The sequence below is a fragment of the Citrus sinensis genome, chromosome 1 (genome assembly GCF_022201045.2).
Source record: "Citrus sinensis cultivar Valencia sweet orange chromosome 1, DVS_A1.0, whole genome shotgun sequence".
Lineage (NCBI taxonomy): Eukaryota > Viridiplantae > Streptophyta > Magnoliopsida > Sapindales > Rutaceae > Citrus > Citrus sinensis.
This window is the reverse complement of record NC_068556.1, coordinates 1,112,634-1,256,812: the sequence shown is the minus strand read 5'-3', so window position 1 is coordinate 1,256,812 and position 144,179 is coordinate 1,112,634. Positions and strand designations below refer to the sequence as shown.

The window sequence follows — 144,179 nt, the reverse complement described above, 5'->3', positions numbered from 1 at the left end:
AACACCCGAATAAGAAAATGACTGAATCTGATTTAGTCAAAGGAAAAAGATTAAAAAAATGAAAACAGAGAGATAAAATGATCGGACAGCTTTAGGAATTAAAAACAATAAATTGTGGTAGGTAGGTCAAATTTTCCTTCCGGGCGGCTGGTAATTAAACTGCTTTTTGGTTGTTACAAATTAATCATGATTTATGACGTTGGAGATATAATAAAATGAACAACACCTTACGGATGATAATTAATGGTACGTGACAAATCACCTAGGACATAAATTTTATATCATTAAATAGATAGTGATATAATGTAATATTTTTAAATAATGTTAAATATTTCAAAACTTAATAAAAAATAATTCTCAAAAGAGTTGCCACGTATCAAAATAATTTAGGGTGTGTTTACTTGAGGGTTTAGGGAATGAGAATGAAAGAATGAGAATGAAATTCATGTTTACTTGACAAAATGTAATTTAGAAATTTGAATAAAATGTGTAGGTCTCACAAAATTTGATAATAAAAAATGGGAATTTCATTCCCATGGGGGAGTTGGGAATGGAAATGAAGAAATGAGAATGAAACATGAGTTTACTTTTATATCCCTCTAATTTTTTTATATTTTATGAATTACCCTTATTCAAATCACAATTAATTTTTATTATTTTAAATGTGATTATTATTATTATTATTATCATCATCATCATCATCAAATTTTGTTAACTTTATTATTTTAGTTATTATTAATTATTGTTATTATTATTTTTACTAATATTATCATTATTAATAATTTTATTTTTATTTTTATTATTTTAAATGTCATTATTATTATTAATTTTATTTTTTAATTAATAGTATTTTTATAATAATATTTATACATGTATCTAGTTAATGAAAATTACATTATTTAATATTATGGGTATTTTGGTAAATTGATTCTCATTTCCATTATTTATTTCCATTTATTTTGCCAAGTAAATACATCAATGGCATTCCAGCACATTCCCACTTCCATTTATTTTTATCAAGTAAATATTAGAATCTCATTCTCATTATTTATTCTCATTCCAGTCCATTCATATTCAACCTCATTCTCATTTTATGAAGTAAACGCACCATTAGGAAGTGACAAGTTATTCTTCTGTAAAATATTTAACTTATTATTTTCCTCTCTGCATAATTTTTTTCATTTTTCTCATGCAAACATCTCCATTTAATCAATGTTATTGTTGTTGGTATTAATGAATTTCTCTTGATTCTAAAAACTAACTTAATGGGTGAGACTTCCTCTCACACTTACAACTAACTAATGGTTCTTTCTACAAATCAAATATAAGATAACCCTAATAGTTACCTCGTCTGAAACAAACTTTTTGAATAAATTTAGGGATTACAACGCTAATGTTATATTAAAAATCTCGAGAATTTATTGACTAAATAAATGTCTCATCACATGAACATTTCATGTGAGATAAATGTTTTAAGAATAATGTTACTCATAAAAGTTTAAATATAAAATTTCATCTATATGATATAAGCGTGTTGTTCAATATTATGTGATAATAATTACCATATTAAAATTAAAAAATAAACAATTTTGAAGTCTAAATCACTTCATTAATAAATTGTTCTGTTTTGGGTATATTTAAAAATAAAAAAGAATATAAATGTTTGACTGATTGGTATCAAATTTTAATTTTTAAAACTTACAAATAAAACATCACGGAAAATGACAAAAAGCTTCCCTCTTGTTTATCCAAGTTCACCAATTTTCTTCTCATATTTTAAAATCCACTAGAACCACTTTAACCTTGCAATCTAAAAAAAAAATTAGATTTACTTTTTTATGGATAATTTCATTTCTTTTTTGTAGTAGATAAATTAGACAACTCAAAAATGAAAGAACTTTTAAAATTAATTTTTGAACTAATTTTTTTTTCAATTAATAAAATATTGTTGATGTCAGGAAATTATAGTGAATTTTAAAATTTAATATTGAGTAAAAGCTCATTTAGTCCTAATATTTTAAGATTAGTGTTCATTTAGTCCCTATATTTTTTTAAAAATATCTTGAAACATCTTGCCGTTAAAGTATTGATATCTCTATCGTTACGTTTTATTTCTTTTGACTTACTTTTACAATATTACCCTTTTATAATAAAATTTTTATTTGGATATTAATAGAAAATAATTAAATTACCAATTTAACTCTAGAAAATTAAAAAATATATATTATTTTTTGCAAGCACCATTTGCACACTTGGTAGTTTGCATACAATTTTTGACAATTTAAAATTAATATATTTTTTTTTATTTTTAGAGTTAAATTGATAATTTAACTATTTTTATTAATGTCCAAAAAAAATTATTATAAAAGGATAATATTGTAAAAGTAAGACAAAATAAATAAAAAGTAATGATAGGGGTGTCAATACTTTAACGGTAGGAATGTTTCGAGATATTTTTAAAAATATAGAGATTAAATAAATAATAATCTTAAAATACAGAGACTAAATGAACTTTTACCCTTTAATATTAATAAACAAAAGAGAAGTTGCGGCCGTTTCCCTCAATACCGCTTGCGAATGCATGATGATCCTTTTTTGTTTTTCTTCTTCTTCTTCTTCTTCTCTCCTCTGTAATTAGCTCGACGTTAATGTCTTCTCAATAATTGAATTATATTCAGTTTTCAACTCAAAAATAGTTGAATGATTCGGTCTTAATTTTTATTTTAAAAAAATACCTCTATGTAAAGACAAACGTCACTCACTACTAAGTCTTGTCATGAGTAGAATATAATATTAACAAAAATTTTCAAGCCAAATTGTTTGACGATTGGTATTAATTTTAATAGTAAAAAAATACCTCTATGTAAAGATAGAACATGAACGTCACTCCAAGTTTGGCTTTCCGAGTGCTGTATATTGTTTCCTTCAAACAATTGTCTAGCCAAAATGTTTGATCGAGATAAAATTTAAGTTTAAAAACACCTCTATGTAAAGCAAAAGAGTAAATATTAATTGTCTAACTTTATCAAGTGGTAGGTATAAAAGCCTCTCTTGCAACTTGTAAGTTGAAATGAAGCAATCGACAAAAAAAATAATAATAAATAAATCAATCAGCAATTGTTTAATGAACTACTCCTACTAGAGAAAGTCCATTTGTATTTTGCTGCCATATTGTAAGTTCAACGGTTGAAGCGACTTTAAGTGATCTTATTGCGTTGAAGTTTGAGTTGGCACATTTTGACGGGAATTGTGGTCCGAAATTAAAGAATGTAATTAACAGAATCTTATAGACTTGAATGAAATTCACCATGTAAATTTACTGTAAAATCACGTGCTGCGACCAGTGAGTCAAAGAAAAGGTGGAAGCGGAAGATCTGATTTGCGCGTGATTCGCAAGAGTACAGAGAAAACAATGAGCAAACTTCCTAATTTCGGTAGGATGATCAGAGACAGTGATTTTGAATTCCATTTTCTCACATATTCGGATTTTAAGACATCACGGCCAATATTTTTAGAGTAATATTAGGTATCTTAATCTCTAACTTTTAATTTGAATCTTTATTAATGTGGCATTCATTTATTAATGATTATTAAGTAATTTTAACGAAATTTATCATTCAATAAAATACTGACACATATCGTTAAAATTCAAATATTGAGATCCCTAACATTATTAATATTTTCAAGATTAAGATTTTCTCTTTTTGTCTCTCTTTACTTTTGCAATTTAGTTTAAAAAAATGGCTTAATTATAAACAAAACAAGAAAATAAATACAAAACCAAATCTTAACTACTCATTAAAGAATAAGAGACAAATAGAGGAGGAAAAAAAAGATAAAGAGAGGATCCTTATTCATATTTTTAATAGTTTTGATTTTAAATTTATATTTTATTTGATATTTGTTTGTGATATTTGCTTCATTGCTCGTAAGAATGATTTAATCACGCATTGTTATGGTGTTATTTTTTATGTTGTAAGTCTCTAGTATTATTTAAAGAGAAATTTTTTGTTGTAATTTTTATATTTTTACTAATGACTAGTTGAAGTTGACATTGGAGCACAATCCGGTCAAATTTTCTAATTTTGATTTTCCACATTAAAATCATTTTTTTGACTTGTGATTGATTGTGAATTATTTTTCCATTGAATTGTGTTTATTACTAAGTTCGGTCTGATTTTGATTTTCAAAGATACCATATTTTTCAGCACTCATCAGCCATTATTTCAATAATTTTGAAAACAAATGAGGATGAAAAAACGAGTGCCTTAACTAGCCTGTTGCAAAGGACAATATTTTGGAAACAAAAATCTGGATTTTAATAGAATCAACGAAAATCTACATCAATTTTGGAGACTTTTATATTGTGGCAGTGGTACTGGTTCGTGTTGGGAAAATATGCTCTTTAAAAGCATATGTGTTTATTTAACTGTAATAAACAATTTTTTCTGATTAATAAAATAAATGAGGTATTTTATTCAAATATCTTAATTGCATTAATATTTGTATTAAAGTCCATTTAATCATATTATATGTATTTATGTGATCACCATGTGGATTCACAGAAGACATAAATACAAGTTATCTTATGATTAAATAAATTTAGTTCGCAGTTGATAAATAAAGTTGGGCACTTTATTTAGGTATAGACTGTAATAAATTCATTGAATGATTTGTCTTAATCATGTATGAATTTATTGATGTAGTACGACTACATTGAACAGGATCACATATGAGATTTAATTAACTTTGTAATAACTGTCAGACTTATTAAATCTCATAGGCGTTGATTTTACTGTAATCTTAATCTTGAGTTAATTATGATTTCATGATTGTGATTGTTATTTCATTTGAGTTACCTATGGGCACGACACATCCTTGTGATCAAGATTACCCGGTATCTTGGTGGGAGCAATTATGAGTATTGGAGTTATGGATTAACAATATAGAATTTGTACAACACATCTCTTAATAGGTTTTCGGTACTTGATCATAGAATTCTCTGGCCATAGTGTATCAACATATTTAGTATGTTGAAAATGATCATTAGAGAAAACCAGTAAGGATCAAGGAATAAGATGTTATTAAATTGATTGGACAGTTGAGATATCAATTTAATTAACGATGTGGTACAAAGGATTGTGCAGTAAAGAAATCAATGTGGCTTGGGACGAATTATTATTCGAGCATACAATTATGGAAGTCAGTTCCAATCTTTTAGTGGAGTAGATTTGGAATTAAATAATTGGGCTAGTTTAATTACATGCCTAATTATTGTAGCCACTATTGTATGTTCCCAAATGATCCCCGGGTTAGCTCATTTAATTGATTGCACCACTACTGGACTAATAAGTAAGATAACTAGCAATTTGGGTCAAAAGCCTAAATATATCATTTAGTGGGAGGCTCCATTTAATTAGCTTTTGTATAAGGGGCCTTATGTTATTTTACAAGGTGGGTCCCCTATTGAAAAAGCAAATAACGTGGGTTTTGATTTTTCATTATTTGGAGCCTAGGGTTTTCACTAAAGGGAGATATATAAGGCTTATTTTTCTCAACAGAAAAAAGACAGAAGCCACTTTTACAGATCAGAGAAAAAGATTTTTCTCTCTATTGTTGAGAGAAAAATTTTCTCGTGCTAGTTACTTTGGTAGTGATAAAGGCGCCCACACGTCAAGTGCAGATCGAACCTGAGTCATAACCTGGAAGATCATTGGTGGCAGTTCGTGATCTAACAAGCGTGGTGGTGACGGATCGTGATCTAACACGCGTGGTGGTGGCGGATCGTGATCTAACAGGAGAGGTGGTGGCGGATCGTGATCTAGGAGCCTAAATCACTTCAACGGAAAAATCCAAATCGGATTTTCAAGGTACGATTTCTAGAATACGAATTCTTATATATTATATGAGAGCGATCTTCAAAAGGTTTTATAAAAATTTTAAAAACCTAATTTTTCCCCAACAGTTCGATGCTAAGTCAACAAAGCCTGAAGCTTTAAGTATAGAAAGCAGTATTCAAATAAAATAATAATCGGGAAAGAATATTAAATACGTGCATTAGAAGTGACATATTTGTTTATAAAATAAGAATTAAATTTTCAACCCTAATGTCACTTTCTTCTCTCTAAAAATTTTTTACTGGAATTTTTTTTATTGAATTCCAATAATTTTTTAGTGGACTTTATTTTAAACAAGGGACAGCTGCATTGTCTTGATCGGAAAATTCGCTTTATTAAAATAATCAGTCGACTCACTCGTGTAGATAATTTCCTTGACCTGTTTTCATTGTATGGACGGTGTTTATTTTTCCATTGTATGGACGGTGTTTATTTTTCCTTTGATGCTTGATTAAGACCTAAAAATCTGGACTTCTCCATAATAAATAATAATAACTTGGCAATCCAAAAACAGCGTACGTGGATTGCAAAAGTGAATACAGCTAAAATCGCATTTTAATCCCTTCACTCAAACTTGTCCCCATCACAACGGGGATTTCATTGTAAATTATATATTTAAGTGGGGTTGGGCATGAGTTAGGCGCGGTGAGTGAGGGCTAACCCAAGCCAGAGGGAAGAAAAAAAAACTTGTAAAAATTGGTTTGAATTGAGTTGGGTTATAGTTTGAATACGTAAAGTACAGATTTCGTGTGAATGGGTTAAAAAATAAAAAAATGAATTCTTAAACATTAAAAGATAAAAAAAATTATATTAGAATTTATTTTTTTTCTTCTTTTTTTAGTTCCATTCACACGAAATTTGCATTTTAACAATGCACTTAAGAAGTTTTATATGCATATGTGCGCGCGTGCACATGCTTAAGTGTGTCCATCTAAATAATTTTAGAATCAGAAATTAAAAGATAAGAAATATACAATTTAAATAATTACTTTTTTTTTTACTTTCTTGGAGGAATTCTTTTTTTTTTTTGTTTTACTGTTTTAGCTCCATCAAAATGGTTTTAAAATTTGGACGTTATTAATAGCTACACGTCAGCTAGATAATGAATACAAAATATTGTCAAAAATAATAATAATAATAATAAACCACCAAACCTCACAACGGATAAAATATGATCTTCAATAGTTTAAAGTAAATTAATTTAGACTCTTTGATGACTAGAAACTAAAGAGTTCAACAATTTAAATAAAGTTCAAGAGTACAATTAATAATTTAAAAAATGATAAAGAGTACACTATTTAAACTCAAAATTTTAACTCAGAGAATAGATTTTACTCTTACGATAAGTTTAGATATTGACGGATCAAAGGGTGAAATAGGACATGACTTAAGTACATTAATCATGCAGTTTTATGGGTTAAATTTTCTTGACCAACCCCAAACCCACAAAAGAATTTGGGTTAGGTTCGATTTGGGTTATGCAGATAGGTTTCTTGGCCCACTCCCAATTTGAATTGAAAGCTACTGAAATTTTACGTCAAACACTCAAATAAACAACTTGCAAAAGGGAAATGGGAAAAAATAAAAAAAATAAAATCTTACATTACATTGTAAACGGTTAAATCATTTACGGATTCTTTCTGTTGCCGTAATGCATGAAATTAGAAAAGAAAACACAACAATTGCTTAAAGGAAGGAACAAAGTTAAAGAAAATAGAGCCATTGAAATTTTTTTTGTTATAATATAATAAATAACCGAAATCCTTCTTTCACTTTCAGCGTATGAAAGAAAACAGACATGTTTGGTTGCTAAGAAAATAGCTAAGAGAAAAAAATGTTTTTGGAATCTGTATTATTATTATTATTACTCAGCTTAACTTGTTACAAGAATACAATCTCTATTTATATAGAGATTGTATATACATCTCTTAAGCATCACTATCATTACTAATTGACAACTAACTATTAACTAATTACAAGCTAAACTTCAACACACAGTACACATTGCGTTGTAACAAACTTTTAACGATTTTTGCTGAGCTGTCATCTTGCTTACTAACTTCTGACGTCACAGTTCTATTTTCTTTCTTCAGCTTACAATTCGTTTTCTTTCTTCTGTATGAAATGAGCTTCCTTAACAGCGTACAAATGGAATAAGGAGGTATTCAACATAATATAACTGCAAATGCGATTGCATAAAAAAGTTAGTTTGGAATTAAATAATGGAACTTGCATGAGGAATTTGATTTAGTATGTAAGTACAATCACTTGCCTTCCAAATAAACATGTAGAAAGAAAATGTTGAGGTGTTACTAGAGAGATCAACGGTTCGAGCTCGAAGCCATAGAGAGGAGGCAAGTATGCAGTGGCTTATTATCTGCAAGAAAGTAAAAATTTAACAAGTGATAAAGATCATATTTGAGCACATATATGGGTAGAAGGCTAAAAATTCTTGCCAAAAACATTAGAACAATTAATTCTTACTGTGAGAAGCTTGCTTAATAAGATAGATGAAGAAGCTCCAACCACTACCGCAGCTCCGTAAGCAATTGAAAGCATATAAACACAAAGCCAAAACACCTTTCGAGAAAGAAGAAAGCTTTTGTAACTTGTAAGCTAATTTTTATATTATAATTCACTCGTTGCTTGTAAAAAGAGATAGAAGTTGGAAAAACAAGAAAAATCTGAAAAATGGTGGGATTAATTCGAATGCTTTATGGCTTTAAATTTCCTCCAGCTTCCAAAAGCTGATATCAAAATTATGGAAAATACAATTGATACTAACTTACTTACCCTTTCTTTCCCTAGCTTGACACTGAGCGTTTCGATGCCAAATTCTTTATCACCATCCACATCATGCAAATCCTGATAAATATTGATAATAAATAAACTAGTAACCACCAGTTATTTGAAATCACTTTTAATTTGTTTTCTATGTTATTAGTTTTCATTGGTAAGTATATTGAATTTGTGAATTACCTTGAGAAATGCACTTGCAATGCAAAAGCAGCAAATGAAAACGGTTGCAAACATCAATGATCTAGTGATTTCTACAGGTCTACCAAGCACGTATTTCTGTTCACATGTATCAGACCCAACTCTTTAGAAAGCAATAGAGGAAAAGATAATATTAGTGTCTAGATTTTAATTTAAGTTTTTTTTTTCAATCACATTTATCAAGTTATTCTCAGAAAATATTTTTCCATAAATAAAGTATGTGTAATTCTATTTTTGGACTAAGTAGAACGACATTTTCATCCCTCTTAGAATTTTTTTAACACTTGGGTCTCATATTAACATTTATTAGGATCAAATTAATTTCGTTCCTTTACATTTTTTTACTTAAAATCATGACTTAATTTCAATCCATTGGACCTATTTAATTGAATGTTGGCATCTTAAATGTTTACATTTCTAGGATGAATGATGATTAAATGCTACTTATTTTGGCATCTACACTATTGGATTGAAAGGATCTAATGTAATTTAACCAGAGGGCTTGATAGAGTGGCTTTCAAATACCTTCAGTTAGAATCCGAGAAAAGGTAAAGGACTAAAAGTTATTTTGGGTTTTACCCATTCCCACCCTTCTTTTTTGCAAACAACATGATATGTCTTAATGTCTAAATTGATTATCATGACATTTACAAAATAAATTTAGTTTATTCATTTAATAAAACGTCATATCATCGTTTAATTATGCGATTCTTTTGTTATTATTCCAATTCTAGAGATAAAAATGAAATAATAAAAATTTGTTAGTGGCCCAAATGATGAAAACAATTTCTATAATGGACAAAATTATCATTCTTTATTCCAACTAAACTTAAGAACTGTATATTCTATCTTCATTCTATTCCTTTCCTTATCTCATTATTCTTCTATTAACCAAACATCACTTATGGGACCAAATTATGCCCCAAAAAAATGGAAAAAAAAAATCCCATATTTTGTATACCTGGATATGTATGAAGTAAGGAAATTGTTGTAGAAGACCGTTCAGAAACATGATGGAGATTGCAGCTAGAAATGAATTTCCCTTTCATCTAAGAAAGGGAAGCTGGAACATTGGAAAGAAATAATCAGATGAATGCAAAAGTAACATGATATTTTTATGTGTATTATGTGTTTGTGCGTGTGCATATAAAGGTTGTTCAAATATATTATATAAAATGGCAATTTGAGTGCCTACTTGGACGGAGTAAGCTGTTCCAAATAAAAACCATACGATGACGCCCAAAACAAGCGGTGGAGATCGAAGCATTATTGCGATAGCGAGACTCTGAAAATGCAGATCAATGAAAAAGAGACATCTTTCCCAGTAACCAAATCATTTTCTTTGTTCTAAATTAATTGAAAAGTGAAAAGTTTACCATATACAAAAACACAAAATAGGACGCTTGGTTTGGCGGTTGCTTACCATCAAAACAGATGTTAAAGTAATTGCGATTCCAGTCCCCATTGAAAAATTCACCAGAAGCAAGGGGAAGATAGGGCTTGTTAACCTTTGAAGATATTAAGCTGATTTGTCAGAAAAATTAGGAAAAACATTATGTATACAAGCAAATTAACATAATATGTGCTGATTTACAATCTGATCACTTCATAAAAATTCCATATATATTATTCTTTTGTTCAATTAATTTATTACATATTGGAAATACCTTGTCTATTTCAAAGAATAATTGATGATGTCTCTATTGGAAATACCTTGTCTATTTCAACATCAGACAACTGGTTTATGGCCGCCACATAAATGTGCATCAGAAGTGCAGGTACCAAGGCCTAAAATTTCAAGAATTAGTTAAATTGATTATTTCAAATAATAATCGTTCCAGAAAAGAAAATTGTAACCTCTGTCGCGTAAATTTTACCTTCAATAATCCAATGAAAAATGTGGGAGTCAAATCAGAAAGTTTTTCCACCGGAAGAAGAGAATTCGAGGTTGCCGCTATAACCTGATAAACGGAAACTTATATCTGTCAATTCAATAGATATGACATTTCATTATAGATTTATATACTTCTTTTGAAGAAGATAGTAGCTAACAAGCAACTCACAACGCCAGCACAAGCATAGGGACGAATGAAATGGTATAGGGCATTCAAATTCTTTAGAAGAACATTCTGAAAGCTCTTGGAATTATCATCATCATCCTCAGATTTTGATGCATAACCATCTTTAAAGTGACAGGAACACGGTACTTGTTGAATGCTTTACAGTTTCTGTTGCTTATAATAATATCCTCTCTGTTCTTAATTTTATTGGTAAAACAAAATGAACTTTGAGAGGTTTGAAAGCGTACTTCTTGCCTCGAATTCTTCTGTTCAGGCCGCCATGGGAATGTATCACTGGCGATTGGAGTGTTTTAAACGGAACCTGAAATCGCCAAAAGGATATAAGTTTAATTAGTCATATAAAATATGTACTAGAAAAATTACAATTGGTTCATCTTTGTATCTGAAGTTTCCAGGGAAGTTTTTTAATTATATCGGCTAAACGAGGTCGATTGTGATTCTCCTTCTCGTTTTAACTAGAAAGGCATTACAGTATCCTGATACGTCATTTCATTACAGCAAAATATATTAGTGGCAGCAGCCAGTTCAATTGGTACATTCTTTTTATGTTGAAATAGAGTAATGCTACATTTCCATAGCTGCATATAGCATATTTGATGTATCATTCGGGATAAAATCATACAACCTATGTACTTTAATTATGTAAGTACAGCAAGATGATTTAGTGGGCACTAGCACCATCATATGGTGAGTACCTAAATACATAGCAAAATGTTTTGATTCTCTGTAAATGATGGTAAAACGGTAGATTAATAAAATAGTGCCATATCATACTATCACTCACCATAAGATGATGAGCATCATCACTTACTAGATCATTATTATGTAAATATTATAAAAAAAAAACTCAAATTTATACTTAAAATCATAAATATTATCTTGAAGAAAATTCATTGGAAATGAGAGACTTACCAACCTGTTGTAATGGATGATATTTTGAAGAGATGCCTAAACGCTTTGAAGCATGATTTGCTCTCTCTCTCTCCCACGCTCGATTATGAAACTAATGAGTTTAACAAATATGACATCAATTATATAGTTGTTTAATTTCAACAAAGTGTTGGCTTCTCTGGCAATGAAGTCCCCTTAAGTGGCTTGATTAGGTTTGCTCCCCAGTTCGAGTCGCAGGGAAGTCGCCTTTGTTGGGAGAACCTGTGCCTCCCGGTTCGAGCGGAAATTTCTAGTCTAAGTTGTGGTACAAGCTTAAAGGTGCCTTCCATAATTGGGGACCTTCCCAGGATACCTCGTGATTAAAATAAAAAAAAATATAGTTGTTTAATTTAGTGTTGAGTGATCAAACTTGAAGACTTTGCCAACCAATAATAAAATAAGTGTAATGATACATGTAAAAAAAATAGAGAGAAACAGGGACTTTGCCAATAAATTATAATATATTTATTAAAAATAGAGAGAGAGAGATGACATTTTTGAAGGTATCAAAATATCCTTGTTAATTATCTTGCACGTGGCGAACTATGAACAACTTGTGTTTATACTTATAATTTATCAAGTAAAATTGCAACATGGAAGGGACAGCAAACGATTTGACCACGTAACCAATAACCTTGTGCCGTGGCCCATGTGACCACGTGTAGAAATTGAATAGAAACTTATCTCGTTAATAGGGTGATGTACTGATGTCTGGTTGTAATTAGCAATGGTAATTTGAGTTATGATTCATTTATTGAATTCGATTCAATGCAAATTAAATGAATTTGAGTGTTAAAAAATTAATTTGTTTAATAAATGGGGGAATTAAATTTGATTAATTAAATTAAACGAATTGAATCCGAATTTGAGGACATTGATTCGTTAAATAAATGAATTATAAACTAATAAAATATAATCCATTTGTTTAAAACTTTATTTATTGTTCGTTTGATTAAGTTACTTATTTATCCTTAAATATGTATTAAAAAATTTGAAATTTGAAGTTTGAAGGCTAATATAATAATTATAAATGATAATAAGATAAAATATATAGCAATTAGATTCGTTACAGATTCGTAAAAGGATAAAAAAATAATAAACAGATCCAGATTTGTTTCGATTCATTTATAATTCATCTGAATGAATCGGACGAATCAAACCGAATATTCGTTTAATAAACGATCGAATCCCAACCCTAATATTTCAATTCATTTACTAAACAAATTGAATTCAAATCAGCAAAATTATGATCTAATTCATTAACGATTTGATTCGTTTATTCATTTTGCTGCCCCTAGTTATGATAGGTCACCAAATGCACCCAATGGTGATGTCTTGTTTGTTGGAATAAAATGTAATGATGTAGGTTGGTTGTGTATTGCAAGTCGAAGCTTGTGATGAGACGAACAAACCTAGAATAGGTTGCATCATTTACCAAGTACTTGAGCTGAAAATTCCACTTCTTTCCTAATCATTTTCTAGTTTTAAGATTTTTTCCTATTTTTCTTGAATCTTAGAGGATTTTTATCTTTTTTTTTTCTAGAATTTGGATTTGAGTGCTATTTATTTTCCTTTTGTTGTTTTAGTGAGAAGAATTTAATTATCATATTATATTTTGGATGTACCTGTTTTGCTAAATTCATAATCTTTAAGCTTGTTATAAAAGGGGGCTCAAAACCCTATTTTTATTCATTCAAACTTTCAATAAAATTTATCATTTTCTACCAGCAAACTCAAATAACATATCCGTTTTTTCAGTTGGTAACAAAGTAAGTTCGCTTGTCATCATTGTACGACCACACGAACAAATGAACAATCGTCTCAAAGACGCTGATCAAGGGATGCAGGCAATATTTACATAGACTATTAGACAGATGGTCACAGAAGCAATCTTGCAAGTCATTGAGAACCATTTAACCCGAGAATGGTAGCGATGGAGCAAGCAATCGAAGGTCCCATGTTTTCCATGAATAACATAAAGAGAGAGTAGCGACAAAGAGTTAATCGTGAGAAAGTTGTTGAAAGAGTCAATCAAGATGAACAGCCTCGGGATTGTCACCATGAAGAGGTATAGTAGGGCTTCAATCGCGAAGTAGCGCCTCAGGGCATCAATTGCGAAGTAGTACTTAAGAACCTAGAATCCGTGAGGCGAGTGCAGTCGCGCGTGCGTGAAGAGTTAGGAAGCAATTCGAAAGAAAAAAGAAGTTAAGGATTATGATAAGAGGCGCAAGAAGAGTTTAGATTGCAAGATTAATGTTAATATTGTAGATTTTTATGGTGGAATGCATGTTGAAGAGTTTTTAAATTGAATATCAGACGTAGAAAATTTCTTCTAGTATGTGAAGATTCCTCAGCGTAAGCATGTTAATTAAGCTTGTGGCATTTAAGTTGAAAGGTGCAGCATCCACATGGTGCCAAAACATACAGAATCGACGAAGAGTTGTGGAAAAGCCACGGATCAAACCATAGCCTAGAATGCAGAGGATAATGAAAGGGTATTTCCTATCAGTGGATTATCAACATCAATTGTACATAACCTATCATAATTATAGGCAAGGAAATTGCAGTATTGATGAATAAACGAAGGAATTTTATCGTCTGCACATAAGAAATAACATGGACGAGCCAAAATTTCAGACAGTTACAAATTATCTTGGTAGATTGAAACAAGAGCTGCAAGATGAGATTGTTGATGCGATTTGGGATATGGATACAACAGTTGCTATGACAAAAAAAAATGAAAGAATGGAAACAATATGTTATTCCTAGAGCTCAGTAGAGGTAATTTATTGGTGTACAAAATAACCAAGCAATGTTGGGGTTGAAAACAAGCAGAAAACAGGGGCTGGTAGTAGTCGAGTGGAACAACCAGCTCAGCAGTAGTTAAGGCAGCAACTGCCTAGATAGCAACAGTCTTCTGGACAGCAGAATAACCCTTATGCAAAGTCTATGTTGAATAAGTGTTTGGATTGTAGAAAACTAGGGCATAGATCATGTGCATGTCGTCTTAAAAATTTGAAGTTAGAAGAGGCTGAAGTCGACAAAGAAGAGGTGAATGACATTGAGGATAGGGATAATGAGGAGGCCTTGAGTTTGAAGCATGTGAGAAAGCGTCATTGAACTGTATTGTGCAGAAAATTTTATTAGCGCTGAAGTTTAAAGAAGATAATCAGCACAATAAGATTTTCAGAACACGTGGCACCATCAATGATAAAGTGTGCAACGTGATAATTGATAGTGGTAGTAGTGAGAACATAGTTTCAAAGACACTAGTTGATGTGATGGGAATTTTGATAAAGAAATGTCCAACTCCTTACAAAATAGAGTGGATAAAAAAGGGAACAGAAATGCGAGTGACAGGGGCGTGTCGTATTACTTTCTCCATTAAAAAGATTTATAAGAGTGATATAGTATGTGATATAGTGGACATGCATAGTTTCAAAGACACTAGTTGATGTGATGTGAATTTTGATAAAAAAATACCCAACTCCTTACAAAATAGAATGGATAAAAAAAGGCACAGAAACGCAAGTGACAGGGGCGTGTCGTATTCCTTTCTCCATTAAGAAGATTTATAAGAGTGATATAGTATGTGATATGGTGGACATGGATGCATGCCATTTATTATTAGACAAACCTTGGCAATTTGATGTAGATGCGGTTTATAAAAGAATGGATAATGTGTACAAGTTTTAGTAGAATAGCAAGAAATCTCGTTTAGCGCCTTTAACAAACAAAAAAAAGAATCATAAGGCTGAAGTGATGAATTTTCTAATTATTATGAAAGGACATCTAGAAGAAAATTGTGATGGTTACAAGAAGCTATAGAAGGAAGATAAGTTTGAGGTGAAGTCTATTGTTAAAAGAGTGCAATCATTATTAATTGAGTTCGTAGACATCACACCATTAGAGATGTCAGATAAATTGTCGCCTTTATGAGATATCCAGCATCATATAAACCTAGTCCTTGGTGTAAGTTTACCTAACTTGCCATATTATCGTATGAGTCCTTATGAGCATGAGATTTTATAAGGACATGTTGATGAATGGTTATGGAAGGGACTTATTCGTGAGAGCATGAGTCTATGTCCTATACCAGCTTTGTTGGTGCCAAAGAATGATGAAAGTTGGCATATGTGTAGCAGATTTCTTATTCTAACGTTTCAAGATTTACTAGATCAGCTAAATGGAGATAAGGTTTTCTCGAAGATAGACTTGCGTAATGGGTATCATCATATTTGGATTAGGCCTATAGATGAGTGGAAGACAACGTTCAAGACGAAAGAAAGGCTATATGAGTGGTTGCGATGTCATTTAGATTGTCAAACGCACCGAGTACTACGCTTAATGAAATAGGTTCTTAAGCTTTTTTCTTGAATATTTGTTGTGGTATATTTTGATGATATTGTGGTGTATTATGTTGATGTGGTGATGCATTTGGAGTATTTGAGAATGGCTATGGAGGTGTTACGGCGAATAAGCTTTACATTAATATAAAGAAATGTAGCTTTCTACATAGTAATATGAAGCTTTTGGGTTTCATCATTAGTTTAAATAGGAGAAAATCGTCATTTTATGTATTTAGTAAGTCGAAGATACAAACCATTAAAGAATGGTCTATGTTGAGTGCTAGAAAATGTATATTTATAAAGGAGAAAACAGTAATTTTACACTCCAAGTCTCACTAACATCCATACTTTTATGTATTTAAGTTCCTTATGATTTAATTATGTGTGTTTTATTATAATTAAGTATTTCATGTATTTTATGTGGCATCATGGTCATTTCACAATGAACGAGAGATTAGATAGCAAAACAAACAATAATTTTGAACTCATGACAGTTGAAAATCTTAGGAGGAGCATAAAATGATAAACGACATTGTTCACATGTACAATACTGTTTATGGTACTGTTCACATATACAATATGATGATGTGGCATTGACTGATGATGCGGCAGCGTTCGATTGCACGAATGATGTGGCATTGACTACTTATGTAGCATTGACTGATGATGTGGTATTGACCGATGATGTGTCGCGATCCTATTGGATTAAAATGTTGATATGACGTTGATCGATGATGTGGCAGCATGCTAGTGGACCGAAAAACATGCGTACGGTATATTCATATACATGGAATGACAACCATGATCATGTGTTCTATCCAATTAAAACTTGTCACGTGTCGCAATCCTGAGCGTCCAAATTGTTTTAATCTGATGGTAATGATTTACTCATTGTATCTATAAATAGGGGGCTCCCCCCTAATTGGGCACCGCTGAATTCATTTTGGAACTCTATTTTCTATAATTCCTTCTCTATCTCGTATTTTCTATGTATTTTAATAAATTTTTATTTTACCCTTAGTTCAATTATGAGTAGCTAATTTTCTTTCAAGCTTGGGTTGAAGGTGAAGTCTCAACATGTTCCATAGGTTTAATTTGGTAAATTTACTTTCTCTTCTTCTCTGATTTATGTGAATGTTTTGACTTTTCGTCGACAGATAGTAATAATCTTGTTTAGATTTTGCACTGGTATAATCGTCTCCCTAGTGCAAGGTTATTACTATTTGGCACGATAAGCACTTAGCACCATATTTATTTGAGTGAGGTTCATGAGGAGTGAAAACCTCTTTCATGATTTGATTGGCACTAATAAGGAATATTAAACTCATGGTGCATGTTGAGTACAGATCCAGAGACTCAAGTGCTTCATTTTAATAGTTTTTACTTTAATTTATTCCGCCATTCTAATTTAAATTTTAAGATAGTTTAAATCACTTTCACCACAAATCCAACTATCCACTTAGAAAATTAATTCTACACGCAATTAAAATCCATCTCCTCATGGGATCGACACTCGTCGCTGTTGATCTATTCTACAATAAATTCGTGCAATTGCGAATTCGATAAAATTTACACAACAATTTTTTCATGAGGAGTGGAAACTCATTCATGATTTAATTGGCACTAATAAGGAATATTAAGCTCATGGTGCATGTTGAGTGTAGATCCAGAGATACAAACGCTTTATTTCAATAGTTTTCACTTTAATTTATTCCCGCTATTCTATTTTAAATTTTAGGATAGTCTAAATCACTTTCACCACAAATCCAACCACCCACTTAGAAAATTAACTCTACACATAATTAAAATTCACCTCCTCGTGGGATCAACACTTGTCACTGTTGATCTATTCTATAATAGATTTGTGCACTTGCGAGTTCAATAAAATTTGCACAATAGTCTACACCTAAGATAATAGGTGAAGTTAGAAGTTTTTATGGGTTGGCAACGTTTTATAAGAAGTTTATTCGCGATTTTAGCATTATAACCGCACCTATTATAGAGTATTTGAAAAAAGAAAAAATTAAATGGGGAGAAGAAGAAGAGGCGAGTTTTGCTTTACTAAAGGAGAAATTGTCCACTGCTCCCGTGTAAACCTTGCCAAACTTCGTCAAGCTATTGAGGTCGAGTATGATGCTTCTAGTAAGGGAATCGAGGTTGTTCTTTCCCACGAAATGCAACAAATTAAGTATATAAATGAGAAGTTAAATGAGGCATGGCCGAAGTGGTCTATCTATAACCAAATGTTTTATGACATCCTAAGGGCATTGAAGACATGGGAACATTTCTTGATTCAAAAGGAATTCTTGCTTTGTAGTGATCACCAAGCATTAAAGTACTTTAACAGCCAATACAATTTGAGCAAGATGCATGCGAGATGGGTAAGTTATATGCAGAAATTCACTTTTGTTCTAAAGCACAAATCTAGGCAACAGAATAAAGTCACAGACACGCTAAGTAGGCAAACAACTTTACTCGTAACTCTAGTTAATAAAGTTACTAGTTTTGAGTGCTTAAAGGAGTTGTACGCTGAGGATGATGACTCTGCGCACATTTAGGATCGCTACATCAATCATCAAAATGTGGAGGATTTCTTCTTTGAGGATGGATATTTATTCAAAGCCAACCAGTAATGTGTGCCTCAAAGTTTTTTAAGGGAATAGATTATCCGCAAGTTGCATAGAAGATTGAGAGGACATCTTGGACGAGATAAGAGCAAGGCATTTGTGGAGGAGCATTTTTATTAGCCGCAGTTGAACAAAGATGTGAAAAAAATTGTGCAAAGGAGTTGGGTTTGTCAAAAAGGCAAGGGGTACGCACAGAATACGGGATTTATACTTGCCATTACCTGTTCCAGAAAATATTTAGTTGGATTTGTCTGTGGATTTTGTGTTAGGGTTGTCGCGCACAAGGACAAGTCGAGATTCTATATTGGTGGTGGTGGATAGCTTTTTTAAGATGGCGTACTGGTGTGTAATTCCTAATGCTATAGGTGTCAATGTGCAAGTATACACAACAAGTAATATATTGATGAGTATTCGGATCGTCTCCACAGGGATTGATGTTATTAGATTTGCTACAACAACCTTAACAGTGCAGTCTTATTTTAAATAAAAATAAAACAATTAATAAATCTAATGAACTAATTAAAATAAGAATGCAACAAATAAAATGAAATAAGGAAAATTCTCACGTCAAACACTAGGAACTAATGGGGATGCAGTAGTTGAGTGAATAAACTCACTTAATGGCTTTGACTAATTTTTCAATTACAGTACCGTTGCTATAGCATATACTACAGCACTATGCAGAATCCCTCATGAATTCTTAGTTGTTGCCTGTTGGATAGCTTATATCTAATGCAAGCTAACAGTGACCAATTGTTATGCCAACATTAAATTTTCTAGATTCTATTTACCCTACAAGGTGAATTCTTATGTCTAGTTCATCACTAATTTTAGATCAAGTATAGTTCTATTCAAATTGAGATTCACTCAACTTGGGAAACTCAATTTAAAACCAAGTATTGTCTTAATGAGATCCATTAAGTCAGACTTTTTTTAGGCTCTTTCTTAGTTAGTATCCATTAAATGGGTGGTCAACTAAAATAGGGAATTAAAATAAATATAATTAAGACAAAATGTTATAGCAAGCACAGAACAACGTATATATGTCAGTTAAACATCCATTAAGATCATTTATTACTCAACTACAATTAAATTTATTTTATGATTTGCAATAAAACAGTAAATAAAATTATTTCAACCATCAAATACATCCCCATAAATAAACAGAAGACAAGAAAATAAGATAAAGAGTTTAAGTTTGCTTAATCTTGCAATCTCTCCTTCTTGTTCACTGTGAATCCTCTGTTGCAGCCTTGAAATCCCTATTATTTTCTATTTTTATTTTGTTTTTCTCTGTGATTTTTCCTTGAGTGACGGCTCTCTCTTTTCTTTTTCATGCGTGCTCCTTTTATAACTTAGAACTAAGGTAACCAAAAACATGTGGCGCATATCCTCCATTTTTGGAAATTTATATCGCAATATTTTAATTGTTGCATGTGAAATCCAATTTGTCATTGCTCCATGATTGCTACAGTAACGGCTACAACATCTTCATTGTTTCAGATTTGTTTCAATTCTTCTGTATCTAAGTTCTTTCATTGTCTCTGCAACTCTGCAAGTCTGTTGCAACATTCCTTCCTTAAAACTTGAGCTTTTGGCCACCTACAATTATGCATATAATTTAAACATAAATTATTTTTAAACAACTCAATTTATTAAAAATAAACTAAAATGGATGTTCATGCACAATATAACTAAAATACTATAAAAGTACATTATTTACTCCTTAAGTATTAATGATTTAAGTCTAAAAGTATCATGATAACTCTTATTTCATAGAGTTATCACGCACTTTATTGCGTTCAAGAAGACTGAAGATGTCACTTCAGTTGCATATTAGTTCTTTTGAGAGGTTGTGTGTTCATTAGTAAGTTTTGGCATCATTTTTTGGATAAGTTTAGCACGCAATTGCAGTTTAGTAGTGACCAACGGTCAAACAGAAGTGGTCAATCAGACTTTGGGCAATATGTTATAGTGTGTTTGTAGTGACAAGCAACGGATCTGGACGTTGCCTTGCATCAAGTCGAGTTTGCTTACAACAACATAGTCAATAGATCCCCTTACGAGATCGTCTACACTTGTTCCCCTACCATGTTTTTGATCTGGCTATCATGCCTAAGACGGCATGAATAAGACAAAACAATAGATAATGTTGTAGAAAAGGCTTTTCAGATTCATATTGATGTTCAAGCTCACTTGGAGGATGCCAATGCTAAATACAGGCTGAGGCAGACAGGCATTGATGTAAGAAGGTGTTTCATGAGGGTGATTTAGTGATGGCGCATTTGCAGCATAGTCGTTTCCTTGGTATTCATGCCAAGTTGGAAAAGTGGAAGTACAGTCCATTCGGTGTTGCACGGAAGATTAATGATAATGTTTATGTGCTTCAGCTGCTAGACAATTAGAACATCTCTCACACTTTCAACGAATCTGGCATGTTTGCGTACCATCCAGATGACAAGGAGTTGTATCTACCTAACTCAAGGACAAGTTCTTTTCCAAGTAAGGGGGACTGATGTAGGTTGTTTGTGTATTACAAGTGGGGTACCTTCTAAAGGTCATAACTTAAGTTACAAGTGTTTGTTTCAGCGTATAATATACTGTTTTGAAGTTTGTGACGAGATGAACAAAAATTAGAATAGGTTGTGTTGTTCTGCTCCGTGTTAAAGCAAGAAATTCCCCTTCTTTTTTAATCATTTTTTAGTTTTAAGATTTTTTATTACTTTTCCTAATTCTTCTAGGATTTTTATCTTCTTTTTTTTTTAATTCATATTTGAATGACTTTGTTTTCATTTTTCTTATTTTGATTAGAAGAATCTAATTATCAAACTCTATTTTAGATTTACCTATTTTAACAAATTCTTGATATTTAAACTAGTTATAAAAAGGGGTCAAAACCCTAATTTATTCATTCAAGCTTTAAATAAAATTTATCATCATTCAGAAACTTAGTTTCTTCTACAAGCAAACTCAATAACGTTTCATTTTTGTCATGTAAGCTTTTAATTTTGTTTAATTTCTCTTCTTCAATCTTCTTGTTCGACGCCGCGCCTCCGATCCATCTACTCAAGTGAGTGCACTTTCACATCGAAGTTTCTAGTTCTTTCAGTCGATTATTTTGTATTCCACTAATGATAACACAGTAATTGCTGCTGCGAAAATGTAAGCAAGCACAGAGATTTCAGATATTATCTTGCTTGTGTTATGATCTTATATGTCTAACAAATTAAACACAAAACAGTTTTGAAATGCAATCAAATTAAAATGGACACAACTTGATAAATGAATAGCTCAAAGAACACTGACGATAATGGAATTGCAAGAAAAACTCGCTATAGAGAATTTCTTGTACAATTATTACTAATAATGACCTCCATGGCCAAAGCTGGTGGCTGTGGGTTATGTGGCAGCAAGTAGGCAATTCCGCAATAATGAGTTACTGCCTGGGCAAGGCAGCTGCCCAGGCCCCATTGTCTAAATTGCGCTACGGATTTAATAATTTATTCCAAGTTGTACCACACCCAATTAGTTAGTTGCTAGTTGTGCACTTGTGGCAGTCTTTTGTTAAATCGAAACGTTACACTCACCACTTATCATACATTTGTTGACCATTTCCACGTCTGAATTTTGATATGATACAACTTGGAATAGCTGTACCTCTTTTAATAATACACAGATGAGCCTTAATACACTTGAGTTATGTTTGGAAATTAGGATTAATTGTGGGTTAGATTAGCTTTGGGATTAAATATTCTATCATATATTTGGCAACTTTGTTTGGATTAGATTAAGGAAGACTAAATTTAAATTTAGTTCTTCTAAAAAAAAATTAAATTTAGTTCTTAAATTATGGGATTAACAATCCCAATTTATAAGTGGGTTTAGATGGGATTAGAATAAGAGAAACAATTTATTCATTTGCAATATTTCTTTTATATATAACACCGTTTTTTATTTATCACTTAAAATTTAATTAATTAATTATTTATTTTATTCATGATTTAGTTGAAATTTATTTTTAATTTTGCTTTTATAGTCTAATCAAATTGGTAATTTTACTGCAATAAAATTATCAATTTAATAATTTATTACAATATTTGATTGTATTAAATTTTATATTACTAATGTAGTATTAAAAATAATCATGAAAAATAATAATACAAGTAATTAATTGATTATATATATATTATTTGCTAACTTTTTGATAAAATAAAATAAATCTAAAATATCTTATAAAAATTATTTAAATAATTAAATAGTTTTATTGATTTATATTTGTTTATTATAATTATGATTGTCCAATAACTAATTTGTTATATGTTTAATGTTCTTATTAATTACCTTTAAATTAATTTTAATTATTACTCTTAAATATTCATAAATATTTTTTGTATTTAAATATGATTTAACACTATTCAATCTGATATTTTTTGTATAATCTAATCGAATCAAATCCAAACTAATCTAGTCCAATCATAATTTTAGTCCAATTTAATCATGAATGCCAAACGTAGTTTATGGGCCTAATTTTATTAATGAAATTTAGATTTAATATGATCTAAGTTGTGTTGATTTTTTAATAATCTTTTGTTACAATAAATTTAAAATAATGTATAGATAAGTTTTGATTATATTTTAATTCTTATCCTATAATTATCAATACAATCTTATTTTTATTTTTAAAAAAAAGCTCATTCCGACACATAAGCCAAATCCTTCTTAATAATTTTTAATGTATTTTTTTATGTCTAATTAAATTCAATTCATTCATCGCCAGATATGACTTTATAAAATCAAAATGCTCGATGATGTGGAAATTCAAATATCTTGTACATCTTTTTTTTTTCCATCTCCACCATGTAGATCAGACTTGATGAAAGAGATTTCCATCTGGCCATCAGCTTTAGTGCACGCCATTATTATTTATTCAATGGATGACCCTATGTTACGTTAAACGTAACGTACATACACTCACAGCAACAGTAATTAGAACTGTTGATGTGAGTGCGTGTACGTTACGTTTAACGTAACATAGCACTGACCTTATTCAATGGATCAACATAATTCAAGGGCCGGCTACCTTCCACCTCCTGTAGGGTACTTCCTAGTTTGTCTTTTGTCAGTTAAACATTAGATCTAATTCATAAGTTGTTTCAACGACATGGATGTGTTTATTTATATTTTTACTTTGTTGTTCCTGTTATTTGCTGAAATACCAAAAAGGCCAAAGTTTTCTCAATTTTTATACAAAAATTCAAATTGTTTGGAATGTTCACATTTAGATCATTCCCCGAGTTTGATTATCACATGATTGAAGTAAATTTTATAAATAAAAAGAAAATAGCAAAGAATTGTGGCTGTAGAAGTTGCCAGCTGCTGCACTCGTTGGTTGAGGTAGATCGTGAGGGAGGTGAAACTATCAATACGTTCCAAATTTGTCAATCTAGACCAAAAATCTGGAATATATATCTAGAAAATAACCAATATTCAAGTTGAAATAGTCATTTAGAGTCCTGATAGTATATTTTTTTCAAATAGGATCTCATTTGCTAGCAAATGATGGTCTCGTTGTGTAGATCGCGAAATTGTGAATCTTTTGATGCCTATACTATTGTCGTAAGATTAACTCGAACGACGGAGATTGACGACAAGCGGTTGTGGGTAAAATTGAATTTTTTATTTCTTTTGCATTATAGACACTTCCTTTTTATTTAAAATAATTAAAATTAAAAATAATTTAATTTGTTTAAATTAGTGATATGTTTTAATCCTTTGTAATATGGGAGAAAAACAGAAAATTTGAGAAAACATAGATAACAGAATCAAAATTGAGAAGAGTATAATTCTTAAATTTAAAGTGTTTGAATTCCTAAATTGAAAGTGTAATTTAAATTTGAGAAAAAAATAGATAATAGAATTAGAATTTCCATATCTACTGAGAAGAATATAATTCTTAAATTGGACGTGTTTGAATTCCCATAAAATTTAAACTCCTTCAAAAATTTGATAACCTAACAAACGAAACCTTGAAGCTGCAAATTTGAAAGCTTGGTCTGTGGCAATAGAAGAAACTTCGAGAAGAAGAGGAGAAGAAGAAAGATAATAATAAGAAGAAGAAGGAATTGTATGTTCGATAACCTAATAAAATTTTAAAACCAATAATTTTTTTTCAGTTTTCTAAAATAAGAGGGACTAAAATGTAATTAAACTAGAAAAAGCAAAAAAATGGAGTACTGATTATGGTGATTATGTCACTTACCGTAAAATGTTATCACACTCAAACCCATAATGGGACACAACTATATATGGGACCTTCAGAGTGTGAGGTTTGAGGTTTGCAATTTGTATGCAATACAAAAGGAAAAAGATACCTCGATGGTCACATACAATCATTAGTTTAGTAGTTGTCACTTAAGACTTTTCTTTTCTTGCTATTATTCTCTTTAATTATTATCAAAACTTTTCAAATATCACATTAAAATAAATAAAATAGCATTATATTTTACAAATTATTACGAATATTAAACTATTTTATGTTAATTTCAACAGACCTTATGACGAAGAGCAATGGAAGTGCATTTGATAGGATAGATAAAATTAGATATCATTCTAATATCGGACCAAGCCAACATAATTAGATTACGCTCTAATCGAAACATTATTAGATCTCATTATTGCTAACATGTATATGTTCATAATATTGATTTTGATGATAACAAACTTTAAATATTTTTGATTAAATGTTGGAGTTATTACATTAATAAAAGAAAGCCTTATAATCTTGCTTATTTTGTTCATAAAAATGGATATCTGTCAAACTTCAATTGGAAAATGACTTCATGCAATTTTTGACTAAAACTGTGATTTTGGAAGTAAACGCTTCACTGTTTACTTTAAAACAGTAAACGGCTTACTGTTTAAACCGATTAAATCCTGAGAGTAACAAATTGATTAAGCTCTAGCCGGTTAAGAAAAATGGATAAAGCTAATGTGTTTTGCAAGTTACTGGAAATAACCGGCGACCTGTTAATAACAAACAGCTAACCGATAAATTCCATAATGTTATTTTGTGCTAATCTTTAACCGTTTAGTAAAAACGAATAGCTGAGGTTTATTTTGCAGGTCTCTGAAATTTAACGATGAAAGGGTAAGCCTAAATGGCAAACTGTTTATTTAAAATTTGGTCCAACGGTAACTTTGACCAAAATAATCTGTTAACCGTTAACGGTTAACAGAGAACTGTTTGCGGGCAGACAGTCTGTAACGGCTAATTTTCGACTCCAAATATAAATAAGCTCATTCAAATTTAAACAAGGGTTGATCACAACATTATCATTGAGCTTATATTCGTGAATACAATCTTCAAAGAACTTTAAACACATTCATTTTTCTATTCACAGAATGGGCATTGATTTGTAATTTTAAATATTGTGTGAGAGAAAAATAATTTGTAATCTTTTGTTTTGAGTGATTGTAAGTGTTGGGATACACTTGGATTAAGAGATTGTGGATAATCTCTTGTTGTAAAGGTTTATTGGCACCCTGAAAGTCAATTGTAAGCATTTGAAGCCTTGAAGGCTTGTTTAGTGGAATCCTCAAGCCCGAAAAGCTTGGAGGCGTGGACGTAGGCGAGGTTGGCCGAACCACGTAAAAATCATCGTGTTTGAATCGCTCTTCCCTTATCTTTTTATATTGTGATTGATTTATTAGTCATTGTTTTAAATTCGTTTTAGATTTGCATTAAGGTTTGCATTAGAATTGAATAATTTTTAGAAATCCAATTCACCCCCCCTCTTGGGTTGCATAACTAGAATTTCAATTATAATCTAAATGACTCAATGAGGTTTTTTATAACGCATAAAGCGAGATTAGATGAGATTGTAATCCAAATGGTTGTACAAGAGAGATTTTGATAGGTAATCCAAATAGGAATGATAAAAGAGGATTTATTTGAATAATTGAAGTTGACGTTACAATAATAATATCTCTTTGTTATAATAGAGTAAATCTATTTCCCTAAATTAACTTAAAAAGAAAAACTATATTATAATTATCATAGAAATAAAAGATTAAGACACATACCATAATTTACTTTAATTAAAATAGAAAATAAATTATAGAATCCTAAAATAATGTCCTACACATCATTCTCCCCCTCTTAAAAGAGAACTTGTCCTCGAGTTTTTCTAAAGGATAAAACTTGTAGTAGAGCATCAATGCATCTTGAACCTTGAACTTATAGCCTGGTTCATCAATCATTCTTGAAACTCGAAATTCTCTATGCTTTATCTTCTTCTTGATCTTACTAATCACTATGTGAAAAGGTGAATTCTTGTAGGAGCAAACAACTTCCAAGTCTCTCATCTTCTGCTGAATCTCGTTCAATGTTCTTGCCAATGAATTTTGTCTTTGCAGCCAAATATTATTCAAGAATAATCTTCTTGTCTTCAACATGTTTAGGCATAATCATATCAATCATTGCTGGAGTCTTTTAAACTTGATTTTGCTGTACAAACTTGATCACACTATTAGATTCAATATTCAAATCATGAGTTGGTTGTACCTCTTCTTTAAAAATCTCAGATAGGTCAATAACTCCATCATCTTCAATGCTTGTCTTTTCTTCTAAGGAAACATCATGCATATTCTCGCACAAATTATCAAATTGGAACTTTAAATTAATAAAAAATTGTACTTCATTTTTTAGCATCTCAAGCGAGTCTTTTTCCTTAATAGTAAGTGAACCCATTGGTATATCTTTAGGCACTTTCATTGAGACTCGCATTTGCTTCATTAAATCTTGGACTTCGTCAAGTCTTTTAATCATTTCATTGAAGTTTCTTTGATGTTGTGACTCGATTATTGATTTAATTTGCGTGGCTAAATGAATTGGATGCTATAAAGTATAGATAATATATGTAGGTGTCCTTTCTTATACATGTAAATCAAGCACCCTCACAAATCTTATGACTGTATCCTCTCAGGTTCATAATAATATTTGCATCCATAAAATTGTTCAAACTCAAAAGCATAATCAAAGACTAATCTCATATCTTGTTGTACCAAATAATAATTGAGAAGGATAAACTCGGATCGCAAAATATAGTTCATACGATTCCATGATCGAATTTTTCATTTGCCTTGGGCAAGTTAAGAATATTGTAATGATTCCCATCAATCTGAATCATTAAATCTCAATTTACTAACAACAAATGATACTTGTTTTTCATTAGGAGTGCATAAAGCTACAAACTAATGCTCAACCTTGTCCAACCAATCAAGAAATTCTTGGGACAAGTGCATGCAAATAAGTCCGGAACATAATAATAAGAGGGTAAAGACAGTATTTTGCCATTTATTGTCAAACTTTTATACAATGACAAAATTGTAAATAAATCTCAACTCTAAAATTTTGGTGTGGCCAATGGCTGGTGGCTATAAATTGGTCTAATAATGGTCAGACCTGCTAGATTTGGTGGTGAGGAACACGATGGTAGCCGTGGATTGGCCAGATTATCGGTGATTTAGTTGAAAAACTTACTTGAAATAGTAGCAGCTTATGGTGGATTGGTTGTGATTCGTGGTGGTTTCTGGTGATGTTTGATGACGAGGATGGTTAGATATTGGTCGATGAAGGCCAGGGATTCTTATACTAGTGGTGGTCGACTTTGAATAGCGGAGGTTGATTGGTGGAGTCATGGGTTTTGGGTGCTTTTGTGCAGTGGTTGAATGGCACGGTTGAGGGCAGAGTTGGTTGGGATTTAGCCGATGGTGCTGGCGAGTATGGTGGTGGTTCTAGATGGTCATGATAACGAAACATGCGATCGGTAGTGATTGAAGTGGCAGAGCTTCACGGATTCAGGTTATTTGCGCAGCGGTCGCACGGCTGTTTAAAGGTCGAGGCTAGTCGGGTTTTGGGCAGCAATGGTTAATAAGTTTGATGGTTATAGCGGCTAGTGATGATGGCAGCCGAATTGTGGGGGAAGTAGTGGTGGGCAATGGTGGCTAAGGCTTCAAATTTTGTTTTTTTTTGTTTTTTTTCAGTGATGGATTTGGTCGCGATAGATATGGGTAGTCAGGAAAGCTATGCAATTAGCACAGAACTGCTCTGATACCAACTGAAAAATTAGATAGTAGAAGTGAAATTGATATGATAAAAAACGTAGATATCTTTTTAGTACTGGACTAAGCCAGCGTGATTAGGTTACACTATAATCAAAGTGCAATTAGATCTCATTCTAATCCAAATGACTCAATGAGATTTTTAATATCACATAAAGCAAGATTAAATAACATTGTAATTCAAACAACTCTACAAGAGAGATTTTGATAGGTAATCCTAATAGAAATTATAAAAGGGGATTTATTTGAATAATTGAAGTTAAAGTTACAATAATAAGACCTCTCTATTTATAATAGAATAAACATGTTTCTCTAAGTTAACTTAAAAAGGAAAAACAAATCATAACTATAATAGCAATAAAGGACTAAGATATATACTATAATTGACTTTAATTAAAATAAAAAATAAAATTCTAGAATCCTAAAATAATGTCCAACATCACTTTATTATTACTAAAATCGATGAACCGAGAACTTAACTTCAAATTTATACTAAATGTAAATATCATAGATAAGTAATATATATGTTTCAATATATTATGCATATTTTATTTTAATATTATTAATCAGTCAAAAACATTTTTCTAGTATTAAAAATAACTCAAAATTTTTCGTTTTAGCCTCTATGATCGCATATTCATAACTCGTGTTAGATAAACTTTATATACAAAATTAGTTATTAAATACTTTAGTTCGAAAAAAGTCAAGGAACAAAATTCTTTTATGATCTAAATTTCTTGTAAGTAAACTATATGGGCGCATATGATTGATTATATACTATCATTAACAATTACATAACACAAATTTTTTAAAACCTTTGTTCAAATTAAGTGAGAATCTTAATTGGTCAGATAAACTTGTACTTATCTTTCCTTTTTTTCATTGAAAAAAAGGACAAGAAATGCTGATTACTGTATAATAAAACTGAAAGACAATGCTTGACTGTATCGCATCAAGCATATGGAAGTCTCCTTAGCTATCGTGTATAAGGACGAGTGTCTCTGACACTTATAACAAACTTTGAAACTCCATGTGTGCTTTGAATTTTTTTTTTTGTCATTTTCAAAGGAAAACTTCTACAGAGATGCAGGGTTGTTTTTTAACGACTCAACTGCTGAGATTAATATAAATGCGCATCATCATATTTGTTATTTTGTCCAAGTAACACGATTGGAAAAAGGCAATGTTGATTATATGTACTACCAGGAACCCGAACGCTTTGACCCTCCAACAGTTCAACATACGAATGGAATGAGGAGATATTCTGCATAGAACAACTGTAAATGAACTAATATAAGAGTCGGTCTCAAACTAAATAAGGAAAATTTATTAAAAAGAAGAGGAAGGATGCACCTATTTGTGGGTGGTGGAACATAATTTATTATGTTCCCAAAAAAAAAAAAAAAACTGTACTTGATGATACTCACATGTTAATAAGTTAGGTGTATCTTTATTTATTTTTTTTTTTCAAAGGTCATTAGTTGGGAAAAAAAAGTGTAAACTGCATCCTATTTGAGACAATTTTTAAGGAAAATATACAAGGTAGATAATTGAATTTAAGAGCATAAAATGTCTTCTAACTTATGATAGGGGCAAAACGCTCTTTTAATGAGCTAGTTATCCAATTAATTTTTCCGTTTTAAAATACTATTTAAAAGATCTCTATTGTATGTCTATTTCTCTCAAAATTAATATACTTTTGTTATCGATTGCATGGTATATTTGTTTGAATCTTAATTAAGTTCTAAAAATAATTTCTTACTCTTGAAAATTAGACCCAACATATATAAATGAAACAAATATTTTGTGTAAATTTTAAGAATAAATGGACTAATTGAACAATTGCCTCGATTTGGGACATACATATTCTTAACTTATATATATGAAAGAAGAGATTTATTCTACCTACCCAATTATGAGAGGGACTTGCAAGGACTAGTAGGTTACCACTGAACTATGACCTCAATGACTTGAATTGTGTAGGGATTATAGAATCATTTACCCTTGAAATATTAGACAGTACTAAAGGCAAGCAGTAGAAATATTCACTTGCCTTCCAAATGAACATGTAAAAAGAAGTTATTGAAGCTTTACAGGATAGATCGACTGATTGAGTTTTAAGCCACAAAAAGGAAGCAAGTGTGCAGTGCCCTAATACCTGAAAGTACATAAATTCTTGGTAAGTAAGATCGCAATCACAAACAGGAAAGAAAAGCTAAATTTCTTGCAAAATTACAAATGCTTACAGTGACAAGCTTGCTTGGCATAAAACAAGAAGAAGCTCCAACTATTACAGCAGCTCCATAAGCAAATAACAGCATATAAACACAAAGCCAAAATACCTTTTGAGAAGAAAACAACACAATTATAAGGAAAATACGACCAGCTGCCCAACAACCCTAAAAATTATACTAGTTCACCTACTCTTTCTTGCCCTTGACTAACACTAAACGACTGAATGCCAAAATGTCTATCGCCATCCACATCAGGTATATCCTGTAAAAGTTCAAATCTTCTTAATAAATAATATAATTTATTTCTGAATTTTGATGGAAACTTACCTAGTTAAAGTTTACTTGACAGCTAATTATGTTTCACAACTGGTAATTTTATCACTGCTTTGGTGGATAAAAAGGCATAATATTTCAATCTAAAACATAAATTCAATTTCAGAATTACCTTGAAAACTGCTATTACAGCAGAGAAGAAGCACATGAAAGCAGTTGCAAACATCAATGACCTTGTAATTACTAGAGGTCTACCAAGCACATATTTCTATATGCATCAAAACACTTCGTTAGAAAAAATAAAAAATAAAGCTCATCTATCAACGGATCACTGTTTGACATACCAGACTTCAGATGAAGATTTTTTGTATGTATACCTGAATGTGAATGAAGAAAGCAAGTTGAACTACAACTGCCCTCACAGTCAGGATGCAGCTTGCAGCTAGAAAAGCATGTCTCTTCCATCTAAGAAACGGAAGCTACAAGAGCGAATAACAATGAGCCTGTTGATCAAGTAACCAATCTTGCAGAAAAAGATCCTTTATAGCAACATAAACAAAACGTTTACGAGGCACTTACTTCTATGGAATATACACTTCCAAGCAAAAAACTTATGAAGAGGGCCAAAAAAAGTGGTGGTGATTTGAACCTAATCCCCATAGTCATACTCTGAAAAAAAAACCAAAGAATTATAAGCAACAAAATTTTGCTCATTAGAACTTTGAGTTAATTTGAAATCTATAAGGGTTATGCATTTTCTGAATACGAACTTATCTACATATGCTAGTAATTATTTACAGGCTGGTCATATTTAATTTAGTGGTTAGTAATTTTATTCTATGCATAGAAGTTGTGAATTAAAAATCGGAATACTGCAACTTAAGCTTGCCCCTAAATATGATTATCACTTAACAATTAATGGGATTACAACAAATTTTGGCCATTGGCTTACCATCAATAAAGATATGGAAACAATTGTTGCTCCTGTTTCCATTGAGAAGTCGCCAGAAGCAAGGGGCAGATCAGGCTTATTAACCTATAAACATAAGAAAATTGATTTATTACTCAAAGAAGCTACATATATATATATACACACGAAGCCTCAACCAATGAACTTATTTTTTTCGCAATGTAAACAATCTAATTTGATAAATTTACATCATAGTCTCTTAGATAATCATAACAATTTTTTATTTTTTTTGAGTAATATTAACATCAGAGAAGTTCTATAAATTATACATACTATTTAAAATACCTTGTCTATTTCAACATCATATAATTGGTTCAAGCCAACCACGTAAATGTTCATCAAGACTGAGGGCACCAAGGCCTATATCAAGAAGAATCAATCATTTCAATCAGTTGATGATACACACTCATTCAGACAGCCATTTTCAAGTAGTTGCTTTCTCCTTCAATAATCCCATGAAAAATTCTTACCTTCAAGAGTCCCATAAAAAATGTGGGAGTGAGATCAGCAATTGTTTGTACTGGAAGAAGAGAAACTGATATTATCCCTAATATCTGAAAACAAAAATTGAGTTAAAAAAAAAGGGAAAATCAGTCAAAATATTTAGAAAGATTTTGTCATCCGATTGTATTTCTCGAGAAAAAATAAAAATTAAAGATTTAGATAGTAATAAACTCACAGTGCCAATCACAGTGTGAGGACGAGAAAAACGGTAGAGTGCAATTAAATTCTTTTGGAGAGCATCCCGAAAGCTTGTCAAATTATTATCATCCTCGGATTTTGATGCATACCCATCTTGTGATGTGTCAGGAACACAGTATTTCTTCAATGATTTGTTGTTTCTGTTTTTCAAATATTCACTGTTTCTGCTAATTTTATTGGGTAATAAAAAAGAACTTTGCGAACATTTGATGAAGTTCTTGCCCTGACTATTTCTGTTTGGGATGCTACGTAACTGAGTTGCTGGCGATTGAAATGTTGTGATGTAACCTGAAGATGGCAAAGACGGATACATTATCTATTAGTTATATGTGAAAATTTTGAAATGCAAAGGCCAATAAGACTAATATGAATGGCATTAATCATTACGCTAAATTAGTCAAGCACACAGATGGAAACTTTAACGATTCAGTAATACGTTTGATGCAAATTACGCTTTAGGGTACATTATCTATTAGTTTTATGTGCACTGCTTTGGCAATGAAACTTACAGCGGCAAATTACGCTTTAGGAAAATCAACAAAATCAAGCCATAACATACCTCCTGGAATGGCTTTCATTTGTGAATATAGGTTATTGTTTGTTATGTAAATGAATCTAGCAAGAAGAAATATAATCTTCCTTTTGCTATTTCATTATATATCCATTGTTCTCATTTAAGACAACTTATGAGCGAATAACATTTGCATACAACTTATCAAAGGTATAATTATATATAGTATCATGTCAAATATGACCACAGTCATTTATTTGGATATTCATTGAGTTGTAAAAGTCCAATCAAATCAATGAATAAAACTTTCACTAGAGTATTTTGATATTTGTATTAGCAATAGACAACTTATAATAGCTGTACACAATTCATCAAGGCATCGTTGTGATGTCTGTAAACTTTATTGTATAAATAGGACCCACAGTCATTTATTTGAGTATCCATATTAAGAATTGAGTCTTAAATATCGAAGCATGAATAAAACTTTAGCTAAATATTTAATAAATTTTCTAACCCGCAGCAGCCTAAAATAGTGAAATCCTAAAAACAAAATTGATAAATAATTCAGAATTCCTTATTCATGGTAAAATTTTATTACTAAATATATGAAAAAATGATACGTACACTCCCAAAATTTGAGAAAATAGTCATACAGAATACCAAATTTTTAATAAGGGACACAACACTCCCTTTTAACTATAATATCCTTTCTAAATAGTAACTAAAAAAATTGATTTTAAAATTTTTAATAAATAAAAATATAATTTAAATTGTCTAATATGTCTAGTAGACTAATAATATTAGAATATTTTAATATATAAAATAATTTTTAAAATGTAAAATTTTATATTTATTTTAATAATATATTTGTATTTATTATAAAAATTTGGTTAAGTAGATTTTACAATTAATAAAATATATTTCATGTATTAATAGCATTAAAATTATTTTATATAATATTGAAAATAATTTAAATTTTAATATAGTTATTTTAATATTATATTTCTATTTATTATAAAATTTAGTTTAATATAATACAAGATTGTAAAGTGCTAAAATATTTTTTTAAATGTATATATTCTTACATTTATTTTAATATTGTATTTCTATTTATTATAAAACATTTGAGTCAATTTTTTTAAGTGAATAGTGCCTAAAGTTATTGTAGTAAAAAGAGTCTTAGAGTCTCTTATTGGAAACTTAAAAGTCTATATGACCATCTCTCCAAATCTTGAGAGAGAAAGAGAAAGAGAGAGAGAGAGAGAGAGATTTATCAACCATGAATATCCTTTTTTGGCGATAAAGAAAAGCTAGTATTACGGGGAGGGGAAATCAAAATGATAAGCAAATAGGACAATAAATAAAAAGGTATGAAACAAAGTAACGGATGTTTGGATCGAGACGTGTGTTTTATTCATGCATATAAGTTCAAAGACGGTTTCTCCATGTGTTTACCATCCTAATTAAGTAACTATTGATTTAATGAAATAAGTGCTAAATAGGAATAAATCTTCATAAAAATAGTATTATTATTTATACGGAAAATTTAAAGAAAATCAGTATGTGTCTATGTCAAATCAAGCTAAAAAATATTTGATAATTGTTTTCTAATTTAAAATCAATCGTTTTCAAAGACAAATTTTAAGAGATGTAAAGACACTACAATCATAATCTTCTTCGAGTTTTTATAAGTTTTGTAATATTTTCTTATTCCTTGTAAGTTGTTCTTAATTTTTAGCGATTTTAATTGTCGAAAAAAATTGCTTTGTTTGAAATTTTATTTAGTGATTTTGCATCTGAAAAAATTGATATATCCTCTTTTTACAACTCACGCATCAGGTTTTTACGATAATATTACTTAATTGATCATCTCATTTTGTCAACTTTTTTTCTTCAAAAAAAAATGAAAGAAAGGACATAACTACTGAAAGAAAATTATCAGAAGAATTAGAGACGTACCCAGTTCTGGAAGATGATATGTTGGAGACATGCTTGAACGCGAATGCATTATTGGATGATTAATTTGCTCTCTCTTTCTTTCTTTCTAGCATGCTCTCTTGTGCTTCAACTTCAAAAACAAGTGAAAATTCAAAGGATCGAACTGTAGCTTTATATAATTTCTTTACAGAATGTTCAACTACTGACAACTTGTAGAAGAACAATTGAAACCATAATGGACAGTAGAGTTGAGCTGATGGTCGATATTCTCAATATATATATATATTTTTTTGTTTCAGAATTACATTACAGTCTACTATATTTACAGCTACGAGAAATTAAAATGAAAAAAAAAAGAGAAGAAAAAGAGTGATTTTTATGATCAAAAGAAGATTTTGTGAATAATAAATTTATTTGAAGCAGAAAATTATCAAAAGTTTTTTGTCAGAATTAGACGTTTTATCAGTTACCACACATTTTGAAATTTTCGTCAGAATTAGTCGTTTTAGCAGTTACCACCATTGGATTATGATGATGATTGATGGTAAGATTGGTGATGATGATGATTTTTTATGACAAGCAATAGAGATGATGATGATGATGATGATGAAGATGATGTATTTGTGATGACGATGATGAAGATGAAACTAAATTTTGATGTTGATGAAGAAGAAGAACCGAAATCGACAGGAGGAAAAAGAAGAAATTGTGATGATAATGATGTTGATGAAGAAGATGAAATTGGCGTGATTGATGACGAAAAAGTAACGAACAATTTGCTGAAAAGAGAAAGAAAAAAGAGAAGAAGAAGAAGAAGAAGAAGAGAAAAGAAAAAACAAACAGAAGAGAGATAAAATAATAATTAAAAAATGAAAGAGGACAAAAATTGTAACTATTATTACTATTATTAACAGTAATTTTCTTAATTATAAAATAATAATCATAATCATAATCATATAATAAATAATAAAAACAATGACAATAATAAGTTAAAGGATATTTTTGTAATTTGAAATAATTTATTCAGATTTTAAAATAAAGTAAATATATTAATAACAATACAATTCATTCTGATTCCGATTCCTACGACTAAAGTAAACAGTAAATTCCGATTCATATTACTCATTTTCATTTCAGCTCATTTCGATTCCATCTCATTCCGATTACGGATTAGTAAACGCACCATTTATACTTTATCTCTCATTATTTAGGTAAGCATCTCTTGATTGATTATCACTTCTTTGATTTTTTTAGGATTCTCTTAGATGAAAGAATTAATGTTATGGTCTAGGGAGTTTTTAATTCTTATGTTATAGTGTTGATAATAACATTATCCTTGAAAAATTGTAACCTACGAAAACACATTGAGATAATTGTAAATGTATTGAATGAAATGTTTTAATGAATTTGTATTTTGGTATTTATTATTTATTGTATTTTTTAAAAAAATACATTGTTATTTAAACTTAACCCCCGCGACATTGAATTCCATGTGAACCTATTTAAAGTCATTTAATTCTAATCTTTTTAATTAATTGAACCAAAAACTTATCACTAAATCAAGACGCGATAATATGTCCCAAGTGCAATTCATCAGTTCTCTACTCTTCAATAGATTTAAAAAATTGGAGTCTATGTTAAAGTTTATAATCAATAAAATATCATTTAATAGACGAATCTCAAATCAGTTAGGATATAAATTACTATCTAAATATTGAAATCCTACCATTATCCATAGGAGTGTTCAGAATCTAATCTGATTCACTCAATCTGTTTGATCCGTAGAAATTTAATCCGTAAAAATCCGATCTGTTAATTGATGGATTGGATTGGATTGAAAATTTGATAATCCGCAATCGGTGGATTAGATATAGATCTACTCCTGTAAATCCGTAAAAATCCATGAATAAAAAAAAATAAAAAGTATTTATGTAATTAAAAATAAAACTTATAAATATGGCATTAGTACTTACTAGTAAATAAATAAGTTAAAATATAGTTATATTAATAATATATTATATCTTATCCAATAATAATATAAAATAAAAAATAATTAAATAAACAAATATAGCTTCCTAAATAGTTAATTTCCATGTACTGATCTAAATGAATGAAATTTTTTTCGTTTTGGTGTGTTATATTTTGAAACTTTAAATGTATTTTCTACCTTTATTCAAACAATTAATTTATTAAAATCTTATTTAATTTTAAATTTGATCGGTAGTAAAATTATTTTTATATTAAATTCTTTTATTTAGTTAGTTCATGGATTTGACAGAATTAAAAATTTCCTAAATAGTTAATTTCCATGTACTGACCTAAACGAATGAGATTTTTTTCGTTTTAGTGTGTTATATTTTGAAACTTTAAATGTATTTTCTACCTTTATTTAAACAATTTATTTATTTAAATCTTATTTCATTTTAAATTTGATCGGTAGTAAAATTATTTTTATATTAATTTTTTTTATTTAATTGGTTCATGGATTGGACCGAATTAAAAATTTTCGGTCCGCAAACCAATCCGTAAAATGGTATATTGGATATGGATTGGGTCAAATCCTCATATGACCCGCAAATGTATGGATTGGATTTAAATTGAATTTAATCAATTCGTGGATTGGATTGGATTGAAAATTTATAACCCGCAAAATCATAGATCATATATGGATTAATATCTAATCCGTAAAATTCGATCGGCGAACACCTCTAATTATCCATTACCAATAACATTGGGGATTCCAATCTTAGTGTTAACATAATTTTCGAACAACATAAAATTGACTGCGTCCACCATCAACAAGACAACTGTAGCAGCAACTTATAGGCTGCCCATTGAAGATGTTTGGGCTTAAAAAATTAAAATTGTTCCAGTGCACAAGCCAACGAGGGATGCTATTAACACCCCTCCACTACCCTTATCAAACCCCTTTTACAATCTCTAAAATAACCGTCGCTTACCCCTTTTTTTCATCAACAAACCCAGCTTCGTCAATTGCTCTCTCTGCTTCCATTTCAAATGTTAATAGATTATGAAAACTTCGTAGAATTATCTTCTCAGCAAAATGAAACTGTAAATTGAATGAAGTTTACTTTAGATCAAATTTTTACGCTATTACAGTTGACTACTTCTTTTAATTTTAAGTTTTTGTAATTTTAAAGTGTTTGTAACGGAGGAAAAGAGTGTGATAAAAATTATATAAGTTGGTTTAATTCGACTATTTTTTGCTTTTAATATGATTTAAATATAAGGAAAATTATCATTTGTATACCCTATATTTGCTCTGTTATCAAAAATATTATAATACTCTGAGGGTGTATCAATCGTCCACCCTTAATTGACAAAATGTATCAACTGACCACCAAATCGTTGGTTGTCGTTTGAAAGTTAATAGAATTATAGTGAATTGACGATTTTACCCTTGAAAATTATCACTTGTATACCCTTAAATTATCACTTGTATCATATGAAAAGACCAAATTATCCTTCTGACGTCATCATACTTAAACGGCAACTAACGGTTTGGTGGTCAGTTGATATATTTTATCAACTTATGATGGACGATTGATACACCCTCAAAAGATTATAGTATTTTTTATAATGAAGTAAATTAAGAGTATACAAATAATAATTTCCCTAAATATAAAGGACACAAGACAAATTGGAATGGTTGGACCCCAATTCCACAATCTACAATGGCCCATAGCCTTTTTTTTCTTTTTTGCCTTTTCTTATTGGTAAGTTCTGGCTTTTTATTTATTTTATTTATTTCATTGGTTGAACATGGTAACTATAAGTCTTAAAATGGTTTAGCAGGCCCCCACGTTTCACTTTTCTGCAATCTACTTTTCTCCAATCAAAATCATCTACACAAGAAGCTAAGATCTCAAATTAGTCACAGATCATAAGTTTCAACTCTCGAACTATTTTTATTCAAAAAAAAAAAAAACTCTCGAACTATTTTTGGAGTTTACGATAATTGGTCAGCAAATAACGCGGAGTTGAAATTAACTCGTTTATGAAAAAATTAAATAAAATAAAAATTTGTGGCACATGGCCTGAAAACGACCTGTGTGAATTTCTAAATGCTTTGTGCAACTGATCCACATGATCTCCTTAATTCCCCATCTAATCAGGACTACTGCATTTTTAACAGTGCTTGTTATTCAACTTGATCAACTCGTTTGAAGCATCAATTTTCTTTCCCTTTTCTTTTTTCTTATTATATCTTATTGAATTCTGATTCAAAATTCATTGTAAATTTGTAGCATAGATGTTATTATCAAAGACTTGTGTTTAGTATTATTGTTTGTGTTCATATCTAATGGCCTTGTATATCGCGAAATTGACTTTGTCCCCAGAGTCTTTTACTGTTTGGTTTCTAGAGTTTCCCTTGAAAATCTCTATAATTTGTAGCTGGCTTTTTATTTAATAATATTACTCTTTTACTAAAAGATAATAATAATAATAATAATTCATTATTTCGATTATGTCTCGTCTCTATGAAAATTACCTTTGTTTCAACAGTTCATTATTTCAATTTCGCCCCGTCTTTCATTTCAGGTATGTCAAGATTATTTCTTTTGGTATCATGAAAAGCTTGAGTATAGTTGAATTGCGGTCTCAAAATCTGAGCGAATGACATTGTCATCTATGGTTTTGGAATTCAACCAATAGGTCATCTGGAAACCTGCGACGTCACATGCTAGAAATTAAGCACAATAGACGACAATTCAGAAGCTAGTAGTTGTCTAGTCGTTTTGAGGTCATTTAAGTTTACACGTGATGCGCATGTGAAGGAGCTTTGGTCAAGCTGGTCAACAGTTAGCCTCATTTAAGATTGATTAAGATTGAGGTTGAAACTTAGGCTCGGTTTGGGAATCAAGTTAAAACTCAATAAATTACTTATTTTATAATTTGTGATAAAAATAATATTTGATAAATTTTGTAAAAACTGTTTATTTCATAATTTTCTTCATTTTGACAACAGTTTTTAAAAGTAAGTAGTGTTACTTTTCATAAACAACTTATTAAATAAGCTATCATACCTTTTTAAAGTTCTTATTATAGTCTCAATATTTAAAAAAATAATTATGTTTTATTTTTCCATACGCCATAATTATAGAAAAATTTTAGTGAGTCAACAATTGGAGGTATGTTGATCAAATTGCAACAGAACATAAATTCATATAAGTAAACAACAAGTGAAAGTTAGTAAACATGGTTGCAGTAAATCGTTGGAGCAACAACAAAATAAACAACAGAAAAGAAAATGAAAAACAAAAAGAGAAGAAAAAGAAAAAACCCAAGGTCTTTTAAACAACAGTCTCCTTAAAACAGATTTACCACCCATTACGGTGTTTTAGGTTTGTTAGTATCTGTTTCTCATGATACAACGGAAACAAATTATTTGTCAAGTACAGACAAATAATTCTGGCAAACAACAATGATGTAGAATCTTTATCAGAACAAAACGTTAGAGGAGGAAAATTTTTTAAAAGCTCTGTGTGTTTGTTGTGGTTAAAACAAAAGAGGAATACTGCCTTTTATATACATGAGGGTATGTAACTATTGAATAAAAATTGAATATTTGAATTGAATATTTTATTTTATTTGCTTCTGTAACAGCCCATTGAATTCAAAATAATTCAATTCTGTAACAGCTCAAAATTTATTCACAATGTAACAGCCCATTGAATTCAAATTATTCAATTCTATAACAACTCAAATTTTTTTTACAAATCAAAGATGCTTTTGATTTTAAATTAAATTGCGAAAACTGTTACAAAATTTAAAAGGAAAGGAAATAAAAAACGTGGTCATATCGGGCTTGGGTGATTTTTATCATATTTTGTATACATAAATTTATCAATTTCTTTTTTCACTTTATGTAATTTTACGTGTTTTAAAAAGAAAAAACATGCCTAAATATCATTGAATATACTCCAAAAAAAAAAAGATAATTTAAACTTATATCTATTTTGGTCATTATATAATAAAACAATACATTTGTAATAAAATTTACCAAACACGTGTACATTAATTTTCAAACTCACAACAATCGCAACAACACAATTTACCAAATACCAAGCTGTTTTTGTAATCAAAGCAACTTATTTAATCAGCAACCGCAATCAAAATTGACCCTTAATAAGCTACTTAGTTCATAATTTGTGACATAATTTTATGTGTTTTGTAAAAGTTATTTATTTCATAATTTTCTCTATTTTGACAGGAGTTTTAAAAAGTAGGTAGGTGGTTCTTTTCAATTTCATAAGTAGCTTATTAAATAGGCTACCACATCTTTTTAGAATTTCTATTTTAACCTTAATATTTAAAAAAAAATTATGTCTTATTTTTACATACATCATTAGATATCATATTACTATCAAAATCAAATTACCACCATAACTACTATACATTCTCTTCACTATTAAATTTTTGATCCAATAAGTTTATATGTTATATATTTTACTTTTATTTTCTATTATAAGATTTAATAAGCTTGTATATGATAAAGTAAATTTGTTTGAACTATGAACAATTTCATATGAAAGTTAACCATGACTTTAAAAATAATTTCATAATCCTGGCTTTTAATGTTCAATCTATTTATATTTTTTTTTATAGTCATTGTGTTTCTTGTAACAAGCTTAATGTAAATGTAACGCATAGTACTTTTTTATTTTATTTGGACTATGTACTAGTGTGAATTTTTATCATATTTTATGTAACAGATTATGGAGTGCATTATATTTTTTTAATTGAGTTTTTTTCTTACTTTACATAATTTTATGTGTTTTAAAAAGGCATCTATTAAACATACTCTTAAAAAAAATAAAAGGTAATTTAAACTTTATCTATTTTGGTCATTATATGATAAACAACAAGTTCGTAATCAAATTTACCAAATGTATATTCACTGCTATTCAAACTCACAGTAACCATAACAACAAAGTTTAACAAACACCAAATTACATTTTACTCAGCAACTTATTGCATCCGCACAGTTAAAGCAGCCTATTTAATTTGCAACCGCAATTCCAAATTGGCTCTTAGCCCGGGTTGCTAAAAAATAACTGGTTCTTTCTAGTTTCGGTAAATTAAAACGACCTTTATAAGGTTATTTGATGTGCTAAATTTGCAGATCTCATCGAGGCTACAGAGAAAGAGTCAATAAGTGAAAGTTGTGTTATCTTGTTCTCTATAATAAGCTCCAAAGCCTTGTAACATTGATGTGTTGAATAATGAAATCATGTGGTCTTGTTCTTCAGTGGATTTTAGCACATTTATTTTTTGTTTCTGATTCATTTCTTATATATGTTTTTATCAATGTTGTTAGCTTTTGTTAGTTGGGTCTTGATTAACCAACAAAGGGTCGTGCCGTCTTGTTCTTCAAAAATTTTGAGGACATGAGTTTGAGTCTTAATAAATTATGGATTCTATTTTTCTCTTAATTTCAAGAATTAGAACTAAATAGTCATCTTCCTCACAATGTGATGAAACAAATGCCTTAAAAAATATTAATAGTCATCATCTAATTTTACATATTAATAGATTTCTCATTGTAAAACACATACAAATGCCTTAAAAAAAAAACAGGGGTCTTGGGTGCTTGATTTGAGCATTAATCTCGGGTTCAACACGACAAACATATCACATCAATTTCGAATTGCACCCTTCAATTTCATTCTTAGTGCAAAAAAACCTTTAATTGGATTGTGATTTTCCATTGAAAATTAAATACATTTCATTTCAGCTTCTAATGAAGAAATAAATACATATGAAGTTAAGAGAAACTAGTGACGTTCACATGGAGTTGGATTTGGATGCATCCTTTTAATAAAATGTTAATTATGAATAAAGTTTATTGTGGTCTAATATGTGGTTGCAAAATTCAAAAAAACAGGCTGGGCAAATCCCATAGACTGCGGGGGTACTCGGAATTGGGGAACCTTGAAGGATAAAACATTTTCTATCACGTCAATTCATCTCACAAATCACAATCATCCTCTTTCTTGGTTTGCAACGAAACCGCGTCTAGCTAGACTAACCAACTGTATTAAATTAACTAACTAGGTGATTAAATCTTTGTTGACTATTAGTGCCCATAAGACCAGGATAATTTTTTTTTTCCTCAGAATCTTATAAGCTTATTCCTAGATGTAGTTATTAAATATACACATTCCAGTTCTATGGAACAATTATTAATGTATGATAGACAATCATAAAGTAATTTATATTATATAGTATTACACCACTCTCGCTATTTTATTCACTTGCTGATTAATATATATGAACTGATCATGGCAATGTACGAATGAGATCAAATTCGCTCATCAATTATTCATGCAAATTTTTAGTATATCTAACATTATTTTCAGTCACTTCCTAAAAACACATTTGATTTTTTCCCCGTTAGATTCTAGGAAGATAAAGCTTTTTTTTACTGGGAAAGAGATTTTCATTTATTTAGAGAACTTTTTAATTAAAATGAGAATTTTTAATTTAATGTTGGAAGAGTTTACTTAAATCAAAAATCCGAGGGGGAAAAAAATTGCTACACAACTATTCTAAACAAAACCAAACTAGAAATAAAATAATCGCACAGCTCCTAAGTAAAAATCTGAGGGGGGGAAAGAACATTTCAAGCTGTATAGTTTCAGATACCCAAAAAAAAAATGCTAATAGAGACAAGGTAGATTTAATTAGCTTGAACGAAAATAAAAATATGTCATTTGAAAGGGAAAGCTAAGAAACAAGCAGGTAGCAGCATAGAAAAACAGATGACGCACACAATGCTTGTAATTGATGGAGATATTAAATTCCAACGTTCTCATCCCAACAAAACTTGCCCGACTTTTTCTTTTTTGTTCAATGCACAATTCCGTGAGCCCTTTGTGCGCATGTGATCTGCACAAGCTGGGATGAAGAAAGCAAAATTTAAGAAGCTTATTCTTTAGGAAAAATTGCAAAATTTTAGCTTAAAGAAAATTAAATTTAGCTATCAAGCATCAGCCATGTTACATCAATATTTTGGGGTCCCACATTCAACGCGTTTGATCAAATATTTTGTGGGTCCTATTTTATTTGTTTATTTGTGCCTAGCTCATCTCTCTTTTTTATTTTATTTTTTCTTTCATAAATATCAATCTAACGTTAGCTGTAAACCAAGATTCAGACAAAAGTTTTCAATCTTTCTAACTCGTCAATACGCATCTAGCTATGTTGTTGTTGTTTCCCTTGTCCTCTTCTTACGTGCTTGATAAAGAAAAGCATTTCTAAATTGTAGCCGTTGTTATCTGAAACTTTTTTTTGATTTTTTTTAATTTACTTATTATATATATTTGATCTAGTGTGTGACATCGCATACGTTATGGTGAGCTACATTGCGCCTAACAAATTACGATTGGAGGTTGTGCAACCCATAGTACAAAACTCTCAATCAACACTTATTATACCTAACATCGCGCACTAGATCAACATTATATATATTCATTATTTAATAAGAGATTCTGTATGGATCTCAATTAAAATCATTTTTGACTCAAATCTACCGTACAAAATTTTGAAAGTTCATGTGAAAATATATAAGAGAATGCTCGTTTGATTCTTTTCAGCTTTTGTTTCGCAAAATGTATGATCACTAGCATTAGGGCATGTTAATTTTTTTTTTTTTTTTGTCTTAACTACGAGGTATCCTGAGAAGGGCTTCAACCGTGGGAGGCACCTTTAAGCCCGTACCACAACCCAGATTAAAAGTCCCCGCTCGAACCGGGAGGCGCAGGTTCTCCTAACAAATGCGACTTCCCTGCGACTCAAACTGGGGAGCAAACCCAATCAAACCACTTAAGGGGACTCCATTGCCAGTGAAGCCAACACTTTATTGGTGCATTAGGGCATGTTAATGAATATCCATATTTTTTTTTCAGTTATAGCACGGATTTTATATGGGAAAAGTTTCTTTTAATCTTTATGCTTAGGCATTAATTTTCAGATGGTCCTCACATTTTAAAAAATCGCATTTCGAAATATTAATATTATTGTTACTTCTGTAAGTCCTGTAAGTAGTAAATGAAGCTTCTTTCAGAGAAAAAAAATTATTTCTATCGTAACAAATAGTAAACGTTCTTGCCGTTACTCTAGAGATTAATAAAAAAGCAGCTCTTATTTTATCAGAAATAACAACATGAATGTTTGAGATTATTTTTTTAGCAGACAGTAAGTAAATAGAAATAATATCCTATCGTAGAGTCTAACTGAGAATTTACTCATTTTATTTGCTCATTTTACTCATTTTCATAACTATAAGAAGCTATGATACTTCAATCTGAACTTGGTTAATGGTTATGACTTATGAGCTCACATGCAGCAGCGGAAAACGATAAGATGGTAGTTGCCAAATTGCCATGGAAAGCACAACACAACTGACAATTTTTTGGCCAAATCTTCTGTCAGGATAGAAAGAGAAATATTGAATGCCAAAAATGTTTGCAATGAACACGGTTCTGCTTCTTCAGTCTTCACCCTTCACCGTGTGGATGATATCGAGCGAACGAAAGAGTCAGAAATAGCAGCTGATGGCTGAGAATTAACTAAATATCTCAATTTTTTAAAAGCTAGAGCTTTACTTGAAAATAAAATTAAAAAAAGTTGCAAAATCGTTCATATTTTAATTTATTGAACTCTTCTTTGTGCATGTACATATCGAATAATCGATTATCCAAAGCATGGAGGAAGCATTGTTGGCACGTGGGTGAACAACGAACATGAAGAAACTGGAAACATAGAACTTGAACTATTGTTTTAGTTGATTATAATGTCTCCATTTCTGTGTGTAAAACATGCATGCTTTTTCCATATCTTTGGCCCATTATCTTCAAAATCAGCATCAATTATACAAATAAAAATTATCATCACTGCAAGCCATATGTTATTATAATTGTATTACCACTAGATGAAAGTGACTAGCAGTGATACAAATGGGCCACTTGCAAAGCAGTCCAAATTTTTATTTTGGTGGAAAGATCTATTCTTCTTGTTGTGCCGTCACATAGCTTTAATTTCTTGATCTATTAATCAACAGAAAAAGATATATAAAGATTTATATAAGAGATTGTTGCTCTGGGTGCAAATTGATCCGATAATAGTGCATGAGATTTGAACAAATGATTTGAATGGTTAGGGTAATAATTTTGGTCTAAGATTCTTCAATTGATATGTCCAAAAAAGGAATGACTCAATCATACTATTAGAGCACAATTGATTCCCATATTCCATATTGTTGCATATCTACTGTAATGAAAAACGCCCATAATCCTTGTAAATAAACTTCAAAGATTCCTGATTAAAGATCTTAATTGCAATTTCGTATTAATTTAACATAATATGATTATCCCTTAAAAAAAAATATATATATATATATAATATGATTATATTTTGTTCAAAGATCATATAGTTTAACGACATTGGCCTATTGTTTTTTATTGTTATGCTCAAAGCAAAGACCTGTCATTATCCAAACTGAAAACTGGATCACATGACAAAATACAAATCTATGAGGTAATGAGAATATGACCTTAGATTTATTGGAAAAAACAAATGCTGATAAAGCACAGTTGGGTATTATAATTTTTTGAAACAAAAGTTATTATGTATTGTTGCCATGTGAATTGTATATGGTCAGTTTGAAATTTATTTTACCCAAGCCTAATTAATTCAACAATCATCACTTGCAAATAAGCCAACTGTAAACTAATATAAATGCATAATTAATAAAGAAAAAGAAGGGCAAGAACCCAAAAAAGCTCAATGGGACCCATTTGCTCAATTTGGTGCCAGACAGCAGAGAAGGCTTAGAAAAAGAGTCCCGGTTTCTTAAATCTCTGTCAACAAACGCAGCTACAAAAACCCCCCCTCCCCTTCTTCACTAGCACCACTCTCCTTCAGGCATTTTCACGAACACTTTCTCAAAGAAACGTTTCTTCTTTCGCTAACATGGCCAGACCACAGCAGCGATACAGGGGCGTTCGACAGAGGCACTGGGGCTCTTGGGTGTCGGAAATTCGCCACCCTCTCTTGTAAGTTCAAGACTCTTGAACGAGTGTTTCAACCGCGTTTCGGGCATTGTATTTTTGTGCTGACGGAAACGTTTCGTCCTTTTTTTTTTTTCTCTCGCAGGAAGACTAGAATTTGGCTAGGCACGTTTGAAACAGCTGAAGACGCTGCAAGAGCTTATGATGAAGCTGCAAGGCTTATGTGCGGACCACGAGCCAGAACCAACTTCCCTTACAACCCGAACGCGTCGCACTCATCCTCATCAAAGCTTCTCTCGGCAACTTTGACAGCAAAGCTGCATAGGTGCTACATGGCCTCACTTCAAATGACCAAATCATCAGCAGCAAATGAGCCTCAAAAAGCGCCAGCTTCACATGTTTCAACCCCCAGTGGCAATGCCACAAGAATCAATGAAATGGGCAAGCATCTGCTAGAAATGAGACCAATGCAAGTGCAAGGGAGCACTGAGCCAATTAACCGGGCGGTGAAAAAGGAACAAGTTGAAATTGCCCAGCAGTTCAAACCACTTGAAGATGATCACATTGAGCAAATGATTGAGGAGCTGCTTGATTATGGTTCACTTGAGCTCTGTTCTGTTGTTTCGCCACAGGCTCTGTGATATAGCTCATGCACCCTGTTTGTTCCAATTCTGCTAATTTAACCCCCCACCATGTTAGCCATTTTAGAGTCTATTTTTAAGTGTACCACCAGAACTAGATCATCTTCGGTTCCTAGAATTTATCTTCTAAGTGACCCATTGAAGAAGCAGCTAGCTTAATGTACAGTTGTATTATGTTATAATATATGCTATTATTATCCGCTTTGTGACTTCATTTTAGAAACGTCAATTCAGTTGAAAAAATGCCGTGCCAAGATTGTCACCAAATAGTAAAAAATCAACAAACAAAGAATCTTTTTCAACTGCAGGGGAGCCCTCACAATGAAAATATTCAAAAAAAGAAAAAAGAAAAAACGAAAGTACGAATCCAATAGTTAATGTTTCCATTTTACAGCCGTTGTAGACTAAAATTTATGACACTTCAATTTGAAACAAGTCTAAGCGACAACAATAAATTAATTCAGAAGATATATTTACAATGTAGCGTTGTTTGGTATAACATCTCCCATACACTACCCTAATTAATGTTTCTAATTTTTCAACAAAAAGTATGTGAGAGAGAGCGTTGTCACACTGTAGTCAAGTCTCCTAGTTTTAAATGCTTTTGTAAAGCATGAAAGAGTGCTTCAACTTCTATGGAACGAGACCAATCATTCTTGGGCTAGTTCGTGTCATGTTTTACACAACTGTTGGCTCTGAAAACGCTTCTGGTTCATTGCAGCTGAAAGCAGGTTTTTTTCTTTGAAATTGCTATTCGCTAGTTGCTTCTGTCAAAGTGGAAAAGAATACTGCTGAATGGCATTGGGTGGTTCTAATGATTTTTCATTGGCCCATCCTCTTTCACTTTCTCCCTCCATCCCTTTGATAATTTTCAAGTACAATTTCATGTCTTGTGTATTAATAAGACCAGACAATTAAAATTGCCCCACAAATGCTTGCATAAAAAATAAATAATAGATTATATATAATCAGGAGTCTATCAAGAGTTTAAACTCATTCAATGATGCCATAGTTTAAGAGTCATTGACCATATCAAAATAATAAAGGCGAAATCTACTCCTGCCCCATTTTGAGCTTGTGGGAGGTTAAAACCCAAGTGAGGGTGTGTTTAGCATTAGGCTGTGGGGATTCTCGGAAATAGTTTCGCTTTCTTGCACGGAAAAGAGTGGGAATTTAATGATCAAGAGATAAAACGTTTGATTACTAAGAACGTGTGCGTTTTTACAGTAATTTTCCCCTTTCCTTCCCGTAATGTTACTATTATGTGATGATTAAAGATGTAGTAACTTTTTTATTGTCTCTAGTAATTTTGTTTTTCACTTTGGCTTAAATCATTTTCCGCTTTTGGAATGTTTTAACTCGATGAGAGTAATATGCAGAACTAGGAATATTGTAAGTTAAAGTTAGCATCATGTCATTTCAAACCTTAACCTTTTTTAATAACAAATTAAACATTAATTACATATACATCGTCGGCAGCTAAAAGTGTGAATCATTGCTAAATTTATTTGCGGAACTTCAACTTGTAATACATTAAACCCAACTCTGAAAACATATAATGTTACTATTTTAGCAGCATTAACAAGAAGGTTTTCTCTCTGTTTTTTTTTTCCCCACACCCTTCTTATCGAATAAAATTGTTCATTTGTGACGATATTGAGTATTTGCATAAAATTTACAATGCAGAGTTTAAAAATTCATGCTTGCTTTTTGGAATTTGGTGTCTAGTCTCTGTCAATGGAAACTTAATGATGGTTCACCTGTTTGGAATTTGATTTTGTTCCCCACAACTATCAAAAACTAAAGTTGTTTATTCTCATTATACTGTTTTACTTTTGATTCAGCAAAGGTGATTAAATCATGTCATGTTAGTGAGTTTATCATCATTAATTGTTTGAACTTAGTGTCTGTAGGGAAACCTGAAAGATTTAAGTTTTCTTCTTTTTCGGGTTAAAGCTAAATTCCCGACAAGCCTGAAGATCACTAGTGAAATAAGCTACTCACATGATAACATAACAATTTTGACATATTTTGGCTCTTCATTGATAGTCATAATTTTCATGCTTTGCTTCCTAAAAATTTAAGGTTGTCTAGTGGCTTAATTATGTTGAAATTTTAGTTAATCTTGATGGAAATTTTCTAGTCTTGGCTTGATAACTTCTAAGAAGTGAATCTAATTGTTCCACAATTTCGTTTAGAGTAAATTTCTTTTTGATGGAATGGAGACATTGAGATTGAAAAGATAGAGAAACATAAATTTTTAAATAAACATAAATTTTTAAATAGGTCTAAAATTTTATTAATGAAAAATTTTGAATACAAACTTAAGGCTTTGGACTCCTTTTATATTAATCTTCAGTATTAGAAATGTATCAAGGTAGACAAACTCAAAATATTATTATATAATAAAATTCTCCTAATTGAAATAAGAAAAATAAAACAAACAGGATTTAAATTTGATATCTAAAAACAAAAAAAGATAAAAGTCTTCAAAGCAATACGAAATGTAGAAAATTTTCATAAACTTACAAAATGATCATAAAAAAAAGGCAATTTCCAACTGAAGCACAGGACAAATAGCTACAGTATAGTAAGTCAAGTTCATCTCATTGCAAGTTTCGAAACAATATATTATACACATCAAATGAATATCTGTAGCTCAAGTTACAGTCCCTTGCTTATCTTTCGTAGCCATCCTACATCACTTTTGTTTAATTTAAATTGATTTTCATGCCGTGCTCATAGCTGCTACGCCGACGACCAAGATCACGACTTTTAAATAGTGAATCTGGATATTTCTTTATAAATTGTTTGGTGTTGATTCCTTCTCTTAATTTGGAGCCGATTTTTAAATTATGTTCATTGTTTCTAAGCTGATCAAAACATATATCGATAAATTTTAAATTGTAATATGAATGGATTTTTAATGTCTTATTTTGAATATAGAAAGAGGTGAATCAAATATATTAAACAAGCAAGTATAGACATTTGTACATCTTTCTTATTTTTTTTCCCTTCCTTTTTGTACAAACTTTCATTGTGAAAGGGCCTTTCCCTTGAATTGCACACTTTGTGAAAAAGAGAAGGGGAACAACCAAACAAGCACTACTGAAGAGTCAAAGATGAGATCTTCCTTAGAAGAAAAGGTGGTCAACACAAATGATAGCTATATCTAATCATGCAAGGTATATATAGAATCTCATGTGAAAATGTTGGGTTGGAGAAAATCATATTGGCCTTAAAATCCCTTTTTCATATACCCAAAAAATTAGGTATATTGAGATTGTCTCTTTAATGGGGTTTTAATATTTGTTTTTAGATGCATCAAATAAAGGGGTTCATGCAAAAATCCAAAAGGAAAATGGCCTTTTATTCATTTATTTATTTATTTATTGGGAGTGAAAGCAAATGGTAGATGGCCTACACACTGAAAAGCCACAATCCTTTTACCAGTTCAAGTTGAACTAGAGCACAAAAACATTTCTGTAGTTTGTTGATATTTTTTTGATAGGGTCAAGGCTGAACCCGACTCTTCTTTGTCATTAAGTTTAGGGTTCATGCATTTTTAAAATTTTATTTCCCTTCTTCTCCATTGCTTCACATGGCCTTAAACACACTCGGCAATTAATCGTAACTGTCAAATGAAGTAAAAAAAAAAAAAGAGACAAAGATAAGATTGAATCCAATGAGCCCTATAACAAAAAATTTGTGAAAATGTAACGTTGGGGCTCAAGTGCACTAAACTGTTCCCAAATTTCATAAGATTCCTTCCACATTGACACGGCCTCGGGATATTTGCATTGTAGCCCAAAAAATCAAAACAGTGAAAGGAGTACAGATGTAACGCAGAACTTTGGAAAGCATGAACCACCGAAAAGTAATAAGGTAAATTTGTAAGAAAACTACGAATTGCAGCAAAAAGGAAAAAGGAAATTGTGCAATAAAAAGCTTCTTTTTCCGCCATTTTTTTTTTTGTTAACTTTTAATTGTTCACCAGTACTCTTTCTGTTATATTGGGACTAGATAATGGACAAGGCATCTTGTTTAATTATGTTTGCAATGTCAATATCCACAACATCAAACATTAAAAATTATTTGTACAGGAAGACTTTTGGGTGCATGTTCCCCGTTTATACCCCCCTCACTGTTTTCGGCACATGACTATTTACCATTACCGTATCAGATGTGAAGGCAACAAGAATTCAGTGCATGAGGGTGTATATATAGTGAGAGGTGAGAGCATAACGGAGCGGGGCAGTGAAAGTGGAATTGATAGAGTAGATAAATATTAAATATCATTTTAACACTGAACCAAGCCAACGCGATTAGTTTAGACTCTAATCGAAGAATGATTAGATCTCATTGTAATTCGAATAAGTCGATGAGATTTTAAAAACTCATTTAGCGAGATTGGATGATGCTCTTATCCAAATGACTCTATAAGAGAAATTTTTAATAGATAATCTCAAAGAAATAATAAAAGATTGAATATTAGAGGATGAAGTTTTGAATACAATAACTCTCTATTTGCAATAAAAGAAATCTACTTCCTTAAGTTAACTTAAAAAGGAAAACTAAATCACAATTATACTTGAAATCGAAGACTAAAAATATATATATTCCATAATGGACTCTAATTAAAAATAGAAAATATCAAAATACCTAAAATAACAAAATTCTAGAATCCTAATATAACATCTTGCATCAGAGCACCTAAGGTCCAGTTTGGGATTACTTTTAGGAGGTTCAAAAGTGATTTTAAAAATTTAAAAATTAATTTTAGTGTTTGGTAAACAAAAATTAAATTCACTTTTGTCAAAATCAGTCCCTCCTACAGCTAATTTTGAAAAGCAGGAAATTAATAGCTTTTAGATTCTGATTTTGAGAATCAATTTTATCTTTTATTATAATTTCATAAATATCCTTAAAATTATTACATAAACCGAAAATTATCCTTATTCAAATTGAAAACAAAATCAATATTTTAATAAATTTTTGTTATAATTCATCGATATAAAATTATTAATATCAATTGTTGATCAAATTATTATTAAATTTCTTTCACTATATTACAAATTTAATTATCAATTGTTTTAAGATGAAAAAATAAAAAATTAAAATCAATATATTATAGATTTTATTTTTAGTTAAAATTAGTATAATACACAATTAAAAATATTGTATGTAAATATTTTTATATGTATAAGCAAATTTTATCTTACATTATATATATTTTAGTCATTTGTTTTCTCTCAGCAGTTTAACAATAAAATTTACTAAACGTCCATAACTGTTTTTAAAACTCACAGTACTTCTGAAAATAAAATTTACCAAACACCTAATTAATTATCTTCACACCTGATTATTTCTATAGCACAACTAACAGCAATTATTTTAAAAGTTACAGCATTCTTAAACTGGCCCTAAGGTTTTTTGCCTTTCTCTTTATCACATACATGTCTAACCCTCTCTAAAACGAAGAAGAAAAATGAATGCAATTTTTAAAGAAATTCTATTACTACAATTATAGATAATATAAACCTAACTGAATTCATTTAAGTTTTGAAAGAGCTTTTGACAAATGCATGTTAACATTACCGGACTCATTAAGTTACATCATACATCAAGCTAAAATCGATTTTTTTCAAAAGACTTAGTTGTTATTTGTCGAACGACTAGAGATTCATGGAAAGCTACTTAGTTGTTAGGCGTATGGCCGTATGGGCATAAGTTATAGCGTGTACATAATTCTACGCTACGAATCAATAAACTCATGCTGCAAATTCGTACGTTAGAGCGCCCGCTGTAGAATCCCACCGTTCAAAAAATAAAATTTATACGGTATGGAGAGATGAATGGGCAAGGGCCTGAAATAATGTTCATTCCAGCCTAGAATTTAATGGGCCAATATGAATCCTCAGTACAGACTGCAAAGCAATACCTATTATTGGGCTTCTTTCCCATTTAAGGCCCATTTGCAAAATGTTCTTTTCCCCCTCATTTTCTGTGTTAATATTTTGGTTTGCTCTAAAACATATTTATACTTCATAACTATTAATTTTAAGTCTTAAGACGTGGGGTGATAGGTTTGGAAAATTAAACCCACTTGAGTTTGGAAAATAATTTTACCAACTCAACCCAAATTAAGCATATCGCACGGATTTTTGCACATTCCTGAATTTGAAATAGAACCATTGTGAATCAGTCCCATATCACCAAAACAAAATCGCAGAACTCAAAATTCAAAAGAGTTGTTGGCTACGATAATTTATACATTAGATTTATAATTAATTTATTCTTCCTAAACGACAATTCTAAGTAGAATTTAAACTGTTTGGTAGCATAATATAGCTGGCAATAAGATTGAAGGGCATCGATTTTTCTTTTCTTACGAGAAATAGAACTAACGTTCGTTAGGTACTGTATATATAATATATGTTTCTACTTGGGGAATATATGCACATGGTGTGGGGTTCATTTCTTTTGTTTAGTTGTTGAAACTTGAAAAAATCCCATTACCAACCAATGCTTATATTTAAATAAAATGCTAGCCGTTCGTTTGTTGTTTAAACAATACGAAACTTTATCCTAACCCTCAGAAAATAAAATGAGTAATATTACACATCCTAAATTTTTTATCCCAAAAAATTATCACAAATGATGTGTCATTTATAAATTTGTTGGTGAGATTATATAATTAATTCACTTAGATCTTGTAAAGAATTATCAACTACTCAATTAATGACACATCATTTGGGATAACTTTTTGGGATAAAAAATTTGGGATGTATAGCACTACTGAAATAAAATAGGACTAACAAAGGATTCTTTTTATATGTAAGAAAGTTTTTTAAAGTAATAGAACCTTAATGTATGTTGTTTAAGATTTATTTGGTTAGAAATATTATGAGAATTAATCGTGGTTTAAGTAAGCTATATGTGTTTTCAAATTACTAACTACTAATCCTTTTTTTTTTTAATTTAATGGCAGTAGGTAAGAAAATAGATAGAAAATTAAGAAGTTGAAAATTAAACTCCTTTCTTTAATGTTGGTTGCCCTCAACGGTAGATTGCTTGGAGTTTCTGTTTGTTTGGTTGGGCTAAGTCTTCAAAGCAAAGAGATAAGTCAAATGTGCGTGTAAATTTGGGTACGGGTGTTCTCAATTTTATTTTTTTTTAATGCGGACACGTTATCAAACTACACTATTGCAAAAAGAGGGTGTGTCTATAAGCTTGTTATATGCCTACCCGCTTATATTAGAATTTTTCGCCCAAATAAAATTTAAGATCCTAAGATACTGATGTAACGTGCGGTGGCTGTAAGATAGCAGTCTTCCTACACTTGATCATAATACAAAAACCGAAGCTTTATAGTTTCTTGTTAAAACTCTTTTAAAATTTGAATTAAAAAAGAAAAAGGACAAGTCGGCTCTCATACTTTCAAGCAAATATTGATCATTGACGGGGACATTGTTCCATAGTGCTTCAATTATATGACTAGTCCAATTTCCAAGTCGTAATGTTTTTCCTTGTCCTACTGCAATGACTTTGATGTTGAATTCTTGACTCGTAATTGCACGTTCCATGCTCCTGAGTTTTGCCTGCTTGGAACCTTCAAAAACCTGTAGCCTGTAGCAAAACTCTTGTTTTCCCCTTTTTTTCCAGTCTTAAACACGGATTACAATTGAAAAATGTGCGTTCTTCCGAATAACAAATTTTCACATGCTACAAAATTTGGATTCAACTGTACATTCTTATGATTAAATTACAGATGTTCCCACTTGGAGACCTCGACGTGAACAATCCTTTTTTCAAACTTAAGCGTTAAGAGTGTCCTGTTCCTATACTAGCTGGCAAATTTAAGAGCACAAGCATTTGTCATGGAGACGCATTGTATGTTGCGACAAATATCGACGGGGGAAAAAGGGCGTGGCCTTTTGCTGGTGCTGCTGAATGGGGGCACGGCTCATAATGTCTTTAGCCTCAACGACCCCACTGCTAGTGCTGCTAATCAAATCAATACCAATCCGACGGACGGTTGCCTGTCATTATCTCGGCCAGATGAGCCAAAGCTTCAAGGAATTGTATGCAGGTCAAAAAATGTACACAAAATTAAGTGGTCAGCACTGTATTGCTAGAGCAATTTGGTTTCCAACTTGTACTAATTATGTACCTCAGACGATATTAATTACACACGTCATGTTTTCTGACTACAAAGAGGCGAGTACATATACATGGCTGCTTTCCTTGACACTCATTAGTTTCTGGTTCGGCAAAACAAACTAGGGACTCCAAAGGGTCCCCTGAATTTGGTGGTACCAAACTACGTACGTACACAAAATTGTGCCACATATTTGTAACTAAGATTGGTACAATTAATTAATAACATGTTTGCTTCACTAATTAAGAGGCTCGTGTAGTTTCACCAACATTCTTCAATGTCGGATGATAAGTAATAAAGTTATATGAACAATTATTTCGGTGGGATTCCAAAATGGGCGTAGTGCTTTGTGTCATGTAAAGTTGCAAGAAGGGAGACTGCCCCATTTTCTAATTTGCTCTTATCACTTATATCAATCTGTTACTCTTTGACAAATTTTTTTTTAAAAAAAAAAAAGAAAAAAGAAAGGGGGTCCGAGAGATCAAGTAAATTATAAAAGCGACAAGAAAAATGGTAATTAAAACTACCAAATCTTTGGGGAAAATATAGCAATCACTTCTGCCAGAAAGAATCAATCACTAATTTGTAATTTATTAAACTAAAAATGTGTATGGCTAATAAACTTTTAGATGGGTAATTTGGCATCTTCTCCTCTCATTATTTATGAAGTTGATAGTTCCAGTCTTCTTACGATTGTGAAAGTATGTTTTTTTGAATTTCCAGTATTAAATTTTTATTTTGATTTTATTTATTAATTTTTTAATCTATTTGTAACGTGCATACTATTCAACAAAAAAAAAAAGATATGGATGATGAGAGGGTCTTAATTTGAGTAATTAAGTTTAACCATAATATATATCTCAAATATTAATGTGCATAGGGAGATTGTCAGTTTTTTTTCTATTGAAATCAATATATCTCGTTTGCTTCTTAATGTTTTTATAATACCAATAACTCTCTTGGTACCAAAAAAATAATAATTAAATAAAGGAAAGTATGGATAAATAGGTCGTTTACGTGATATTTGATCTTGGAATATGTTTATTATAAGAAAAAAAATGTTTAAAAATTTACAAAAACTATAAGAAAAATATCTTATTATAAATTCTTTATTCACACTGAAACTTATAATTCTTATTTTGAATATTTAAATTTTATTTTAATTTCAATTTATATAATTTATTTAATGTGTAATAAATATGAATAAAAATGCACATTGTAGAATTATGGTGCCAGAGAGATTTTTTAATATTATAAAAACAGTAAAAGAAAAATGACAATCTCCCTAACAATATCTTGAAAATGAAACATGATATTAATTCCGAGAGGCAACAAATCATCTTTTTTTTTTAATGAGATATAGTACAACTGATATATTTACAACTAGAATTCAATGATGACTATTATTAATATTTACAATACAATTAATAATTTAACCTTTATAAATTGCTCACAAATTTCTTGAACATTTAGAAAATAGAAACTTCACCCACAATGTAGTTGGAGAATATATATATTTAAAATGAGAAAGGTATCCACTAGGTTTCAAACCCAAAACTCCTTGGGAGATTGGGAGCAATGGGATCACCTTCTTACTCCATCACTAATTTTAAATATTTCAAATTTGTGTTAAACAAAAAGTATAATTATATTTCAAAACAAGATCATGCATTTCTTCTTTTTACTATAAATTTTGCGATAGTTTGTTTCTTTGTTTGCTACCGTTCCACAGCATTTCCAACACGCAGAACAAGAATGATAGTTTAATTCTTTATTTTATGCCACTTCGGCCTTGGCCGAAGTGGTGGGCTGCTGCCCTCACAAGCATTGTGAGGGCAGCGGTTCTAGCCCCCACAAAAGCATTGTGGGGGCTAAATGTTCTTTATATCATTCTCCCTTGCGAAATGCAAGTGGAGTATGGACATCCTCTCCTGTGAGGGGTTATTTGTATTGGGCATGTACTTCATAGAATTCATTGTAATAATGTAAATTCCAATCATGTATATGTAAATATCAGTGTAATACCTCTGCTACAATAAGCAGTTGTTGTAAATATCTGTGTAATGCAGTAATCTGATGATTAATCAGTCTCAAAAAAAAAAAATTCTTTATTTTATGATCATAATTTGACCAGAATAATTGATTAAATGCATGAATGAAACCATTAAGTGGACAATTCAATGGTTTCGGTTAATATGAATCCAAAAACCCCCTCAAAAGGCACAAAAATTTCGGACTCCAGTCAAACTTTAGAACACAATATATTCATTGACCGTCAAAACTGTTTCAATTTACAAACAATCAATTAAATATGAGATAAATGATAAAAGTTTGACCACAAAAACCTGAATATTTGCCCAAAACCGTATCATTTATGCATGGAATAGCACTGCATGGATCACATACATGTATTTAGTTACTTTTACTAATTTTCATCGCGCAATTATTCGATTATTTATATACAACTGTTAGGTTTTCTTTTTAACTTTAGTCAGTTTTCAAAATTTTAAACCACACAATAATTAAGTGGCAAATTATTTTTTTTTGTGGATTTTTTAGTCATTTAATATGCGTTAATAAGATTGACCTTATGATTAATGGAGTTGATTTTCTTTTCAATATTTAAAAATAAATCTAATTCATATATTATTGTCCCGAATATTACGAGTTGTGGCTTCTAAAAAATATTTTAATGTGTATGCTTTATGCATCATCATAAAATTGATTTAAAAGGTGTTAATATATATTTTTTGGTAAATTTTAAAATAAGTTGGTAATTTAATATTCAAAGCAAAAGAAAAAAAATGAAAAGTTTATGTGAATTACCATAATTGAAGCGCTCTTAATTAATCGTTTCCTTGTTGATTATTTTGACTCGTTTCTTCGTTGAGGAAGTCACGGCTTCCCCAGATTGAGAAAGTCAAATTTCTCAGGTCAAATCTCAGAACATAAAATTAAAACAGCTCCACCAAAGCTTGAGCCTCATCACATATAAATAAATACCATAATCTTCTCTAAAACCCTTAGAAAGAAAGAGAGTTCACAAAATAATCATCTTCTCAAACAACCCCAACACACAAAACCGAAAAAATGTCCCAACTCCATAGCAACTCTTCCTTCACAGCTTGCTTCTTCCCCACCACCACCACCAAAAACTCCGACCACCATCCATCTGACCCACCGACTCCGCCGCCGCCTCCTGCACCCATCTCCGGCAAGCCAAATCTTAGCACTTGTCTCTACAACACCCATCTAGGCCTATTCTCCCTCACTTGGTCAATGACCCTTTTTGGCCACTCTCTTCACCTTGACCATCACCCTTTTGATTACGGCAACTCATCTCCCATTTCATTCTGCAGCAACTCATCGTTTTCTCATGCTGCTTTCTCGTTTCATTTACACATTAAGCCCTTGATCTTTTGGAAAAAACGTGGATCCAAAAAGCTTAGTGTCATCACCACAAACAAAGCATCAAAAAACATACAACTCTTTTGGGATCTATCCAAGGCAAAGTTCGGATCAGGACCCGAACCCCAATCCGGGTTTTACATAGCCGTTGTTGTAGATGGTGAAATGAGCCTTCTTGTAGGAGATTGTATCAAAGAAGCCTATGCAAAAACAAAAGCTCAAAAGCCAGAGAGAAGCCAAGCACCGCAGGCACTTGTGTTAAGAAGAGAGCACGTCTTTGGCAACAAAGTTTACACAACAAAAGCAAAATTTGGAGGCAAAACAAGAGATGTTTCAATAGATTGTAGCACAAGCAACGATGCTAGGCTTTGCTTTAGTGTTGATAACGTTAGGGTTTTGCAAATAAAGAGATTGAAATGGAAGTTTAGAGGCAATGAGAGGATTGATGTAGATGGGGTGCCGGTTCAAATCTCATGGGACGTGTACAACTGGTTGTTTGATGATTTCAAAAGCAACAAAAATGACGGCAATGGCCATGCCGTGTTCATGTTCAGGTTTGAAGACACCGTAGACAATGAAGAAGAACAAGAACCCATGTGGCAATTGCAACAAAGTTCTTGTAGCAACTTTGGCATGAGTGGGATTGAGTGGAGGAAGATGAGAAAGAGCCTGATGAGAACAGCTAGAAGTTCGTCGTCGTCGTCGATTTCCATGTCATCATCTTCATCAGGCTGCAGTTCTTCAGTAATGGAGTGGGCTAGCATGGAGGAAAGTGAATTGAGCCCCGGCCCCAATGGCTTCTCTTTGCTTGTTTATATCTGGAAGAAATAATGAAAGCTAGCAGCTGGTGCTTCAATTATTCTTTGGTAATGTTTTTATTAGAAATTAATTAAATTAATTTTAATTCTCACTAACCCCCATTTGTTTATGAACATATGTAGTTTAGAATAAAAATTGAATCAAATCATTAGGACAAATACACATTGATAGTACTTAAATTATTCTCTTCTTCATCTGACATTATTTCTAGTATGCTTTTGTATTCAATGTAATCAAAGTTACCAAAACAGATTCATTAATCAAAAATTGAAAGCCATTGTTTCAATGTCGTTCTGCGTTTTTTACTTTCATGAAACTTATGGAAATGGCCTAAAATTAAGGTTCATTAACCAAAATAGTCCAACTTAAATCTTTTTCTGAGCACATTATCGACTGCACCGGCCATCTATTGTCATATTGCGGTCGACATTCGACCCGACGGCTAGCAGGAGCCGGGGGTATTATTGTCCGAAATGCTCTTTATTTTTCTGAAGCAAGATCGGAAAATGTAAGTTGGGTTATTTTGATGAATTAGATGGAAGTGTGGGTTATTTCTGTAAATTTTCCTTTTCAACGTTTCTTTTTTCATCTGGGTTTGGCCTGGAGACTCTGGCCTTGAGCTGTATGAGTATAATTGGAACAGTATTTTGTTTATGTGAAATTTCCGAGATTCGGACAAGAAGCATGTGGCGTGGGGCTCTTTCTTTTTGTTGTGTCTTATTTGGTTTTGCAATCGTCTACGATTTCGGCACAAAGTTCAAACCAAAATTTAACCAATCTTCGCCGTTGATCGCGTCGGATCCTCCAAAGTAACATCATTGGACGGTTCACATTAATATACCGACGTTGTGTAAGAACACAACATTACAGTACCCGATCAAAAAACGGCACCGAAAGCACAGTTTTGACCACACGCCTCTCTGCTGCTTTTGTTTTGTTTTGTTTGTGAGTGGAAGCCAGCCAGTGAATCAGTGTCTCGTGAATCTAAAAGGAGATAATCTAAACTCTAGATTTTCACAATTAATTAGTTTTCTTTTTAAAGCATAAAAAACGGTTAGTTTTTTGACACGACCGTGACTCGTTGCGAGTGCTAGCTACCACCCGGCGTAGAATATCACCCACATATGTTTTCCCAATTTTTATATGAATATATTAATTAAATAGCATGCCATGATTGACCTAAGCAAGAAGATAATTATAAAAAAATAATAATAACAATAAGGTAAAATTATGAGATTTAACCAGCTGTCTTCTAAGCTAATAATAATTACTAAAATAGTATGATCTCATTTTTTTTTTTCTGATTCAAGCACTCTTAATTATTTACAGATTTAATCATGAGAGTATTCTGATCCTTCTTTACTACCGGCGATGTGAACCTTTTGATAATCAACAATTCGAGTGTAATTCGGCCGTGTAAGAAGCCGTGCCATGTGATGCGTTTGTGTTGTAGTTCCATGTTCTTGACCATTGCTGCCCAAAATCGGTAAAAATGTATGGGGCCAGTTTGTGATGTGCTAGGTTAACTGGAATTGATTAAGGTGACACGGCTTGATCAATATTGTGTTAAATACAAATTTAAAAGTTCTCAACACGTAAATTTATATGCGATACAATTATATGAATTAATATATCCGTTTGACAATTTAGAAACACGAACTGAATAATCGATCACCCTGCGAAAAAAATTAGTGTGCAAATACGCGCATGATTGCCGCACACGGAAAGAGTCGTCTTTATTTTATTTTATTTTGAGCAGCGAAGTTGAGGAAACGACCGTACCGGCCAATTCGTTTGCGGTAGTTGAAGAAATGTCCAAGTTTGTAAATGGAAAATTACTCAAGAAGACAATTAATGTTGTTGATTCCATGCATATGGACAAGGAAAAAAACAAGTGTGTAAGAGAAGTGGAGGAGCGGTAGGGACAAACAATGCACGCTTAGTAAAAGTCAAATCTAAAACGAAACAAAATAACCATCCACTAATTAATTAAATTAAAATAAGTGTGTTGCGTTATTCTATCTCATACTTGGGGGCTTCCATTGGTTTAGGTTGTTTCCTGTTTGTTTTGTTGCAACGACTTTGAAATGTAGAACCATTAAACGTGTGCTTCTTGTAATTGAGCTATACAATTGTTCTATAACCATTTGGTTTTAAAATAATAGCCGACATATACGACTTTGTGATTATCTTCTACGCATATCATTAACGGCCAGATTGATTGAATTTAATGGTGCAATGATGGATCATCATCGTACACACACACACACACACACACACTATATATATATATATAAAAGACAAAATAGCAAATTAGCGTTTTTCAGTATTATACTCCAATTACAAATTAGCAGCTCTAATCTTAATCAGAAAATTTTGAAATTAGAGAGATTTATGCTTCAAATTAATTTATAGAAATTTATTTTTAAATAGTATGAAGACTTGATCACGTGAACTTTTTCCCACGAAATTTGGGACAAAAAATCATGTAAAAAGAGTAGGAATTCATGGGTTTTAGCCCAAAAAGAAATGCACATAAACCCAACGGTCTTCATTATATAGACCCAATCTGTATTCCATTTATCTCGTATTCATACAAATGAGTACGAGTAGTTTACCTTCACCTAACCTCGTGGATGATATCAATTTTAATACAAAAATGAGGGTGTTTTTTTAAATGAGCAGGGTGCAAAAGGTCCAATTCTGTATTAAGCACAGGTGGTGTTACATCAAACACTCAAATGGGCCCAAAATAATTGTTTTCACGCATCCAGCTGCCCCAGTGAATCAAATTGCTCCAGCCAAGCCTTTCTGTAACAGTTACATCCTTCTGTTCGATCAAAATCACCAAAAAGATGGAAAAACTCAACTGAAGCATCATTGATTGTGCTTTGTTTCTATCTCTCAACAATCAGACACGCATGAATTGTGCTACACTTTTCTGAATCATAGCACAAGGATAGTTCCCAGACAGAACATGGTGTCAGTAATGAGATAAAACATATCTTGTCCAATTCAGGGACCCTATGATACCGACTGCCACGAGGCATGCCCACCACTGCAATCATCAACATCGAACATGAGCTAAACATTACATTTCTCCTGGGTATACTTTTCATTACTTTAATAATGACCTCACACTGTATGACCATCAAACTGATATTTCTAATTAAGCATAGCAGAATTTGTATTTCTAAGACGTCTCTTGTGAGCAAAAGAAGAAGATTTTAAAAAAAGAAAAAAAAAAGACATAATTATGCCATTTAAGTGGAAATAGAGCATTCTTTTTACAGGAAAACAGAAACGCTGCAACATTTTTCCAAGCAGCTGTTTCTACATTCATCAAAGAAATTTAGCAAGGCAGGATCACCAGATGGGGCTGAAACAAAAACTCCCATATTTTTTTTTTTCCCATCTTATGTTTGATATGTGAAAAATTCTAAATTTCTAAGAACTGTGGCAACCCAAAAAGCAATTAAAGCTTCAAGCTCAAGCTTGAAGTGGATGAACTATGCACCAAAGTCGAAGATGTCGGAATACAACGTCTTTGTCTACTACTACTTCTCATTGCAGAAGCAGTTGGACAAGATGATAATTGTGGACGAGGTACAGAATCAGATGACGACGAATACCTACTCGAATGGCTTCTCAATTTCTTCTTTTCCCCCTCTGTAACTCTATCGTCTGATCTAACTTGCCGAACCTTTGTTTCGTTCAAACCCGCTGGAAGAACACAGTTGCAGAGAAAACCTACAGATTATGAAAGAAGAATATTGTATAAGTGGCACATTGCACAGAGACAAACATTCCAAAGATGCAAGCTGGGAAGACCAGCAATACTCCTCTCTTGTTATGGAAAAAATCAGAAATACAATAAACAAATAAATAAAGTTGACTAACAATAGAATCGCAACAATGCAACAACATTTTAACAACTAAAACCCATTTCTATGAAATCAACTACTCTATTTCAATGAAATCAACTACACCTTCAATCATTTCTATATTTAGACAGCTGTATTAAAAACTTCACCAATGAAACTAACATCAGATAAACTTAGAAACTTCTGATTGATTATTGCCTGACATATATATATTAGGCACTATTGAAGTTTAGCTCATCAGTAAAACAATCCATTTAATAACTAGGCATAGCAACCAATTAGATATTTGTCCGCATCGAGTTTCACATACCCTTCACTGCCATAGATTGCTTTTGGACTTCATCCTTCGCTCAAAATGTATCTACCTATTTAGGAGAATAAGAACCCATAGAGTATAAAAACCTCCCAGGCTCGCCTTTGCTACCTTATGCTTCCTAGTTTACACATTCACCCATCTAAAGTATAAGTAAAACGAATGTCAACCTACACGCTGGTTACTTTGATTGGTAAATCCTGTAAGTGGTCTAAAATTCAAATCCCGCTCACACCGGCGTTAAAATAAAATTTATAATAAAAATACAGACATAGTTGCAAAATTTGACCAAAAAACAAAAACTTATAACATAATATTTGGATACATATACGTACATAACAAATGAAAATAATTCTTACCCAAGCGAGCGAGACGATTAACCCATCGAGGAATTGGTTTCCTAGTGAGCTTAAGACACACATCATTGCAGAAATGATTACAGTTCTTGGTGATTAGATGATACGTATTGCCAGAATACTCCTCGGCGAGTTTTTCCATAAACGCGCGCACTTCCCTCGGCCCGAGATCCGTTCTCCCGATCAATATCGACTTCCTAAACGTGAATCCCGGACACTGCTTCGGCTCCACTTCAAATATCCCCGTCGTCGAATGATCGTGCGCTCCGAATCCGTACTCAACGCCATGAACTGAAAAAAGAAAAAAAATAAAAATAAAAAACATTTTTTTTAAAAAAAAATCACCATAGAAATGACAAATTTGCCAAACGGATCATAGAATTAATACCTTGGACGCCAGAATGGTAGATCCCGAGGCCGAGCCAATAAGCGTAGCCATTCATCGGAGTTAAATCGTAGACGTTCAAATAAACCGGAACCGAACCGGTTTTTTTCTTCCGCGGAACCGTAACCATTCGGCAAAGCATTTTGTGCTTTGCTTTTGCTTTTGCTTTTGCTTTTGTTTAGCTCCGCTTTGGTGAAAAGAAAGAGAAGAGATAACAGAGGAGGAGGAGATGGAGTGTGACAGGCAGTGGGCGAGTAGGAGGGGTACTGCGGGGAGCTTCCTGCAATTAACGGAAACTTCTGGGGGTAAATTGGGAAATCAAGGCTCACAGTAGGAATTGTTTCGTGGATTTATTTTATTTGATAAGAATCTTCTACTTTGGTTCTACCGGCAGGGTGCCGAAAGCCGAAAGCGAATGCACCGTCACTTATCCTCGTGTTCCCGTTTCTTTATACTATTTTTTAATTAATTTTCGATTAACTTATTAATTAATTTATCTTAATTATTGAAAACTTAGCGGCTACAGCAGAGCCAGAGGAGCAAAGTGTACTATGTGGAGTGTGCTTCGTGGCCCGATTAGTCAGGATTTTGCAGAATACGCACTGGATTTTTGTTTTTGTATTTTTTTTAAATCATTATTTATATGGAGGCACTGTAAAAGTATATTTTTTAAAAGAAAATGCGTTGGGCTTGAGTATGTCACGGATTTTAATGATAATTAATTTTTTACGGTTACGGAATTTAGGGGACATTTAGATAGATTAATTTAGGCGCAGATGTTCACGGTTAAGTTCGAAGTAAGCCTAAAAAAATATGGGGTAAAATCTGATTATATTAAATACTTATGTAAGTTTCAATTATATATATATTTTTTTAACATTATATTCCTTCGTCTTTGAGTTAATGGTACGTTTATTTCATAAAATAAAAATGGGTTGAGAATGTGAATGTGTTGGAATAAGAATGAGATTCTAATATTTATTTGACAAAAATAAATGAAAATGAGAGTGTATTGCAATGTTATTAATGTGTTTACTTGACAAAATAAATGGGAATGAGGAATGGGAATGGGAATAAGAATCAATTTACCAAAATACCCATAATATTAAATAATATAATTTTCAGTAACTAGTTACATATATAAATATTATTATAAAAATGATATTAATTAAAAAATAAAATTAATAAAAAATTATGTTAATAATGATAATATTAATAAAAATAATAATAAAATAATTAATAAAAATTAATAAATTATTAACAATAATTAATAAAAATTAATAAATTATTAACAATAATTAATAATAACTAAAATAATAAATTTAATAAAATTTATTAATAATAATATGACATTTAAAATAATAAAATTAATTGTGATTTGAACGAGAATAATTCGGGAAATATAAAAAAATTAGAAGGATACAAAAGTAAACAAGAGTTTCATTCTCATTCCCAACCCTCATGAGAATGAGATTCTCTTATCTTATTCTTAAATTATGTGGGACCCACATATTTTATTCTCATTTCTAAATTATATTTTGTCAAGTAAACATAAGTTTCATTCCAATTCTTTCATTCTCATCGCCTAAACCCTCAAGTAAACACACTATAAAAGAAATAAGATGTCGATCAGTCCAATCAAGGATTTTAACCAAATGTATTATATTTATTTGTAAGTGTAGAGTAAAATTTAATTGTATCAATCATAAATATACAAGCTTATATGAAAGAAAAAATATATAATTTTGATTCGATATATGTTTTCAAAGAGTGAAGCTATGCTTACTTAGTTTAGATATTTAATTTGTATCTTAATTAATGTGTCAGAATATAAATTTACTGCATATTTGAATTAAAAATAATTACGCATAAAAAATAATCTATCACTTCAACTAATAATATATCGAACGCATTATTTACCACATTAATTGAAATACAAACTAAGTATTCCATTTAATTAAGTTGAATACTATTGATTTTCAAATTACGTTATATTATATAAATTCAAACTGACGAGAATCATGTCATAACTATCAGTAGCTTGAAAAATGCTTCTCTTTCGATTAATTTAGTAATTTTGACGAATATTAAATTGAGTTGTGCGCCTCGTAGAGATGTGAAGTGGAAGAATAGATGAACTTTGGATCCACGGGCAATCATAACATGCGCCGTACCGTCGGCTTCGGCACGAACTATCGCCCCGTGCTTATGCATTAAAGGCACGGGCGTTTGCTTCATAATTTTTTTTTTTATTTTTTTGGGATTAATTAACTGGGCATGAAGTTCCAAATGTATCAAAATTTTGGCGCTGATCTCATTGCTTATATTAATTTAATTTGTTTGACAATTGCCATTGGTGAACGCCCGAATGGGGCTTATTGTCTAACGGCATTGATAGGTAATTTTTCTTTTCATAAAAATATAAAATATGAATACATTTCTTTTTAGACGTTGTTATTATGAGTAAATTTCTAAACTAATCTCAACATAATTTTTTATCAATTATGTGCCATAATATGATTGATTGATTGATTGAAAATTAAATAATAAAATATATTGTGTGGGTTGTGCTTTTATTTAATCAATTATATAACGACAGATGAGATTGTGCAATCAATTTATGCGAGATATCCCCCCCCCCCCCCCCCCAAAGTTTGTCTTATAGTGATTCTTTTGTTTTTTTTGGTAGTGGAGTTTTTTTATCCTACAAGTGAATTTTTTTTAATATATATATTAAATTATTTAATATTTAAAAATTACATTAAGTCTCGACTAATTTAAATTTAAGTCGGATAAGAATATTAGGATAATAAAATTTTTCTAACATGTATTTAACGCAACTGTCTTCCTAACTCTCGAATCGAAGACCTTACTTAAGTTAAAACAATCATTTACTAACTTATCTATGCACTTGTTGGACTGTAGTGAAATATTTTAATTGTAGCAAGTGCATCATTATCGTGTATATGTATAATTCAATACAAAAGTGTGAATGATTGTATAATATTTTATTATCCATTTTGTAAATTTATTATTCCTGCATGGTCTAGACGATTCCGAAAGTAAATTTATAATCCATTTGTAGAAATAACTCCATGATCCCAGAATTCAATACGGGTGAAATTCTGATATCCACATTAGCCCTAAAGTTGAAGATTCATAGTCAAAGATACTGGAATTTCGCTGGGTTAATTTGAAATATTCAAAATACATTAATGGATAAAGTAAGGTAATAGATGGTGGAACCAATTGCAGTCTAGTCCTTGATCCCCGTACGAAATTGATTTTGTCACGCACAAAATTTGGTTTTTTTTTTTTTATAATTTTCATATATTGATAATTTATACACACACACACACTACAATTTAAAATTTATCAAAGAATAATTCAAAAATCTATCTAACAAACTTTGAAAAAAAATCCACCCCTACTCTCTATTTTGTCGAAAGGGAAAGCTGGTGCCATCAAAATGGGGGGGCCTTGTGATAATTATAATGTGTCAGATTCAGGTAGCTAGGCAACGTGAAATTATTGTTGCTAGTGGATGTCGGGTGCTGTATGGTCCACGCAACAGATCCGATAACAATTAATCATATCAATATAACCTACATGAAATGGGCAAAGATAAGGAAAGACACCATAATCCGAAGTTTCTCAATAAACACTTATTTACTTTTTAGAAATAGACAAAAGAAGCCAGAAGCCCTCAATTAAATATCTGAGTAGAGATAGGGTCAATTTAATAATATTGTAATCTTTAAAATAATTAATATTATGTGAAAATGATCATTTGCTAAAAAAATAAATTAACTATATGATAAAATTTATTTTTAAAAATATTATGAGTTTTAAAAATAGTTGTATAAATCTTATTATTAAACTGTTGTAAATTATTGGATTTGACATAGTATTAAATAAAATTTATTTATACATTTATCAATATATATATATATATATATATGATATTGTTTATTGTGTATATATAATAATTGATACCTAAAATAAATATTTTATATTAGTAATTTTATCTTTTATTTTGTTATATCAACATAATTAGTAATAAAAATAATCTCTTTAAAGTTAATGATTTTATTCTTTAATTAATAAGAATAATTTTGTATTTTTATAATATATATGAGGATATATATATATATGAGATTGTATTAAATATAAAATTGATTATCAAAATCAAATTTTAAAAAACCACAACTTCCCTACTTTTCAAAGTTCTTTGTAAGACGAGATGATTTTTCCAAAAATATTTTTTTAAAAAAAAAATTTAACAATCACTAAAATTAACTTTTAATTTCTGAAAATTATTTTTGAGCCGTTCAATGTAATCACAAATGGACCCATAGCCCTTTCCTATCGGGTGGATTGGATATTTTTGTAACCCTAGTGAGTATAGAAAATTGAGATGCACTTTATAGATTTGTTATAAAATAATCTTAATAGTTGTCTAAGTGTAAATATTAGTAATAATTGTTTAAAAAATTTATTTTTCATTTAAAATAAAGACAGGGACATTAATATATTATGATATTGTAATGTCCATTAAAACTTCTTAAATAACATAGCCACCAAAATTCATGTGCTATGTTAATACTCTCACGAAACCGCGAGAGTAAGCTTATTTCTGAAACAATCGGATGCGTTTCTGATTTTGGGGACAAATAGACCGAGCAATGTAATGCTGATAATCCCCCAGTTAATTCCGAAAAGCCCCCACCTCCACAAAATATAACGGCTGCGATAATACGGCCCAGATAGGAAATATGGGCTTGATCTCAATTGTTTGTGTGAAGGCCGAACGACGATTCGTTTAAAACTACGTACGACACGTCGGTCTGTATTCAAAGGCAACAAAGCCTCCTCCTCCCTCTCAATTCCCAAACTCAAAACCCTCAAATAAATACATAGCAAATCAAAATTCGGAGTCTCATGGCTGGCCTAATCCGCTCTGCAGCACAACGAACACTTTTCTCTTCTTATTCCGCTACCTCGAAAGCCCTAATTAACGGACTCCATTGCCAATCACGAAATGCCATCTCAACATTTCCGTTCCAATCGAGTCCCTACTCCACTGATACAATTACCAAATCGCCCTTCGAAGCTAACATTCTCAGAATCCTCCGCAATGAAATCGAGTACCAGATCGAGTACGCCCCTCCTCATCAGGTAACTACAACAACTTGCACATTGTTATAAATATTTTAATTTGCTTTCTATTTGTTTCCCGGGAAAAAAAATGATTTTTTTTTCTTTTTAAAAAAAATTCCGGCGATCACATTCACATAGCCTGCTACGAAATTCAATTCGTATACAGTTGAAGATCAACCAGGAAAGCAATTAATGATAATGAAGGCGAAATATGGAGAGATTGAAGATATCGAAATCAAAGTCTCAATGGTTGATGCTGTCGAAGTAGTTCCTAAACCTGGAGACGACAGCACCGGTGAAAACGTGCGTCTTCATATTAGCTTGTTAGTTTGCATATCCAAGGAAAATTATTCTGATGCCATTGAGTGCTGGTGCTCTGCATGGCCAGATTCTTTAGTAATTCATAAACTTTATGTGCGTACCAATGATAACAAGCGCCCTAGTCTTTACAAGGGACCTCATTTTGGGTATGATTATATTTTCAATACTACCCTAAAAGCTGCTTTTGAGGTCTTTGGTTTGGTATCTTAGTTTTGATATGTGATTACTGTTTCTCAGGTCTGTGTGTGAAAAGCTTCAGAAGGTGTTTCGGCGGTACTTGGAGGCAAGAGGGGTAAATGATGAACTCTGTGCTTTCTTGCACGAGTATATGATAAATAAGGATAGAATTGAACTTATTACATGGTTGGGAAAGATTAAGTCTTTGGTTGAAAAATAAATGAACTTTGTTCACGGTGCCTTTATAAGGCTGCTTGTTAAATTCGTAATTTTGCATTGATTAGCTTGACTAGTTGGCTGTTATCATGCTTTGTTGTTAGAGGTTTTGACTACTTATAGAATGTAGCTACTCAAATATGAAATACAATTCAAAGTAATTGATATCTCAATATGTTATGGACTTCTTCTGCTTTTATTTTCTAGTCCTATTTTGAGATTCCCAGCAGAGATTGACGAATTATGCTGGCACTGGCAACTGTTTTATGTGTATAAGTTTGTTTAGTTGTGTAGATGATGAGATTTATTTTTCATGCTATAATTTGATAATATCCATAATGATTGCTCAACAGATTGTTTCTTAAATATTTTGATTTTATAAAAGGGAAACTAGAAGAAAGATTTGTTTTTGGGTCTAAATTTCTCCAATATTTGCCTCCAAAAGATTAAAGATTCAATCACTGTTGGTGTGTTAAGAATGCCTAATATTGGGCCTTATGGATAGTCATGATTCTTCTTCTTGGTACTTCTGATTCTCTGGAGATGCACAATATTACAGGATATTATCTCCATGACTTTTCTGCTAGTTTGATAAAATATTACTTTCGAATCTTATTTTTCTCTCTTGCGCATGGGCTAAAACGATAACCATTTTATTCCTCTCGAATCTTATGGAAATAGAGGTGAAATAATCAAATGGATGGTTGTATCGGAATTGTTAATAGTTGAACACATTGTATCAGTTGTTTGTTAGTGAACCTTCAATTAATCTGACCACGACAACATCTCAATAAACAACGTGGTATGATCAAAGGTCTTTACTTTCTTACCTGCTCATTTTCTATTATACCAGCTGTGCAAATGTACTTTCTTTGTTAACCAATCTTCAAGTCTGCTGGTATGTAGTTAGCGGATACTGTCTTTTGGTTGAGAGAGAGTAGAATATGATTGCTGCTTAGGCATCAATAGTCTCTCTACATATTTGGTCTGAAGTTTATGTCTATGTGCTTGTAGGACTGGAGTGATAGATATAAAAGTTCGTAAATGAGACACCAAAAATCAGATTAAAAAAATTAAAAAAAAAAAAAGAAATCATACACATGTAAATTTACTTTCATTGGATCAAGATATTCCCAATCTGATTCTATAATTATTGAATTCACAAATTGAACGAAAAGACACCAACTGCGCAGGCCATCTGTTGGTTGCACTAGGGCCAGGAACCATGTGGCAGATTGCTCAAGCATTATGTTTGGGGGTAAACTCCTACAGCATCATGATCAGGATACTCTTTCTGTGATAAAATTTAGACAAGGCTGATGCTACTATATGTGTACGTGTGGTAATGGGCAAAGATGAGTGTTATTGAACCACAAAACCATAGTAGGTCCTTGTTACCATCTTGTGAGAGATTTAAATTGCTTTCACTAATTTGACTGAGATACTAATATATATAGTGATGGTGGTGAGATGGACTACATATGTTATGCACTGTTTGTGCAGTCCTGGTCTTAAAAACATTTTAGGTGATGTATCAAGGGTGGTGGGTGTTATAATGTTTAAACGGTTAGCATAAGTTTCCAAATCAAGTCAAACTGGGTATAAATTTTTCCAGTGAATTAATGAGACTGATTCCTCAAGCCATCTGCTTTATAGTGTTATTTTTCCATGACTTAAATCTTTTTCCTATAACTTCATTCATTTTCCATTGTTATATTGACATTTTTTTTAGATCAGATTTATTATGTATGTATTTTATGGCATTGTGTTTGCAGGACTGATTAGATAAGAGAAAGTTTACTAGACTACTCCTAATCATCATGTTTCCCATCTCATGCGCCGCTGTGTTTTTGGATTTCTTTAACATATATTGTTGTGAGCTCTCTCTCATATTCAAGGTTTTTGTAAACAGTAAGAAGGTTGCATTCAGCTAGTGTCCGTGAAAAAATAATCTGCAATAGTATATACTTTTAAGATCATTCAAGCTTTCCTTAGTTAAAGTTGTGCATTTTTTCACTGGCTTAGTTTGAATTGAAGGTGAATCGGGGCCAATTATTGTTTTGTATGCAGTTGAAGGAGAAGCTTAGGCTAAGTTGTGGATTCACCCATGAAAGAATCCAGAGATTGATTTTCACTTTTTATTTTGGAGAAAGGCAGTGGATTATGTCGGCAGGACCCCCGTTTAAATATTGTTAGATGTGGGTATAGCTTCATAATTATTCATTATGGTCACATTACATTGATTTTTTATTATTTTTTGTCAAAAACCATAAAGGCTGATTAATTATTGCAGCCACCTAATTTGTCTTCCAAGATTAGCCAAGTCAAATCTACAGTCCTGAGGTTGCTTGTCTTTTACACAATCTTGGATTATGGTGTTTGATGTAAATTCATCGTAAGTCATAGTAACATAAACTGCCGCAGGCATCTATTTAGTAAATGAGCTGAAGCTTTTCCCAGTTCTACTTGCTTGTTTGTTTTTAAACGTGAACACGCCGATAAAGGATATTTAAAAGGTATTGTTTCATTTTTTTTTTCTCAGTATATTAAACTATATCATATCTGAAGACCATATTAGGTTCCGATTAATCTATATTCGAGTCAAGTAGGATCATTAAGACGATAAAATTATTCTAACAAATATTTAACGTAATTATATTTTTAAGTCTCGATCTGAGTATCTTGATAAACCTATAACAAACCTATAACAGTCCTATGCCAACTAATCTCCAAACTTGTTGGTTTGTTCCATCCGCGGTGGATGTAATGACCTCTGTCCTTTTAGTTATTGACACACGGAAATTCATCAGGTGCAGGCTCCGGAAGTGTATGAAATGCTACTATCTTGACCCTATACAAGAATAGTAAAACCCAATCCTGATCCAACAGTGAAGGCAAATGAATTGCCCATTGCATATTATGATCTCCATTATTTGGCGTGTCCCATTTTTATTTTCCCAGATTCCTAATTATCGACTTACTGTGTCTTGTATTCTTATCCATTCTGCTTGGTTCCAATTCGCCAGAAATCTGTTTGTTTGAGTGCTTAAAAGCAACATCCATTCATCCAAGGCCTAACTCATGGCACTTCATAAAAACTTTTTGCGTTGAGGGGACAAGTATAATGAGGCTGACGATGGAGAAGTTGAATTTGGAGCAAATGGGAAGTGCCCATTTGTTGGGTCCAGCCAGGTTAGCATACAACTTAACTTTACCAACCATATGAAGAAATTAATAAGGAATTATGATAGATGTGATGCAATCTAGGCTGACTATCACCAATATTTTAATACAAAATAAAATCTTTTCTAGATTTTGAGATCAGTTGTTGAAAACGACACAGGACATGCTTCTCAATAGAGGACAAAAATACTTGCATTTAATTGAAGTAAATAGAACACGTCTTAATCTAAATTCATCGAATTCCCCCATTTGGGTTTCTCCTTGTAGTGTTGACAAATTCACACGTTACCTCTTTGGTCTGATTTTAGGGTCATTTTAGTTTTATATAAAATTTGAATAAGCAGTACTATGTAACTATGTATCGAATTAGATGTATAAGGGGAAAGTTGTGAAGAATGTGAGATCTTTTTAAGTTTTAACTGCTAAATGTCATTATTGCAAAGATTTTCCTTTTAACTGTCTATGCAAGTTTGATTTTGAAGTTTAGTTTTTCTGCATGTTGGTTCAAAATTTTTCGAAAATAACCCTTGTGTGTTTCAGATTATTCTTAATGTTTGTGCCATGCTTAGGATACTATACACACTGATTATTCACAAACCAATGCAAGCGTCTAGGTTTGAATAAAATTAAAGTTAGAACATGTAAGGACAAATGAAAAATGAAAAATGAAAAACTCTCAAAACTTCTTTGTGAATAATATACATGATAATTAACAAAATCTCAATTAGGATGCTATGAAAATTAAGTTAAAAATAAAGATAAAAAAAATATCTAGAAGAAACTTGATCAGAGCTTGAGTGACAAATCAAGCTTCTTCATTTCCTCTTGATTATTTTTCAAACCACCGCCACCATTTTCCCACCAATAATTCCTTGTTGCCCCATGATCTACCTGAGAAGAAGAGCCCATCATATTTCTAACTAAGCTGAATCTACGGGATGATGTTGCTGCAGCCGCTGTTGAATAATAATTCTCCATTGAAGATAACCTTCCAATTGCTGGTTGCTGCTCAATAGGAGGCCTAGACCAATTGTTATGTCCATAAATATTTCCATTCCCATGAGAAGTAGATGTATGACTAGGCTTGTGAATCATTGAGTGAACTTGAATTCCAAGAGACCTATTATAAGCAGCACCGTGGAGAGGAAGTGAAGAGATGCTAGAGTAGTGATTTTGGTGCAAGTATGGCTGCCCAAAAGCGAAAGGTGAGGCTGCTGTGTATGTGCCTATTCTTTGACCTCTTTTTGCTAAAGTTCTCTCTCTTTTATGAGCATTTTGGTGCCCACCAAGAGCTTGTGAGCTGTAGAATTTTCTTTGGCAGTAGTTGCATGAGAACACTCTTTGCTCAGAGGGGTGATCATTAGTTGCGTGAGGAGTTTCTGAAGAAATTTGAGATGATGAGCCCGTGTTGTTTAGGCTGTCAATGAGATTGAGCTCTTGATTGAAACCTTGATCATCAGAATCACTTCTATCAAGGTTTAGATCAAACGAAAGAGTAGCTTTTGCTTCTTCTTCATGATCCCCTACTTTGTTTTCCTCCGGAGTTGAGATGATGCTCGATGCCTCTGAAGGGCTTGGATCTTTACTAAGTGATTCCATATGAGAGAAAACTTCTTGAGCCTATGCTCTCTTTATTGGTTGGTTAGGAAAAATGAAAAAGGGGATAATACAGTCTTTTGATGGGAATTATTTAGTATAAAAGTTTTTTGTTCTACTATATATGGCAAGGATTCACTATTCCCAACTTTTTTCTAAAAAATCATAGGTATCGGTGGGTTACACACACATACAAACAGGTAGCCACATCTATCCATCATAGAGCTGACATTTCTTGATAGATCGTTTCTTGAGTGCTTGTCATTGGACTGCATGTATGCTCATCAAGGCTAGTGATTTCACTAGACAATTTTCAGATACTGAAATGCTCATATCATAGTGTCCTCTTTATTCTTGCATGCTGCTGGTGTTAGGTTGTTATGGCCATGTGCAAGCTCTCAAAAAATATCATGGGGGACAAAAGTAGACCACACAACTCTCCTATGTACTTCGAAGGGTCACTATGTCTCTTGTTATTATATGCTTTGAGCTGCTTGTTCTTCTTCTCCTTTTGTGGGGCTCTTTCTACTTCCTCAGATGGGTGTTTTTAGCTTCTCATTTTTTTAAATATTTTCTTTTCTTTTCTTTTTTTCCGTTCTTTCTTTCTTTATCTTCTTCTTTTTTATGAAGATTCCTCCATGCTTGTCAATTCAATTAACCCATTTATGAGTTCCACGAATGTCACAACAAAAATTCGTAGGATTTTTTTTTTTTTTTTTATATTTTTTTAGGATTCGTTTATTTTAACTTTTTGACAGTTGTGTTATGTTATTTAAACCAACCAAACAATTAGTAGTATTATCAAATTCGATTCGAAACTTGTGAATTCAGCTGCGTTAAATACTTGTTGGAAAAATTTTTACCGCCCTAGTGGTTTTACCCAGCTCACATGTGAATTAATCGGATCCAATGTGATCTCGGATACTAGATGATTTAATGCACCGAAAAAATATTCATAATGATAGAAAGTTTTTATTCTACAATAACAACATAACTATGTCAAACAAATTCTCATAAAGCAAAAATTTAAGAGACATATTTAAGTCTCCCAAGACCTTATTTGAATTAGATGTTAGAGCATAGAAAAGCAATAATAAACCAAAAAATATCTTAGAAATTAATTAATCTGTAGCCATACATGGAAATGGCCTTCTTCTTTTCTTCTTGGGTGGATTAGATGAATAATAAGTTAGAAGGGGGGCAATAAGGTAAAACACCACATTAGATGTCATGATCAAATTAGGTTTGTCGTATGTGCCGTGAAAGGTGGGGGCCAAGAGGAATGGCCGACAAAGAAATGGTAAAGGGCTAAAGGCCTATGTGGAGTCCCTCTCCTTTCGTAGTGCTGGGTCATGTTTAAGCATAAGTTTGTTGGATATTTTAATTATTAGTTTAAACATGAACAAATCCCCATAATTAAACCCCTGGAGATAAGCACTACCTTAGCTTTAATTAGCTTTTTTTCAACTAAATACTTTATTATAGCCAACTGATATCTTTTCATCCAATTAAAACCCCCACATCAAAAAAGTTCCAAAAAGAAAGAAGAAATGTGCGAATACAGTGGACTTTGGCATTTTATTTGTATTGGGTGTTTTAATTTGTTTATGGAATACAAAACACCCCATATGATTCTTTAGACAATTAAGTTGTCTAATCAGATTGAACCAAATCTCTTTTTGAGATCTCTTGTCTAGTCTTAATAAACAAATCCATACATGCAAATGAAATTGAAACCCTTCCAAAAAAGAAACCCATGAAAGTGTTATATCGTTTCCCTTACTTTCCCCTCAACCGTACCCATTAGCCTTTGAGAAACTTGCATGGCCAAGTGGCTCTGTCTTGTGTGTTTAATTACCAAACGAAAGTCGTTTATGCTCACTTCTTTTCTTAAAAAAAAACCCAGTGGCTTTCTCATTTTCGGTGGGTGGCGATTATTCTCTTTTGTATCCACTAAATTCTTTGCTGGTACATTTAATACAATATGTAAAAGTACCATTAAGTTAGGTAAATTAACATGAAGCTAAAATAGTTATGGAGAGATCATTTGTCGACATGAATTTTCCCATTTCCAGAAAGTTATGTGCATGGTCATGCCTTAGAGAAACTGTTTGTTTAAACCTAAGAAAACATGTAACTTTATGTCAAAACATGCCTTTGTGTCAAAGTTCAACTCAATTGGGTCTAGAAAAAGGGAGAAAAAAAAATTTTCTGTTCCCCAAAAAAAAATAAAAATTATTTTGTGAACACGACCACCAACTTGAGCTATATCATAAGTGTTAAAGTGATTTTCTTAGCTTTCACTCGTTCTTTCTATTAAGAGTTGTCTAATTAAATTTTAGCTAAATACAAATATACGTCAAAGTAACAGCTTGTGATAATCAAAAGACAGATTTTTTTTTTTTTTTAGTGTTAGTTGGTTCAATTATTAGAATGTTTAGGATGATAATAATACAACAGATTTAAGTTTAAAATTTTAACCAATTGCTAATATTCATAAAAAAAAATGTACGATTTTAACGGAGCTTCAGGCACTGCTTCGGCTTCGTCAGCCCAACATGTTAAAATCTTTGATGAGCATGACGAGGCCAAGAGACTGTAAAGCCTACATTCAGTTCGGCTTACAATTCTTGAAGAGTTGAGCTTTTAACACCCCTAAAATATCCGTATAACACCCCTTTTTAATTCCCTAAAATTTCTATTTTAATTTACTAACCCATAAATTTAAATTAATAATCTTGTCATTAAATTTCACCCTAAAAAGAATATTTCTTTTATTTTTTTTATAAACCACGTGCAAATCCTAAAAACTTAAATTATTTTCTTTCTTCTTGCTAAATAATCTTTATTTTCATTATTCTAAATTCTAAAAAAATATTTTCAATTAAAATTTAAAATATAAATATAAATATTTGAAATGGGGTGGGTGTGAAAATATTGTTAGAGAATAATTTACTTAATTATTTAATCACATTTTCATTCAAAACAAAAAAGGAACTAATTTATTTTTGGTATGTGGCTAATTTTAATTAAAGAGGGATTTATAAGGAACTTAGAGGGATGTCAAAATGCCTACTCTTTTTAAAACTATTAAAATGTTATATATTTGAATAGGCCTTTTGACGCTCGTAAAAATTCATCTTAAAACTCTTTTTCAATTGAAATTACTTAAATAACCTAACGCACATTAATTCATTTATTGTTTGAATGGAAAGTTAATTAAATACTTAGATAAATTATTCTTTTAATAATTTTTTTACACCCACCAATTTCATAATTTATATTTATATTTTAAATTTTAGTTGATTTTTCTTGAGAAATTATAAGATTTTAGAGTTATCAAGACAAAAATAATATAATAAAGTTTTTAAGATAAATTTAATATTTTATGATTTGTATGCCATTTAAAAAAGATTGATAAAATTTTATGAAAAGATAGTTAATTTTAGTTTATGAATTTGTACTTTATTAATTAGATTGAAGGTATTTTAGAAAATAAATTCAAAATGGATGTTATAAAGATTTTAGAAAAGTGTGAAAAGCTCCACTCTAATTACATCTTTTCGTTGGGGAATTTTGGATCCCACCACATAGGCGTAGTTGATGAGAGTGAAAAAAATGCACCACCTAAAATAAAAATGAGTTTTCACACATTAGAGAAATTGAAAGAAGTAAAGCAAAGCAATCCATTTAATTTGTGCACATCATTTGTGTGGACAATAGAATAGAATCATCTTTTGATTTGAGTTCTATTAAACTTTTAAAGATACTTTATTATGTGTTTTTTAGTGGTAGTGTATTGGTAAGATTTAACTTTTTTTATTTCTTTTATTTATTAACTATCAATCAGCACCTAAATTATTTGCTCAAAACATGATCAAATCAAGAGAAAATCATGACTTGTGGACAATTGACAAACTTTGATTGCCTTGAATGTACTATAAATAAGGGCATGTAATAAGACGCAATACACTTCACATATTTTTTTCCTTTCATTTATATTAGAGCTCGCCTACCAGCACTCTTCTATTACTCTTATAATACTCCTATTATATTACAATTACAAATAAGAATAAATACAAAGATAATTAAGTAATTAATCCCACTTATATTTTTCTCTCGATTCAATTTATTTTATTTGCATGGTATTATTATTATTTTTATTATCATTAAAACAATCTGAATTTAAGATGTAAGTTTCTAACCCAAAACAAAATTCTTATGATAAACATAGCAACCAAATTAGGATACAACTTATCAAACAAATTATATAGATATTTTATCCCACTGTAAACAATTTCTTAAGGATTCTCACACTAATTCTTGTAAATAAGTTTAAAGGTGAAATAAAAATTGTACTATACCCATAAAATATTCATTATTTTCTAAGATTTTTTTTAATTTTTTTAGAAATTAAATAATAAAAAAATTTGAAGAGAATAATACAGATATTGAGACTGTAAAGTGAAAAAATTATTAGAAATTGAAAGATTTATAAATGAAAAAAGTGTTTATTGAAAAAAAAGGCATCTTTTGTGTTAAACGAAATATAATTGGAAAATGGGTTACAAACTTTTAGAGGGGGGTCAATAGTTTGACTTTCTATTTAGACTCATACCAAATCTTAATTTTTTTTTTTTTAGAAGAAAGAAACAATCAAAGAAAGCTTGTGCTAGTACTTAGGTGTGCCAAAACACATAAATGAACCAGATCATAAATGAATTGCGTCAGAATTTGAGGGATTCAAATTCAAATCACTATTAAACGAATGGTAACTTTAGGATTCAGATTTGATTCATTTATTAGATGAATATTTGCTTTGTTTGCTATACAAAATTAATTAATTGAATCAAATTTGGATTAGTTTATAATTCATTTTCAAAAATAATAATTAATAAGCAAAAATAAAATAGAAAACCACAAAATTAACATCCCATAAAATACAAACAAATTTTAAACCAATAAACATACCAATGATTTCAAACTCGAATCCGATTCATTTACTTAACAAATCAAATCGAATTCATCCATTTGTTAAACGAATCGATTTTTTTCAAACATAAACTTGTTTAATTTGAAAAAAATCGTATCGAATAAACGAATCCTGACTCAAATTGCCACCCCTATTAATAATAGTCACTTAATGTGAAAGTAATTTGGTTTATATTTTTCATCACATGTGAACAGGGGGGAATTCAGATACAAAGTGGGCATCAAAACTTAAGATTGGAGACAAAATTAGGATCAGAATAATGTAATCAAGTAATCTAGTAAAATTATAAAAGACCGAGGTTGCAACAAAACGGATATGGACCAAATTACTAGTCCATAATGTAATTCACAACCAGCAGAGTTTTTTTTTTTTGAAATGGAGAACTTTGATTAAGCACTTAAGGGAAAAGACAAGCATAGTTGCATGAGCTGGAAGTTCTTCCAATCAAGTTACACACCCCATATTGCTAATAAGATATTTAGCTAATTTATGAACGGTCTGGTTGGTATTCCTCAACACATGAATGATTTTGAAGCGATCTTTCACAACTATACAATTTTAAATCTAGACAATTAATCATGATATTTCCTTCATATTTCTTTTTAAACCTTTTACCAAGTTGACAACAATCTTTGAGGTTGATTCAACAAGCAGAGTTGCTAGTTGCGCTTATAACTGACTTAATTCCTTTGTACTCTTGCATGTAAGTCTTACATGATCAAAGAAAGCAACCTAATTTTCTTATAATATGGCACTTGTGCCTTACAACTTCAATGAAGTTGCTTTCGCAGACCCTCTTAAGGACCAATATTCATTCTCGGGAAAATGACACCCTAACTCCTAAAGTGTCTTGATGTAAAGATAAAAATCCTAGATATTTTAGAAATTGACAGGCGAGTCCCTTTTTCGATTTGTTGTTTTCTTGAAATCGATATACTATTTTGTATGTCTTTAAAAGTGGAATTGGATGGCATGTTCAATGTCCCCCAATAACATTTTATATTTTGATTGCTTAAAAATATCTAATGAAAGTAAGACTCCGTATCTGTTCTTGGACCACTCGAAGGGTACATGCGTATCGGCCTAAAATTGGGGAAATTTATAAAAATAGCCGTAATATTTGAAAGTTCTGTTCTAGGGTCTTTTTATCTAAATCACGTCCAGCTTCCTTTTGTAGGCTTCCCTTTGTTGTAAATTGGCCTGCTTTTGTTTGATTTCCTAACTTCTCCAGGATGACCCCATAATTAAGTTCAAATTACTCATGTCCCAATAAAACGAACGGCCAATAGAATCCAAACCAAACAGCAAAGCAATATTGAATGTCGATTTTACCATAGGTCTATGTCCCCTATAAATGTTTAGCCTCCCATTATGCTCTTTGTCAATTAGCTCAAAGAAAATATCAACCATGGCCAAATACAAATTCATGTCACCTTTAATTCCAGTGCTCATCGTTTTCACTTTTGTCAAAGACTGTCACTCAATCTCTACAGCAATGCCTCCAGATCATCCTTGGCCAGCCCCAGTACCCCCTTCACCTTCTTACATCGCTGGTCCGGGTATGGATCCTTACACGGAGGTAACCCCATATCCTGTGGTTCCAGCCTCGGATCCTCACACGGCAGTACCCACATCTCCAGTGGTGCCCGCCCCGGAATCTTACCTCGCGGTACCTACGATTCCTGAGTTTCCAGCTCCGAATTTCTCTCCACCCGTATCCGAGCCTGGGCCCACATCACCGGAACCATATCCATCCCCCCCGGTTCCACGTCGTTTCAGAGGAATCAAAGCAGCATATTGGCCATCGTTTAATGACTTTCCAGCTTCTTCAATCGACACGTCTTATTTCACTCATATTTACTACGCATTCCTCTTGCCTGAGCCGAACACTTTCAAACTTAATGTCACTTTATTAGACCACGCAAAATTACTTGAGCTAGTAGGCACCCTTCGTGTCCAAAACTCACATATCAAAATTCTTTTATCAATAGGAGGAGGAGGTAGCGACCCAAATGTGTTCTCCAAAATGGCTAGCACTAAAGAAACTCGTGCAATATTCATAAATTCAACAATTGAAATTGCAAGAAAGTATGGTTTTGATGGTGTTGATTTGGATTGGGAATTTCCAGCTAATGATCAAGATATGTCAAATCTTGCATTGTTATTTAAACAATGGCGAACATCTATAAATCAAGAAGCCAGGATCACTAATACTTCACCTCTTTTATTAACTGCAGCGGTATATTTTGCTTCAAGATTTACAATATATGGTGGACCTAGAGGTTATCCAATTGAGGCAATTAACAAATACATGAATTGGGTTAGTCCAATGTGCTTTGATTATCATGGGTCATGGGAAAATTTCACCGGGTTACATGCCGCACTAAATGATCCTAGAAGTAACATTAGTACAAGCTATGGAATCGGGTCATGGATTCAAGCCGGGGTACCGGCCCAGAAGCTGGTGATGGGGCTACCATTATATGGGCGAACATGGAAGCTTAAGGATCCGGATGTCAACGGAATCGGCGCTCCGGCTTTGGGAGTTGGACCCGGTGATGGAGTCTTGACTTACAATCAAATTGTTAAATTTAACATGGAGGGTACCGCAGCTGTTGTGTTCGATGCAACGCCTGTGGCTTATCATTCTTTTGCTGGGGACTCTTGGATTGGGTATGATGATGTGCTGTCCATTAAACTCAAGGTTCAGTTTGCCAAATCAAAGGGCTTAGGTGGGTATTTCTTTTGGGCTATTGGCCAAGACAAGGATTGGACTCTCTCAAAACAAGGTAGTTTAATATCAATTTCTACTTATACTACTTACTATTTATCATTTTAATTGTATAGTTACGAAATAATATTCCATTTTAGATCAACTTTAACATAGTCATTATCCATTTATAAATGAAATGTGAGTTACTTTTTGAGTAATTAATCTATCTTATACTTTGTATTATGGTTGGCTCTGCAGCTTCAATAGCATGGCGATGACGATGATACCGTTTGGAAGCTCCTGGATTTCAACGGGTTAAATCAAAATTTTATTTCATTTACTGCATCATTCTCCTCGTTTTGATTGAAGGTTCAAGTCTTTTTATGTGTATTATGTGGTGATAAAGTAGATTTTTAACTAAACTTCAAATGAACTATATTCAAGTAGGTTAAAATAGACTTCTGATTGTATATCAATAGAATTGTAATGTAATGTAGTGCCATGTAATTTATAATCTTAATTATATATGACTGCACGTGATATATCATATATGGGTGACGGGTGCTTATTCAACCATTAACAACCTCCGTTTTGTTTTTAAATAGAGAATGTCAAAGTTTAATTTTGCATGAAATTTATGTAAATCATTTTAGTTAGTAAATCATTGGAAAGAAACTGGAAATAGAATATTTTCTTTGCCTTTTCCTTTTTGGGCTTTGATACCATACAATTCTTGCTTTATTTTTTAATTTTAGAAACATAACTAAGAAGCTTTGACGATGTAGAATTATTAACTTTTGGGACCATCACTCTAGGAATATTTAATTGGTTGGCATATACCAAAGGTTGCTTTATCACCTGCTTTGCGGCTTGTAAATTGTAGTTGTGATTGTAAGACTTCTTTCGGCACAATTCGGTCTCAAAATTGATACCGAAACATGAATTAGTTCACCAACCTCTCTTTTACCATTACAAATATTCTCTGCTTTTCTTTATTTATTCTTCTTGTTAATTCATGGCTTTTCCTTTGCATAATCTTTCCTTTTTGGGCTTATTATGAAGTAGTTCAGTAGTTTGTTTTCCCCCCTTAAAAAACCTTTCGATAAAATTCTCTCAAAATTCTTTTTTCTAATTGTGTATTTTTATGAATATACGTATTGTATTCTAGTCATTTGAACAAGAATTGCATTAGTCCCATGATACTCCCATCTGCTGCAACAATAATATCACCCAAATGTCAAAGAATATATAAATTCTGACAAGATGATTTACCTCTCTCAATAATGTGAACCTCTTAACAAATAATATTTTATCATTGCATTTGAATGCATCAAAGAACTGAACGAGTTTCAACATTCAACAAAATGCTTCCTTTATTTTTTTTACACGATTAATATAAATAAAAATTTCCCATTCTATTCCTGTCCTTGTTTTCTGTTCCATGGTTCTGCCAAATCCCATAAAATATTAGCGAAGCATACATGTTTTTGAAGTGTCACAAGATATGTCAAGAAATATAATATTGAAAGGGAAGATTATTGGAAGGCACTCAAAATGTTTTAATATTGTGAGCATATATCCATTATAGGAGACAATGTTAGCTAAACTTAAGCATACATTAGCATTTTATGAAGCATGCTAAGTTGTATTCTTCCCCCCTATGCCCCTTAACAAGCCAAAGCAAACTCATGTGAATTCAAAAAGCAAGGAATCTTAAGATTTTGCACCAACATATGAATCTTCTAAAATTGTTTATTAAATGACATAGGGCAGTAATATATGAACCATGTTGGAAAGAGAGAGAGAGAGAGAGAGAGAGAGAGAGAGAGAGAGGCTTTTGATGTCATACAAAATTGAAAGCCAATATTAGAATAATTTTTTTGAAAGGCAAAATTAGGATATTATTGGATAGTCAAATGATGGTGCCCTATATAATCATAAATAAACTTCATTGGGATCTTGTTTGTATCTTCGTTGTGGTGTAGGATCCTCCACAATATCAAAAAGAGCACTCTCCAATGTAAAATAACTCCCTCTTCCATCTTTCAAGATCTGGATTAAATTATTTGTCTAGATCATGCCTCATCACAGCTCACAAATTAATGACACAAAACTATACATTGAAACCACCCACCAAAAAATATAAATAGCTAGGTACAAGCATTTATATTTTTTCTTTCAGATTATCTTTCAATTAATTTACTTCTGTCATAATTAATCAGAATTATTATTAAGACAATTGTTAGTTAGGTCTAATATGACGCAATTTGAATAATTAAGCTTAAAATGGGTATCTATCTCCAAATAGTTGAATAAAATTAAATATCAATTCCCCCCACAATACAGTACACACAAAGAATTTAAATCTTTGCTCACATATGCTAAAAGGGGATTTGATTTATTACCCGAATAATGAATGGCCGGCCGAGCATTATAATATAATATTTCCTTTCTTATTTCTTATTCTCTTGTGTCCCTTGAACAGTTTTATGGATTAAAGCAAAGAAAGAAGAAAAAGGACATGATACCAGATTGATTGAGATGGAAGAATGTCGTGGGCATCAATATTTAACTTGGGGGAATTATTAAATGTGCTTCTTGATTAATGATTCGGACGGCCAAAGTGATGATAAAAATCCCCTCAATCAAGAAAAAAAACATCGCATCAACTGAATGATATGGAATTACTTTTCCTAATTCACTTTCTTATCTGGAATCCACAATCTAAGAGTTACTCCACCAACAAGAGATGGACGGAGATAGTTCATAGTGCGCACATTCAAGCTATAGCATGCATTAACTTATTTAGTGATGGCTACTAATTTCCTTAGCAATTTTTTTTTTCTTTTTGGATCTTTTTTCTCTTGTACAAATTGGTCTCATCACTAGATATCACTTCACTCTCTCTACCAACCTTCAAAGAAGTTGCTATCATGATTTGTAGGTCGTGAGCCCTATATACTTTTTATCCCCACCTCTCTCCTTTTTCATTGCATGCCATGCATGACAAGATTGCGCGTGACACTCAAGTGGAGGTTGATGATAAAAACTAATTACCTATTGGCAGCGAATCACCCCATGGTAGGATTGTGATAGTACATGTGATTTAATTTGCTTTACTTGTATATATAGACTTTTGTTCTAAACATTCCAAAGTATATTTAATTCATTTTGATTTAGATAAAATGATTGGATACACCGTACACCCATCCCATGTATATATTTTTCTCTTAATGTAAACTGTAAGTTCTCGAATTTAACACTTCAAGTTTCAAACCGAATAGTTCAGATTGCAAGTTTAATGGATCGGGTTTCAAAAGGTATAAGGATTCAAAATTTAACGTTCCATACTCTAAATCTAGTTGGTTTAGGTTATAAAGCTAGCCTACTTATATCAAAAACATTTATAGTATCAATATCCTATATATCTTACAGAAACTAAGTCCCACTGTGTTAAAATTATATTCCTAGGATAGGATCGCTTTGTTATTCACACACACACACATATATATATATATATATACACACACAGAGAGAGAGAGAGAGAGAGAGAGAGAATGCTCCATTCACTTCCTTATAGAGATAATACTGCAACGGTGGCTTTAAAGGAGCTAATCTTGTTAATAATTAAATTCTGTAATTTTTGGTATTTCATTTACACAATCATGAGAGCAGAATTGTCTTGTAACATTATATTCATATCGCAATCATATTTGCATCCCTTTACTTTCCATCTGCTCCTTAGCTAGCGGCATTGCTGTGTTGGACATCATCAAGTCATCATTAACAACGCCCTCAATTATCTATAATTTCAGTTTTCTTTGGCTATCAACAGTTTTTATAGTTATTGTTATTATTAAAACTTTACTATTTTTTTATTTCTAAACAAAGCCTTTAATAAAAATGATCAATTAGTTTTTTTTTTTTTTTTTCATAGTAGTTCACTTTTAAAGTATGAATTTTAGACAATACAATGTTATTAAGAATACATACTTTGATTGAGTCAATCTCAATTTTTTTTTAGATCAATTCTAAATTTCTAATTCAATTCAAAAAATGTTGAATTAATATGTTTGGCTTTAGTTCAATTCGATTCGAGTCTTTAAATTTAAACAAAACTCAAAAAAAGAAAAAACGAATGTCGAATTCAAAAAATTGAACCGAAGCAGTAAAACAGAGCTAAGGTATATTATCGTATTACAATAAATAAATGATATAAAGCTGAAATTGGTATTTTGTAAGAATTTTAATTTGACTATGTTAGCTCATTTGGGATTTGGAAAAGAACAAAAAGTTGTGTATAAAAAGGGCAGTGGTTGGATTGTCAAAACAAGGGTTTCCGAAATAATAAAAAAAGGGTTAATTATGCTACAATATTAATTAATTACCCGATCATGTTTATCCTAATTTATGGAATTTGACGTCCTACGCTATGACTAAAAACACATTAAAAAAAAAAAAAAGGCCTCTAATCCTGTAAAGAGAAGAATCTTTACACAGACAAGAACAAGACTGAAAAGCAATAAATTGAAGAATAATTTTATTAATATAAATAAATAGTGAAATTAATAAACAAATAAAAGACAGTTCCAAAACTGCCAATAGCCGCTTAGTCTCCACTGCATCTCCATCAGCCGCGAAGCACGCTCACGCGTGTCGCTTACTTCCTGCCATTTTCAGCTTTCACAGTGAAAAATCTTTGTGGACCGCGCCACGTGCTGAATTCCTATTGGCTATTCAACTTCTCCAATTTTTCACTTAAACGTCTTTTTGTTTTTTAGATTCTCTCCATGAGCATATGCTTCTGACCTCTTTTGAGCCTTGAGTTCTTGGATGATCGTGGACTGAAAATTTTACGTGGCTATAATAATAATGAACAAAATTCAAAAGTTGCACAAATTTATTTGGATGCCCAAGTTGAATTTGGATTTTAAATTTTTCTTTAAGTACAAATTTGCATTTATCGACATGTTTAAATTTTAAACAAAAATCGATTATTCAATTAGTAAGTATTAATGTATTTGTTCTCCTTAATTAGGATGTATATGATTCAAGTTATTTCGTAAGTATGTTAATTTTTTTTAACTATGTAGTAGTAGATTCGACTTCTTCTAAATCTAAATTTTTAAACTGCCCAACAACTGATTTAGGATGTTTTAATATATTTTTAATTATAAATATCAATAAATTATAATGTGATTAAAAAAAACTAAAGTTTTCTTCAAAAGTTATTTGAAAATGTCTCAATTCCTTAAATTTTTAAATAAAAATTTTCATCAAACTATTAATGAATCATATAAATTCTCTATATTATGTTCGTTTATATAAAAGTGAAAAAAAATCGTTATTTTAAGATTATTATTTTAAAAAAGATAAATATTAACAAAAGGACATGAATGTAGGAGGACTTAAGTGATATAGTTCAAAACTTATGACATCTAATTTTATTTCTACAAAATATCAAGGGCTCAGGTGAAAAAGAAATTTGTGGGGGAGGAATATTCCACTAAGCCCCACAATACGATTGCAAATGTGCAATCCACGTGGTTGTTAACTTGTTATAGCCCACCAAAAACAACGGTAACCTCCCTTGTAACTCGACTCGAGTCAGAGCAGTGAAGAACACGCGCAAAAAATTTCTCATAAAAAACAAGAATTTCCTATATTTCAGTCAACCAAAAATGGTAAAACAAATCTTTTCCATTAAAGCTATCAGTATTCACTCCATATCCAGCTTTCACAGTCCATGCATAGCTTATAGATTCCATAGTCTTTCACCCCTTTTTTTTTTTTTTACATTTTCTTTTTGACAGTTAATACTTAATAACACAGACTCAACTCAACTCATTTTTTTAAAACTTATAATTTCCAAAAACTTTCATTAATCACGTTTCATTAATCATTAATCTCTCTCTAATACTAATATAGTTTCTGGGTTCTGCTCAAAACGTAATCTTGATTTCAAAGTTACTCTTTTTCCTTCTTGTTCCCCTTCTTCGAGCTTAGATTTTTTTTCCCCCAAAAACAATGACCGTAGAGCATGTAAATGGTGACCAGTTTCCCAGTGGCTTGAGAGTTTTGGCTGTTGATGATGACCCAACTTGTCTTTTGCTGTTAGAGACTCTGCTTCGTCGCTGCCAATATCATGGTTTGTTTTCCATCTTTGAGTTTTCGTTTATGGGTTCTTGGATTTAGAATCTTGTAATGACTTTGTGTACATTCATTTGATTGGATATGTTTAAGTTTTGTAAGTGTTTGATTTAATTGCATGGAGAATCTTCTAAAATATCATTACTGATTTTTTCTACTTTTTTTTTTTTAATTGGGATACCTGAGGTATTAATCTTTTGGCTTTATTGAGTGTGGATTTGTTGCTTGTGTTAATGAAGGATTTAAATTTTAAATATTAGTTGTTCTATGCTTGGATCTGTAATATCTTATAGAATTTTGAGACAAGTGACTTATGTCTGGATTTATCTCAGAATGAATCTATGGCTAGTCTTAGATTTGCTGCTGTTTGATTTCTTCAGTTCGGTTGTGTTTGTGAGTTTGTTGAATATTTGGAAAATCTGAATAGGATGGTTTTATTCGAATGTGAATTTTTGGGTTTGGGTTCTGCAGTTACAACCACAAGTCAGGCAATCACGGCTCTGAAGCTTTTGAGAGAAAATAAGAACAAGTTTGACCTTGTTATCAGCGATGTGCATATGCCGGACATGGATGGTTTCAAGTTGCTTGAGCTTGTGGGACTTGAGATGGACCTACCTGTCATAAGTAAGCCAAAAAGACATTTACATGGCCTTTAGCTTTCTCAGCTTTTTTAATGTTTGCCACTGAAATGAAGTTTTAATTACTTGAGCTAAAATTATATTCAAAATTCAATATAAAAGCATTGGAGTTTTGTAATCTTTTGAAAAGTTATTTTTAAGTTATTTTTTATTTTTTGGTAATTTTCATTCTCGTCATTTGAATATTTTCCTTAAAAAACATAACGCGATTTTTGGAAATTTTGGATTTTTTTTTTGTTATTCTAATTGAGTACTTCCAAATTGATTTTACAGCCACATAACTTTGTTGACACACATGTTACAAATGGTAGAAAAATTATTCAACCGGATATTTTAATGGTAAAATGTAAATGTTTTCAGTGTTGTCGGGAAATGGGGACCCCAAGCTTGTGATGAAGGGAATCACTCATGGAGCTTGTGATTATTTGTTGAAACCTGTTCGGATTGAGGAGCTGAAGAACATATGGCAACATGTTGTCAGGAGGAAGAAAATTGATGCAAAGGATCAGAACAATTCTGACAATCAAGATAAGCCTCATAATGGAAGTGGCCAGGCTGAAGGAATGGGGAATTCTGACCAGAATGGAAAGCTCAACAAAAAAAGGAAAGATCAGAATGAAGATGAGGATGATGAGGATGATGAGGATGACCATAATCATGAGGATCCAACTACCCAAAAGAAGCCTCGGGTTGTTTGGTCAGTGGAGCTGCATCGCAAGTTTGTTGCGGCTGTTAATCAGTTAGGCATTGATAGTAAGTTTTTAATTCCTCATCCTTGTGACTACTTGAAACACAATTTGACAAAACTATTCAAGAATTTTCAATTTTATTGGGCACATGTTAGTAAACCTACTTTATTGTAATGTCGCCTTATTTGTCGCTTGACATTTCTTGTTGTTCAAGATCCTTTTTGAGTTAGGAAACTCCAGAAATATTGATTTTTCGTTCAAAATTGATAACTGAGCAAAGCTAATCGTGCTGGTGAAAATAAAATCTTTCAATCTTCAGTTTGCCATAATATACATACATATATATATATTCTCATAAGCAACATTGTTCATGTATAATGCCTTTTCGTTATCTTGTCTTCTATTGCAGAGGCTGTGCCTAAAAAGATTCTAGATCTGATGAACGTTGAAAAACTGACAAGAGAAAACGTGGCAAGCCATCTTCAGGCATAAATTCTCATCTTTATGGTCTCTGTTCTGATTGTTGAAAAATCTTGTTCATGGAAGCTAACTCGGTTATATGGTTGCAGAAATATAGGCTTTACCTCAAAAGGATTAGCTGTGTGGCTAACCAGCAAGCTAATATGGTAGCAGCCTTAGGCAGTTCCGATCCTTCATATTTGCGGATGAGTTCTGTCAACGGACTTGGTAACTACCACACAGTGGGTGGACCTGGGCAGTTTCAAAACAGCACCTTCAGATCATTTCCAGCTAGTGGGATGCTTGGGAGATTGAACGCACCAGCTGGACTGGGTATGCATGGCCTTCCTTCTTCAGGAATGATTCCAATGCGTCATGCACAAAATTCGGACAACACCACTAATGATCAGGGCAAATTTCATCCAGCCTTACTTCCTGGAAGCCATAGTGGTAACATACTTCAAGGGATGCCAACTTCCTTAGAACTCGATCAGTTACAACTAAACAAGAACATTACTAGCATCAGTGAACTCCCCAACACTAAAGATAATACAACATTCCATGTTTCCAGTGGCTTTCCAGATGCAAGAATTGGCTTTGGTCGGTCAACTAATCCACTTCTTGATGTTAATAACAACCCCTTGTTTTTAGAAGGACATCCTCAAGAAGCCCACAGTAACAAAATGTTCGGAAATCAGTCATTGATGTCCTTAAATTCAGGATCTTCTTCACGTCTACCAGATCATGGGAGATGCAATGACAACTGGTCGAGTGCAGTTCAGTCATCTGGAATCCAACCAAATTCCTTTTCATTGGGAGGAGATTATAAACAGCCTACTCTGCATCCAGGTCATTTGAGAGATAACCTTTCTACAATGGCCTTGCCAATTGGAAATAGTCCGTGTGATGTTTCTTCTCTACATCCATTGTCCAACCGGTTTCAGGATCCCAAAGCAGATTTACAATTCCAGGCAGTACAGGATGCTCCTTGCCGCTCAAATGTAATGTTTAGCCCATTAAACTCTGCAGTATCTATTAACGGAGATGTGGGGCCTTTGGGTCAATGCTTGGACACAAATAAAACATTTTTCCACAGAAGCAACGAATTTGATTCACTTGGACAATCAAACTTCGTCGATCACTTCTCCATGAAGATTAATGAGGTCCAAAGGTCATCTATGCAGGCATCATCAAATCTTAAGGAAGGGTATCTCATGGGCCAACAGAAGACTCAGGGCAGTTATATTTCTACTAGTGTTGACTCCTTGGAAGATTTATTCATGAGTTCAATGGTGAAAGAGGTAAGGTCATATAATCTTGCTTTTAGTTCCTGTCAAAATGCCTTCATTAATAGTTTCTACACAACGTTAACAATTATAGTGAAGAATCTGCTCAATCTGTTCAATTGTCTATTGTTGTGGTTCCGCACTAAAAGGAGGAAATTCTCCATTTGATTAACAGGTGATGCTTTTAATCATTATCTGCTTTTACATTTAATGTAACTGCTTATTTGGAGGAGCCAATATAATAATATTGCATGATGGATCCTCAAATCAAATACCAAATCTAGTATTAGTTAGAATTGTGTGTACTAAGGTTTGTAAACAGGACTTTAATTGACTTGAGAAACGTTAGCTTTGGAGTTCATATCATTTTCCTTGCGTTCGAGTTAGCTTTTAGGACTTAACTTCATGAAAGCATCCTCAGGGCTCCCTTAGAATTCCTTATAGTCCAGACAGAAAGTATAGCTGTCATCAGTGTTACAAATCTTTCATGAATTATGTCTGGCCTCCTCTTTTAATTTTTCAAAAGCATGCCCCAGCTATTTAATGGTTTCTAATCAATCCCGTTTCCTTCATGTCAAACCCCAGCATTTACACAAAGCTGGAGAAATTTGCACACTGATTGTTCTTTCCTGTGTTGTATCTGGATTATAGGAGAAAGAATATTCAAGATACCTTAATTTTCCTAAACAAAATTTGGCTTTACAATTCTGATCCCATTATCATAGTTCATAATTCTTTCCTCAGGTATTTGATGATGATGTGATTTTGCTGTTGCAGGAACAAGATAAGGTGTTGGTACCAGAAGGCAATTTCGGATGCAGTAGTTATTCATAGGTCATGCATGTGAAAGTAGATCATAGCTACTAACCATAGAGAAGTAAGGATCTGCAGCGAAGCATTTTCTATGATTTTTTCCTCATGTAATTGACACTGCCTTGATATATGTATTCCGTTCTGCCTTTTTTAGCCTAATGATTGCTACTTGCAGTTAATAATCTTCTGTTCTTTCTTTAAAAGTACAGTCAACTCTTCTTGTTGAATGAGCACAAAAGCTCAAGCAATCTGTTAAATCCCTTGTTTATTTTCATGCTATGTTATGAATGTGCATTGTGTCAATGGACCTGACATTGCATGATGATGTTAATGACGATGCCACTCCTTTGCGCTTAGCTTCTCATTTTCGCTAATGCTATGTTGTGTGATTAAGACTATGTTAATATTGTTAAATTGTAGGATCTGAGATTACACAAAAGTGTGTTCAGTGTTTCGTTTGGCCGGGAAAAGTAGTAGATCGTCTTTATTACCAAACTGCATTGTCTTTATGGTACGTATTAGAACAATTATTGATCTCTAATAGTCTTTTCCAAGACACCCTAAATTGTTTCACCCATGCTTTACGTCCCATCTCAAACAAAAAGCTAAAAAAGACAGTGAGCATAAAGAAAGCTTTGCTCAGTGCTCACTGTAGATTGCGGAGAAAGTAGTGAGAAAATGCATCGAGGGTTTGCGGAAACAAGCCAATCCTCACATCAATGCCCCTCAAATCACTAGGGTTCTGCATGAAATAAGCAACCTGAGGGATTGGAGAAGCCAATGGAGATGCATAAGCAGCTTCTCCATTAAGAAAATCAATCTTGTGAAATGGCATCCTTGTCCAATCAGACAGTATAGTGAGCTCTTTAAGGGGAGGGAGGGAGCCTTGGGGGGCATCAAGTGCTTCAATATATCCATTCACATACTCATTGTTTATAGAGTTCTTAGCTTCCTTAATCTTCTCAACAATGGCTTCATGGCTCAGTTCTTCCAATTCTCCGGCCGTTAATGCAACAGAGGCTAGCACATATGCATTGCCGCTGAAACCTTTTGGCAGTGGTGGCACCATCTTGTTCCTTGTGTCCACAGCAAACTGCAGGCATACCATTGTTTCCTTCTTCAGTGCAAAGGCCTTAGTCCTTGCCTGTTCCGGCATAAACAAAAATATTAACCTAAGAATTTATTCAGTTATTTTAAGTGCTTTGTTCTTTTTAGCACTGGAAAATTATTAAATATACGATAACATTAATCTTATTAAACCCTTATAAAAAACACATTTTATCACAATTTTATACATCAAAATTTATTTAGATTTCGGTCAAATTCAAATTCAAATATATGTAGATTTCAGATAAAGAAATAATTGCTACCCCAATATTTTAATGGGTAGAATATTTGTCTGTAAGTTATGAACCGTAATTGTTTACCTCATAAACTTCTTATATTCTCTTACTAATAAGATTTATACGGATTAATTGTAAAAACAATGTTTTAAACATATTTCAATTGGTTGAAGAAAAAATAAAAGAAAACATATATGTTATTTGAATTTATACATTTAGATAAATTAGTAGTTTTCTGGTCTGGAATTTTAAAGTGCAGGAAAGTTTGAAAAAACTTTAAAACCGCACGGTTTTAAAGGCTTACAGTTTTAAACCTTTAAAACCATGTAGTTTTAAAGTTTTTCCATACTATCCCGCACTTTAAAATTCTGAATTGAAACATTTTTCTTAGATTAAATTCATATTTAAGTCAAATTCAGACCAATTTAATTTTATTTTATATAGCTAAACATTATACCTAAAAAAGTTGTGAAAAACAAAATTTTTCAAACTTACTACCCAAGATCCTACTTGTGAGTGAAAATAAATCTCAGTTGTACTGATTATTAATTATCATCAAAAGAAACAAGTCCAACTCCAAAGAAACTTACCTTCCAAAGGTGAGCAGCAACCAACTCAAATGATGAGCAAGAAAAATTACCTCTCCTTTCACCTAACACTTTCCTCTTCAAACTCTCAACGATTGCACCGCTAAGATGAAATGTTTTGAGAACATAATTAGAGCTCCCCATTTCTGAAAAATTTAGCCCACCAACTTCCGAATTTTGGCTATTAATCATGGTATTTTTTATCAACTGATACAAATGATCTATGGCTGCCGCCCTAGCCGCAGCCACAGGTGATTTTACTGTCCCAGCATTATGAACATGAGAAATATTATCGAGCACCATTAACCCTCTCTCATGCACTGGCTGATGATCGGAAACTGTAACTCCCTTTCTTTTCTTAATAGCTGAATTACAAGCCCATGCACTAAGAAAATCATAAGTAGCCGGGCCATCGAATAACGAGTGGCTTGTGCCAATGCCTATTGAATAGCCTCCACATGCAAACCTGGTCACCTGCATCAAATAATTTTGTCTAAAAGAATTTAGGTATTGAGAGAGCAGTCAAGAAAATTTTGATGGCTGGGTAATAAATATCATTGAACGTTGTGAAGTAAAAATTGTTTGTTATCATTTTACAAGCGGAAGGAAACAATTAGATATAACACAAAAGCTCGGCCATTAGTGTTTATACCATACACTTTGGCCATTAATTATTTGCCAAAAAGCTAAAACAGACGGAGTCCTAGAGCGAAAATTACACTAATAATCACTTCATGAATTTGCCTTGCTGAAAGAAAGCTTGCCGTGTTGTTAGGGCTTCCTGTATGTGAACATTCGTAAAAGCTAGGGTTTTATGTTTCGCAAAATTATATAGTGGGGCTGCGTGATAAAAACTTAAATTAATTTGCATAGAAACACACAAAACCATAATCAGGATTTGCTAGCTTGATCAATAAACAAAGCATTAACGTTGATTTTTCACCTTGAAAATTCTTGAAAAGTTTTCTGTGAGTTAACTTTATTGATTACCTGAGCAACAACAAGAGGCATTTCGGAGAAATTTCCATTAAAAACAGGCTTGTAAACAAGATTCTCAAAGAACTCATTGTATTGAGAGAGGTCACCAAGCTCTGAGAGCTTGACACGTGTCAGAGCCTCGACTAGAATTGCACCTTTGTTGTTGCACCAAATATTGAGCTTCCTATCACTGGGATTCAAGCTCATTAATCTGCCAGCAGCCGGGTACCAAATCGACAAGGTCTCTTCCAAGCCAGATTTCAAGCTACTAAAAACATAATCAAGGGACAAATTTTGGCAGTCAAATGTTGGCTTGTAAAAGAAAACTAAGTACATAAGCAGAGGACATTGCCTGTCCAAATTAGAAAGATTAAGAATTTTTTGTGGGGACAAAGATTTCGGATACACAGAAATTGACTTAGTAACACAAACGGCTGGGCAATTTTCGTGCTGCTTGGCCATTATTAATGAAGCTAGCTTGTTGCAGCTCTAGTTAGTAATAATATCGCAGGCCCTTGTGAGGAAATGACGAAGAGAAAGAGCTCGTGTTTATAGAGATATAAAGAGCTTAGATTCCTAGTAGTAGCCAACCTAGATAACCTTTGAATTTGTTAACTTAGATGCTTGCATGGTACTGTTCTTTTGTAGAAATAAGTTAAATTAGTCGCCGACTGTATTATCTGGCTCGCACTTGAAGGAAGTGACAACGACCCACTACCTGTCTCTATGCCCTAAAGATGAATATCGATTGATGGGTCCCAATGTCCAATCATGTGGGACCTTTTTAAACGCAAAATTAAGCAAGTAAAATTTTATCATCCATTCTACTTATTTATTTTTTGGTCATCTCCAAACCGGTATCGTTGTGTACATTAATTATGTGATCCTCAACATGTCTCTTGATTGATTTACATCATTAGAACTTAGGTAGGGATGGCAAAAATCCCCACGGGGATGGGTACCCTCGGGGATTTTCCCCATTCGGGGAGGGTACGGGGATAATTTTATACCCAATTTTTTTTTCGGGGAGGGGACGGGGAAAATTTTTTACCCAACTTTTTATTCGGGGAGGGGACGGGGATGAGGTGGAATCCCCATCCCCTACCCATTTCCCCATTTTAATTTTTAATTTTATTTTTATTTTTAAAATTACTAATAAATAAATAACAAAATTATAAATATTGTTAAAAATAATAAATATCAAAATAGTTGTATGTTGGGAAAGTGGTCACCCTTTGCCGGGAATTAGTTGAAGAGTATTAATTGAAGTTTTCACCAACTGTTTATTGCTTTGATTATACTGGTAGTAGTTCTTCTACTAGATCTACAGGGGATTCTTATAAGAAAGCAACCAAATGGATGACAGGTTTTAATGATTATGTAAACAATGGAGATTGTGCAGTTGTTGCAGATGAATTAGATTCATATTTGGATGAGAAAGTTATATCTCGGATGGAAGATTTTAATATTTTGAGTTGGTGGAAGACAAATGCTAATAGGTATCCTACATTAGCTCGAATTGCTAGAGATATTTTGGCAATTCCAATTACAACAGTTGCTTCTGAATCAGCTTTTAACACTAGTGGTAGAGTTGTGAGCTCATACCATAACAAACTTCATCCAAGCACATTGGAGGCCTTAATGTGCTGTCAAAGTTGGTTACGAGCTTACAATAGCGGTATGAGTTTATTTTAATATGATTAATTTAAAATCGAAAATAAAAAATGTATTAGACTATTAATTATTCGGGGACCGGGGACCCTCGGGGATCCCCTGTTATTATTCGGGGAGGGGATGGGGATTCTCTCAAGCAATTTTGACGGGGACGGGGAGGGGACGGGGACATATGCAAAACATCGGGGATGGGTATGGGGAGATTGGTCCCCTCCCCTCCCCTCCCCATTGCCATCCCTAAACTTAGGGTAAGTAAAAATGTGATACTTGATCCTAAAAATGCACCGGCGACTCAAGATTATTAAAAAGATCAGCATAACTAAAGATAACACCGGATCAAAATTCATTATATAGATAAGAGAATGACTTTACTACGTTGCTAGTAAGTATAGTCATCAACAATCCTTAGATACAAAATTTCTTTAAGGTGTAAGTGAGATTTCGTGTGTGTCTGTGTGTGTGCATGGAGAGGGGGAGAGAGAGAGAGAGAGAGAGTTTGTAACAAATCGTAAATAAATTGTATCTCACAATAGCTGTAGACACGTCATGCAGACAAATATTACCGGAATATTCATTGTGTGATCTCGAATTTTATCAGTTTTTCAAGTCTCATCCAATCATATTTTTTTTCAGCTCTTAATTTGAACAAAATTCAGTGTCATAGAAGTCTGCAGGTAGTGATGAGTGTTCGAAACTTCTTATTAGTAAAAGTTCTAAAAGAAAGAAATTTTCATAAGATAGACGTGCATAAAAATTTGTGATTTACAAGAATTATCTCGTCATCCGTGCAATAACTCAAAAAAAAAAAAAATTAACGGACATTTTCTATAATATTTTTAAGTATTATCAGAAATTGGTAGTCAAACACACATGTTATAATATAATTTGATGATCATACTAACGTAACAAGGATATGATCATCCAAGCCATTAACTTACCAATTCCCATGAAGAAGATAATCAAAATTATATAGAGAAAAGTCCCACATTCTGTAAGCTAATTTTGTCTTCATTGAAAGTTACAAGATTATATTCTATAGATACATACTTGATAAAACAAATAACTTGAAACAAAGGAAACAAAAGGAACAAGTTTTGTGTATGAAGAGAAAAGTAGTTTGTTGAATTGGAAAAACAAAGAAGAGGATGTGGGGATGAAGCTTGTTGGAAAAACAGGTTGGCTTAAGGACTAAGGGGAAGTTGGCTTGTGTGTGACAAAGCATGCGTGCACTTGAAGCCCAAACTTGTCGCTTCCTTTTCTCTACTTTTGCAGCATTTGCCTTATTTCCAGGGCTCTACCTTTTAATTTGTTCTTGGCTTTACTTTGCTTCATCTCTTTCTCATCCATCCTTTTTCCTTTGCATTATTATTATTTAATCAACACCACGACGCCAATATAGATATGTATATATATATATGAATACTCCTTTTGTCAGGGCCTATGAGCTTATGATCTATATCTATCATTCTATATAGCTATGTTTGAGTCTCAAAGGAATTGAATAATGTATTTTCACACACTGCTAGTGCTTACAGCTTTATATACACATAATTTATAAATATATTCATTCATTTATATATATTTACACTGATAATGCATTTCATACATGTTATGTGAACATGCGGATATTTGCATGCATGAGTGTTGCCTATGCAAGAATGACATTAAAAGAAAAAAACTTCTTGGCGACGCACACACACACACATTATAAGATTTGAGGAATTACAGTGAGTATATTATGACTCAACTGAATTATTCTCTTTCTTTCAATTTTCAAATAAAAAAAGGGAATGAATATGATGCTTGTGAGTTGTGCCATATAATATAGATAAAGAAAAGAAATTAACCCTAATGTATGGGTATTAAATGTGCTTCAAGTTGGAGGTGTGCCGGATGAGATTCGTTTATTCTATTATTAAAATTACTATGAATATGAATTAATAACCACTAATGGTGATCAAGGGAATTCCGGTGGAATATTTGGTGCATAATGTTCCAAATAGCCACTCAAATTTCTTAAAATTTTTTCATAAAGTTCTCAAGTTTTCCTATAAATTAAAGTAAATTTTTACAATTCTTAAGCTTCTAACATACAGCCCAACAGACAACACATATCACCTTAGCAAATATATACGTGGATATGATTGGTTATGAATAAAGAGGAAGGTAATGAAAGAATAAAGGTTGAGTGATCACTGTAAGATGAGTTTTAGGGAGAGGTAAAAAGAAATTCACTTCAAAGATCAAATGAAACTATATAGAGTGTTCAGTGATCTCATGGAAAGTCAAGAAATTAACTAAGTTATATATTGAACATGGATCATGCACGCGCATAATTTTAAGACATGTACGAATTGATTAAGAAATTGATTATATGTAATTATTTATCGCTTTATTTCATGATCTCTTTAATTTACTCAAAAGGTAACAAACAAACCTTTAACTTGTGCCACTGGCGTGCATAATTTTGTTGCAATTTTTGCTGCTTCAAAAGGAAGAGTGTAGGAGTAGTTTACCCATCATTACTTGGTAGGAGACTAGGAGGCTAGAAGCTACCGAACTAAAGAGCAGACAAAGCCATAAAAGTCTGATCTTTTAACTTCGTTTGTCAAAGTCAAGTGATTGAAGTTGGTGATTCTACCCTTTGGTTGTTTCATCTATAGGGTTGAATTAAAGTATAATGAATAACAAAGCGAAAGGGTTGAAGGGAGAGGACGCTTAGACGTCAGTTAAAACTCTTAATGAAAGATGGCTGATAGCCTCCAACTGAAACATTAGTAGCTCGTGAGTGCTGCAATTGGCTTTACTAGAATCAAACCAGGTGCAATATAGAAGTAAGAAACTCGGAAGTAGATGCATGCAATAGGTAGCATCTCCACAAATCATTTTATCTGCTTACCAGTTTGAAAATGAATAACAAAGTTCTGGAGAAACTACTGTTATTAGATTTCTCTGTCTCTGGATTGTTGATAACTAAAATAAGTTCTGAGTTTGAAAATGTATACATTTAATCATCTAAAACAATGACCCCCGTCTTGTCTCTCTGAGAATTTTCTTTCCCAGTAGGCTTATCATCAGTTTTGATGTCAGCGTCATTTTTAGCTTCTGCCATTTCCATGCCAGTACCGGTTTTCCCCAGCAAAGATGTGGGATCAGCTGGAGATGAATCCACGTCTGCGACAGCAGGATTTTTACTCGATGCTTTACTTCCTTCTACTGTTGGCTCGGATTCTGGTGTACCCTTTACCTCAGTTTCCACCACAGCATCAAGCTTGTTGACACCTCGCTCTGTCTGCGGCAAACTTGGCTCTGCAGAGGTGCTCTGAATTTCAGGCTGCAACTCTTTATCTTCATTTGGCATTGGCTGCTCCAATGGAGGACTTGTCTGGGTAGAGAGAATCTGGTTTACATCTTCACAAAGGGTTTCTAGAAGTTGGAGATTCGTCCTCAATTGAGCACTTGCCGGCTGGCTTGTTAAAGATGTCTTCACTACTTCATGAACATTTTCTTCCAGTACCTTGCACATCTGCCAATGAATAGATTAAAACCAGTGAACATAATATGTTAATTAGCATTGGAAAGGGCACAGAGACAAAATCAGTTCTCTTTTCCAATCAATATTCAGTCTTTCTTCCCTCCTTTTTCCCCACAGTTAATGTGAACCCAATAGGCAACCTAACTGGCCAATGCTGCCACTTCACAAGGACATATGCATGTGCTCAAACCCCAATGTCAATGAAAATGATTTACCTCATTATAATGCTGAGCCAATCCCAATCGATCTGCATCACTGTCACAAGCAGCTGCTGATATTTCTTCTGATGCTGCAGTGAAGGAACAGTACTCAGCAGGGAACTTATACAAGGGATAAACCAAGTCAACATTGGACAATGCAACAGACTAAAAAGAATGATTCAGAAAACTGGCAGTAACAGGCACAAACTAAATGCGTAACATGTACATACTGAAATTTGTTTATCATTGTATATGATTAACACAGTTTAAGATATAACAATGTCCTTACTAATTGCCTCTAATTTTGGCAACTGATCAACCATTTGGGAATCAATCTCCATTGAGGTTGGACTTGGTCTTTCTGTTGTCTTTCTTTCACTCTCAGGCTCTTCACTCGGGATCTCATTTGATTTTACATCATCACCCTGCAAACAGGAAAGATTGAAAGAAAAGCAGATTAAATGAAAACTACGTAAAGCCAAATAATCACCGTAACAAATTTAGACACAAAAATACAGTTGACGGTTCAAGCTACAATAGAGTAGCAGTTTAATTCTATCAAATGCACATAGACTGGATCAAATGAGATGTCTTTGGCTGTGTCATAGAATACACCTAAAACATATAGCAATAGAATAGTCCAGAAATAAACAGTGTCAGGTGAAGCATTGTAATTGGAGAAGAAAGCACAGCAAGGCATGCTACTGAAAAAATAGTAAAACTCTGCTCTCTTCATACACCATCGGAAAACAAATTTAATGAAACAAAGGTTTTTCAAGATTTGATTGACTCACAAAGTATTCTTTCTGGTACTCTGCATTAAGCCCTTTCTCAAGAAGAAGCACTCTTTTCTTGATAAATTCAACTTGTCTTCTCTGCATATCTCTGAAATGATATAATACAGAAGAATCTTGATATACTTGTGCTTGATTTGCAGCATCAGTTGTTCCTTGGACACCAGCAGCTGCTGAATCATTCCCAGTGCTGTTTCCCTGCATTTGGAGTGCTTCTGGATTGGCTGAATTAGCACCATTTGGTGCTTGAGAACTGGCTCCAGGGACAGGTAGATTTATAAAGGGGAGATTCAATTCTTGACAGATGACCTCCTGAACCTTCAAGTCCTTATCATCAACAATAGCTTGCCATCTACCATACCCATGCCTAGATATTCATTGTTGGGGGGGGGGGGGGGGGGAGGAATTCTTTATTAGCTCCAAGTTTAAGAGAGCTAAACAATGAAATCTGATAATATCGAAGAGAGACATTAATATCCAACTCTTCCTTAGCATGAAATGCATATATCCGTACATATATACACATATTCCCTCATAAATGCATAAACCTGAGATCAGATTATGGTAAGTGCAAGCTTTGGTACCTAATGTTCAATCAATATCCATCATCTAACCAAAGAGAACACAGATATTGCAGTAGCTGAGGGATCGGCAGAACTCACATTTGTATAGATATAAAAATAAAATACTTACATCTTGAGAACTGTATAGATACAGGACAGAACCAAACTCCAATATAGCTTGACATTTGGGAAGCATAGTTAAAACAGGATCACATTAATCAGGATAAGCAACAGGGACAAACACTAACATGCAAAAATGAGATATAAAGCTACAAGCAATGCAGCACTTCAAAACATACAAAGAATTCATTAGCCAGTAATGCAAATTTATTGACAGATGCGCATAACACCAAAGAAAAGGTAATATCTATTGTAATACAGATACATGTTTTAGCGTGTTAAATAAAGCAAGAAACATACTTTAGCACAGCGCGCAGTAATAATGAATCGTGTTCCTCCTTCCAAAACTTTCCACCCCTCAGTCCTGGATAGCGCAAATATATGTCATCTGTAAAAAGAGGAGTGCCTGGCTTTTGTGATAAGAATTTCACCTATAATTCCAAATTACAAAAGAATAGTTATGATCACTGTAAGAGAAGTTAAATGCATCAAGAAAACAACCTTGACAAATATAAAGCAAAATAATGAAATGCATTGGGCAAACAAACCCTAGAATATAGAGTGAAATAATGAGACTCTACAAATGACAAAATACATGTGATACATAGCAATGGTTAAGTGAATTTTCCAAATGCCAAGAGGTAAAATGTTTCTGAAAGAATCATAAATTTCCTTTCACAAACTTGCCTTATCTCTAATCAAAAGCAAGACCGCTATCCTTACAAGCACATCCTGAATTCTAAGCCCCTCTTTTGGAACACCATCTACAACAAAGAAACAAAATCAATGAAATATTAGCTGCATAGTGAATGAACAGAGCAGAGGGAAAAAGAGAGAGCAAACAATGGAGAAATTCAATTACCTGAGAAGGTTGGAGAGTCGGTTATATCTTCAGTAATGTGGGTCAAGAAAAGGATCCCATACCTGTTTTTTTTTTTTTTTTTTATTAATTTTTTAATAAAAAATTAAAAAATAATAAAAACTAACAATATCAGCGAATATGCCAAATATGGACAAAAGGAAAAATGAAACCCTGCCCTGAAATCTATCTTAATATATTATTCCATTTCTTAAGAGACTCAATTAATTACAAATTTCTCAATTGACTCTAGAACATGAGTGATAGTCAACTCTATGGTACAGACAGAGTGAAGAGTTAAAAGGGCCTGTTGTCATTCTTGAGCAAGAAAAAAGGACCACAGACCTAGTGAGATAACTTTCAACAATGACTGGGGAAGGTGCTGATTGAGGAGGGGGAAATGATACAAGGATGTTGATCCTAGCCATAGATTCTTGAACGCAGCTGGACTGTTTAATCTTGCTAAAAAACACTCCTTAGATTCAAAGATTACGTGTAAACATCTTAACAGACTGTTGAGAAGGTCTAGTTAAAGCAAAAGCATGAATGTAGGAGACTCATTACATGCTTAGAAATGACTATGATAAGCTTTAGCATTTTCACTCACATCAAATCAATACAATTGATATTAAGGGAAATGAAATGACTAACCACTTATCATGAAATATCCCATTACATTAATCTGACTCGAGAATTGAAATTTCCTCATACAGCCAGAGAGAGAGAGAGAGCTAGACCGCAGCCTAAGATGGTCTAAGTGAATCCCAATTCATATCTAAAGATAGTTCTACCTCCAAATAATTGCACACTCATAAAAGCAACATAAATGACTTATTATATAAATTAACGAATATTCATGCTTAGAATCATTTGAATGCCTTTGGACCTGAGAAGATTCAGCAACAATTTTAAGCACATTCAAACAATAGCCAATCAAATAGATAAATAATACCACCAGTAAAAGCTGCAAACATCAATTAGACTACAACGCTAAACCACAATTAAAAGCATATGAAGCAAAGTTCAGTTAAATACTCTCTTATTTCTTCATAGCTCTTCTGTTTTAAGCGAGGGGTAAATTCCTTCCAGTCGAAGTCCCCGACCCCAAACCTGTAATCACCATCCCAGAGTAAGACAAAATGCAAGATCTGCACTACTAGATATAAACTCACAACATAATTCTTGTTAAATCCTTAGATTCTCACCACAATCTAGTCATACATTAAAATAAACAAGCACCAAAACATGGACGCGCACACAAAGAGACAAACAAAAGGCGGGAAGGTAGCAAAAGAATGGGGTGGAATATACGTAACAAAAATACAACTGAAGTACCAAAATCTAAAAAGGTGAAGAGTTAACCTCATTAATATTTGTACAAATGCAGCCCTCTGGTTTTGGCTGAAACCTAGCACTCTGAATGACCTCCCTTCACCTTCCATCAGAGGAGGTGGCTCCATACTATCCACTGCAAACAATTGCCAAAAGTGGCCTGATAATGAAAATACTATCATCCAATTTTCTTACTGAATCAAATAGAACTAGGATAGAAGAAAATACCACGAGATCTCTTCTTGTTGGGTTTCCGGCCAGGTTGAGTTCCACTGGATGTGGTGTCGCCGTCCGTCAAGTCAGCTTCATAGTTATCATCCTCACCTTCAGAGCTTACATCTTCCAAACCAGCTAGATCATCTTCTTCAACAGACACCATCTAAAAAAGATCAAAAAGCACAAGTCAATCCAATTTCTAAATTAATTCCATTTCTACAGTGATTAAACTGATCCCCCCCCCCCCCCTTTTTCCTTGTTTGCTGCATATCAAAATAGGGAGGAAATTGAAAAAACAGCAGCAAAACTATAATTTAGTCACAAGAAAGCAGACATCTATTAATAGTTGTAATCTTCCTTTTTTAATCAAGCAACAAAAATACCCAGAATCCCACAATAACCGACTTTACCCGGACTGCTGAGTTGGTGCTGATGCCAGATCACCACTCAGCCACTTGAACCCAGGGTTTTCCAAGATCAGGCATGATCTTATAGACACAAACCCTTTTACTGTTTCAATTTACCCTGTCTAATAGAACTGAAGCAAGGCCATGATGAAATACCTGCTTACGGCTTCTCTTTCCTTTTCCTAAAGCGTTGAACTCCTCAACTTTATGCACTTCGTACCTGTCTTTCAGCAACTCTTCCCAGTAACTTGATCTTTCAGAATTGCTCATGCTAGATTTATTTTCCGCGGCCAATTTTTGAGCTTCCTCCTCTGCTGCAGCCTCCACTTCTTCAATATATTCAAAATTTGCCACCTAAACATATAATAATGCCCTTCTTAATAACCAGGCATAGTTCAATATATTTATAAAGTAAATTTATACAAAAAGTTCTACCGCAAACAATGTGGCCCTGGCTCAAATAAGGAACAGTAAGCGGTGAACAAGATAGGAATTATATTTGGCAGTCAACAGATTTCCTCACTAACAATCCAATAATTAATGGCCAGAAAAGGTAACCCGTCTTATCTCAAGTTTAGTAATCCACACGCAATTTGAGTACTAATTTAGGCAAAAAAAAAAAAAAATCCAAAAGGATTTATTACTTAATGCGGTCCTAATTTCACTTTTTGAGAGGTTTCCAGTGATCTTGATTTACAAGCAAGAAGCAGCACATGAAAAAGTTGCGGAAAACTGGTGCATTGCAAAACCTTTCCAGATTCGACCAGATTTTGTCACTAAGGCAACTTAATGACTGACAGGTCATTACATAGTGCTAGTCCGCTCAATCCAGAGTAAGATCTCAAAATTTGTCACCTGAATACAGTCTTAACCATCAAAGTCTTCGCATTAGTGAATGCGCTGAAGACGTGTTTAACACATGGCCAAGTACAAGACTTCTACGATCGGACCGCTATTATGCTAGATGGAAGAATTTAAAAAATGATCCGTCCATTTTCAAGTGTGATCGGTAGATTTGCTAATAGTACATAGTAATCTTACTCCATGATCTATCTATTGTACAAGCATCCACATTATTATGCTAAAAATGCTTACCTCAATTTAAATGTGAAATATTTAAAAAGTGATCCTGTCCTTTTAAAGTACAAACAGTAGAATTTATACTAAAAAGTGGCCATGCTACTCCTTTACTCCATGATCAATCTATTGTATAAGAACCCACATCATACCTAATCACAACTCAAGACAAACAAAGGAACAATCCTAATGGGAAGATAGAATTATAGAAAAGATAGAATAAAGCATGAAATTGATTACGGAGCAATTCCCTGCATATTCTCTTCTATAAGGAATTTAATAGGCAAAAATTAAATGAAAAACATGTGCTAGGTTTAAATCCTTAATGATTAAGATTTTTGATATCCTTACGAATTAGTAAGTTAATAATTAACAGAGTTTATTTACGTAACGACAAGGCTTATCATGGGTGGTTCATGGATTTAACCAAAAACCGCATATCCGCTTAAAAGGCAATGAAAGCTAGGAATAGTAGAATGTAGCAAGTTGTATAAAATTGCTAGAATATAAGACTGCGCCATTTGCTTCTTTATGATTAAATTGGATATTTGGCACCATTAATATAGGAAATTCTCAATATTTGGCTCCACAAAGTTCTTACAGAGACAAGGAAATGAATGGTCTAAACAAAAATGGTGATAGTTGGTAACTTTGTCCAAAGTAAAAAGATAGTGTAGTTAAACAGCTAAGCATCCACTTCAGTTACTGTCATATGACCACTTTCTCATGCAAGAGCGCATCTAAAATTTTCCATCACCAGCAGAATGCTGACCGAGTACACAATTAAAATGAATAAAAATAACCTATAAAAATAGAAAAAAAAAAGTCCTAAATAAGTGACATCTAAAATACAGTCCAATATACACAAACTGACTACAACTACATACTTTTAAACCTTTCACCAAAGAAAGTAGGCCCAACAAGAAGAAAAAGAAAAGGTGAGTTCTATCTTTTCATTCACCAAGATAAAGAAACTCTAATTCAAATAACCTTTTCAATAGAACTAGAAAAATCATATCTAACATCAATCAATAGAAAAGAATCGCATATTAACATGCATATATTTATAATTGAAGACAAAACCTTGAAAGCCTTCAGAAATCCGTCTTCATCTTCATCATCCAAGGAAGCCTCTTCATCTCCAACTTGATCGCGGTCAAGTAATCTATGAAAGAAACAAAGAAGTAATATATTTAAGCTTAGGTATTTGAATGCAAACCTGTGGATCTCAAGCAACCTCCAAAATTACCTATCTATAGCAGCATCATCGTAATGAATTTGGCGGGATTTTCCACCTTCATCATTCTCATCAGCAAATAGTTCCTTTGAGCCATACCTGATGATGTCATCCAACTCTTCCTAAAGTAGAAGTGATTCAGTTCCTCAGACTCTTGCATTCATGCTAGTCTCACGTGTATGCATAATAGTTAAGGAAGGAGGGGCAAGGGAAAGATGGAAACAGCAAACAGTTCATTGTTTGCAGCAAACACAAGATCTAACTCACATCCAAACATGATAACAGTGATAAATAAGAAACTAAAAGAGAAGGGGTGGGGGTTGAAGAAGAGGGTAACCACAAACAATACATAGTCCACAGCAAAAACTAATCACATACATACACAATACACAATAATTGCAGAGAGAGGATTGGTTTTCAAGGGAAGAGGGAGTGTGTGACAATGTATAGCTGATAGCTAATGCAAGAACTTATCACATACATACATTAATACCAAAGAGAGGGTAAGAGGAGATATTAGAGTTAAACAAGACACATTCTATGGTCCACAGCAAAGGCAAGAACTAACATTCCTCGAAGAATTAGCTCAAATATAATGATCAGAACAACAAGTAGCTGATACGACAAAGAAGGTTAAGGAGGACTCATGACAAAACTGAATATAATTGAACCTCAAACCCTTAAAGGTTAATATCATTGAAATGTACAGCAAAATCATATGCAATGGCTGGTTTATAAATCATTCTCAGAAGCTCCTCTTAATTTCTAAAAATATCTCCCCTTAAATTCATCCGAAGCTTTCCTGGCATGTCAAAACCTCTGCACAGGAAGTCTTATGAACTTAGAAAACACCAGGTCAGTCTAATTTTCTGCCAATCCAAAGGAAAGGGCAATAATGCTAATAAACCATATTTTTCCAGCATAAAAAATTATCCTTTAACCAATTTCTTTGCTGATAGTCAACTTTCTAGCCCTTTCTACAGCATCACAAACCCATACATCATTTTTCCAACTCCTAGTCCACAAGAAGACAAGCTCCAAAATGCCTTCCACAGAGCAAGAAAGAAGCCTCCACGTCTGAAAGAAGATTGTTACCTGATTAATGTTCTGGGCCTTTAGCCTCCCTACAACAAGATGCTCTAGAACCATTTTCTTCTTAGTCATTTGCATCATCCTTTCTTCAATGGATCCTCGCGTTATGAGCCTAAAAATCATTACCTACAAAACCAAAACAATATTTCTCATATTAAAAATAAGCCCAACATCAATGATCTACCTCAACATATCAGGGATTGGGGGGGAGAATAGCTACAACCTTGTTGGTCTGCCCCAGTCGATGAGCTCTAGCCATTGCTTGTAGATCGGCATGAGGATTCCAATCACTACAAAAAGTTAAAAAATTCTAAAAACTGGTCAGAATATAAGAATTAACTGATCAATTAGGATAGGCCCTTGGGGCTGTCAGTATTATTAATAGAATATGGTGACAGTGAAACATTGTGCATCAGGAGACAGATCAGAGAACTGGTTATCTTGTCAATAGCTGCTCAAATACATATGCAATTCAGAAGAAAACAAAGAGCAAAACTTTCCTGTTCTCTTTGAAGATTCTAGGAATTATGAAATTCGCAAATGGCAAAACCATGAGATACACTTGAGCATCTAAGCAGTGTTAGACTAAACACTGGTGGAATATAACAAAAAGTATAAAACTACTGATAAGGCATTCTATTTATGCAAAAAAACTTCAACATATTAGGACACTTGATCAATTACAACAAATGTATAAAAGCAAGTGTTCCATAAATCTTTCATTCATAATCATTTTACATGCTCCAACTCACATCCCATTGATGCTGCAATGCCTCAGAATTGACAATCATGCTTAGTAACAAGAGAAGGAGAAATGAATGTTAGAAAGAAAGCATTTTACCTGTCATATATGATAACTGTGTCTGCCGTCGCAAGGTTAATTCCCAAGCCCCCAGCCCTAGTAGAGAGCAAAAAACAAAATCTGGAAGAATTTTTGGCATTAAATCGATCTATGCGTATCTGTCTCTCAGCTCCACCAACCTTGCCATCTATCCGCTCGTACTGCCATTTCTGAAAATAAAAATTTTGACCAAGAAAGATCCCAATTATCCATACATGCCAAAAAGTCATCAACTGCTGCAGCATTCAAATTATAAACATTAAAAAATGTGAGCAAAGTAAATTACTATTGTACCTTAAAAGTTAAGTAATCTTCTAGTAAGTCCAGCATGTGCTGGAACTGCGAATATATAAGAACTCTATGTCCCTGCTCTTTAAGTTTCACCATCATTTTATCCAAGAGTTGCAGTTTCCCAGAAGATTCCAGCAGCTGCCTGTCATTTAATAAAAAGAATGCAGAAGCAGATATCAGTGTGATTCAAGCCAGGTTTTATCTTTGGCCTAATTGAAAATCCCAAAAAGGGGAAAAAAAAAAAAAAACTAAGGTCTATCATCTAAAATCTAAATCATCAGAATACATAAAAAGGTAATTTCAGAATAAAATATCATAGCGTAGAAGATTACTTGAAAGATTCATTTGTATCTTCTATATCTGGCTCAACTCCTTCCAACATATAAGGATGACAACAAAGCTTGCGCAATTCCATAACGACATTAATAAGAGAAATCTGGTTCAATATACACGAACATAGTACCTCGTTAGGTCAAAATGCAATAAAAAAGGGTTTACTTCACTTAAACATGCAACCATACCTGCGCACCCCCCCGTCGAGTTAATATTTGATAGTTACGTGTCAGAATGGCCTTATAATATTCCTTCTGCTTACTACTTAATTCAACACGTAAAATGAGTTCCTTCTTGGGAGGTAATTCCTTCATGACATCTTTCTTCACTCCTGCAGTAGCATTTAAAAGCATGTTCACTCATTCTGAGCAACATATTGAAATATGAATGTAATGGTAAAATGTATGAATGGACGATCAGCATCCCATTGGACTAAAAGATATATAGCCATCAAGATAGATTTACTTTTCAATAAAACCAAATCAAGCCCTTCATGTCAAAAACATAAAAAATTGCACTTCTCCCAAGAAAAGCATCACATTGAGAAATACCAATTCAATTGTTTTCAATGAGAAACAAAAGCCAATCGCCATACTGGAGGATTGACAGATTCAAATTAGAAATACCATGGAAGCATGAAGGTAACTCAAAAGAATGGGGTCGAGAAAGTGAGAACCAGACAGTGCACATTCTTGCTGTACGAATTAATTTGGTAGGAACTAAAAGAACCAACAAAGATTCAAGACTCATATTAGACACTTCTCTCTGTTTTGTATCAGAAAATTGCTTAAAATTTACAATTGTATATAAACACACTAAAGATCCGAAACCTTTTTAATAACATTCAACATTTCAAACATCACAGCAATATCAGGAATGAACAAAGAGGAAATAAAATGATTAATTACCAAGTTATCATAAATTTGAACCATGATCAACACACTCACAACAATAAACTTAGTAACACTAGCAATTACAGAAGTCAAATGAAGCTAGCAATATAGAAGAGTAAGATTAAGATTTATACTTCGAAGAAGATGGGGGGCCAACATTCTATGAAGTCTTGAAATCTGCTCCTCTTGATTTATATCCTTGAACTCTTCCTGGAACTCCTCTAAACTTCCAAACTGCATGTATTTAGTAATCAACTACCACAAACTTTTCTTCAAATTCATAAACGAGTTTGACAAACAATCTTAATTTAACAAAAGGTAAATATCATTACTCGATAAACCAAAAATCACACTAACCTTCCCAGCATCAAGGAAGTGCATGAGCATAAAAAGTTCATCCAGATTGTTCTGAGAATGTAGAAGTACACATAAGTTCACAATAATATAACATGGATACATGTAAAACATAGCAAGACAAAAATTTGAATCAATTTTAAAGTTATACACTGATACGTGAGATTACTAGTCAAGAAATATAGCAAAATATAGGAAGTAAGCACTAACATAAAATACAATACACTATCATAATAGAACAACCAACCTGAAGAGGTGTTCCAGTTAAGAGCACACGATGTCTAGTTGAATATTGCTTCAGTGAAGAAAACAATTTCGAATCCTTATTTTTTAGACGGTGACCTTCATCAACAATCTACATTTGAATGTCAGTGTTAACCAGCAATCAGATATAGGAGAATGGCAATGCCATAAATAAGCAAGAGAACCTTACCATGCATTGCCACTTTATCGGTTTCAAAGATGCACTGTCCAAGTTAATCATCTCATAAGATGTTAGGAGGACATCAAACTTTATCCTGTCTTGCTTGCTTTCACTGACAACTTGACCAGATTTCTTTTTCTTGACCTTCTTAGGATTTTTGGGGAAGTAAAATTCATATTCCCTGATAATATTACGAGCTTGGGAAGTGCCAACATACATAACCTGCAACATGCAAACTACAGTTCAGGATAATTTTTTCTGACAAATGATAACAAGAAGCTGAAAAAATGCCATGTACATACAACATTCATTTGTGGTGCCCAAGTTGCAAATTCACGTTCCCAGTTTCGCAATGTTGAAAGTGGAGCTACAACTAAATGCGGAGAGATGCGCTCTCCAAAAAGAGATGCTAAAAAGGCAATACTCTGTATGGTTTTGCCTACAACCAAACAAAAAGCAAAGCATTGGCAAAATCAAGTCACAAAGATGCAAACATGGAATGCTCTTTCCAAAATCCAGAACAGATCAAAGCAAGACCTACCAAGACCCATTTCATCAGCGAGTATCACATGTGTCTGTTTGGACCAAGAAAAACGTAAGAAGTTCAGTCCTTCAAGCTGATATGGATGTAGTGAACCTTCAGTTACAAGAGAATAAACAATAAATATTAAAAAATACACGATGATTAAGCAAAATAAAACATAAATCTGATGCAAGCCTGCCAGTTTGGAAAAAGATATCAATGACATACCTCCAGAAAGAAATTCAGGACTATGTTCATACTGTTGAAATTCTTTTGGTTTCTTTGTAGATTCAGTAACATCTTGAGGGCTACTCTTCTGCTTATTACAAGACGATCTGTGTGATCTAGACTGAATTTTGATAAATCTTTCAATTTCAGGTTGAAATGCAGATATATCTGATTCATATTCCCAATAGCATTCATCATAGGAAAGTTCTTTATACTTCACAAGATATTCCTTCTCGTCATCCTCTCCCCTGCAACATCTCAAAAACAAACTCACGTCATTCTAAAATAGAAATGAAAATGAAACACCACAAAGCAATGGTAAAAGACTCACTGCAAAAGAATATATTATCCGCCATTCATCAAGAACCAAACCAGAAATAAATAGGGACAGATTTGTTAAAATTATGAAATTTTTAACACTAAAGATTTAACCACATGTACACATTCTGAATTCTACCAAAGGAAAGACACATAACATTTGAGAAAAGAAAGAATAACTCCCCTTCATAACTCACTAATGTCCAATTCAATGTCAAAACTTAAAAAAGAAGATTCTCCAGACTAAATCAAATCAGGAGCAACAAAAAGACAATACAGAGACAGAATCTTGTGTGCATGTGTGGCTGTACTGATAAAAGTTTCAGATTGTTAAACCTGCAGGCAAGAATCCGATCAACAGTAGTCCACTCAGGTCGAATGGCAACAAAGTCTTCTTCAGCATTATTGTTTGATGACATTTGGCGATGGAAATTGTTTACTTTAGTCCTCAGACGAGGATTGGACTTGAAAGCTTTTAGGAACTCTTTTTCAGGTACCCTGCGGAGAAAATAGAACTAGCAGGTTACTTAAGACTGCCAGAAAACACAAAAACACAAACATTGCTGAGTAAAAAGAAACACCGAAAAGCAAGATAGATTAGAGAAAAGCATAATCTAAAATGCTAAAACAGAGTAAATAGAAAATCAGACAGTTCACTGCAAATTTTACTCCGCTCTAAAGGAACAAGTAGTCAAATAGGTTTTGTATTCAATTAATACCATTAATAAGGGATTTACCAAGTGCAATGCAAATAAGATAATCCCTTCCACTTTACAAGATACTGTTTAACAAATATCTGCTTAGAACCCAGCTTAGAGACATCACTATCACCAGCTACAGTTGGACGCATCTCACAGTCCAATATTTTGTCAATATCATTCAGCGGGCTAACCTGCAGGTATAAAAATGTTAATTCTCAGCGTAGAGATACAAGCAAATAGTTAAACAAAAATAAACACAATACTGAGCATAAGATAGAATCATACACATTCTGGGCACCTCCAGCTGCCAGAAGGAGGAGCTTTTAGCGGAGGAACCAAACACTTAGCATGGTATGCATATGTACAAGTATCACAGCTCATAAGATTTTCACTTTCTCCACAGGCTTGACATGAATCATCTTTCTGTTAATTTACAATCAGAAACATCTTAAAATTGAAGAAAAACCATCTAGCCACGCTTTAAACATGGAAATAAGTGCACAATAAAAATTTCAGAACAATATCAATACAAGAAGCATGAGTGCATGACCAACCACCCAAGTTTTAGTTTTGTCTGTCAAAGACCTTCCTACCATTACAAACTTTAATGATAAAGTGAAAACAAATAGTGTGAAAGGCCTGTGATGAAAAGCCAGAACTATGAGATATAACCCTATCAATTATACTTCAACAACATGCAAAAACCGAGACATGAGAAATGCTTGAAACTAAGACATTCATCTACATGCAAACTGTGCCTGTACTTCATCACTAAAATCTAGTTCCCTAAGCTTTAAGCAATGGTGAAAAGCATGCATTTCAGATAAAATCAAATCCTAAATAACTGCCGTGTAAATGTTTGATTTCATGCGGACCATCATCTAAAACAATCCAAATGCAGTAACCAATATAGTTGCCAACCCAAGACTTAAAAGAATGCCTTAGTTTTGAGAAAGGCAAGTAATTTACACAAAAAAACTGAAAATACTTAATTAATCAGTTAGACATACAAGTTTTTACTCTTTGTGTTCAAAAGCTCAGCATCAGGAGATGCAAGAAAAACTTAATATAACGGACGAGGAAAAAAAAAATACTTATAAGAGGATTTCAAAGACAAAAAGAATCAAGAAACAGACCGCATCAATCCTGACTATTCTTTCAAACTTTTCCACCGTGGTCCCAGGTTTTCCTTGCTCAAAATCAGCATCATCATCCGATTCATCTAACTGATAAATTGGCTTCCGATCTGATCTAACCCGGAGCCTCTCAACCAAGCTACTCATATTCTGCAAGATAGGAAAAAAACCATTCAATTTTTAATAAATTCTCAGCGGACCTAATTGGCATCTAGTGAACTCAGAAGGAATTCCTGATACCTTATATATCAAATGGAATCCCAATGGTTCAACAAATTATGATCCCAAACGAATTAAAAGTATTGTACATAAGTGACTGATCTTAGCCCTTTTTAATATTTTTGAATTATTAATGGTATTAACATAATTACGAACACACTCTTCCCCCCTTGTTCCCCTCACGGGAAGGTTTGGATTTATTATTTGTAATTACAACATAAATTCACATAATACGTAAAATAGAACACTTCATTCTTTGCATATTCCTCAAATTAAAACAACCGCAAGCACCCAATAACTATAGAAACAAAATAATTTCTATGGTTTATAACTAACATTAAATTCAATTAACCATTTTGAGCATAGTATTTCTTTAAATAAAATGATATAAGTACGTAACAAGCATACATAGCTGCATAAAATATAAAATTGGAAAATAAATCTTCAATAAATTACTATTAACTAACTGCTTTATTAATTTTTTTTATAAAAAGGGTATTATCATTTTTTAACATATAATTATATGAATACTCGCTTCTTTTTATTTTAGTCCCGCATAGCACCAAAGATTTTATATTCTATTCCATCATCAGTGCTTTTGTTACCTTTTAACTACATTTTTTTTTTTTTTTTGGTGACAAAAAACCCTTGGAAATGTACCAAAGAGAGAGGCAATAATTTCTAACACATAGGCCCCAATCCCTTTGCTACAAGGAAAGAAGATGCCTTTAGGTCCATAGGCCATTTCTCTATTCTTCTTATTTTGTTTACGAAAACAAACTGGCAAGAATATTTTTTCTCAATTCCTCTTCTTCTTCAAGTACAAGTAAGCTTTGCCTCATAAATTAGGAACTAAGCAGGCCAAAATAAGTGATTTGAGAACCATGAATAAAGAAAACAATTTAAGGACATAAACAACAAGCATCATCCTCTTAACCATATACATAAAACTTTTGAATCTAATTATCACTTAGAAGGGTACCACTATCAGAAGTCATAATTGGATCTTCGCCCTCTGAACAAACTTAGAACATTCTAGCAGCATTATTTGCAAAAACATACTATCCTATCCCAAGAAATGAATTAAAACACCAGTGTGTATGCTCATATAGAACAACATCACTTGAATCATAAATGTAACAGAGAGGTCAACACGCAAAAAGCAAATAACCATTGAAAGACAGGTGGAGATTTGGCTGGAAGATACGCAACAAACAACATCTAGTAATTAGCAACCTAAAAAAAATATGAAGAATAAAGTGATTATTGATTGCTTCTGTTCGGCATAATATGCGAAGTGCCATGAAAGGTAATAACTCCACAACCCTTCACATGTAAATAAAAATTATGACGAGTAAACGCATCAAGGGGAAAACATAAGAATTATGAAAAGAAGTATATTTGGCAACAAAATCAACTAAGCATGATATAATATAAAAGCAGTTGTTTTTTTCTTTCAAATTTAATTCCTGTGATTGTAGTTTCTAGTGAGAAACCACAAACTAACTAGGAGAATTAAGCTCATTTGTACCACTTTAAAAAAGAAACATTACCAAAACCAAACCTAACTTCAAGATATGAGCTCTACATTTCTGATTTAAATTATAAGTTAATTTAAAAAAGGGAAATAAAATAAAATCTTCTCCAAAATGTTATTCAAACAGATGACGAATTGCATGAACAAGGTGAGAGAGGATCAAGAAGTCAAAAACACAGAGACGGAGAAAAGGAATTGAAACTTGCTTGAGTCACAGTCTGTTATTTTAGATAATTCTGAAGAGAAAAATTCAGGGAATCATCAAAAGGAGATTAAAATCAGCCAGTCGAACAACATCAAAAGAAAAGAAGAAATCACGTGTTGGAAAGTAATGATATCCTCAAATCTCATTCTTGAATAAGTTTACTAAAAACCTGCAGCTGTGTCAAGCAATGCGATTAAAATGGGATTTGTGTTAACTCATAGTTAAACTATTAAAGCTCAGAACAAATGTACGGAAAACTATAAGCGCGTAACAAATCTAGAATATTACTCTATATCATTCAAGTATAGGGAAAAATTAAGAAAGTAAGTAATTAAGAGTAACGGCAGTTATATTCTTTTGGCAAGCGGCGCAGCCACCTCATGAAGTTATAAGGATTATTAAATGATATATAAACCAACTACCAAAAGTGAAATACGGGAAAAAAGGATAATCCAAAACATTGAACAGATAAATCCGACAAACAATTTGTGCTTCAGCTTCCCCATTAACAGCTAGAGTGATCACAATGAACACCCACTTTTACCTGAAAGCTCGTGATTCCAATCCTACATCAGCAGCAAATTAAAAGCCGCAGCATGCCAATTCCAAATATACCCTAAAATTATTCACAAGAGCTGAACCCCAGAGCAATACAAATCCACACATACAATTCACTACGTAAGCAATTATAGGTTCCCAAAAATGAGACAATTATGAATCTTGAACTGAAACAACTAAACAAATAATAAAGCCTAACTTAGAAAGACATAAATTCTGAATATATATATATATATATATATATATATATAAGCAGTAACTGAAGCAGAAACGCAATACCCATTTGCCAAAAACACACAAAATAATCAAAATCAAAACACGAATTTTTGTTATTATAATTCTTTAGTAGTTGTTAGTTAAAATGTATGACGAAAATCAAAAGGTTCGGAATTTACCAGCAAATTTCGGGACCCAGTAGCTCTTTGAACCCGATACCGAAATTTGGGTGAAGCAAAAACGACTGTGTCGAAAGAGAAAGGGGGAGAGATTTTAGCGACCGTCGAAATATTTTGACAGCAACTACTGTTTAATAACTCCCCTTGTGCGTATATATATATACATATACATACATATATAAACCAACTTTGGCACCTAAATGGTATGATTTGGGAAGGGTACTATGGACTTTTAATTATATTTTTTTATTCCAAAACTTTTTACGAATTTACCAAAAGAACCTGAACAGTTTTACAAAAATGACTCACTAATCACTTACTTTTATGGTTACAAACGAGTCTTTAGAACATAAAAGCCCAAGATATCTGTCGCACTAAATAGTTGGTCACCATCTAAAAGATTATTTGCCAATGTTCAAGATTTCAGCCATATTACTTAAGGGTACTTATGTTCAAATTACCATTTTTTTTATAATTAAAGTAAGAAACATGCTTCTTTCAAAAACAAAAGAAAAGAAAATTGATCAATGAGGGTCATTTTGTAAATTGAGTACACTTTTAAGTTATTTTCATTTTTTAATTAGTTTTTTGTTAAACAATCAAGGGTAAAGTTTAAGGTAAGTGGTTTTTATGAAAATTAAGGGTATTTTTCTTTCCCAATCTATATAAAATTGTAAAGGAAAGAAATTAATATGATTCAAAATTATTAGAATTCACAACTCGTTACGAGGATAACATACTATTTGGGATATTTATGAAGTACAATATTTTAAATGATTAATATTTATCCATGGGTTATGAGACCGATAATTTATCGAGATTTTGGAATAATTTAATCATCATGTCCTACGGAAAATGTATGATAACATAAGGGTATTATTAACTTTTCAAAATTTACTTTGCATCATATATATTGGAGAGTTATTAGGTTATAGTTTGTATTTCCACAATAGCAAGTGACATTCATTAGTATTTTCACAATACCAAGTGACATTCATGGAATCCAGTGGTGTGTGTATGTGTATGCATACGGATATTGGTCATATATTGAAAATAAAATTATCTAATATTCTTTTGAATTGTTAATATTCACTACATATAAGAGGATAACGGTATTGATGAAAATTAATATATCCAACATAGTATTTTGAATGGTTAAGATTCACACCTAATTATGATTTCAACAATACTAACTGAGACTAATACTTTGAATGATTAGTATTCACAACTCATTACGAGAACAACAATGCTAATTGAGATAAAAGCATTTATAACATTAACTTATAAAAATTTTACAACTATTAGTGACTTTGATTGCATAATTTGAATTTGTAACCATGTTAAGAAGACAGTGTGAGATATGGTGGGGTTATTAACACTCTGAAAGTTATTTTAATACTTTATTATTTTGTACACTCAATCACTCATATGTTGATTTAAAAAAAAAATGGAAAAATGACAAACACACCCCCAACGTTTAGACAAAAGGACAAAAATCCCCTAACGTTTCAAAAAAGACATTTACACCCCCATTCACTAATGGAAACAGTAACTTTTAAGAGAAATTACCGTTATACCCTTCTAGCATATAAAAAAATATATACAAGTTTAACTTGTGGTATTAATACTATAAAATTTTATTTAAATTTTAAACTTGTATATTTAACAATTCTCCACATGTTATCATTTAAACTTGTATATTTATAACTAATTTTTTATGTTCTTTATTATGGTATTAATTGAAATACAAGTTAACATTAATAACCAATTTTATTTATTTTTATTCTTGAGTAATGAATTAAATTTATTTGGCTTGAAGAGGGAATTTGATAAAAATTTAAATAGAGGAATTGGGTAATGAGGGTATATTTATAATTTTATTAATAATATATGGACAAATTGGAAAATCAACAATTTTTTTTATATGTTGGAAGGGTATAACGGTAATTTTTGTTAAAAGTTATTGTTTCCATTAGTGAATGTGGTGTAAATGTCTTTTTTGAAATGTTAGGGGGATTTTTGTCCCTTTATCTAAACGTTGGGGGTATGTTTGTCCCAAAAAAAAATTAAGTTTTGCTTTGTACACACTTTAAAATAGAAAAAAAAACCTCAATTAAACTATTTAAATTAATTAACTTTACTTACTTAAAACACTAATAAAACTATTCAACAAACATAATTTTAAGAGACTTAACATATACTTACAACAATATGATCAAACAAGGTATAAATAAATTATTTAACGCAATTTTAGTTATTATTATTTTTGTTTATTTCTGTTCAATATTAGATTTTGCATCGAGAACAATTTGCAATGAGTGCATAATAATATAACTACCAAAAAAGAAACAAAAAAACAAGACCAAAAAGAAGACCCAAAAAAAGGTTGTTTTATAATACCTCTTTCATTTTATTTAAAAAAAAAAATCACATATACTTTGTAGTCAATTTTTTTTTTCAAAATATTGATCTCTTCATTGGTTGTCTAAGTATTGATCAAGATGTTGTAAATAAAAAATTTTAAGGCATAAGAATTATGCATTGAACATTGAATATAATATATGAGTATTCAAAGTGATTATGTAATATTGATTTATAATAAGTTATCTTTAATACTAAGTAATTCACATGGTAGCTATTTTTGTAAAAAAATAAAAATAAAATCAAAGTATCCAAAATAATTTTTAGCATACAAATAGCCTCACCTATGATAGTATTTATTTAAAAAAGGATAAATATTCATTTAGTCATTGTATTTTTACTTAAGTGACTGCTTAGTACTTATATGAAAAAAAAAAGAAATTAAATTATTGTTTCACTTAAAGATGTTGCATTCTTACCCTTTTTTTCTTTTACAATATTATCCCTCCAACAATGTTTTTGACATTAATTGATTATCTATAAAAAGGTTAATCAGCAAATCAACCAATAAATATATGTATGAAAGAACTAATATTTTTTTTTTGTACCTAAGAAACAATCTTACTAATAATTATTTATAATTAAATTAATATCAACTTACTTAGAACAATGTTTAATATCCTTACAACAATCTTGCTAATATTTTTTTTATAAAAAATAATTTACCAAATTAATCCTAAAAGTAAAATATTAATAGAAAAGTTTTAATAAACTTTTATGTTACTTTAAAGTTAATTTGATAAATTATCATTTTCTTTTTTTATTATTAATATCCCCAAGATTTGTTGTAAGGGTATTATTGTAAAAAGAAAAAAATAAGAGTAAGAGTGAAACATTTTTAACAGTAAAAATATTTTTTTTTAAACATAAGGATTAAATGAACTATTAAATTAAAATTTAGGAACTAAATGAATAATTACCATTTAAATAATTATAATAATTATTTTCACTAGATATATTATTTTTTTATAATTGACATTTGTTTAGATGTCTAATTGACATTTCGGCCCCTCAGTCCTCAGGCCCAAAACGACCGTAAAAAAAAGAGGTTGGGCTTCCAACACCGCTTTAAAATTCTTATAAGACCCCACTTTTTATATTTACAGTCATTCTTGAATAAAATTGCAAAAAAAGATTAAAAAAATACAATAGAATTCTTATTAATTTTATTATCATGTAGAATAAATCAACTAAATTATAAACACATTTTTCAAAAAAAAAAACCTTTATTAAGTGGTTTATTTCTTCATTGATTCAAAAATATCTTAATTTTATAAAAAAAAATCAATTATATAATATATTAGGATATAAAGATCGTTAGGGTTCATGATTTGCAAAGACACTTTTAATTAAATTCATAAAAGTCCTTTACTCCTTTTATGTAATTTTCTCTTGCTACACAAACATGATTCAAAAAATGGGGTTTTACAAGGATACCATAGGGGTGTGATAAGTATTACTCTGAAAAGAAGTAAATGAACATTTCAAAATAGCAACATACCCTTCAGGATACATGGATAAATAGAATAATTTGTTAATAAATCAAATGGATAACTTACCATTCTGCCATAAACTTCACAAGAAATTTTTTTCCAAGTGGTGAGTTTTGAAACAGAATCGATAGTACATAAGGCAGTAGTTCATATTGCAAGAAAACAAGAACTAATAAAAATGCAAACCGAAATGAAATGTTATGGAGTATTTCTTTCGTTAGCATCTTATATTTTACACAAACACCGTTTTCACCTTGGCTTGAGCAGAACATACTTCAAAAACAAAGGAACCAAAAGTACCTAAGCTATGCTCACTGAATGCAAAAAGAAGCTGCATTTTATCAATGTCAGAGAACCGAAAAATGTAACTTTCCACTATGTTATAAAAGGATGTATCAAGTATACAAAATTCACCTTGTGCAATTACCCGATGGAGGCAACCACAATGAAATGTAAGCAAGCCCCTCTTACACCGAACAAAACTCATAAGCCAATAAACTGGCCAGCTATCCCCTGTATGATTAGAGAATTTCAAAAACTGGTGATGAGTAGCAATATTTTATCAAACAATAGCTATCTGTTCAGAGGCTCTAACTGAACTTCCATCATTCCACGTTGCAGACTTTTCTCTGCATGATCCCTGGTCGGGCTCAGTAGATCTGTAGAATCATCTTCCTCTAGGTTACCCAAAACCCAATTGCTTCTTCCAAATATTCTCTCTCTTCTCCGCTGCTTTTCACGAAATTCCAAATATACGACTATCAATGCAACTATCAAGAACCATACTATAAGAGCCCAAATTAGTCCATGAACATTTTCACTCCCATACCTTTCTCCTAAATGTTTCATCCCAGTGAAAAGTGCCACAATTCCTGCAATAATGGCAAATCTGCCCACAATGAAATGCAAGTACTCCCAGATCAGCCTTTTTGATGAAATCTCCTCTCCATTTGCTGGTTTCTTAGGCCTTACAAAAGCATTTAATGGTTGTACACAGGCCAAAACTGTAGCAGTAATCCCAAACTTAACATGTAATGAGCTGACATAGAAACCTCGAAGCTCAGCGACTGCAAAAAGAAGCGCAAGTAGGACAATTGCTAATCCTGAATACTGCAAGTAAACATGAATTTGATACCACCCATCACCCTTCACATGTTTCAAGTATCTAGCAGCCAATATTCCACCAGGAAGCAAAATACCCCAGGCAAGGAACATCATAAACCCATGTACAGCTAAAACTGGTCGTAAATCTTGCTCAGCCTCTGCAGAACCACGCAAAAGCAACACTCGAACGGGCCTTTGACTTTTGACAAAATGCATATTCCTTTCAGTCAGATGACCATCTGTCCAGCTAGAACCCATTGCCCATATCACTTTGAGCGGAGTTGTGGGATCAATAATATTCTTACACTTTGGACTATTTCTGTGACTGTGATTGCATGAAGGTTTTAATGGACGCGTAAACTCCAATGTAATGAAGCCATTTTCTGATTTGCACCTAACATATGTCATATTCTCAACTGTGGGATGCACACCAGAAGCATCCATACTATCAATCCAGTATGTATTTACGTGCCCTTTCCCGATATCATCAATCCAACCCACATAAGCATAGCTATTCACCATTCCACTGCCAAACCCTATCGCAAGATAACCACTTTTTTTCTCACCACGAGCAGCAAACGATATTGATTCCTTATCCTTTGACAGTGTCCAGAAAAAGGTAACTTGCTGGTCATCTAAAACAACACTGTTATTATACATATCCGATAGACCACCATCAACCACCTGAATTCTCCAACCCATTTTCTGATCATACAAAGATTGATAGTACACCTCATCAGGCGTATTCCTATCCGGAGCCCAAACCAATTCCATAGGGCTGGCTTTAACTCCTTCAGCTTCCGGCCCTCCAGCATAAATAGTCTCAGTCACATTCCTCAAAGATGCATTCCCACCAAGAATATCCGAAGTGATATAGAGTGCAACATCATGCCCAGCCTGTATTGAAAACTTTACAGGCACCCCTCTTTCCACTCTCAACACCGGAGCCTCCTTCTTATTAATGTAAAACACTTTCACAGGATTAGGAGGATTCGGATAATGCAAAGCCTCCCCTGTCACCACAACAAGTGGAACATTAGCATCAGCAATAATCAAATCCTGATCTTCTTTATCTTCTGCATCTAAAGGACCTAAACAATCATTCACATGCTCCGATACATTAAGCACCAAATGTCCATAAGTAACTGATTCAGGCTCCCCATGATTCTGGGGAAGATAGTACGGTGTAAGAGTATCAGGCGGTTTCAACAAACCCAACGCCCAAACAACCTGCATGTTCTCAGTATAATTCACAGAGAAATCATACTTCTTATCACTGGATACCAACGGTCTCTTATACCTAATAAATGACACCCCGTCTCTTCTATGCCCATAAACCAACCTAGTATTATTCACCAATCCACCCGAATCACTTCCTTCATATATTGCATCAGGACAAACCCCAGAATAAGAACCATCTTTGTTAACACATTCACTATATTTTGTAATATAAAAATCATCAACAAATGGCAATCCCTCCTGCTTGAACCCGGTCATCGCCACGTCAGCACCAAGCATAAACCCGGAAGTGGCATTCGGGTTGGCCCACCCAAACGCCATGTAATTCTGGGTCCCGGTGGCAGCCTCTAAACCAATCTCAATCGAATTTTCATCGGCATACAACGTCCATCTAATTCTAAACTCTTTTGACAACACCTTACAGTTATCGAACATTGTAGGCGCTCCCAAAACTCGAGTCGAACTGGGCGTCGGCGATGGGGCCAGTCCGGAGCTCAATGTGATACCCGAATCGGACCCATTTAAAACCATGTGGCCGAAATCGGAAGCCGTGAACGAGTCCCAGATGGAAAGCACGGGAATTTGCTCCCACGTGATGTTCTCCAACAAAAGGACAGTAAAGGTGGCGTTTTTATAAGTCTCGTTGAGGCTGTGATCGGAGACAATGAAGCCGCTGGTAATGTTATCGAAATCGGTAGCGTTGGCGCCCCACCAGTGGACGTCCGACCCAGATAACATCTCGAATTGCGAAACCCTAAATGAGCAATCGTCGATCACGGAAACAACTCCACGTAATTGGTGCTGGACCATGGAGAGCTCGTACTCGCGTCCGGTATACGGCGACGTTTTGTTACATTTTTTAACCGGATCCGCGGAGCAAGATAGGGTTAAAAAGCAGAGGAGGACTAGTAGCAGTAGGATCGGAGGTTTTATTCTTCGAAGCATGGGGGAAGGAATGAGATCCGGATCTGATTTGGATCCGAATGGAAGAAATAGAAAAAAAAATTGTTGTAATATCTTTTAGGGAGGGGGGAAAATTGAAGAATGGCTGAGCTGTTGGAGAATTGGTGAGTTGACTCAGTGGAGAAAGCCAGTCGCGTACTCGGCCTTTACGCTGGAGGGTTCTGTTTTCAACCGTTTGGAAATTTGGAATTGGAGGCTAGGCAAGGCAGGCAGGGGGGGAGAAAGAGAGAGAGAGAAAATGACCGCGGAATGGTGGGAGAATGGCAGTTTCGTGATTTCATCGAGATTTTTGTCCGAATCTTACTAGAATCCTTGTACCAGGACCAGGAGAATGAACTACCAATGACACCTGTCCAACATTTTATTAATAAAATGTAAACTTCGGTTAACCCCTTCATTTTATTATCAAACATCAAAGCCTCCCCAGTTGTTTTGTAAGTCATAAAAGCAAACCCCATACTATTAGTCCTGCATTTGTAGTAACCTTCAAAACTTATAGGGTGAATTGCAGTTTGTTCACAAATGGAGGGGTGGCTGGAATTGGTAACCATTAAATCTCTTTTACTTGCTGGAGAATGAAAACTTATCGAGTCTCCTAAAATAGACTCGAACGAGACATCGACCCAACTTGAAAAGGGTGGCCAGAGTGTAAAAATTTGACAGTCAACGCTCACATAAAAACCATATTAATGGCATGATAATATAAAAAAAGGTGTGCTTTTTAGTAGTGACTCAAGAAGGTATGGAAGGTGATGTGCATGAGTGGAGAATAAAGCAAGCAAAGCAATACGAAACTTAATTTATTAAAATAGGAATAAAGGAGAAGTATTTCGATTAGGCAACGTCTATACTTAAGATCGTCCAACGAAGTTCTTTTTCCGTGGCTTCATCATCATCACAAACGAAGTTGTTGCCAAGTGCCAACCGCCAACTATCAACAATTAATTTGTCTTCTTTAGTTTGTTTATGCGGCCATAAAACTTGTGAGCTTGCCTACGCATAGGAATTTCAGAAAGCCCTTGGAATCGGAGTGTTGCACAAATTGGGAAACTATGAACCAAGGTTCAAAAAGACTAACAGAGCTCATTTTAGCTAAAGACAATTATTTGCAATCTTGGAAGTTTTCAGAAATTTGACCAACCACAATCTTGCATCTTGGCCATCTGTACATATAGCAAGAGTTTCACTATTCTCTAGTGCTGCTGCAAATTGCCACCCAATCTCTTCCCATCAATTGGGGGAATTTCAATTTCTCTTCTGCTCCCCACCGAGACTTGGTTAAAAATACAATTAAAGAGCACAGTACTGACATTCGGACAAAAGGTAACTTGGTCAACAACCAGAACCAAGGAGAACGAAAGCAGTCCCCAGACTCCCCACACATCCTTCAGGTGAATTTCTTAAGAGATCCAGCTACTATACTTATCATAGCAAATATAATCAAATAACTAAGAAGAACACCATCGAAATAGCATAACAGTAAACAACCATGGCTCCATCAAAAGCAAACTCAGCTTCTCAGGCCGAGCTGGAAAGTACAGAACAGTAACAAGCCAACCAGACGACAATTCAAAGATACAGGATTCAAATATTAGAGAATCCAAGTGTACTAAGTTTACAATAACTCACCCTCACATCAAATACTAGTAATCTCATCTCCAGTGTTATAAAACTTGACCATGAGTGTAACAACAAATATTCAGCCTAATTCACACCAAGGATGTGCATCCAAATTCCCATTGAGACAGCCAAAGATTGATGTTTGACAGCTACCGACTCTTGTGGTGGAGCTTTTGAATGCTGCAGCATCAGTTTCAAGATATCTTATCTGAAGTTGAAAGAAATACATCAACAAGAACACCATGCATCAGTAAAAAAATAAAAAATGATAATTCCATTTAATAGATTTACTCTTCCAGTACATTGCCACCCAGAGAAGGAAAAAAAGCTCACTTCATTCATAGAAAAACAAAACAACTTACAGACCATATCTGCAGCAATGTTCACCTAGTCTAAATCCCCAAACAAGTGTAAAATATTTTTTATTATATAACAATAATGCCACTGGTCATTCTTTCAAATAATACTGTATTACACACACCTGTCCTGAAGTCAAATCTTCAACTGGGGCCCATTCTGGATTTTGAATTTGTCACATCCCTGCAGAACTTGAGCTAGTCACTACAAGGACAGTGTCTGATTGGCAAGGAAGAACCACCCTCTCTCCTCCGTGGGACACGTTTAGCTATTCTTCCAATATAAAGAGCTTGTGAACAGGTTTCATGTGCTCAAACGTCAAATGAATTTAAGAGTGACAAAGATTTCCCAAGCTATACATGAAAGATGTATCAAGGTTAAGGGAGGAAAAAGTTCAAAAGTAGACGATCTACGAGGAGATAACTACATCTCGGCAGCATAAACATGACATCATCAACCACAAGATGGGGAAAAAGGAAGAATATGATAGAAAAGAAACATCGTAAAATAAGTTGAGAATCATTATGATTATTATTGAAACACTAACTGCAATAATTTACAAGAAACTGGAACTACAAAACCAGTCAAGGTTTCGGTTACAATGCAACAAACAGCAGAAGTCACAACTAAAACAACAATCTTTTGCCAAAGTATACAAAGAGAAAACAGAGTTTCACACTTGAGTAGTCTACAAATATCCATGAACCTTTTCCCAATTATTTGTTTTTAATTAGTCTTGTCATTCTCGACACCGAGACCATACAGTACACCAGCATACTTTTCTGTGCAGCCGTTGAAGAAGTTTTCCCTCAACTTCCTAAATGTGCAGGAAGTGAGCAAACTATCTGAACCTGCTTGATGACAAATCCCAACTCGTTCTACCTCCAACAACTCCGCAAGCTTGTTCAACCCACCATGAAGGCTGTTGCAAAACTTCATCAAATGTTTGATATCATATACTACAGGAAAATACATATTGATCAATTCAAAGAATCCAGCTTGGGTATCGGGTAAACTCCGGCAAGTCAACAACTTAAGCAAATAACCAAAATCATACCCACTATGAAACGTGACCCAACGAACAACATCATTCAACACAATCCCCGACGACATCAAAAGCTCACCAAAGCGGTTCACATCAATACCCTTCTCATTATTCTTCTTAAAATCAATCCCACACTGATGCAGCAACTCAACTGAATCACTAGCAAAAATATCATCAATTAAATTAAACTCGCGAAAGTTGAATTGCCAAATGCAAAACTTGTCAGTCCCACAAGTAGGCAAATTCCCATTTTCATCCGAAAATGTTAAACCCAATTGAATCAACTTCAACATGTCGACGTTATCCTTCAACGTTTGGTAGTTATAATCATTAATATTCTTAAAAGCTCCCACGGGACGCAAAACCACGCCTGGGAACTCCGTATCCATGGCTATATAGTTATACTTATCAACAATTTCACGAATTAAAGCAAATTCCTCTTCGAGATTATCATTCCACACCTCTCGAATTTGAATTTCATCGCCCCCCTTAGGCAAAACCGACATTTCCAAGACAGCAAATTTTAAACCTAAACTGAACACAACAACAACAACAACAACAACAATACCAACCAACAAGATAGACACTAAAACGCCCAGATCCGTAAACAGATCATAAGTAACTCGAAACCTCAAAAACCTGAACTGGGTTCTCTCCGCTGGAAGAAACGTCACCGTTTCAACACTTCTCAACAGATCTGTAAGAAGACATGGGAAAAAAATTAGATTTTTTGAAACCCTAAGAAAGCAAGTAAAGTGAAGGGAGTGAGATGAGTGAATGAACAAGATCTGACCTTGGATTGATGAAATTAAAACTCGAAGCGAACAGATCTTGAGTGATTTCGTGTTCTTTCGAAGAAAAATTTTGAGGTCAACGAATTGCGAGAGGAGAGAGAAGAGAAGATATCCCGAGGGTTTTGTTTTGAATCCGTTGCCTTGCCTGGGGGCGTTAGAAGTAGAGCTGATAGGACAGTGAGATAAAATGGGAAAGTGAACCGGTCAAACGCTGTCGTTTAAACCACAACGCTCGTTAAAACGACGGCGTCTCGTTGAGTCGAAACTTTTGACTGATTTAAAAGTTAAAACTCCGGAGCGCGTTTTAAACTCTTGTATTATGATCGCTAATGAGTGGATCACAAATTCACAATTCCACAATCAATTCAAAATGACTCCCAAAGCCCCTAAAATTTGGCCTAACATATATTCTAAAGTATATCAAATTGAAAAAAAGCGTTTCTAAAATGAGTGAATTATTATTATTATAAATTTAATTAACTCGGATGGTGACAGAGAAATCTATACATAAAATCCAAATTGAGGAGTAAATAAAATTTAAGTCTTATTTGAGGTAAGCAATAATAAGCATGGACCTTGTTAAAAATTCTCACCATTTGGTCACCGTGTCAATTAAAATGTGGTATGATGAATGTTCGAGGAAGTGTCTCCTAGATGGGTCTCTTTCACAGAATTGGATTTTTCTTTTTTTTTGTTGTTTCCTTTTGCCCCAAAATTGGAGATAACAAGAGCGGCGCTTGTGTGAACATTTTTAGAGGCGTGGACGAGGCAGAGTCAAGTTCAATTATTGTGTTCTAAAACCAAACTACTTGTACGCATCCTTTAATGGTGTACACATGATCATGTGAATTGAAAATAATAATAATAAATGGTTTCGAGTGTCGATTGTCGGTAACTGTGATATGAAATTGCATAAGTTTAAGCTACTAGGTGAGGGTTTAATAGTAGTCTAAAAGAGATCTCAATTTACTTCTTCATATGAGATGCAATTGTAACAAAATAAATATGACTCTTAAAATAAGAAAATTAGAAAATATTGTCAATTGTACGCACGGACGAATAGAATACACGTCTTCGGCTTTTATAAAAATGTAATGTTATAACCACAAACACTATTATACAACATAATATAGTATATTACGATTGGTTGAATTAAAAAATACAACAGTCCATATAATTTATTTTTATTATCTATTTTTCAATTAATTAATTATGTGATGCCATATTAGTTTGCATCATAACTTATAGTTGTATTATTACTAAAAATTTATAGGCATATATCACTAATATTAAATATATGTCTCGACATCATCGACTAATTCTACCCCCATGAAATATCATTTTTTTTATAGGGTTACAGCTCTATTGTTTTGTTATTCATTTCTACAAAAGCTTGATTGTACTATAACTTAGAAAAACCATTTTTGATCACGATTATAAATTCTTTTCAGGGAGCCCTTAAGTTAAATTTAATGTAAGTTACATCTACTCACATGAACAGTGTATAATGTGAATGGTATAAGTTACATTAAATATAATTTAGTATTTACCTTTTTTTTAATCTTAAAATTTGCTTTTGAGTCGGTAGGGCCTTAATAAAGTAACATATCTAAATCGTCTGCCGGACAAAGAGAAGTACATATTGATTTCCATTCACGAACAATCACAATACTATTTTTTTGCCCATTATCGACAAAGTATGTAGTCGTGCCCCTCACTAATCGAAACAATTATTTGTTTTTTTTCTTTTAATTATAATATTTTATATCCTAGTAGAGATTGACTATCAAAACTTTTAATAAATGAATACCATGTGTCGCGAGAATTGTATGAAGATAATCCCGTATAAAATTCGTAGGAGGTGACAAATAAGCAAATGTGCTCTTCGTGTGCCGCACTGAATCAATGAATTTGGTCATTCATTGCTGACCAATTATTTTCCACTTTTATAGTAGGCAATTATGTAAACAATTATTTTCCACGACTAAGATGTAATTAATCGAGTTACCTCTGCAATTTGACCAATATACGATTAAAGGTTTTATTGCTTCTTCTCATAGAAGTCACGACTAAAATTTCAGCTAGAACATAAAGTTATCGTTAACTGATAGTGGATGTAGGATTGGATCCGATGCTGATACCAGCTTTTTGTTTACCTTATAAGGAGATGACAACATGTAGCTTTTTGTTTTCGACGGCAAGATTTATTTTCTTTATTTTTATTCTCTTTGATCTTCTTAAACAACAGAGTTGTGAAAATAATATTCTAATACGTAAGACAAATGAAAAACAAAAAAAAAAAGGAAAAAGGATACATCAGTCCTAATTATTTTATTACAAATGAAGACATATGTAAATGAATCTTTAAAAATTAATAAAACAGATCAGCTCACAAATGAATCTCAATCCTTATAATAGAACATCTCCGTCATAATTAATTTTTTTTTTTTCATCTTTTGTATCTCTACATTGTGGTGAATTGGTGATTGCAATTCACAACCACAAACCAATGGCTAATGACATTATTATATTTCACTCAAAACTTTAATGGTCAATTTAATAAATGAATTAAATTGAGATTGAAGTATTTTCATTTTAGACAATGATGATTTTAAAAACAGATACATACATACATACATACATACATACATTTTTATATTTGTTGGAGGAAAATGTCGAACGAAGAGCTGGCTTGCACCTATGCTTCTCTCGTTCTCCTCATGAGAATGGAATCATCGTCAAGTCCTGAGAAGAATGCAACTCTGATCAAGGTTGCTTATGCGACTATTGACTCTTAATGGCCAAGTTTGTTCCCCAAGCTCTTTGATTCTGGATGTTAGATATGGCGGTGCACTTGTGGGTTGTAGCAGTAGCTGCCTTTGCTGCTGCCGCTTGTGGTGATGGTGAGAATACTCCAGCTGCTACTGCTAAAGAGAAGAAGAAGGAACCCAAGGAAGAAAGTGAAGATGAAATGTGATTTTGTTTGACTATCTGAGACTTTTTCTACATTTTCCTCTTATTAATGTCCATTGTGTTTCTCCCTCATATTTGTTTTAGTCCTTGCTAAATTCTTCATTTTTTATAGTTTAAAAGGTCCGTTAAAATTTTCATTGAAAAAAATCCATTAAAATTAGGATTAATTATTTTCAAGTCAATTAAAATTATGCTCAGAGTAATTTTCCAAAAAAAAAATAAAAATAAATACATACTTTTTTTTTTTTGAATTCACATAAATAATTAGTGAAGTTTGGCTCATTTTACCATCCACTAATTTTTGGAAAATGAAAACGGCGTCACTTTAGGCAACAAAGCCACTGGAAATCACCAAAAAACTCTACAACATTCTACTTCGGTCCGCTTGCCTCCTCTCCAAGCTTTCGCAAACTGCTTTCTCTCTGTCAGCCACTCTCAAAAACCCAGCAAAACCCTCAAACAAACAACCGTACTTCTTTCGCCAATACTTCAGAAAATTATTATAAAAAAAAAAGAAGGCAAAAAATGGCATCGAGAAGACTAACGAAGACCACTTTTGCCGCTTTAAAGTCAGCCAGACACAATAAACTCTCGCTCGCTCAGTCCGGCTCCCGCGCAAAATCAATTTCCACTTTCACCAATTTTTCAAATTCACTCTCGCGGCCTCCAATCGAAAACAAACTCATACTTCCGCCGAACGATGTCGTTTCCGCGAAGTTATCCTTCACGACTGTCGGTTTCGCGCGCAAGTTTCATTCCTCCACTCCGCTCCGCTCCTCCACCACCGGCGTTTCTCAGGTCCTTACGCATATAACGGACATCTAAATTTAAAAAAAAAATTGTGGCTGTAACTATAAATATATATTCATTTTTGCTTGTGATTTGTATCTTGTTTTCATAGACTTGAGATTTTCTAAATGTAGGTGAAGAATATGCATTCTGTGAAAATATTGATAAATCTTGTAGCAGTTCAATTGATATCTGATGCTTTTATGAAACTCAATTCTGGAATTTTATGTACATGCAATGCTTGTTACTGAGAATGAGAATGTGAAGCCTGTGAGATACACACACACACACACACACACACACACACACACACACACTTACGAATTGCGGGTATATTTATTCAGATTACTCCAACGGAGTTCACTGAGAAGGCGTGGGAGGGTATTGTAGGCGCGGTTGATGCTGCACGAGTTAACAACCAGCAAGTGGTGGAAACTGAACATCTGATGAAAGCTCTGTTGGAGCAAAAGGATGGTTTGGCTCGGAGAATACTCACAAAGGCGGGGCAAGACAACACCAAAGTTCTGCAGGCTACAGAAGACTTTATATCCAAACAACCAAAAGTATCTACTTTCAAATTTTGAGGACATATTTATTTGTGTTAGCTTTGTTGGTAATGTAGTTGGAATTTTTTTTTTCTTGTGTCAGGTGACAGGTGCCACTAGTGGACCTATAGTGGGATCAAATTTTGGTTTGCTCTTGAGTAATGCTCAAAGGATTAAAAAAGAAATGGAAGATGATTTCGTGTCTGTAGAGCATCTTTTGTTGGCATTTCTTTCAGATGATAGGTTTGGACGGCTGTTGTTCAATGATATCAGGCTTAATGAGAAGGACTTGAAGGATGCAGTTAAAGCTGTTCGTGGACATCAGAGAGTAACTGATCAAAGTATGCACTCCTTGATGCATTCAAATTCTTGAACTTTTTATACATTTAGAACTCAATATTTTGTGTTTTGTGACAAGAAGAAGCTACTTGAATTCGGTAAGAATTATGTGCTGCAATAGAGAAGAGTAGGAAGCTTTGTCAAACAAAATATGGACTATGTTATAAAGGTAGATAGTGTTGCAACTGGTTTGTGTCTGTTTCACTTGGTTATTCACGGCTTTTCTTTTCATCTGTTTCATCTTGTCCAACCTGATATATACGCATGAGTTGCAAGGTTTGAACCTCCCCTTGCATTTAATATCATGTGCTGAGTTTTTTTGTCTCTTAATGTAGTGAGATCATGTTCTTTAGCGGTTTTCTACACCTCCTTTTTGTCGGATCTCAAGATAGATTATGCTTGTGTGATACAGTCAAACCCACAGCTGGATTACGTGTTTCTGATGATTAACTATTAGATATTACGTGTTCTATAATTAGTTACCTTTCCAATCTGTGACTAATTGACTTGCTATTTCCTTGGTTGCTTTTAGCTGTTGGTTACCATCACTTGTTATTTTCTTCATGTATGTAGATCCTGAAGGAAAATATCAAGCATTGGAGAAGTATGGGAATGACTTGACAGAGCTTGCTAGGAGTGGAAAACTTGATCCTGTTATAGGTCGAGATGATGAAATTAGGAGATGTATCCAGATATTATCTAGGAGAACCAAAAATAATCCTGTTATTATTGGTGAGCCTGGTGTGGGGAAAACTGCCATTGCTGAGGGGTATGTAGCTTGTGTTTTCAGTTTTCAAATTCATAAACTTATACTTCACCATGGCTCTTTCCAGAAGTACAAAAAAACATGTACCTTGGATTTTTATTTGTGTAAATTGTTTATTTAGTATATCTGGGTGGAATCTATAGATTATGCAAAAATATTTCTTGGTTATCTTGTTCGAGATGCAGTATTCTTTGCATCTTTTGCAATCACATAGTTTAGCAATTGCAGATCATTCTTGTTAAGTTGGTTGTGTAGCAGTATATGATTTTTGTGCCAGATCACTAATCTATTTCCTGAGTCTGAGATGAGATATATGTTAATACTAAGACTTTTTTAATTTCTTTGCAGATTGGCTCAGAGGATTGTGCGAGGGGATGTTCCAGAAACATTGCAAAACAGAAAGGTTTTATTGATTCTTGAATGGAAAAGATTTTGTTTCAGATGATTCTATGGCAGTTTCTTAACTGAGACTTTAGTGAAACAGTTGAATCTAAGCAAGAGTTGTTCTTGAGGACTCCTGATATTGACGATATTAATTTATAAAAAATAATTGCATTAAACATACACACACTCTCTCTTTCTCCTTCAACTAAACTTGTATTTAATCTTTTTGTTTACTCTTATATTACACAGCTGATCTCCTTAGATATGGCTTCGTTAGTTGCTGGTACCTGTTATCGTGGCGATTTCGAGAAAAGGTTGAAAGCTGTGTTGAAGGAAGTTACCAAGTCCAATGGACAGATTATCTTATTTATTGATGAACTACATACAATTATTGGGGCAGGTTGTAGCCTTACCCTGTTATTTGTAGTATTGTTTTAGATAATCTTATGATCCTTGACAACAAAAGTACGACCAGCATTATCAGCTTCCTGATTGAAAACTTCTTTAAATTTTGTGGAGGTGCACATTCGCGTGTATGCCTTCAAGTTGGTGGCTGGATTGATTTGACATTCACTACACACACTATTATCTTGTATCTGTTTTGATTATGAAATTGAGTCAGTTCTTGATACAAAGTCCTCAGTTGTGGATTATTTTGTGTAGGTAATCAGTCTGGTGCAATGGATGCTAGCAACATGCTGAAACCAATGCTTGGTCGAGGTGAGCTTCGGTGCATAGGAGCAACTACATTGAATGAATATAGGAACTACATTGAGAAAGATCCTGCTCTTGAGCGTAGATTTCAACAAGTGTTTTGCGATCAACCATCTGTTGAAAATACAATATCTATACTTCGTGGGCTGCGGGAGCGATATGAGCTACATCATGGTGTTAAAATATCAGACAGTGCCCTCGTTTCTGCAGCCGTTCTTGCAGATCGATACATCACAGAACGATTTTTGCCTGACAAAGGTAAATGACATATTTTGTTTACTCTTCATGCAGATATCTAACAGGGAGACGTGTTTTTGTTATTTTTAGGTATTTGATTAAAGAGACTTCTAGAGCGGTCCTGTCATGAGTTGTGAATCCCATGTCTAAATTTATGTTTTTTTTTCCCAGCCCTAATTTTTTTAATGCCATTTACATGCTTTGTCTTGCAATACAAGATGAAGTACAACACAAAATCTTGTATGCATGACGAAGTGCAAGACAGAGTCTTGTATGCATGACAAAGTGCAAAACAGTCTTGTATGCATGCTAAAGTGCAAGAAGAACACTTCTATGCATGACGAAGTGCAAGACGGAATCTTACAAACACTCTAAAATTGATTATAATAAGGACATTTTTGTCTTTCTACAATAATAGCATCTGAAAAAAAAAACATGATTTTGGTCAAAGGGGTCAAGACTCACGACAACCTTTTACAAAGGTACTTCTATCCAAAATAATACTGTTATTGTCTTCTGTATTTCAATTAAATAATTAATTGGAGTTCTTGTGACTGGTTGTTAATTCATGACTCATTCAGGCTATAGTCACCAAAACCTAGATGCATCAGAAGTCCGGAAAAACAAACATATGATTCTACTGTATTGGTGCATCCGCAGTTTAATTGTTTATTTGATAGTTTATTTTCCTTGTTTTCTCATTTTGCTTAGAAAAAGGGTTAAAAAAAAATTCAGCGATAGCTATTTGATGCATATTGAAAGTATAGTTTCTGTCTTTTTAATGTACAAAAGAGTGGATATGCTCTCAATCAGAGAGTGCTTTTTGTGATTGACCTTTGAGAAGTTGTTGATGCCAATGAAAGATGGAAGCTATGGGTTTGCTTCCAAGGTAACCCACAGAGAAAGGGGGAAAGGAGAAAGAATTGGAAGAAATAGCCAACTATTTTTCTTCCCCTATGTTTGTATCTTGTCACTGCCTGGAATCTTGTTAAATGTTAACATCTTCTGTGTACGTTGTCTTGTATAAAGATTGTAATTAGCTTTTTTCTTTCAGCCATCGATCTTGTTGATGAAGCTGCCGCAAAACTGAAAATGGAGATAACTTCCAAGCCTATAGAGCTGGATGAGATAGACAGAGCTGTGCTTAAATTGGAGATGGAGAAGCTTTCTCTGAAAAATGACACCGATAAGGCATCCAAAGAAAGGTTAAGCAAACTGGAACATGATCTGAATTCATTAAAACAGAAACAAAAAGAATTAAATGACCAGTGGAGCCGTGAGAAAGATCTCATGAGTCGAATACGTTCAATTAAAGAAGAGGTAACCCTTCTCTTAGTCTTATTATTATTAAATTTCCGTCCCTTCTTTTCCCTTAATTTCTTATGTAATTGTTTAAATTTTGATAGATTGATAGAGTTAACCTAGAAATGGAAGCTGCTGAGCGTGACTATGACCTGAATCGTGCTGCTGAACTCAAATATGGAACTATGATCTCCCTTCAACGTCAATTAGAAGAGGCTGAGAAGAACCTTTCTGAATTCCAAAAATCTGGACATTCCTTACTTCGAGAGGAGGTCACTGATCTTGATATTGCTGAAATTGTTAGCAAATGGACAGGCATACCCCTATCTAGCCTTCAACAATCAGAGCGGGAAAAGCTAGTTATGCTGGAAGAAGTACTTCACAAGAGAGTTATTGGTCAAGATATTGCAGTTAAATCAGTTGCTGATGCAATCCGACGTTCGAGGGCAGGATTATCTGACCCGGCTCGACCTATAGCTAGCTTCATGTTCATGGGTCCTACTGGTGTTGGAAAAACTGAGCTTGGAAAAGCTTTAGCTGATTTCCTCTTTAACACAGAAAATGCACTTGTCAGAATTGATATGAGTGAGTACATGGAAAAGCATTCAGTTTCTCGATTGGTTGGGGCGCCACCAGGTTACGTTGGTTATGAAGAAGGTGGACAACTCACTGAAGTGGTTCGTCGAAGACCATATTCTGTAGTACTCTTTGATGAAATTGAGAAAGCCCATCAGGATGTCTTCAACATATTGTTACAGTTGTTGGATGATGGAAGGATAACTGATTCTCAGGGTAGGACTGTCAGTTTTACTAACTGTGTCGTGATAATGACTTCAAATATTGGGTCTCACTATATACTTGAAACTCTCCAAAGTGTACAAGATAGCAAGGAAGCTGTTTATGAGGTGATGAAAAAGCAAGTTGTGGAATTGGCTAGACAAACATTTCGGCCAGAATTTTTGAATAGAATTGATGAGTACATTGTGTTCCAGCCTTTGGACTCCAAAGAAATCAGCAAAATTGTTGAAATACAGGTAATAAAATCTCCATAGATAGTTCCTTTTAGTTGCCTAATTCTTTTTATGCTTTCATATTAGGCCTATATTGTTATATAGATGCATTTTTATCAGTCAACCAATTTATCAGTGCAAGCTCTGAGATAAGGAGTGATCATTCAATTGGCTTTAAACAAACTGAATTTTGGGGATGGGATCCTATATTCTAGCTGTCAATTCTTTTCGTAAGTCACTGTCTCTTGAGAGACAATGTGGCATTTGTGGCCATAAGCATTCTCTTTCCCAACATAAGTCTTAAGCCTGCTTGAATTTGTTATGCATGAGGGAGGGAAGGTTCAGCTGAACATTCAGACTTTGAGTCAACATCATCTGGACCTTTTTAATGGATCTAAGTAAAACAAATTTCTACTTTGGGTTTCATGAGAAAAGTTTGGTGTTGAATTATTTGAGTTGGCTGGTTTTTCATTTGTTTCTTATATTTGAGGATGATCTCCATCTGCTTGTCATTAGAATCTCTGTTACAGAAAAATGATCTTGTCTGATATTTATTTTTGGTTCATCATATCGGTATGTGAACGAGCATGCATATAATATTGCTGGACATATCTTCTTTGTAGTATCTGCATCTTACGTATTAATTGTTTAATTTAAAGTTGTCGTTGTTGATTGGCAGATGAACCGAGTGAAAGACAGGCTGAAACAAAAGAAGATCGATCTTCACTATACAAAGGAAGCTGTTACTCTTCTAGGGATATTGGGTTTTGACCCTAACTTTGGGGCAAGGCCAGTTAAGAGGGTAATACAGCAGTTGGTTGAAAATGAAATTGCGGTGGCCATCTTGAAAGGAGATATTAAGGAGGAAGACTCAGTTATCATTGATGTTGATGACTCCCCATCAGCCAAAGACCTTCCTCCACGAAACAAATTGTGCATCAAGAAATTGGAGAGCTCTTCCTCCATTGATGCAATGGTTGCCAATGACTAATACTTGTTTTTGGAGTGGTAAATAAACTCAATAAAAACTTTGTTTGGTCTTTTGCTGATATCTGGGTACAATCACGGTGGCATCCAAGGTACACTTCCCTTTTCTTGTGTTATAAATTTAGTTTGGAGAACGATATGTTCATGCCTTTAATTTGTAAAATATATCAAACTTTTTCCTCATCTCATCATCTTATTCTGTCGTTTGCACATATAATGTGGTGCTCTTATTTGATTAGCTTAATCCAAACATCAATCCAAAGTTGATAACAGGAAGAATAGAAGCTTTTTGGGTCGGTTGTTTGCTTTTGTCTCTCATGAGAGAATGATGGAATAATTATTATTATATGAAAAGGTTCCCATAGCTGTTGTGCCTTCATGCAATCTCGTGAACTCTCGACTCTTGTCTTTTACTAAAGAAATTTTGCGGACATACAGTTCTTTAGATAATGGGGTACCAAGCAGTTTAGCTATTGTTTAACAAACATCAGCTCTCTGATGTCTTCTGCTTGTGTCTTGTGTGTTGCTTTTCTAGTTTATTAGTTCGTGTGTTAAAAGATAAACAATGATTGGGGTTGTAAGTGGAATTGTGGAATCCTGCTAATGGCCCAAATTAGTATTTTCTTTTTAGATGTCGATATTTTTGGAATTCCCTATACGCCCTTTATAGCCATTAGGTTGTCGTTTGGTGGTTGGTGTATTGCAATGAGTTTAGTTGCCTTTTACTCTGGCAACATCGAAAATAAAAATGTGTGTCTAGGCAGGTAACAAAAATGGATACAATTGATTATTTGGGAGGAGACGGACTTTGTCACATAAATTGCATTTATTACAAATAAGTTGTGTTAGTTGGGTTGATTCATTCGATACCAATCTTTCTAATTCGCAATTTAATGGGTTTGGGTGTTATTCATTCTGATGTTGTCCTGCATCTAACCAATTATGTACATCATGCGACCAAATTATATAGCTTGTCAATATATTAATAAATTTTTTTATGGGGAAAAAAATTTATATTATAATATATTGATATAATAATAAGCATTTTGTCTCGGTTGGGTATGCTATTGCATGAATATCTAAGCTTTTAGATATTTAGAGATAAAGGTTGTGGGAATTTTCTTTTTCTTTTTGGGGGAAAAGAAATTGTTAAGGGGCTGGGTCTAAAATTTTTAGGTATCCAACATAAATTGTTAGTCTATTTGATGGAGGGATTATTCTACTTACAAATAAACTGGAATCTAGTTTTTTTTTTTCAGCTCTTTCATTTGTTACATTCAGATTGTTCCATCACCATATTTAAACTAAGTAGGGTCTAGCTTTGATGCCACTTGATTAGGGGTTGGGTTTAGGTTTTTAGGTATTCAATAAAATATACTAGCCTTTTAATGGATGAATTTATCATGTTTATAAACCCAAATAATTTTCTTTTATTAATCAATATAAGACACAGTTTAACAAACTTTCTCTACCTGCAATGGAACTTAAACCTCTCTCTACGTGGATGGATTTCATTTCAACATCAAACTATGCCGCTATTATATTTTCACTGCAAGTACTCACACTAGATGTAGCTTATCATTTGTAAATGTATTACCCTGGTTTTATGATTTTTGTAGCTTTTCATTAGATAAAATAATGTAAAAGGAAGTGAGAGTGACTGAGTGAGACCAAGTAGTATGGAGAAGGAACATCTTGTCCCGTTAGTATGTGTATGTATACATAATAAACAAATAGTTGTAGATTTTAAGTGAACATGGTTTATAATATTTTGTATTCTATGGCGGCGAAAGTGTGACTCCCATACCTTTTACTTTCATACACACCGATAGCATCGACACCAAATACCCATAATCATGCCACCTGTGCAAAATTTATGTACATGTATTCATGAATTCAGGGAATGGGTGTCCTTACATTCATTCGTGAAAATATCTTAAGACGCACTTAATGTATGCTGTGTTGTGTTATTTATTTATTTTATTTTTTTATTACATGAGACTATTGTTCAGATTACAACTCATATTACGTGAGATTATAGTTGATATTTACAAATCAGACTATTATTGAGACCAATTTACATCAATGTTAATAAAGTTCTGTCCAGATTTTAACCCTCACAAATATTTGAGGGATGTCTACTCTTCACTCATAGGTGACTATTACTGAGATCAATTTATATCAATGTTAATGGAGTTCTGCCTAGATTTTAACCCTCACAAATATTTGAGAGATGTCTACTCTTCACTCATGGGTAAGGGAGAAGACTGGTTTCACTCAATTAATTGAGAAAAAAAAATCCTCACAATGTTTTTGTGGAGATTCGAACTGTTGCCTTCCAAATTAGAGGGCAGTAGCCCTGGCCACTCGGGCTCAGCCGAGTAGTTATTTTATTCTTGTTTTAGTTTTATTTGATTCGGTTGTGGGGTACATGTAGAAAGAATTTAATTTTTTTTTCTTATAGGTCAATGGACATAAGATCGTCAATACGGATTGAATTGTCAATAATCTTACGAAATAAATGTAAAAACAAATAATCTTCACGTGTTGTGCACGGCTGATCTGAAGACAATGACACATTACAAAATTCAATAGGACGAGTGGACCGGACCTGGGTCACGGCATTTTCCGGCACGACCTCTTTAAATAGTCATCAGACTCAAAATTTGTCAAATTCACGCTTCACGCATAAACATATTATTATTGTTGAAGAAAGTAACATGGCTAATAAGTCCACTGAGCAAATATTCGATGCCCACGTGGTTGATTTTCTTCTATTCATCAATTATTTTCTTGGCATGGCAGAAAGTAGTATGACTTTTTAATTTCAAGTTACGGTTCTTCTCTGTAGGTGTATATTTTATAAAATGTTATCTATTGTTTCAAAGATTAAATGTCAATTTGAAAGTTAATGCTTGTTGACAAAATTTGCATTTCAGTATTATGCTTGCTCTCTTTTCCAAAAGGGTTCTTGAATTTCCTCTTTAAAGGGTTTCAATCAGAATAAAAGTTTATGGATTAAATTTAAATTCTCCACAATTTTAACCACTATAATTCCACTCTCTGTGCATTAGCGAATAGATATGAAAAGTTAACTCAATCTTGCTTCCCCAATAAATATAGTGATATTAAGACTACCAGTCACAAATAAATTTCATAATTTGTGATAAAAAAAATAGTATTTGACAAAATAATTATATAATAAAATAATATGTTTGTAATAAAATTTACCAAACGCATGTATATTATTATTGAAATTAATAGTAACCACAACAATACAATTTACCATCATTTTTTTAATTAGCAACTTATTGCATCTGCATAGTAAAAATAGGTTATTTAATTTGCAATCCAAATCCCAAACTGGCCCTATGTTTCGAGAAGTTTTGAACCATTTGTAATTCTATAAGTTTTAAATTCATGAAAATCTTACCATAGCTAAAGCCTTTAGTAGACTATGGGTTTTGAGTATGAAGGTTATTAGTGGCTAGAATATCATCACCGATATTCATCCCAAGAGTATGATTGTAACGTCAATAAATTACGAGAGTTTTTTTTTTTTTTTTTTTTTTTTTTGTCATCCAATCAGAAGAAGGTTTTTAAGTCAAGACCTTGGAAAATTCGATAAACCAAGGGGGGAAAAAAACGACAATTTTTTGGAATGGAATGTCAGTCAAATACATGATTACATGTATCTCATTTTGGTGGAAACATGAAAGTGTGAAAAGGAAGTGGAAGAAGCAAAATTCAAGCCCGTGGCCATGGGCTGGAAGAGTGTGAAAGTGGACATACGAATGAGATTATGAGTCGAGCGAGTCGGGCTTTGTTTGGTTGCGTACATACATACATGTGGAGTTTTTTTTTTTTTTTTTTCTCAAATTTTAATTGGACGCACTAAAATGGTAAAATCTAAATCCTGACTTGAACATATACACACCACGCCGTACACGCTACTGAACCGTATTAGTAGCATACGACCGAACCGACCATCGTTAGATTTAACAAATCAAAGAGTAGAGGACCCCACTGCCACTAGATCGGGGCCCACTGCGAAGCTTCTTTGCCAAACACATATTAGCTGGATGCCATAGACGGTGAGC

The 144,179-nt window shown here is 32.8% G+C and overlaps 13 protein-coding genes across 15 annotated transcripts; 6 read left to right on the top strand and 7 right to left on the bottom strand.

The window, feature by feature from the left end:
• Positions 1–7,970: 7,970 nt before the first annotated feature.
• On the bottom strand, positions 7,971–36,412 carry LOC102625279 (coumarin 8-geranyltransferase 1b, chloroplastic-like). The gene is made up of 12 exons (XM_052436773.1): positions 35,653–36,412; positions 33,160–33,470; positions 32,951–33,034; positions 32,766–32,840; positions 32,463–32,546; positions 32,090–32,179; positions 31,888–31,989; positions 31,683–31,778; positions 31,428–31,499; positions 8,382–8,477; positions 8,170–8,274; positions 7,971–8,076 (listed from the first exon to the last, which is right to left on the bottom strand). Exons 1-12 carry the CDS (start codon positions 35,699–35,701, stop codon positions 8,032–8,034), a joined length of 1,209 nt encoding a protein of 402 aa, XP_052292733.1. The 5' UTR covers positions 35,702–36,412; the 3' UTR covers positions 7,971–8,031.
• An 11,130-nt stretch (positions 36,413–47,542) lies between these two features.
• Positions 47,543–48,506, top strand: LOC102619724 (ethylene-responsive transcription factor ERF003). Its single transcript, XM_006483384.4, has 2 exons — positions 47,543–47,711; positions 47,812–48,506. The coding sequence occupies exons 1-2, from the start codon at positions 47,629–47,631 to the stop codon at positions 48,305–48,307; spliced, it is 579 nt and encodes a 192-aa protein (XP_006483447.1). The 5' UTR covers positions 47,543–47,628; the 3' UTR covers positions 48,308–48,506.
• A 10,937-nt stretch (positions 48,507–59,443) lies between these two features.
• LOC102620001 (hypothetical protein) lies at positions 59,444–60,981 on the top strand. Its single transcript, XM_006483385.4, has one exon. It carries the CDS (start codon positions 59,559–59,561, stop codon positions 60,705–60,707), a length of 1,149 nt encoding a protein of 382 aa, XP_006483448.1. The 5' UTR covers positions 59,444–59,558; the 3' UTR covers positions 60,708–60,981.
• Positions 60,982–63,920: 2,939 nt separating this feature from the next.
• Positions 63,921–66,047, bottom strand: LOC102620287 (deSI-like protein At4g17486). Its single transcript, XM_006483386.4, has 3 exons — positions 65,637–66,047; positions 65,252–65,539; positions 63,921–64,445 (listed from the first exon to the last, which is right to left on the bottom strand). The coding sequence occupies exons 1-3, from the start codon at positions 65,773–65,775 to the stop codon at positions 64,171–64,173; spliced, it is 702 nt and encodes a 233-aa protein (XP_006483449.1). The 5' UTR covers positions 65,776–66,047; the 3' UTR covers positions 63,921–64,170.
• Positions 66,048–70,487: 4,440 nt separating this feature from the next.
• LOC102620576 (uncharacterized protein At2g39795, mitochondrial) lies at positions 70,488–71,706 on the top strand. Its single transcript, XM_006483387.4, has 3 exons — positions 70,488–70,811; positions 70,932–71,260; positions 71,352–71,706. The coding sequence occupies exons 1-3, from the start codon at positions 70,575–70,577 to the stop codon at positions 71,509–71,511; spliced, it is 726 nt and encodes a 241-aa protein (XP_006483450.1). The 5' UTR covers positions 70,488–70,574; the 3' UTR covers positions 71,512–71,706.
• A 3,643-nt stretch (positions 71,707–75,349) lies between these two features.
• LOC102620838 (zinc finger protein 3-like) lies at positions 75,350–77,101 on the bottom strand. The gene has a single exon (XM_006483388.4). The coding sequence runs from the start codon at positions 76,287–76,289 to the stop codon at positions 75,477–75,479; it is 813 nt and encodes a 270-aa protein (XP_006483451.1). The 5' UTR covers positions 76,290–77,101; the 3' UTR covers positions 75,350–75,476.
• A 5,366-nt stretch (positions 77,102–82,467) lies between these two features.
• Positions 82,468–84,575, top strand: LOC102621131 (class V chitinase CHIT5a-like). The gene is made up of 2 exons (XM_006483389.4): positions 82,468–84,068; positions 84,251–84,575. Exons 1-2 carry the CDS (start codon positions 82,634–82,636, stop codon positions 84,268–84,270), a joined length of 1,455 nt encoding a protein of 484 aa, XP_006483452.1. The 5' UTR covers positions 82,468–82,633; the 3' UTR covers positions 84,271–84,575.
• Positions 84,576–89,666: 5,091 nt separating this feature from the next.
• On the top strand, positions 89,667–94,383 carry LOC102621408 (two-component response regulator ARR12). Its single transcript, XM_006483390.4, has 6 exons — positions 89,667–90,140; positions 90,614–90,766; positions 91,141–91,533; positions 91,879–91,955; positions 92,039–93,229; positions 93,992–94,383. Exons 1-6 carry the CDS (start codon positions 90,020–90,022, stop codon positions 94,046–94,048), a joined length of 1,992 nt encoding a protein of 663 aa, XP_006483453.1. The 5' UTR covers positions 89,667–90,019; the 3' UTR covers positions 94,049–94,383.
• A 71-nt stretch (positions 94,384–94,454) lies between these two features.
• Positions 94,455–97,429, bottom strand: LOC102625549 (brassinosteroid-related acyltransferase 1). The gene is made up of 3 exons (XM_006483658.3): positions 96,948–97,429; positions 95,961–96,431; positions 94,455–95,171 (listed from the first exon to the last, which is right to left on the bottom strand). The coding sequence occupies exons 1-3, from the start codon at positions 97,395–97,397 to the stop codon at positions 94,674–94,676; spliced, it is 1,419 nt and encodes a 472-aa protein (XP_006483721.1). The 5' UTR covers positions 97,398–97,429; the 3' UTR covers positions 94,455–94,673.
• Positions 97,430–101,444: 4,015 nt separating this feature from the next.
• Positions 101,445–119,163, bottom strand: LOC102621881 (CHD3-type chromatin-remodeling factor PICKLE). 3 transcript variants are annotated; one of them, XM_006483392.4, is made up of 31 exons: positions 118,998–119,163; positions 116,084–116,233; positions 115,233–115,370; positions 114,984–115,138; positions 114,583–114,744; positions 113,929–114,176; positions 113,719–113,814; positions 113,480–113,616; positions 113,187–113,399; positions 113,001–113,108; positions 112,757–112,807; positions 112,534–112,633; positions 111,695–111,837; positions 111,506–111,609; positions 111,177–111,315; positions 110,883–111,052; positions 110,265–110,331; positions 110,045–110,167; positions 108,962–109,071; positions 108,796–108,877; positions 106,792–106,989; positions 106,241–106,391; positions 106,043–106,148; positions 105,716–105,790; positions 104,684–104,745; positions 104,509–104,585; positions 104,122–104,252; positions 103,139–103,505; positions 102,634–102,769; positions 102,360–102,433; positions 101,445–102,135 (listed from the first exon to the last, which is right to left on the bottom strand). In XM_006483392.4, the coding sequence occupies exons 2-31, from the start codon at positions 116,228–116,230 to the stop codon at positions 101,617–101,619; spliced, it is 4,389 nt and encodes a 1,462-aa protein (XP_006483455.1). In that variant the 5' UTR covers positions 116,231–116,233; positions 118,998–119,163; the 3' UTR covers positions 101,445–101,616. The 3 variants fall into 3 exon arrangements, with proteins under 3 accessions (XP_006483455.1, XP_006483456.1, XP_052291231.1); XM_006483393.4 differs by lacking the exon at positions 118,998–119,163 and adding an exon at positions 118,589–118,795; XM_052435271.1 differs by lacking the exon at positions 115,233–115,370.
• Positions 119,164–123,263: 4,100 nt separating this feature from the next.
• Positions 123,264–126,550, bottom strand: LOC102622385 (hypothetical protein). Its single transcript, XM_006483394.4, has one exon. It carries the CDS (start codon positions 126,197–126,199, stop codon positions 123,485–123,487), a length of 2,715 nt encoding a protein of 904 aa, XP_006483457.1. The 5' UTR covers positions 126,200–126,550; the 3' UTR covers positions 123,264–123,484.
• Positions 126,551–128,702: 2,152 nt separating this feature from the next.
• LOC102622681 (probable CCR4-associated factor 1 homolog 7) lies at positions 128,703–130,213 on the bottom strand. The gene is made up of 2 exons (XM_006483395.3): positions 130,033–130,213; positions 128,703–129,936 (listed from the first exon to the last, which is right to left on the bottom strand). Exon 2 carries the CDS (start codon positions 129,743–129,745, stop codon positions 128,921–128,923), a length of 825 nt encoding a protein of 274 aa, XP_006483458.1. The 5' UTR covers positions 129,746–129,936; positions 130,033–130,213; the 3' UTR covers positions 128,703–128,920.
• A 3,133-nt stretch (positions 130,214–133,346) lies between these two features.
• On the top strand, positions 133,347–140,262 carry LOC102622978 (chaperone protein ClpB4, mitochondrial). Its single transcript, XM_006483396.4, has 10 exons — positions 133,347–133,804; positions 134,140–134,358; positions 134,444–134,681; positions 135,253–135,448; positions 135,794–135,848; positions 136,079–136,229; positions 136,493–136,801; positions 137,835–138,100; positions 138,187–139,116; positions 139,772–140,262. Exons 1-10 carry the CDS (start codon positions 133,532–133,534, stop codon positions 140,081–140,083), a joined length of 2,949 nt encoding a protein of 982 aa, XP_006483459.1. The 5' UTR covers positions 133,347–133,531; the 3' UTR covers positions 140,084–140,262.
• Positions 140,263–144,179: the final 3,917 nt, after the last annotated feature.

Coding starts and splice junctions, on each gene's coding strand:
- LOC102625279 (XM_052436773.1), bottom strand. CDS start 35,701: ATGCATTCGCGTTCAAGCATGTCTCCAACATATCATCTTCCAGAACTG. Junction 33,471..35,652: donor ATATCATCTTCCAGAACTGG/GTACGTCTCTAA, acceptor TGCCATCTTCAG/GTTACATCACAACATTTCAA. Junction 32,547..32,765: donor ATGATGTTGAAATAGACAAG/GTATTTTAAATA, acceptor TTATGTTTATAG/GTTAATAAGCCTGATCTGCC.
- LOC102619724 (XM_006483384.4), top strand. CDS start 47,629: ATGGCCAGACCACAGCAGCGATACAGGGGCGTTCGACAGAGGCACTGG. Junction 47,712..47,811: donor GAAATTCGCCACCCTCTCTT/GTAAGTTCAAGA, acceptor TTTCTCTCGCAG/GAAGACTAGAATTTGGCTAG.
- LOC102620001 (XM_006483385.4), top strand. CDS start 59,559: ATGTCCCAACTCCATAGCAACTCTTCCTTCACAGCTTGCTTCTTCCCC.
- LOC102620287 (XM_006483386.4), bottom strand. CDS start 65,775: ATGCTTTGCCGAATGGTTACGGTTCCGCGGAAGAAAAAAACCGGTTCG. Junction 65,540..65,636: donor CTACCATTCTGGCGTCCAAG/GTATTAATTCTA, acceptor TTCTTTTTTCAG/TTCATGGCGTTGAGTACGGA. Junction 64,446..65,251: donor TAATCGTCTCGCTCGCTTGG/GTAAGAATTATT, acceptor CATAATCTGTAG/GTTTTCTCTGCAACTGTGTT.
- LOC102620576 (XM_006483387.4), top strand. CDS start 70,575: ATGGCTGGCCTAATCCGCTCTGCAGCACAACGAACACTTTTCTCTTCT. Junction 70,812..70,931: donor AGTACGCCCCTCCTCATCAG/GTAACTACAACA, acceptor ACATTCACATAG/CCTGCTACGAAATTCAATTC. Junction 71,261..71,351: donor TACAAGGGACCTCATTTTGG/GTATGATTATAT, acceptor ACTGTTTCTCAG/GTCTGTGTGTGAAAAGCTTC.
- LOC102620838 (XM_006483388.4), bottom strand. CDS start 76,289: ATGGAATCACTTAGTAAAGATCCAAGCCCTTCAGAGGCATCGAGCATC.
- LOC102621131 (XM_006483389.4), top strand. CDS start 82,634: ATGTTTAGCCTCCCATTATGCTCTTTGTCAATTAGCTCAAAGAAAATA. Junction 84,069..84,250: donor TTGGACTCTCTCAAAACAAG/GTAGTTTAATAT, acceptor TTGGCTCTGCAG/CTTCAATAGCATGGCGATGA.
- LOC102621408 (XM_006483390.4), top strand. CDS start 90,020: ATGACCGTAGAGCATGTAAATGGTGACCAGTTTCCCAGTGGCTTGAGA. Junction 90,767..91,140: donor GATGGACCTACCTGTCATAA/GTAAGCCAAAAA, acceptor AAATGTTTTCAG/TGTTGTCGGGAAATGGGGAC. Junction 91,956..92,038: donor ACGTGGCAAGCCATCTTCAG/GCATAAATTCTC, acceptor ATATGGTTGCAG/AAATATAGGCTTTACCTCAA.
- LOC102625549 (XM_006483658.3), bottom strand. CDS start 97,397: ATGGCCAAGCAGCACGAAAATTGCCCAGCCGTTTGTGTTACTAAGTCA. Junction 96,432..96,947: donor TGCCTCTTGTTGTTGCTCAG/GTAATCAATAAA, acceptor TATTTGATGCAG/GTGACCAGGTTTGCATGTGG. Junction 95,172..95,960: donor TTGCTGCTCACCTTTGGAAG/GTAAGTTTCTTT, acceptor ATGCCGGAACAG/GCAAGGACTAAGGCCTTTGC.
- LOC102621881 (XM_006483392.4), bottom strand. CDS start 116,230: ATGAGTAGCTTGGTTGAGAGGCTCCGGGTTAGATCAGATCGGAAGCCA. Junction 114,745..114,983: donor TCTTATTTGCATTGCACTTG/GTAAATCCCTTA, acceptor TTTTCTCCGCAG/GGTACCTGAAAAAGAGTTCC. Junction 113,617..113,718: donor CGCTGATGAAATGGGTCTTG/GTAGGTCTTGCT, acceptor GTTTGGTTGTAG/GCAAAACCATACAGAGTATT.
- LOC102622385 (XM_006483394.4), bottom strand. CDS start 126,199: ATGCTTCGAAGAATAAAACCTCCGATCCTACTGCTACTAGTCCTCCTC.
- LOC102622681 (XM_006483395.3), bottom strand. CDS start 129,745: ATGTCGGTTTTGCCTAAGGGGGGCGATGAAATTCAAATTCGAGAGGTG.
- LOC102622978 (XM_006483396.4), top strand. CDS start 133,532: ATGGCATCGAGAAGACTAACGAAGACCACTTTTGCCGCTTTAAAGTCA. Junction 138,101..138,186: donor TACGTTCAATTAAAGAAGAG/GTAACCCTTCTC, acceptor AAATTTTGATAG/ATTGATAGAGTTAACCTAGA. Junction 139,117..139,771: donor GCAAAATTGTTGAAATACAG/GTAATAAAATCT, acceptor GTTGATTGGCAG/ATGAACCGAGTGAAAGACAG.